General features: G+C 40.0%; 4 protein-coding genes across 4 annotated transcripts in view; 2 read left to right on the top strand and 2 right to left on the bottom strand.

Moving 5' to 3' along the window:
• Positions 1-25,799: 25,799 nt before the first annotated feature.
• dipk1c.S (divergent protein kinase domain 1C S homeolog) lies at positions 25,800-76,829 on the bottom strand. The gene is made up of 4 exons (XM_018223596.2): positions 76,298-76,829; positions 53,528-54,205; positions 35,666-35,830; positions 25,800-27,228 (listed from the first exon to the last, which is right to left on the bottom strand). Exons 1-4 carry the CDS (start codon positions 76,472-76,474, stop codon positions 27,034-27,036), a joined length of 1,215 nt encoding a protein of 404 aa, XP_018079085.1. The 5' UTR covers positions 76,475-76,829; the 3' UTR covers positions 25,800-27,033.
• Positions 76,830-99,738: 22,909 nt separating this feature from the next.
• Positions 99,739-114,112, top strand: cndp2.S (CNDP dipeptidase 2 (metallopeptidase M20 family) S homeolog). Its single transcript, NM_001086840.1, is given in 11 exon segments — positions 99,739-99,831; positions 101,871-102,014; positions 102,834-102,996; positions 105,517-105,605; positions 106,359-106,559; positions 107,328-107,412; positions 111,057-111,217; positions 112,239-112,403; positions 112,993-113,134; positions 113,459-113,606; positions 113,926-114,112. Coding segments are annotated over 11 exon segments (1,425 nt in total). The 5' UTR covers positions 99,739-99,771; the 3' UTR covers positions 113,993-114,112.
• Positions 114,113-120,376: 6,264 nt separating this feature from the next.
• On the bottom strand, positions 120,377-136,406 carry LOC121395111 (traf2 and NCK-interacting protein kinase-like). The gene is made up of 20 exons (XM_041567693.1): positions 136,335-136,406; positions 130,385-130,420; positions 129,582-129,647; positions 129,301-129,363; positions 128,174-128,230; positions 127,661-127,690; positions 127,185-127,256; positions 126,656-126,727; positions 126,411-126,446; positions 125,765-125,812; positions 124,842-124,868; positions 124,358-124,423; positions 124,047-124,103; positions 123,394-123,519; positions 122,999-123,109; positions 122,239-122,329; positions 121,377-121,507; positions 121,187-121,241; positions 120,749-120,830; positions 120,377-120,536 (listed from the first exon to the last, which is right to left on the bottom strand). The coding sequence occupies exons 1-20, from the start codon at positions 136,404-136,406 to the stop codon at positions 120,377-120,379; spliced, it is 1,458 nt and encodes a 485-aa protein (XP_041423627.1).
• Positions 136,407-138,696: 2,290 nt separating this feature from the next.
• Positions 138,697-144,179, top strand: part of cyb5a.S (cytochrome b5 type A (microsomal) S homeolog) — a 14,471-nt gene continuing 8,988 nt past the window's right edge. The window contains exon 1 of the mRNA XM_018223598.2: positions 138,697-138,930. Coding sequence (XP_018079087.1) covers positions 138,808-138,930 — 123 coding nt within the window. The 5' untranslated portion in view covers positions 138,697-138,807. The remainder of the gene's footprint in view (positions 138,931-144,179) is intronic.

Genomic DNA, 144,179 nt, shown 5'->3' on the forward strand with positions numbered 1-144,179 from the left:
ACCTGATGCTGCAGCAGTGGACAAATTAAAGCTTCAGCACAGCCAGAAATTGCCAACTACAAGCTTCTACGCTCTGTACGCTATTAGCAGTAGTTAGTGTGAGGTGATTCTGAGTGCTTCCCTTGTTACTGGTCACCACACGCCCTCATCTGCACCATTACTTACTGCTGCCTGCCTGCACATGTGCACTAAATGTTCTTGGGCAGCCTGGGAGGACATTGCATCATGCCAGGACAGATTACATGCAGATGCAGTACACGCCGGTGCTGCACATCTGACAGTATCCATGTCCAGGTGAGCTGGTCAGCTCCACTATTGCAGGACCAGGACCACTGGCCTAACTTCAGATTCCAGGGCCCCCCTGCAAAATATTTTTCAGGGCCCCCTCTGCTCAAATAGTGGGAGAATTTCATGTATAAAATCCCTAGAACTCATAAAAGGATGGCACAGTGGCAATTACATGTATATATAGCAGATGGTACAATTGCAATGTTGAACATTAAGGCAAGGAAAAGGTTAAAACACCACAAGACAGTACAATAAATGTGATTTGTATCCTTACCGGCCCGCATTATTTTCATGCTGATGAAATCCTGCTTGTCAGTGGAGTCCTGGACAGTTCAACTTATGCAGGCGCCCTTTTCCCTGCCTTCCATTGGACTTCCGATAGCTGAGATGAGGTCACGCAGGGCACGTAAGTGGAACGCAATCACTCACCCTACCCCCTCAGCCTGCCACTGTTTTTATCAGTAAAGGCAGCGAGAGCAAGGCACTCCGGTTAAAAAAGCACAGGCCCTGCAGAGGTCTGGATTGCAAGCACCATCGCTCCAAAATGGTCTTTGCCAGTTGCATATACTGGCCGCCGCCTCCACCCTACAACTGCAGGGTCTGCTTATTCGGTAGTTATGCCACAGACCAGGACGTGCCACTTGTGCGAAAGTGTAGAGTGAAGAGGTCAGGTGGGCTGGCAACCGATCGGGTGTGCAGGGGTTTGCAGTGGGGCCCAATGATACTGATGGATTGGTTGGCCATGGTGCAGGATACGCTTGGCCACCAATATAATTAAAGAGCCTAGGGCCCACCAATGCTGGGGCCCACCGGGTTTTTACCCAGTGCCCCAGCAGGCCAGTCCAACCTTGATGGTGAGCTCCTTTGACAACTTTGAAGTTCTGCTTCATTACTGTTATAGATATTCAGGGGCAGAACCACTAAAGAGTGAATTGTCATGAGAGACCGATTCGCACACATCTCACCACTTAACCAGGCGCAAATTCATTTCCACTAAGCTAATTCACTAGTATGCAAATTTGCGCCCTGGGAACCAAACGCAACTTTTCGCTAGCATTACTTCAGTAGTGCGAGCATTTCATAGCGAAGATGCGTTCGTTCGTTTGTGCCTAGTGAAAATTCGCTAGTGATCTTGCGCTTAGGTCAATTTGCATATGGCGGGTAATTTAAAGTTGTATGGAGGTCTTTATTATAAATGGTGCAAATGCTTGAAGTTGCCACTTTTTATTACAAATGTCCAGAGAACCTTATTAAAAGACAAGAGAATTTATATAATGCCCTACACATGAGCCCACTGTAAAATGAATGTTCCACATGTGAGGAAATGCCTGGAGAAAACCGATTCCCCAAAAAAAAGTTTGTTTGCTTCAAAAAAGGATTTAATGCATTTTCGGCACACAGGATATGATTTGAATGACAGAAGATTGAGGAAGATCTAGCTTCTTTTTAGCAGTTCGTCTGGTCTGAAGTGGCGAAGTCAACTCTGGTGAAAGAGGTGAGGTTCAGTAAAATCCGCACTTTACTGAATTTGCAGAGTAACAATCTTTCGCCAGAGCAAAAAGTCGCCTGGCAATTGAGTGCGAACGAACGCTAGTGACAGTGTCTTTCACTAGCGAATTGGCACCTGCACCTGTGAATTGGCGATGTCCCTGAGGGTGACAACGCTGACAAATTGACGCTATCGTTAGCCACTTCGTCCTTTAGTGAATCTGTCCCTAAACCTTTAGGCTAGTGCAGTATGTTCAGTATATAACATATGGCATTTCTAGCAGTATTAGTCACAAGGAGCTTATAATCTATAAGCAGTAAGTAAGTAAAAAAAAAATGTGCAGATGTCAGTAGTAGGTTGTAGACTAGGAAGACTAATGAAATTCTTTCTCTAGGAATATTACTGTAAAGAAAAAGGTTTTATGTGTGACTCAGCTCTTAACTGTATGGTCAATAGATTGTCCTGAGCTGGACATGTGGGGTAGTCAGTGTTTTGCTGGTAGAAGGGCACAAAAAGGAATGTATTTATGTAATATTTGTGTGAATGGAATGGCATGTCCTAGTCATAGATCAGTTGTTGGTTTAGAAAGTGAGGACGGGGTCTACCACACCTGGGAGATTCAATGTAGAGTGATGCTTTTGGCAATAATCTTATTGTAGGTGTCCAGATTTAGGAGGGAATATGAGGAGTTCAGTCTAAGACATATTGAGTTTCAGGCACAAGAAGCAGGGTTGAGATCAGGGCAGGAGAGGAGGACCTGTGTGTTATCTGCATAAAAGATAGTAGGAGAAGCTAAAGGATGGGACAAGTTCTCCAAAGAGAGTGTGAAGAGAGCAGAGAAGAGGCCCTGATAAATACACTTGGGCCACACCAACAGAGAGATTAACTGGTGAAGAGCATTTGTTATTATGGTTGTGCTGACGGTACACAAAATGTATGGGTACATATTTTAATTCTGTACTTGTTCCCAAATTGTAGGGATTTGTAGCCTATTGTATTTATACTATTTTGTTTTACTTTCATACAGCCTTTGTATTTTCCCTATCCTTTTCTATTATGGGTAACAAAATGCAACTGCAGGATTTCACATTCTTTGCTGGATCTTGGAAATTAGGCTCTGCCGGAATTCAGATTAGATCTTTAAAATGCCTTTTTATGGAAAATGTATTTTATATTAAATTAAGGAGATTACTGTCTGAAACTAGAAGAGCTGCTGTTGAATTTTTCCAACACTGAAGACTCTGCATTGATCCAGTTTTGTATTGTAAGCATAAAAATGCATTTTGACTGTTTATTTTCTGCATCTAAAAGTCTTAAAACCCTTTCATGAGCATTCACTGTCATGAGCATTTGTAGGCAAGAATTGAACACAACTGGGTGGCAGGGGTGATTTGGGGCATTTCAGCAAAGCATTTTTAGGAAAAGAAAAATTTGTAAAGCAGAATGCCAGAGACTCCTCCTATAGGCATTATATTATGGAGAAACAGGTACAATTCACTTCGACCCTTGATAAATCTGCCGTGTGTGCAATTGCAAGGAGAAACAGCTCAGAAAAATGGATATGAAGTGGATCTGCTTCTTTCAACCTGCAAAAATACGCAGGCTGACTACTTGGGGGGAAAAAATGGGCACATGCTTTTTTCCACTGGCAATTTACTAGGGATGCACCGAATCCACTATTTTGGATTCGGCCGAACCCCCGAATCCTTCGAGAAAGATTCGGCCGAATACCGAACCAAATCCGGACGCTATTTTGCATATGCTAATTAGGGGTGGGAATGGGAAAACATTTTTTACTTCCTTGTTTTGTGACAAAAAGTCACTCAATTTCCCTACCTGCCCCTAATTTGCATATGCAAATTAGGATTCGGATTTGGTTCGGCTGGGCAGAAGGATTTGGCCAAATCCGAACCCTGCTGAAAAAGGCCGAATCCTGGCCGAATACCCAACCAGGAGAAGTTGAAATTTAGATGCATGTTTTTGTAGCGTGAAAATAAAATAATAAAAAAAAAAAACTTTTTGTAATAGCATTCCGAGCTGCTTCATACTGAGCATCATTGACATTAGCCACCCAAGGAGATGCTCCAATTATCATGGACACTGTTAGTTTATTTGGGCTCTTCAGCCCTGCAAACACTTCTTCTAGATGTTTTATTACCTGTACAGGTATGGGACCTGTTATCCAGAGTGCTCGGGACCTGAGGTTTTCCAAATAACGGATCTTTCCATAATTTGAAAATCATGTAAACATTAAATAAACCCATTAGGATGGGGTTGCTCCCAATAATCATTAATGTCTTATTCATTTTACTTGTTCATTAATGACTTAGGGGAGGGTATTGTAAGTAATGTATCAGTGTTTGCAGATAACACAAAACTATCCAGCCCAATTAATTCCATCCAAGATGCAGCATCCTTGTAGCAGGGTCTTGACATACTGGCAATCTGGGCGACAAATGAGATTTTATGTTGATAAATGTAAAGTCATGCACCTGGGATAGTAACATTTGCAAGCCACTTAAACCCTTAATGGGACTGCACTAGACAAATCCATAATAGAGAAGCACCATGGAGTCCTTGTAGATGATAAACTTGGCAAACAAGGCCCTGAGCTGTGTTAAAATGGCCATAGATTAGTGGGAGGAGAGGGTTATTCTTCCACTGTACAGAGCGCTGGTAAGGCTCCATCTAGAATATGCAGTACAATTAATAACAGGACATTATTAAATTAAAGAGGGCAAATACGCTGGTAAAAAGTATGGAAAATCTCAGGATTTCAAGAACTTGAAGATAAACTAGAGCTTATTTACTAATGTTTTGGACAAACATGCAAGAGCACTATGCTTATGCCCCGCCATTATATATGCAGTGCTGGCTAGAAAATAATTTTTGGGGTATTAGTCTCTCTGTTTGTAGTTTTAGCATTGGCTAAGGAGCCATTGTTTCACTGACATACAGGCCATAAACTCCACAGGACTGATATTTTGTTTATAATTCCATTACCAGAAACAGAGGGAGGTATTGCCTAATGAAAAAGGGGATATGGTCAGTCAAATGACAGCTTTAATGGAGAGGAGAGCAGTATGAATATGGCATAGGCATCTATAAAACATTTTAAAACTGGTTAACTCTGTGCTATACAAAAATGTATTCACACCACTATTGTTTTGATGTATGTTTCATACAACCTTGTTTCTTCTTCTGTAAGTGGTGCAACATCATTATAAATTCCAGGGATGAGGATGTGGCCGAAGAATCTATAAGGTTTGCTACACAGAGAAAATAATGCAGAGAAAAAGTCACGTATGAAGGGAAAAAGAAAGCAAAGATTTTATACTGGATACTGAACAATCTGTAGTATGTGACATGACTTTTACATACATTTTTATGTAAATGTTTACATTTTAGGTAAGATTTTTACATAAAGCATAGAATCGGAACTGTTATAAGTTATATCTGATGCCAATACAAAAGTCATAATCACAACATGTGGCATGAATGTGACTATATCAGCCATGATACTTGGCTGACTTGGTATTAGGGTATTAAATAAACATTACACATTGAATTATTTAATTTCCATGGTTTCAGCTTCTGTGACCTTTGACGGAATCTTTATGTTTTGTGTGCCCAATAGATCCAAAGACTTATTTGTACTGTATATTGTTTTAATGGGAATCTATCTACAACAAAATATTCCCCCACCAGAGCTACAGGATGATAAAGCTGCCTTTCCAGTAATGTCATTGACAGGCAGATTTTGACCTGGAGCTGTTGCCAGCCACCTATGGAACCCCAAGCATGGGCTTATCTGATGAGCTCTTCTGTTACAATAGAAGAAGCAGGGCACTTGAGAGATTAATCTGCTTTGTCATGTTGCTGTCTATGTCATTGTTCCCTCCACCCAGAATATTAAATGTGACAGTCCACAGCTCTGGTTGAAAAAAAAGACCTCAGTACCTCAGGTTTGTATTGACTCTTTTAGGCAGAAGATGGATTTCCGGCACTGCCAGTCAATGCAGAGGCAGCTGTGGTGCAGCGCTTAGAGCGCCTGCTTTCTGCCTGTGGAGTTCAGAGTTCAATTCCCAGGTGGGAGATTTTCCAGACCTTTCAGGGTTCTTTATGCCTGAACAGAACCCTCTATTCTATGCAGTCTCGCCAGTGGCATTTTCTTCTCTTTTATTTGGAGTCGGCAAAACCAGCATCCCGACATGGTTGTTCTATGGCGCATGCAGCAAATGGCCTGGTTTCTTCCACCAAAGGGCCCGCTGTGCGAGCCCCAGGGGGTGCATTTTGCCGGAAGTCGCCTTTTCTTTGGGCTACATTAATGAGTAACCGATATTTAGCATTCATTATAGCACCAAAGCTGCCTTCGCTAATCAGCTTCTCAAATTCTTTTTTTCAAGCTTTCTACAGAACCCTGTCTTTGTTAATAATTTACCAAAATTTACTGCAAACTGATGCAAGGCACCCCCAAAAAGGCCAGCATGGGGGTTCTTACAGGCAACCCCTGTAAGAAAAAGGGCAGCCAAATGGAGTTTTGTCAAGACAGCCCTTCAGCAAAGGAAGCTGCCAATCACCGTGTTGTTTTTCAGCAAGGCCCATCCTTCCATCACAGGCAGGGTAGCTTCACCCCCACCTTGCTGGTTCATCTCTGCCATGTTCTGCATGCTGCATTCAAGAGCAACCTTTACTTTCATGCGGCAGAATCGCTCCACCCAAGCAATTTGCCAAGGTCAACTTCAGGCTGATGCTAGACAAACACCAAAAAGGTTTCTGTATGGGAAAAAAGACCCAAGTTGATGCAAAGGTAAGGGCAAAATGCTATATGGGAAACCCCTGACCTGAAGTAGATACCTGGGTAGCTTATAAGGACAACCCCTTAAAGAAAATGGGGCAGCCAAATGGAAGGTGGATGATGGACTTTCGGCACTTGTCCTTCCATCACTCTCCAGAGTTAGTTGATACATAACCAACCAGAGCTGCTTTGGCACTGAGTTACTAGCAGAGGTGGGAATTGAACCCTCAACCGACCTTTGCTAATCAGCTTGTCAAATCCTTTATTTATTTTTATTTTTTTTTTTAAACTTGGTACAAAACACTGTCCTCATTAAGCAATTTGCCAAGGTCAACTTCAGGCTGATGCTAGGCAAACCCCAAAAAGGGTTCTGTATTGGGAAAAAGACCCAAGTTGATGGTAAGGTAAGGGAAAGGTGCTAGATGGGGAACCCCTGGTCTGAAGTAGATACCTGAGTAGTTTAGAAGGACAACACCTGTAAGAAAATGGGGCAGCCAAATGGAAGGTGGATTATGGATTTCCAGCGCAGAGTCAGGAATTGAACCCACGACCAGGTTTTGGCCCAAATGCACGTGCTCTAATGACTCAGCTATTCAGGAAGCCTTCTTTAGGGATGGACCTCAGGTTGGTATTGACTTTATTAGGCAGAGGATGGACTTCCAGCACTGCCAGTCAATACAGAGACACAAGGGGACAATCAGTTATTACAGTCATCTGGAACTGCTCATTATTTGATTGAGAGACTGGAATATGAATAGGAAAGGACCCAAACAGAAAGATGAGTAATATAAAATAGCAATAACAATAAATGTGTAGCCTTACAGAGGATTTGTTTTTTAGATGGGGGTGAGTGAACCCCATTTGAAAGCTGGAATGAGAAAAGGTGGCCATACATGTTACAATTACAATCTTTCCCATGTCCATTGGTTGTATGAAAGATCTTTTGTCCACTATACTAACTTAAGAGCTGAATGCTCAGATATGCAGGTAAAAACAAAAAGAATTCTTTAGCTCTATCTGATGAGTAAGCATTAACGTTACGATATTCAAAATTTTCAGCCCTGCCCGATCGACGAGATGGTATCCCAGGCTTTTTACCAATATCGGTCGCCCTGTCTCCCACCATGCTGGCTACGACATTTTGTAAATACTTGTTAAGCTGTTAAAAACTATTTTTTTCCTATGTCAACCACAACCTCTCTACATCCCACCGTGGCACAAACAAATAGATAAAGCGCCTCCCCACAAGTAGTTTTTAGGGTTTAATATTACTTTAAAGCAAACACAGAATTAGAAAGTTCAGGTAAAAGCACTGCCAACTTCGGTGGTGTGATCACTGGAAATTCTAAATTCTAAAATAACTAAACTTCAGTTAATTACCATGTACTAAGCACCTCCCAGTAAGCAGATAACTAAAATGATCTTACCATAAGACTTACCCCACATCATCCTCACAGTCATTAGCACCTCAACTGACTCCTGGCTTACACTGTACCAGTTTCTTACCCTGTTCTACTTGTTATTCCTTCTGTTGTCTCAGAATGAAAATATCAGTCTGCTGAATACATGTATTTTGACCCATGAATTCATGACTTATTTCATCACTGTATGGGGGAAAGGTCCTACGAGTATGACATAGATGTGCAGAGCTCAGCAAAGAGTTGCATTATATGAAAAGGCAAGGCAGTTCTGCAGCTCAATTATACACTGTCCACCCTGTTCCTAATAGTTTCCCAATTTGATATTTCACACTAATTATTTTTGTGAAATATGCAGTAATACATCACCATGCCACAGGCAAGACTGAAATAGATCACTGTGATTGTGCCAATTGCCGTCCATTAATTTACTATCCAAGCCTATTCATTCAGTGCGATGTATAGGATACAGGCATTCATTGTACTTTAGTATTGTCTCAAAAGGCTTTCTGGAATTTCACCCTAAAATGAACTTTTAGAATGCTGCAGACAGTGATATGCTAAGAGATTTTTTGAAATGCTTTCGAGATATGAATTATTTGCCATTTCAGGTTAAAATTTCCATTCTTCAGTTTGAAATTTATTCTGATCTCAGCAAACGGATATCATTTTAGATTTCAGTTTAAAGCGATGCAGAATGTAAAAAAGTTCAAGTTCGATTTTATAGAAAACAATGACAACATGCCAATTAAACTTTGGCTAAATAAACACCAGGAGGTGCTCACAAAACAATGAAGTAGAAAGCCGAGCTACTTCCAGTGCAGTACCCCCATTTACACCATCATAAGGGTAATGGCACACATGAAATTTTGTCACCTGTGAAAAAACTTTGCTACATCTGGCGCCAAAATGTCCCTTATTTCCTTCTCACTAGCTAAAATACAATTTCTGGTGGTTCTGAAGTTCAGAAAGTAGCTGCGCCACCCAAAATTTAAAATGGACGACAAAACATCCTGTGTGCCTTTAGTTATAGCAGATCCTGCAGTTGTTCTTCTGGGTAAAAGTTCAGTTACAGTCTGAGTTTAAGTAAGAGATAAGAATAAAGATAACAGTTACACTCACTGCTCTGTGACTTCTGTAAGTGTGAGGCCTACAGCTGACAGGCCACCTTGGCCAAAAAGTATAAGAGAAGGATATTCCCTTTTCTGAAATGATGACTATTCATTCCCTGCTCTGTATAAAGAACCTCAGTTTAAAGGTGACCATACATGGCACAACCTTTGGTTAAGAGTTATCTGACTGATAATGCTCACAAATTGTGCCATTTACATGGATGTACCCTGTACCCTATAAAGGGATGACAATTATAATGTTAAGGTGGCAGATTTAAGCTGCTGATTTGAGCCATTATACCTATTTGGCAGTTTAGATACCCACGTATGGGGCATTCCACTGCACCTAAAAAACTGCATTCTGGTCATACAGTAAATTGTTTTTTCCATTGGATTGAGGATCATAACATCTTGTTGATGCAGCCCTCACTCCGACGGTGCATATTCCCATTGTTGTAATCCGATCATTTGGCCCTAGGGCTAACAATTGGATTACCCAATATCGCCTCCACCCAAGGTGGTCATATCTTACATATAGTTAGTTACATAGTTAAATTGGGTTGAAAAAAGACAAAGTCCATCAAATTCAACCCCTCCAAATGAAAACCCAGCATCCATACACACACCCGTCCCTACTTTTAATTAAATTCTATATACCCATACCTATACTAACTATAGAGTTTAGTATCACAATAGCCTTTGATATTATGTCTGTCCAAAAAATCATCCAAGCCATTCTTAAAGGCATTACCTGAATCCGCCATCACAACATCACCCGGCAGTGCATTCCACAACCTCACTGTCCTGACTGTGAAGAACCCCCTACGTTGCTTCAAATGAAAGTTCTTTTCTTCTGGAGAAATATTTGCTAGTTTGGCCACCTTGCCAAAGATGTGGATCTCATAGTGTATGGCCAGTTGAAAGCATGAAGTATCATCTTCGTTTTAGTGTCTCTAACACCAATTCTCTCCCAGTTTTTTTTGTATACCTGCTCCCTATCCACAGCAACGTTTTGCGACATTTTTTCATTAACTTACAGTACATAATACAATTACCCCTCAGGTCGAATTATAAATATTACTAGGTATTTTTAAAGGAGAAATACAGTCACTATTTTCCAATAAATATTTAGTAACACACTTTGGCATAAGTTACACTGCACAGGTGTCTGTCTACTTGTACTTAAAAGTGGAAACAGCCACCTCATGCACAAACTTTATTATTGAGTCCCCTTCATTGACAGAATTATAGGCTAATGTTCACCAAGTTTCACCAAGCAGTATGTTTTACTTAATGGAGATGGGAGTTCACTATTTACAAGTTTCTTTTCTAAATTCATAACTGAATATTATAATGTAGTGTCAATGTTAAATGATGCCAAAAGCAGAAATCCATTGTGGCCAAAGCCTGCTCCCTATGCAGCAATTTATAACATCAGCAGAACTGCAGACAACAAACTTGATGGAACTTGTGCAAGAGCAATGTGTATTCTTTGTGCTTATTGCAGGGAGGCAGAGAGGAATGAGACAATGTTCTCTTCTTGCATTTGCTCTGGAATGTATGTAATTAAATGCTTTAAGAGGAAAGAAAAGTGCTAAACAGTTGAAATATTTCAGTTCAAATTATATGCAAAGCCAAGTTCACTTATTTATCATTTCAACAGCACAGGGGTTTTACCCTTCAACACAAATGCTCTCTTTGGCATCTGAGTCACATGATACACGTTGCATATACTAGACACAAAATGTCCTCTTTCTGAACAGATGCACATATGCTGCTCCACTAATGGAAAACTGCTAGGGACAGTTCATTTACTTTTGCAGAGGATCATCCTGGTTAGAGTAAAACATATTTCCTAGTAACCATGAAACTAGATTTCCATACAACCAGACAGGACAGATTTAAAGCAATATTTGACATGGAATCAGATATCAGAAGAAGCTCCCCCTCTTTTATTATAATTGGCCTCAGAGCATATTGATGTTGTCATGGGCAGCTCTTGGCTGGTGATTAAAGGGTTAGTTCACCTTCAGTTTAACTTTTAGTTAGTTATATAATGGCCTATACTTTTTTTAATGATTTGCCTTCCTCTTCTGACTCTTTTCAGGTTTCAAATGGGGGTCACAGACCCCAGCATCTTAAAAAAAAACAATTGTTCTGTGAGGCTACAATTGTTTTGTTATAATTACTTTTTATTTAGGCTCTTATTTTATTCATATTACTAGCTCTCCTTCAAACCACTGCCTGGTTGTTAGGTTAAATCGGACCCTAGAATCCAGATAGCTGCTACAATTCCAAACTCCTAAACAAAAAAGCTAAGTGATTGATTATACATTACAAATAAGTAAAAGACCAATTGCACCAGGTTTCTAAATAAAAATCAAAGAAAATATGATAAAAAAAAATAATATATGCTGTATCGGTATCATTTTCAATCCAACACTTTCTTCTTTTCTGCCTTTCACATAGCTACAAAAATTACTTCTTACCTTCTCATGTGCCTTTCTATGAATCAGTGCCTGGTGATCAAGTTTATGGCTAAATTTCCCTACATCATGCATTCCTCCACTCTCCAAAGTATTGACTATTTTTACAAAGCCTTTCCTTTACGTTCTGCCCTAACTAACAACAAATGCATCCATAAGAGAAAATTCACCAAAACTTTATTTGCAGCTTCTTATTTTTTCATATTTTATCGGCCACAGGGTACAGTATCTGCACAACCCAGAACATTAGGATTCACCTCTTAAGCTCAGGGAAGTCAAGCTCCAGAAGGCAAAGGATTGGAATATTCCTAATTTCTGCATCTAAAAAAGCAGTTGAAGGTAAATATCTACCTCACATGCACTGAAGGTGAGATGTATCATGTAATAAATATCAGGAAAGACGAGATTTAGAGATAAATGCAAAATAATAATAATTATTAGGGATGGGCGAATTTATTCGCCAGACGCGAATTTGCACGTTTCGCCACCAGCGAATAAACTCGCGAAACGCCCACGAAAATTCGCTGCAAAAATTTTCGAAAAAAACGGACGCCAGCGCCAAAAAGGGCGCCGGCGTCGAAAAAAACGGGCGCCGGCGTCAAAAACGCCGGCGCCGTTTCGCGAATTTTTCGCTGTTTCGCGAATTTCGTGAATTTTTCGTCGAAGCGAAACGGCACAAATTCGCCCATCACTAATAATTATCTATTTCTTTTTAAAGGGTTAGTAACACCAGAAAATAAAAAAGGAATAATATCCATTTACAAGTGCGGCTTTGTGCTCCTGGAATTGATGGATCAAGAAACAATAATCGTTTATTTAAATGATACATTATTGTAATGGAATCTATCTCTTATCTTCAAGATGGCGTCCAAGATGGCGACTGCCTGCCTCACCACATGGCTCCTGCTGGGCACAAGTCTATGACCTCACCTGTTTCCCACTCCACGATTGGTCGTCGGCGACGGAACGGACGCCGGCGTCGAGACGCCAGCGTGAGGACGCTGGCGTCTGCGTCTGACGCAAGCGCGTCAAAATTTGGCGCCAACCCTGGGACTATTTAAACTCACTTCCCCTTCCAGTCCTTGCCCAACTATAGGTTCCTGCTACAGAGTTCCTGGGTGTTATCTGCTATATTGATTCTTGTGTACCGATTTCTGCCTGTCTTATCGATTCTGCTTGTCTTCTGCCTGGTCTGACCTATTTGCCTGTATTTTGACGATTCTTTGGATAAACCCTCTTGTACCTCGAACCTGGTCTGGTCTCCTCTTTGGTCTACACTATTACTGTGCCTTCGGGCCCGTTACAGTATAGTTGGGCCATGGACCCTTCGGAGGAGATCCCAGCTCCACCTGATGTCGGTGGCGCTATCCGCGGTTTGGCTTCCCGCATGCAGTCATACGAAGCCCAGCAGACCCACTTCGGTCAGGCTCTAGAAGCTATTCTGGACAAGTTGTCGGCATTGTCACCTGTGGCCCCGGTCCCTGTGGCCGTTCCTGCAAGCCCACTCCAGTCTTCGGAACCTCGCATTCCGGCGCCTCCCCTCTACAGCGGCGATCCTGATGCATGCAGAGGTTTCATCAACCAGTGCGAGATCCAGTTCACCCTGCTGCCAGGTCAGTTTGTATCCGAACGAGCTAAAGTGGGGTACATGATTACTCGCCTGCAGGGGAAGGCTTTGGAGTGGGCATCACCTCTGTGGGAGAAGGGGGACCCTTTGATTGACAACGCCAGAGCCTTCATCCGTGAACTTCGGACCGTCTTTGATGCCCCTGGTCGAGCTATGGCATCCTCGGCTCGCCTGTTCCAGATCCAGCAAGGCACTCGCTCTGTTCCAGAGTACGCTATTGAGTTCTGCACCCTAGTGGCGGAGACCACCTGGAACAATGATGGGCACCATGCCGCCTTCTACAACGGCCTAGCCATGCGTATTAAGAGCGACTTGGTCTCCCGGGAAATTCCTTCTCAATGGGAGGATCTGGTGGCGCTGGCTATAAAGGTTGACACCCGACAGAGGGAATTTCGAGTCGAGCTCGACAGAGAGCGTTCGAAGAAGTATCCCCGGTTCCAATCCACCCTGGCTCCCCGCTTCCAGAGACCCCTACTCTTCAATCCGGCTACTGCTTTCCCCTCTCCTACTCCTGCGGCTTCTGCTTCCTCTGCTCCATCTACTGAGGAACCCATGCAGATCGGACGGGCTCGTCTTTGCGAACAGGAGAAGCTACGGAGAAGGGCTGCCGGCCTATGCCTGTATTGTGGGGGCAAATCGCACTTCGCCCATGAGTGTCCTGTGAAGCCGGGAAACGCCAACACCTAGGTAGGTTTGGGGAGACCTATCTGGGTGGTGTTTGTTATTCTCCCCAACCCTCTACTCAACGCTTCCTTCTTCCAGCACAGATCGAACTCGGTTCCCAGAAAATCCCAGTGCAAGCTTTCCTGGACTCTGGTGCTGCTGGAAATTTCATGGACAGAGTTTTTGCTGCTCGTCATGCGGTTCCCCTACAACCCTTGGCCTCTCCTCTACGAGTATTGGCTATTGATGACCGCCCTCTGTCTTCGGCCATTATTTCTCAAACCACCGCTGAACTTTCTCTTAGAGTGGGCACCATGCATCTGGAGAGGTTGGCCTTTCTACTCATCGACTGCCCTTCAACTCCACTCGTTTTGGGGCTCCCCTGGCTGTGCTCCCATAATCCAGTCATTGACTGGTCCTCCACTCAAGTCTCCCGCTGGAGCCCCTATTGCCAACAGAACTGTTTACCTGCCGTACCCCTTATCAAGGTTTCTTCTGTTTCTTCCAATTTGTTCCTTCCTTCCGTCTATCAAGACTTTGCTGATGTCTTCAATAAAGGTTCTGCAGAGACTCTTCCTCCTCACCGACCCTATGACTGTCCAGTCGAGCTTCTTCCTGGTTCCATGCCTCCCCGGGGTCGCACCTATCCTCTTTCCCCCTCTGAGACGGCTGCCATGAAGACCTACATTCAGGAGAATCTCCAAAGAGGCTTCATCCGCCCTTCTTCCTCCCCTGCTGGTGCTGGATTTTTCTTTGTCGAAAAGATGGACGGAGGTCTGCGACCATGCATCGACTATAGGGGGTTAAACAAAATCACCATTAAAAACCGTTACCCTCTCCCCCTAATCTCCGAACTCTTTGATCAGTTAAGAGGGGCTAAGATATTCACCAAGCTGGATCTTCGGGGTGCCTATAACCTCATTAGAGTTCGTGAAGGGGACGAATGGAAGACCGCCTTCAATACCCGAGATGGGCATTACGAATATCTAGTCATGCCATTTGGACTCTGTAATGCCCCCGCGGTCTTCCAAGAGTTTGTAAATTATATATTCAGAGACCTGTTGGGGCAAAGTGTTGTCGTCTATCTAGATGACATTCTTGTCTTTTCCAAAAACCTCCACGAGCATCGCTCCCAAGTGAAAGAAGTTCTTCTTCGTCTAAGAAAGAATAGTCTCTTCGCTAAATTGGAAAAATGTTCGTTTGAAGTGTCCTCCATCCCTTTTCTTGGATACATCATCTCCCAGCGGGGTTTTAAGATGGATCCAGCCAAGGTTTCAGCAATTCTTGATTGGCCCCTCCCCACAAGTGTCAAGGCTATCCAGAGATTTATTGGCTTTGCCAACTATTACAGACAATTTATTAAAGGTTTCTCTTCCAAGATCTCTCCTATCCTGGCCCTTATCCGCAAAGGGGGTAAACCACAGCATTGGCCTCCTCTAGCCTTGGAAGCCTTTGAATCCTTGAAAACTGCCTTTTCTTCTGCACCTATTCTCAGACACCCCGAACTTCTTCTTCCCTTCTTCCTCGAAGTCGACGCCTCAGATGTGGGAGCTGCAGCTGTCTTGTCACAGAGATCATCCTCGGATGGGAAGTTACATCCCTGTGCATTCTTCTCTAAGAAATTTTCCTCCTCCGAGCAGAACTACGATGTGGGGAATCGTGAGTTATTGGCAGTGAAACTCGCCCTGGAAGAGTGGAGACATTTACTGGAAGGATCCTCCATCCCCGTGACCATCTTTACAGACCATAAGAACCTTGAATTTATCCAGTCTCTCAAACGCTTGAATCCCCGACAAGCCAGATGGTCACTGTTCTTTTCCCGTTTTAACTTCATCATCACCTTTCGTCCTGGCTCTAGAAATAGAAAGGCTGATGCTTTGTCAAGAAGTTTTGTTCCTGAAGTTCCCTGCTCCGAAGATCCTGAACCCATTGTGCCTCCCTCTAAGATCGTCGCTGCCCTATTTCCCTCCTTGGCTTCACAAATCCTTTCCGCTCAAGCTTCTGCTCCTGACAATATTCCTCTAGGGGTTGCCTTTGTTCCACCTGATTGTCGCCAGTCTATTCTATCCCAGGCTCACAGTTCTAAACAGGCCGGCCATCCCGGAGTGGAGAAAACTACCAAACTCCTTTCTCGCCTGGTGTGGTGGCCATCCATGAGGAAGGACGTCAAAGACTTTGTTTCTTCTTGCACCATCTGTGCCATTTCCAAGTCTGGACATTCTCCCCCCAAAGGACTCCTTCTTCCATTACCCATTCCATCTCGTCCTTGGACTCATCTTGCCATGGATTTTATTGTGGATCTGCCTGTCTCCTCCGGCCACACTGTCATCTGGGTTGTCGTTGACAGGTTCAGCAAGATGGCTCATTTCATTCCCCTCCACAAACTTCCCTCTGCTCCTGAACTTTCCAAGCTTTTCATCCAACATATTTTTCGTCTCCATGGGTTTCCTGTCGAGATCGTCTCTGACCGTGGCTCACAATTCGTGTCTAGATTCTGGAGATCCTTGTGCAAAGCTCTTAACATTTCTTTGCAATTTTCTTCTGCCTATCACCCACAGTCCAATGGAGCCGCTGAGAGAGTGAACCAGGCATTGGAACAGTTTCTTCGCTGCCATGTTTCCCTGTGCCAAGACGATTGGTCGGATCTCCTTCACTGGGCTGAGTTCGCCCATAACAACGCTTTGCATTCTTCCTCGCGTCAGTCCCCTTTCTTCTGTGTCTACGGTCAGAATCCATTGGCGTTCCCTCAGGATCTTCTCCTCACCAATGTCCCTGCCGCCAACGACCAGGCTGCCCACATGATGGCTATTTGGGCTGCTGTTGCCTCTAATCTACAGAAGAGCTCCCTGGTCCAGAAGAGGTTTGCCGACAAGAAAAGGATTTCCGCTCCACCCTATGCTCCTGGTGACAAAGTTTGGCTTTCCACCCGTAACATCCGTCTGAAGATTGCTACCCCCAAGCTTGGTCCCAGATTCATCGGTCCCTTTCCCATCATTGAAATCATCAATCCGGTGGCGGTTCGTCTTCAACTCCCTCCAGAGATGCGGATCCCGAATGCCTTCCATGTCTCTCTCCTTAAGCCTGCTGTGTCTTTTTCTTCTTCTTCTCCCCCAGCTCCAGTCCTGGTTGACAATCACCAGGAATTTGAGGTGAAGAGGATCTTGGACTCTCGTCTTTCCAGGGGCACTCTTCAATATCTCATCGAGTGGAAGGGGTTCGGTCCCGAGGAGTGCTCCTGGGTCAGGAGCTCAGATGTCCATGCGCCCATCTTGGTCCGTAGATTCCATAAACTATTCCCTTTCTCCCCTAGACTCGGTGGTCCTGAGGCCCCCCCTAAGGAGGGGGGTACTGTAATGGAATCTATCTCTTATCTTCAAGATGGCGTCCAAGATGGCGACTGCCTGCCTCACCACATGGCTCCTGCTGGGCACAAGTCTATGACCTCACCTGTTTCCCACTCCAGGATTGGTCGTCGGCGACGGAACGGACGCCGGCGTCAGAATCGGGCGCCGGCGTCGAGAAGCGTGTCAAAATTTGGCGCCAACCCTGGGACTATTTAAACTCACTTCCCCTTCCAGTCCTTGCCCAACTATAGGTTCCTGCTACAGAGTTCCTGGGTGTTATCTGCTATATTGATTCTTGTGTACCGATTTCTGCCTGTCTTATCGATTCTGCTTGTCTTCTGCCTGGTCTGACCTATTTGCCTGTATTTTGATGATTCTTTGGATAAACCCTCTTGTACCTCGAACCTGGTCTGGTCTCCTCTTTGGTCTACACTATTACTGTGCCTTCGGGCCCGTTACAATTATTTATCATGACCAAAACTCATTGCCATAAATTGTTTGTTTTAACATCAGAAGAACAAACAAGGCTCTAGGTGTCAAATCTGTTTCCCTGTTTTGTATAGAAGAACTGTGCAGTTACATGGAGATCTAATCATTGTGACATTAAAGAGTTGGTTAATCTTAAAATGTACTTTTAGTATGTTATCAAATCGCTAATTCTAAACAACTTTTAATTTTCCTTAATTTCTTCTTTATAGTTTATGAATTATTTGCCTTCTTCTTCTGACTCTTTCCAGCTTTCAAATGGGGGGTCACTGCCCCCCATCTAAAAACAAACACTCTGTAAGGCTACAAATGGATTGTTATTGCTACTTTTTATTATTCATCTTTCTATTTAGGGCCTGTCCTATTTATATTGCAGTCTCTTATCAAAACCAATGCATAGTTGCTAGAGTAATTTGGATCCTAGCAACCAGATTGCTGAAATTGCAAACTGGAGTGCCGCTGAATAAAAACGAAATAACTAATACCCACAAATAATTAAAAATGAAAAACAATTGCAAGTATCACTCTCTACATCATACTGAACATTAATTTAAAGGTGAAAAAACCGTTTCAGTCACTTGCTGTATATAGTGATCTATTCTTTTTTGACCTCCAGGTTTACTCCATACTAAACCAGTGTCAAAATATCCAAAATGAGTGTGGGCAGTAACCCATGGCAACCAATCAGATATTTGCATTCAGTGTTCCTTCTGCAGCTGACTAAATAAAAGCTAATCACCGACTGGTTGCTATGGGTTACTGCCCAGGTGCAAATTTGGTCATTGTGTTAACCCTTTACGTGCTAGCAGAATTTCACATATCATTTGCACTCAGTGCCAGACGTTTTTGGAACATTTGGTGCTCACTCAATTTAGGGGCATTTTCTGAGGGGAAACCTTTAGTGTGGAACAAAATGGAAAAAAAAATGGTGCAAAATCGCCAGTATAAGCACATACCACTACGGATTAATGTCCACTAACAAGTGTAGTGAAAAGAAGGTTGAGAAAATATTCTCGCAGTTCACCCCAGTCCATGGGTACATATGTACAGTATATTACAACAACCAAAATTGTGAGATTTTCTCCAGGAAGTAATATGAGTAAAGCTGGCCATAGATGTAAAGATTTTTAAAAGATCCAATCGTTATCGTGAGACAACAATTATCTCAAAATGATCGTTTAAATGTACGATGTGTCCATCAACTAAAAAGACCATTTCAGGCGATATTGCCAGCAAAACTGAAGGGTGCCTGCTTGGCCCTGCAAACATAGATAGATTGCACTGGGACCGATAAATATTTTTTAACCTGGCCAATCAATTTTCTGACAGATGTCTGCCGAAAAATCATAAAATGTACGATCGTTCGAATCGATAATCTGACGGATTGGTCGGACTGCACTGAAATTGTTCGTTCACCAAAGAAGAATCTTCACGTCTATGGGGACCTTAAGTGCCCCAACAGTCACAAAACATGTTAGACTCTCATCTGGATTTACAGCAGATAAAATGTCCAAGAATAAAATCAAGTAACTAACAACAATGCGGATTACAATAAAATCGCTAAAATTCAAAATTCAATATATAACACTAAAATCAATGCCTTTTTTATTTAACAGTCAGAAACACAGTTTATATATTTTGGCTTGGACAAATGCGTTATACAGACTGAAAAAAACAAACAAATCCTATACAGCAATGAAAATGCAATCAAATGGCTAAAAATACAACAAAATCACGGAAAATTGTATGTAATCACCACAATAACGAACAAAAGGTATTGCACAGTGCGATTATAAAATACATTATTCGCAATAAAACATTGTTTTCAGGCAAAACATATTATGCAGTAAGAAAAATAAAAAAGCTATAAAAATGTTTAAGTGTTTATATGTGTGTGTACACAAATTGTGTGTTGTTAATGTGTGAAGCCCCCAAAAATGTATGTGAGTGTGTGTAAGTAGGGACGGGCAAATTTTTTCACCTTGTTTCAGAAATGACGCCCATAGACTTGTATGGCATTGTGCGACAAAAAAAAAAAAAAAAAAAGATGTGCGTCAAAAAAAATTTTGCCGCACGACTATTTTTTTCGACACCCATAGACTTTAATGGGCGTCGGCAACATTTCGCTGCCGGCGATTTTTTGGTGAAATTCGCCCATCCCTATGTGTAATAGTGTAAAATGTGTGTGTTTTTGTATTTGTTTGTTGTACTAACCTGGGGTAGGCTGGCTTAAGTCAGTTGAAGAAGAGGTAGGAGGATTCCACGACGATGAGGAGTCCATCCTGGCGTGGGATCCGTTAAGGGGGGCTCATGGGGGGTCCAGGAAGTAGCTGCCGCAGGGGGCACATGGTTAGCATGCGCCTGTTGCTGCCTATGGGGCCCCTGAGCAATCACACCCCTAGGGCCAGCTTGTTCCACCTTCCTGCTCTTAGCCTAGGGATGGGGAATGAGCAGGGAGTGAAGGAGCGGATTTAAAAACAGATACTTTGCTTCCCCTGAATGAAATGCTGCAGAACATATAGTCTATGTTCTGTGGTATTTCATTCCCTTTATCTACAGAACGTAGATTCTACGTTCTGTGGCATTTAAAGGACCCAGTGAGTTTCCTGACTGACAGTTCAGTTTTATTTATAAACACTGGGCAAATTTGCACCTGGGCAGTAACCCATGACAGCCAATCAAATCATTGCTTTTAGTGTTCAACTAGCAGCTGGCAGAATAAAAGCTAATCACTGATTGGTTTCTATGGGTTATTGGCCATGAGCAAATTTTCCAATGTTTATAAATGAGCCCCATGAGTGTTTCTAGTGATACACTACAATATGCAACATTCTTGCAGGTTGTTTCCTGGAAGGTGACATTTACAGGAATGCTCCCACCGTCTCAATGAAACAATGGAACAATGAAGTGGAGTCTTGCCTGGAAGTAAGATAACCTGCTACTTGCACCAATTGTTAAAACAAGCAGGGCAAGAACAGTACAATCAAATACTGCTTTTATTGCATTCCAGTGTATTTAGGATAGTGTTCAGTCTATACACTCATTTACTGTACAGTGCTGTGGAATATGTTGGCAATTTATAAATATGTGTTAATAACTGTCAGATTCTGCAGAGAATTAAAAAGCAAAAATTAGTGAATGTTTTCAAGTCTCCAGAAGATGGCGACAACTTCCCACCTAGTAAAAATACAGTAGAAATAGGTATTATTTTTTTTGCAAGATTTTCTTTATTGAATTTTTACAATCATAATAGATTAGATAGAGATTGAAAGTAGGAAAAGGGATAAGGAAGAAAAAGATTGTATAGAAAAAAAGGGGGGGGGCTCCCCTGTACAGAACTTTAATCAAAGCGTATGTGAGTACCATCCTAGACACGGGTTCAGATAGTGTAACTATATCACTCTGCCTTCCAGCCCTACGATGAGAAGAGCATCTAGGTATCCATGTCACTTTCTAGCCAGCCACCCCATATCTTCCCAAATTTGTCTGGGCAGCCTCTGACTAAGTAAGTAAGTTTTTGACTAGGGAGAACATCATTTACAAGCTTTTTCCAGAAGCCTATTGTCGGAGGAGCTGTTGCTTTCCAGGTCATCAGGATGGCTTTCTTGGCCAAGTGTAACAGTTGCAGCAGACTCATCCGTTCATAATGGGTTAGCGATAAGTGCACCATACGCCAAAACCTCAGTCCAGAATCTCTGAATATGAGGACAGTCCCAAAACACATGCATGTAGTTTCCCTGATCAAGATTACATTTGGGGCATACATCTGGGAGACCAGGATAGATCCGGGCCAGTCTGTGAGGTGTCAGGTAAATTCGATTGAGAAACTTGATGTGAATGTACCTATCTCTGATGGAAATATTTACCTCAGGTATTTGGCTGAGAATATCTTTCAGAAATAGGTATTAGCTGTATCTTGTAGCATTTGTCCTTGAAACTGACATTCTTCAGGCTAGGGGCACATGAGGTTTTTTCTAGGCCTGCTCTCTTTTGCTCAAATCCAAAAATGCAATGAGTTAAGAAGTAGTAAGAAATAGTAATAGTAAGAAAGCGGCTTGGCCTTTCCACATTCCTGCACAGGTGGGGAGAAGGCCTTGCGTGGCCCTAGTCATAAGAATATATTCTGTACTACAAAATATTAATATTTACTATTTACAATTTTTTCTCACTCCAAATTCATGGGCATTTTTTTTATGACGACTTTTTTGACAATTTTGTCTTGCGACTTTTTTGTCCAAATGCATTAAAGGTGTTTTTTTTTCTTATGGCAAATTTTTGTCTCAGCAAAAATTTTATCTTGGCGAGGTTTTTTTTGTCTCTGTGACTTTTTTGACCAAATGCAATAAAATCAATGAACGTTTTTTCTTATGACAACATTTTTGTCTCTGTGATTTGGTCTTGGCGACTTTTTTGTAGCACAGAAGTAGTGAATTTGTGCCGGAGTTAGGAGGAAAAACTTGCAGGCGGCGAAGAGCTGAATTTTGCGCGAAAATCCATGCCTGGCGAATAGATTTCCCTTAGGGTTAAATAATTAATATGATAATGTAAGATTTATGTACAATAAAGTTTTTTGGTTGGGGGTGGAGAGACACATTTTCTTAGTTCAGTCAGCTACAGTTTTTTTAACTTATAAGGAATTTAAAGTATTAACAACTAGCTAATATGTCAGATCTTCCTGCATTATCTTTCTTATGGCACAAAGTATCCTCAAAGTGCATATCAAAACTGAATACAATAGGCTTATCTCCCTATACTCCCTCTTACTTTGATACCTTTTCTAGGCCTTTTATAGACAGCTATCATCTCACAAGTCAATTGAGCACTATTTTTGAACACTTCAAAGGTCAGCACAGCTCAGCAGCACTGTTCACTATCACTCACCCGAGTCCTTACTCCTCAGTGCAACTCAAAGCAGGGAGAAAGGATTCCGACAAGTATTTTCTGTGCTGGTATGAATCATTCCAGCATGAAAAATACACGGTTAAATCCAAAGGTATAAATGTACCAATAATATAATACAGGTATGGGATCCGTTATCCAGAAACGCGTTATCCAGAAAGTTCCGAATTACTGAAAGGCCGTCTCTCATAGACTTCATTTTATCCAAATATTTAAAAATGATTTCCTTTTTCTCTGTAACAATAAAACAGTTCCTTGTACTTGATCCAAACGAAGATATGATAAATCCTTATTGGAAGCAAAACCAGCCTATTGGGTTTATTTAATGTTTACATGATTCTCTAAAAGACTTAAGGTATGAAGATCCAAATTATGGAAAGATCCATTATTCAAAAAACAAAAGGATTGTGAATTACAGGTCCCATACCTGTAAGAAATCAGCATCTAATTTTTCCATATGTTAGTTACCGATGCTTCATAAATGGTACTTTCACCTTTTTCTGGCTTGTTTATATTTAACTAAGTATAACATTTAGCCTCAAGCAACATTGTTTGTGAATTGTATTCAGTTTGTTCTCTTCCTCTCTCTCTCTTTTTTTTGTATGTATGTTGGATCTAACCAACTGAATTAATAAAGCCATGCTGAGTTAAGCCATATTTTATATTCCTTAATCCTACTGTATCTATTGGTCATTATCCACCCAATAAAAACACCTATGGACTGGTCGATTGCTATTAAAAATCGAGCTGGCTGAGTTGAAGGATGAAGTCCTGATCTGCCCTAGTTGAAACACATAGTGGGGCTATAGAATCTGATCAGATCAGCCTGTATGGGATCGTTTTGCATCTGTTATTTATTGAATGCTAGAAAAACACAAGGAAACAGCAGCAGATCGATTGGACTCTCACTCAGCCTTGGAACATTTTTATCTTTCACTCTTCTTCCCAGCTTTCTACTTTTAGACAGGAAATCTTTATTTTAATTTGCTGCAGTTGCTGATATTAAATTATTGACATTGCGGTATAACTATACATTGACATGTTATGCCCTGCATGGCCAGAATTAATTCAATTAAATCGTACTTATACCAGCTTTTTAAAAAATGCATTAGGCTTTCAGAAACCCCTACACACTCAGAAAGCCCAATTGCTGAATCTTTGTCCCTTGCTGTTTTGTCCTTGAATTGCTCATTTTCAGCCTGTAGTATTCTTATTATTGCCAAATAAGCTTATTTTCCCTTAATGATACAAAAATAAAAAAGTGGAAGTAAGTATTGTAAATCATTTCCTTTACATTGCATTCTAGAATCTCACAATACAATGGGCCTCTGCCCTCTGACATCATCTGTCTGCCTCCGACATCATCGGACCCGCCCCCTGTCCAATCTGCCACTCAAAAGAAAGGTAGCAACCCTATTCATACTCCCATCTACTTTATGATAAGTAGACAATTTTATTATATCATCCTTAACTCTGCTGGAACTACCAAAAGTGCAAAGATCTGGTGTGTGAAAGAGTATGTAATATTATTGGAAATATTTTATAATTACTTATAGGAATAAGGAATTACCATCCACTTACCATAAACTAACATTCTCATTATATAGTTTTTAGAGGTTTCTAAAACCACAATTAAATGCTTATTTCACTAAAGCCATGAAAGATATTAAAAGATCCTAATATAAAAAGTACGGACGGAAAAAAAAAATCACTGAACGACCCATAAAAAATAGTAAAACCTCTAAAAATTCACGGTTTTTGGACAATTACTAGCGAAAAAAATCTGAAAACTTCTAAAAGTTCAAATAGCTAAGAAATGGCCCAGTAGGATCAGTACAGCTCCCATTGACTTCTATAGGATCTTGTCTGCTTTTACTTGCATTAGCGTTTTGCGGTTTTAACACTTTATAAAGCTCTAATTTTTTAAGCTTTTAATAAAAATAAAAAACTTACATTTTCAAAGAAAAAATTTAATTCAGGGACAAATAGAAAATTAAATTTTAATGAATAGGCCCTTAAAGGGTCTGTTCACCTTCAAACAACTAGTTGTTTTCAGATAGATCACCAGAAATAACGACTTTTTCCAATTACTTTCTATTTTCTATGTCTCACTTCTGATATTGAGGTGTAAAGTGTAATTTTTCACCTTCTAAAGCAGCTCTGGGAAAGGGGGTCGCCGACCTTGCAAACTGTTCTAAATTGATACATTTAGTTGATACATTTCTTATCTTTGTCGCTGCTGAGCAGAATCCCTGAGTTTCATACTGTTAGAATTGATACAATAGTTGCTAATATTCCAGAGATGCTGCTGAGAAATGTTTTAACTAAATGTTGCAAAATTGTAACAGTTTAGAGTCTGCACCTGAATTACTGAGCAGACTCAAACACCAGAGACAGAAAAATAAATAATGGAAAGTAATTGAAAAATGTCTTTATATCTGGGGAACAATCTGAAAACAACTGAACTGAAAAAAGTGTTTGGAAGGTGAACATCCCCTTTAAAGGACCAGTAACACCAACATTGAAAGTTTATCAAAGTAATTAAAAATAATATAGTGTTGTGCTGTACTGGTAAAACTTGTGTGTTTGTATCAGAATTACTACTAAAATGTATATATAAGTTGCTGTGCAAAAGGCACAGGTTAAAAAGTTGATAATAGATAAAACACCATTGTATTCTACAGGACTTACCTGTTATCTGCTATGTAACTAGTGCCTTTCTCCTTTTTCTCAGGTTAAATGGCTGCCCCCATTGCAACACTGCAGCATATTAATATAACTATAGTGGTCTTTCTGAAGCAAACACATTAGTTTTTATCATAGTTACATAGTTAAGTTGGGTTGAAAAAGGTCCATCAAGTTCAACCCCTCCAAATGAAAACCCATTTTACATACATTTAGGCACACTGACCCCTCTATACACTCACAAACTATAGACACATATCTATATGAATTGTAGATTTTAGTATCAGCATAATCTTGGATAGTATGCTTGTCCAAGAAATCTTCCAACATCCAGCAGTGCATTCCACAACCTCACTGTCCTCACTGTGAAGAACCACTTACACTGCTTTAAATGAAAGTTCTTTTCTTCTAGTCTGAAGGGGTGGCCTCTGGTGCTGTGATCCTCATTATTTGTCCCCTGCTATTTGTCTATAATGTCCTCTAATGTACTTGTAAGTGTAATCATGTCCCCTCGCAAGTATATTTTTTTCTATATATTATGTAATTTTTTTTGGTGTTACTGTTCCTTTAAGTGACCCCAGTTTATTGCTTAGTGCACTGATCAGAACAATGAACTTATTACCAGGTGTGTTTTTAAAAGGTAATATCTCAAGTTTCTGTTTTATGTAATCAGTAATCCCCAGGACACTTTAAAATGAAGCCAGGGAATCATTTTGTTAATATAATTGCTATTTGTTTAAGCCTGCTTTTTGTTGTTTTAGCACTTTGCATACCGCTATCCTATATTAATTGAAGTTCAATGAGATATTGCAGGATAGTGCAACAAGTGTCAGCACCGCAAAGTACATATTCTCACACATAGTGCCCAGAAAGAATATGTTTCTCTGCGGACCATTTCAGTTTACAATTCCAAGGCACATTATACTTTATTATAAGGCACATTACATCACTTCAATATACAGGACCTAAGGAGATGATGGATATAGCAAGGGCACATACAAAAATATAATAGGTGATATAATGTAGGGTAATGTGTGCTATTTTTAAATCCTGCTTATTTTAATGTAATTCTGTATAAACACGATTTTTTAAATATACACATTCTTGGTTGTAACCAAGCAATATAACATTTGCATTAACAGTACTGTGCCACTAAACACTGTTTGGATTGCTAAATGTGGTTAAAGGGTGTAAGCAGCATTAGATCCAAATGGCTAAAATGTGTCCAAGCACAAGGAAAAAAAAACATTGTTCTTTATATTTGCTTTGATTTCCTGATTTTCCAGGCTAACACAAAACAGGAGTTATAAAAAATTAAATAGCGTGTTGTTTGCCGCCAACATTATATTACAAGACTTCTATTTCCAGCAAACGATTGATTTTTCACAGCAACTGAAATAGACAGTATTGCTAAGCTTTCCAGATATTTGAAGTCCACATTTCCCTTTTAGGCTCAATTTTTGGTCAAACAATGCTCTCCACTTATATTAACTGGTTACAGATATTATGAAAACATATTTTGTCAGCTTGAATCTCATTATTATTGGTTTTCTGACAAGTCTCCCCATCTGCTGAAAATACATAAAACCCGACCTTTTATTTGTTTACAAATAGAACAGGATTGGCCCATTATAAAGACCAATAAAGACTGTTTACCATACAATATTTTAGAGCATTTTGCCAAGAGTGAAGAATGAAAAAAGGAGAAATAAAAAGAGCAGTGATAGTCCTGCGGAGGTTATGTACTCCTCGTTTGAAGCTGTTGTTGGCTAGCTCTAAGCAAACTATATAACTCAGAGTAAGGAGTTTCTTTGTTTGTGGATCGCGCACATTGCTGAACAGCCTTATGGAGCTCTGCTTGGAGTGGAAAAGAATTGGTAGATCCCATAATGCTTCTTGTGAACCAATGGCGAAATATCTTGTCACAGATAACCTGTAAAAAAAAAAAAAACTTTAATAGCACTGCACTGTAGTCCACTTTGTAACAAATCTGAATTAATATTTATGGTGGTATCTATGCCAGCTTATTGCAAAATAAAAAATAGCCACTCTGCTATTTTCTTCCAGACTCTTTACGTGCAGCTCTGTTTCCAGGAATGGCAGAACCTTGTGTGAATGAGAGAAAATCCTGGATTGCAATACCAGAAATTTTATTTCTTTTGCTGTGTAAATGAACCAAAATCCATGCTCCTCCCAAACTGCAGTTGTGGATAAAAGCATGTGCTAGCTACATCTATATGCTATATGTTGGCAAGAATTCAGATATATAATAGAATGTCCCGGAAACAATAAAGGTAATTTATAAAGTGCGGAGTAGGGTGTAAAGTGCAAACAATAGGTTTTGTGTGCACACTTGCCCTTGGCCTTGTACTTTTCTGAATTGCTGCAGAAAGCCTGTGTATGTCCTATGAGTACAGCTCTGCCTGTGTTCAGCAGTACTGTATTCATGAGAGGGGCAGAAAGAGTCATGCAGGCATCCATCTCCCTTCCCATATATGTGCCATATCTTGTTTGTGATTCACATATATAAATTAGGAAGCACCGACTGCCAGTAAGGAAAGGCAGTCTTGCACTCGATGGTGCTGCACTCAATGGGGAAAAGTCGATATGGTGCGATCGAATGCTAGCTCGTTCGCTAGTGAATTGTCCTCTACGCCTGTTAAGGTGGCCATACACGGGCCGATAAAAGCTGCCGACAGACCGTGTCGGCAGCTTATTGGCCCGTGTATGGGGGCCCCCGACGGGCTTCCCCGATCGAGATCTGGCCGAAAGTCGGCCAGATCTCGATCGGATGGGATTAAAAATCCCGTCGGATCGCGGCCGCATCTGTTCGTTGATGCGGTCCCGCGATCCGACCGCCCGTTTGGCGAACGCTAGGATCCGATCGTTGGGCCCTAGGGCCCACGATCGGATCAGCCCGATATTGCCCACCTCAAGGTGGGCATATCGGAGGGAGATCCGCTCGTTTGGCGACATCGCCAAACGAGCGGATCTATCCGTGTATGGCCACCTTTAGTAAATTGTTGATGTCCCTGCGGATGGGATTTCTGGTTAATTTTCGCTAGTGATGGCCACTTCCCCCTTTATTGAATCTGCCCCTATATCTTGCACTGGATTTCCAGTCCATGCAGTGTGCAGCCAGACTGATCGTGCACTTGTGTCCAGGACCATAGTTCAAATATTCCAAAAAGCAACATGTCTTGCTATTAAATATAACCACCAGTATTTTTGTCAGTTTATATGAAAATGCACAAAAATTGGACTCTTAAAGGAGACATGTTGTTTAAACAAGAATGTGCCAGTGCATTACACTCTTTTATATATAAAAGGAATGTACTGAAAAAAAGTTGTGTTTTAAGTGGACTTGTCACCTACACATAAGAAGCTGCATAACGAAAGTCCTTTGCAAATTAAACATGAAACACAAATAATTTTTTTCATTAAAACATCCATACCTTTAATAAAGGTATTTAAATATTTGAGCTGTCAATCAAATATTATCTACCCCGTCTCTATGCCTGAGGCATAGAGGTGGGGCACTCATTACACTTTCCATTCAACACTTCCAACTTATCACTGCACTTCTCACATTCCCCCTCCCTTCTCAGGCTCTATAATTATGCAGGGCACTGCGCACGGGCATTACGTTCCCAATTCTGGTGCATACACAAGATTTTGGGGTGATACAAAACTGATCTTAACAGTGTCCACAAAATGGCTCCTTCAAGCTTTCTGTGATAGTGTAATTCTGAAACTGAAGGAAACAAAATTTAAATAATACATATAGTGTAAGTAAAGTTTGTTTTGCTGAGCTAACATGATAATAAATTATTTGGAATTATTTCTTATGGTGACAGGTCCCCTTTAAGGTTGATTTATAGAAAATAAAAAATACTAGTCCCTCCCATGGGTTTCACTTCCTGCTGCCTCCTTTCCCAGGCTGTGCAGGGGAGTCGGTGGCACTCAGTACACTGCACTGTAGACTAGGAACCAATCAGCAGCTAGGTTGACCTGATAGGGAACTGAACAGGTCTGTGATTGGCTACCCCCTCCTACTATGCTACTTGCAGGGACCGTAAGTACAAGCCCTACCTTCATTTGTTACAGGGACTGTAGAGGAGCTCCAATATAGATAATATAAATTTTTAGCCCAAAGTAAAGCCATCACCATATTTTATTCATTATTGGCTACAATATTGGGGGGGCGGGTCATTTTTTGTATATGCAGATGGTGGAGCTATGTTATTAAAATGGCAAGAATGGCCAAAGGTCACTTTCCTTTTGGCTCCAATTGAAAGCATCTCAGGTTACCCTCAACCATAGACTGTCTCTCAGTATGTTTTAAGCTCATACTCATGGGCCATGGAACACCCAAATTTGATCCCATTACAGTTAGCAGTTCCTGACTTGTTGTTGGAATAAGCTGAAGCGACTAAAGCAATGTTTCCCATAGTAAAATTGAAGTGTAAGGAGCAGGGCAAATAAGTGGTTCATTAGATCAGGTACTCTTTACATCAGTTCCTACCCATACAGCCATTTATTTGCCCTGCAGCTATGAGAAAGATGGGGAGGGAAAAAAATCATAGACTCTTGTTATCCTTTTTCATAGACTGTGCACATTGCTATATTATTTTAGGATGTAAGAGTAGCACTATGAATGTATGCTTCAGTCTAATTAGTTTCAGACTGATGATTCCTGCATTGCTTCCCAACATCAACCACCTCTTTTGATCAAAGGATCCCCTGATTCCATGAGTTAGATCCAGGGAGCTTTAATCAGATGCAGATGAGGTTATTAGTTGGTGATTCTTTACTAATAAACCCTTTGATATACATACCAGCAACCTTAATCAAGAGAGTGCATGATGAGTCTGTTTACTAACCAACGCACCAAATGAGAAACAATGCACAAGAGTCACACATTTGATTATTCCCCTCTTCTATAATGTACTGGTAATGTTCTCTCTCTCTCTCTCTCTCTCTCTCTCTCTCTCTCTCTCTCTCTCGCTCTCTCTCTCTCTCTCTCACCATCTCTCATAGATACCATTTTAATTAAATAAGATTTTTTTCCTTTTTTTTCTCTATAGTCATAAAACAGAACCTTATTTTTAATTTCGACTAAGATAAAATTAATTCTCATTGGAGAGAAAACAATCTTATTTTATGTATTGAATGTTTAAATGATTTTTAGTAGACTATCCTAACTAGATTTAGTATATGGAGATCCAAATTACAGAAAGATCCAGGTCCCGAGCATTTTGGATAACAGGTCCTGCACCTGCATGATGCAGACAGGGATATTTTTTTCTTTAAAGAAACAGTTACATAAAAAAATAACAGTGTTTTAAAGTAATACAAAAATGATGCAGTGTTGCCCTGCACTGGTACAACTGATGTGTTTGATTCAGAAATACTACTATTGTTTATATAAATAAGCTGCTGTGTAGAAATGGGGGCAGCCATTCAACGACATACCTGGGTATAGTACGTATGGAAGCCTCACCTGCACCAGGAAGGAATACAATAGCAAGAGATGTTTTTGACAGAGCGGTACATTATTCTAGTACAGGTATGGGACCAGTTATCCAGAATTCTCAGGACCTGGGGTTTTTACAGATAACAGAACTTTCCATAACCTGGTCTACTAGAAAATAATGTAAACATTAAATAAACCCAAGGCTGGTTTTGCTTCCAGTAAGGATTAATTACTGAATATGTAAGTTTGATCGATTACAATGTACTGTTTTATTATTAAAGAGAAAAAGGAAATCATTTAAAAAAAATTTGGATTATTTATATAAAATGTACTCTATGGGAACCTATTCGTAATTCGTAATAAGCTTTGTGGATAATTGGTTTCCGGATAATGGATCCCATACCTGTATTAGATTTATTAGTGAAAAAGGCAGTCTTGTCCTTGTCGCTATTACCACTAGACCACAAATGACTGTTTTCATTACTTGATATTCAGTTCTTTAATATTATTGCTGGCCATGCACTGGAGCACAAGGATGTTTTATGCCCAGCTAAGTGGAAAATGGATTTTATGAAATATTACCACAGGGAGCTAATGGTAGCTAATAACTGTGAGTTTTCTATATATCTGGGCCGGTTTCCAAGTAATTTCAGCACTATTCAGAGAAAAACTGATTTTAATATGATATTAAACAGGGCCTGGAGGGCAAAAGTGCAAGGGCTACATGCTGTAACTTCTTGCAGAATTCAGAAACTGCTTCAATTGAATGGAAGTGATGAGCTAAAATACTGGGCACCAAGATGCTGGTACAGAATCCAAATGCTGTACTTTGTAAGCTGGCTGGGAAAGCTCATATGGAGCCTTGCGATAAGTCATCATGTAAATTTGCAATATCAAAATCAATAGACTAGTCTATCACAAATGTTACCGATTTTATTAAACTATCAGCAAATTCTTCAGTTTTGGATTAAAAAAAATTGTGCTTTGCAATGCAATTTTTAGAGCACGGAAATGCATGACTGTTTTGCATGTTTGCATTGCTTTAAACTGTACACCCTGAATAATAAAACAACTACCCATTTCATTGTCTGAACTTTATGTATAACCTGTGATATCACATACCCTATACTTACCAGGGGTGAAGATAAATTACAATTACTTTTTTATTTTTTATTATCTGTGGTTCTTGAGTTATTTAGATTTTTATTCAGCAGCTCTCTAGTTTGCACTTTCAGCAATCTGGTTGCTAGGGTCCAGTTTACCCAAAGCATGCATTGATTTGAATAACAGACTGGAATATGCAAAGGAGAGGCCCTGAATAGAAAGATGGGTAATAAAAAGTAGCAATAAAATTACATTTGTAGCATTACAGAGCATTTGTTGTAGATAGGGTCAGTGACCACCATTTGAAAGCTGTCAGAAGAAGAAGACAAAACAATTCAAAAACAATTAAAAAGAAAAAATGAAGGCCAATTGAAAAGTTGCCTAGCATTAGCATGGTTAGCAGTGTACCAGCATTGTGATTGTTCCTGTTTAACACAGCCATGCATGTACACACAGACCCTGGTTTACTGCTGAGTGTTCCCAATAGAAAGTAAAACTGTAAAACCTTATTATGTCCAAGCTTTACTTTCCATCTCATTAAGGAAAACTTGGGCAGAACATGTGTATCATAAACATTACCTGGCTCTTTGGTTGAAACATATGTTACTCTGCCTTCAATTGAAATGCAGCTTTGTTCTCAAAATATTTTTGGATCTGGCCTTCTGGGATAGCCAAAAAAATGTTTATTTTAGGCATCAGTTTACCATCAGTTTCTCTGAAGCTCAATTATAGAGCTAAATAGGAAAAGTAGGGCTTATTTACTATGGGGGGAGCAATGTACAAAGTGTAAAAAAACTGACACAGATTATAGTGTTTTAAATCTATTTGTTCCATCCGAATGGAGCACAAAGGTAGTTGTGGCCTCCAAGATCAAGAGTCAAGAGTGAGTTTATTGTGATTTCATCCGTATACGTTTGTACAGTACACAGTGAAACGAAACAACGTTCCTCTAGGACTATGGTGCTACACACAACATAGATGTACCGGACTACAGACAAAAAGTGCAAGTGCAAAAATATGCAACTCCTGCAAGACAGGACAGCACAGTGCAGGGACAGGACAAGACAGTGCACACTCAGCAGATGTAATATGTTAAGTAAAAAATGCTAAACTTGTATCATTGTGACATGACAGTAGCAAGAACATGATAAAGAACATGACAAAGTGCAGATCTGCTCATAGAGAACAATTGTATCCAATGGCTATTCATCCATATAATGGCGTACAGTGGCTGTGTAACGTTGTGGTATATAGTAAGGTCTGATGGAGTGTGTGTGTGAGAGAGATCTGTCCGGTCCCTGAGTATTCAGGAGCCTTATGGCTTGGGGGAAGAAACTGTTACACAGTCTGGTAGTGAGGGCCCTAATGCTTCAGTACCTTTTTCCAGATGGCAGGAGTGTAAACAGTGAGGGGGGGGGATGTTGGATCAGCCACAATGCTACAACAACATACAATTAACAAGCAGGCTAGGCAGGCCCCTTGGAACTAACACATTAAAGGCCAATTGGAGCTAATAAATACATTAATCTAGCACTCTGCATTGTGCTATAGTTTTTTGTTTTTTGTAAGTGTGTGACTACCATTTAAAGGAACAGTAACATCAAAAAATGAAAGTATTTCAAAGTAATAAAAATATAATGCAGTGTTGCCCTACACTGTTAAAACTGCTGTTTTTGTTTCAGAAACACTACTATTGTTTATATAAATAAACTGCTGTGTAGCCATGGGTGAGCCATTCAAAGGAGAAAAGGCTCAGGTTACACAGCAGATAAGCTCTGTAGAACATAATGGTGTTATCTGTTATCCACTATTAAACCTGTGCCATATAGTCTTTTTCAATTTCCGCCATTGCTACACAGCTGCTTGTTTAAATAAACTAGTAGTAGAGTAGAGTTTCTGAAGCAAACAGATCAGTTTTACCAGTGCAGGGCAATAGTTCATTATATTTTCATTACTTTAAAACACTTTCATTTTTTGGTGTTACTGTTCCTTTAAGAGGCATGCATATGGGTGAGCTTTGGGCCTCCACTTACAGCATGTATGTACCCTACAAGTAGTAATTAATAAAAGCACAAGGCACAACTGCAGCCCTGTACTTCTATACAGAACTATTTCATCTTTGGCACACCTCATACTTGTATTCATAGGGGCAAATTCACTAACCTGCGAAAATTTGCCAGGACGCTAATTCACTAAAATGCGAAGTTGCGTCCAGGGTGCTGACTGATGGCGAAGTTTCGCTAGAGTTAATTCAGCAAGCAAAGCGAAGTTGCGCTAGCGTTGGCTAATTTGCATATGGCGGGAAGTTAAATTTCAATGGACGTATATGTTACAGCAAATACATTACACTACACAAGGCCAGGGAACCTTAATGAAATAAAATAAAGTTGTTATATTGCCCTACACATGAGCCATATGTAAGGAAATGTAGGGGGGAGGCCGGGTACCCTAAAAAAAAATTTACAATCTTTTGCAGCCTATCACCCTGAAAAACTGAAAAATCGCAGAGTTTTTTGGGACTTAGAAAAATTTTCAATTTTTTTTAGGAACTCCTATCTACTCTATTGCACTTCGCCTGGTTTGAGGTGGCAAAGGCAAGTCTGGCGCAAGAGGTAACGTTCATTAAAATCTGCATCTTAGTGAATTTGCGTAGTTACATCCATTCACCAGACCAAAAATTCACCTGGCGTTAGAGTGCGAAGTAGTGCTTGAGTCTATCTCCTTCGCTAGCGAATTTACGACAGCGCCCGTTAGTAAATCGGAGAAGTCCCGAAATGACTTCACGCTGGATGAATTTTCACCAGCATTAGTCACTTAGCCCTTTAGTAAATTTGCCCCATAGGGTGCATTCAATTCCAGGCTGCCTCCAAGCTGAACATAGCGACTGTATTCCAGAAAGGGGAAAAGAAGCACACTGCTACCCGGCTCTTGCCTTTTAAACATTTATTGTAGAAGAACAATCTTGCTGGGGTATGGCTGTGTTTTCCCCTTTTTAGAACGCTGCACTACTGTTTGCCTTGAGCAGACATTACATCAAGGGCAGGGCTCCCTTGCACCATAAGTATATAGGAGCAAATGCTTATGGCACCATAAAGGAACCTTTATACCTTCTTCCATGTCTACCTAAAGCTCCTTATCTCTTTTCTGTCATACCTAAGGCTACTACCAGGCATGGCGGATCCTGTCCTACGTGATGTGCCTGCACCTGTATACATTGCTCTAGTGCAGGCACAGATTTTGGCTCCAAAATGCAAACTCTGGCAACTCACCTCCAAAATGCACCACGTCTGCCTGAACCCAAGCCAAGACAATGTATCTGGGAACAGGCGCATTGAGTAGCGGAGGAGAGGATTCTATGCAGGCCGAGATCCGCAATGTCTGCCACTAGCCAGCCACTGGCACTCCAGGGAGCAGGGTAATAAGTGTTATTGAGTAATTTAGATAAAGGCCATTTGATCCCACTTTGTCTAGTGGGGGACACTGCCTGCCATAGTGCAAGATTGAGCTGGGTTTTTTTTTTGCCAGAAGGGAATATACACCATTTACACGAGTCCCACCCTTGGTGGAGATTACAATCTAAGGTGCCTATTGCATTCAGACACACTATTTTCCAGAGCCAATTAACATGCAGACACTGACAAGGTTTGTCATGCAAGACTTATTCACAGTCTCAAAGACACTAGAAATGGTTACATCAATATCCCCCTCCCAGTCAGAAGGACTCAGGATTAACAGGAACCTAAATATAACAAATACATGAATAAATACAAATACTGTAATTAGTTCTCACTTGTAGATTGTTGTTCTCTCTTTCTGCCCCGCATTTGTAAGTCTTTAAGTCGCATGTTGAAAAGCAGTCAAAAAAGTTACAGTCTTGATTAGATGTGCAGTTTTGCTCCAGGATATTACGCATTTTAGGTTCAAAGAATGCCATGTCCATATCAATAGCGACCACCTGCAAGTCATAATATAAACAGTATTAAATACAGTGTTAAACCTTCAAAGTGCTGAGTGCTGGCAATTTTTTCTGTATTTCGTGTACAAAGTGAAGCCTTTACTTACATATATTATAAACAGCTTAGTACAAATAGATTGATGCCATCAAAGAATTACTGTAATGAGCAATGAAAAACATAACATATATACAGCTATATATATATGACAAAATGCTGGAAAAACCGCACTCATAGGACTTGTAAGGTGCAAAAATAGAAAAGTTTATTACACGACGTTTCGGCTCTAATACTAGAGCCTTCCTCAGGTCGACCTGAGGTGACCTCACCACAATATACAGTATATATTGTGGTGAGGTCACCGCTAGGATACCTGGGAAAGTACAGTTTTCCTGAGGCAGCTCAGTTTTTATTTTTACACTGAACAATTCATTTAAAGCAAGTAAAAATAAACCCAGTGCTCACAATCAACCTTAAAAACAGGAAAACTTTCTTTCAAAAAGTTCATTTTTGGGTATTGTTTTAATGATGTGTACCAGCCACATATTTTTGTTGACACATTTACATTTTCTTATTCATTTTATGACTTCCTTATTTATCAGCTGCGTTATAGTTTTATGCGTATCATGTACTTTCTTGCTTTCATATTCCTAAATAGCATTGTAAAGTAAAGAAACCCCTTCTTATATTCGCAAAGGAACCATTCAGGCATATCAAACATTTTATGGCTTGAAATAAAACACAAGTTACTTTGTGGGCTTAACCCAAACCAGACACATGATCCTCAGCTGGAAATGCTTAGTCTCATGGAGGTTTCTTCAAGCAGCCTGGGGAGTTCCAATGATTTTGCAGGTTTAAAGGCCGTATAAATAAATAACTTTTGCATAATATTTTTATCAGATATGGTTGGCAATTCTATATAGAACTTCTACACAAGGGTGCCACATTGCATTCAGTTATTCAGGCATACATACACTACTTACATTTCAACATGTGCCTTTCCAAAGGAAGACTAATGAAAGATGCCATCGAAGGGCTCGTACAGACAAGCGGTTTCCCCTGTGCTCCCCTGCGTCCAGTTACAGGGGAGCTCAGTAAAAAACACCGTCTATTCATTTAAAGGATCAGGTACTCACACACAGGCGAATGAAAGCTCTGAATGCAGATGGAATGCAGCATCTTGTTCACTCCCACACCTTGTGGCTTATTCCCTTTAGATTGTAAACTCTTTTGCACAGGGCCTTTCTCACCTATTGTAATGGTATTGGTTGTGATGTATGTAACTCCATATGTTCTATGTATGTAATTAATGTGATTTTAGTTGTATAAACACTTTTACTTTACAGGGCTGCGAAATAAGCTGGCACTATATAAATTAATATTAATAATAATAATATTAATGTTGCTGTTAAGTTGGCTTTCTTTTGTCCTGCACTTCCCTATGGCTGAATGCATTAAAACTGAACACAGAGAAAGCCAACATTAGATGAGCCTTAAGGGCGAGGTCATGCTAGGCATTTTTATAAAACTATAGAAATACCCACTGGCCGTTTGCCAGCCAACATCCGCCATAAGTCGCCAGTATTTGCAGTTTTCAGCAGAAATGCCAATACACCAAGGAAACCCCATATTATTATAGGATCCGCTGGTTTGAAAAAACACCTTGCTGAAATATGCTGCGTAAGATGGATTGTGCATATACATATTTGTGGCATTGTCTGCTGGTGAAGTAATTACGTTGCAAATTGACAATCAGTCCGGCTACATTTTGCTTTTCTGCTTGCCTTTTTTTTCACTAAAATTCTTCAAAGCAAAATTGCGGGGAACAAGAAAACCCAGAAATGCATGTTGGGAAAAGAAAACAAAAGGTTGAAAATCTCTCATTGAACAGCAATGCCTGAAGAAAAGTTAATTTTCTCAGGTAAGTAACATGTGACATCACTGTGCACTTCATTTTCACTGCTGATTGGCTAATTCATTGAGAGATCCTTAGCATGTATAGGTATGGGAATGGTTATTCAGAATCCTCGAGACCTGGGGTTTTCTGGATAATGGATATTTACGTAATTTGGAATTTCATACTTTAAAAGGCAGATCTACTAAGGTTCGAATTGTAAATTCGAATTTGAATTTTCTAAAACTCACAGTTTCCAGTTTTAAACCACTAACTCGAATTTTAATTTGAATGTTAGATGTATCACACCTCAACCCTGAAAACAGCTCTAATTTTATACTTCACCACATAAAACCTGCTAAATTCATATAGAAGTCAATGGCAGAGCTCCGTTGAACCATTTGAAGATGTTAAAGGACCAGTAACATCAATTTTTTTTAAAATTCATTAGTATAGAACTAATAAAAAAACACAAAGACAAATTAAACTTTAAAATGCTAAGTCTTTAGTAAGAAATAACTTACTGAAACTCCGCTTGCACTTCTTTTCAGAAAAGGCGATCCATCATGTGGTGCATGATTTCTCCTCCTCCTTCTGCCTTCCTTATAGGAGATAGCCAGGGAGGAGAAATCGAGCGCTGCATGATGGATCATCGCCGTGTTGCCTTTTCTGAAGAGGAGCACAAGCAGAGTTTCTGTAAGTTATTTCTTAATAAAGACTTAGCAATTTAAAAGTTTAATTTGTCTTGGTGGGTTTTTTTTCCATTCTATATTAACGAATTTTAAACAAAAAAAAACATTATGTTACTGGTCCTTTAATAGCCTTTCTAACATTCAAGGTGTTTTACGGAGGAAAACTTGATTCAAATTCAATTCAACGTTTTGGGTTGTTCCTATTCAAAATTTTAGAGCTCGAGTTTTTTTTCAAAAATAACCTCCCATTTAAGTTGTTAGTACATTTGAGTTTATTAGAGTTAAAAAAAATTCACATAACTCTAAAATTCGACCTTTGATAAATAACCCCCTTAGTCTGCTAGAAAATCATGTAAACATTAAATAAACCCAATAGGCTGGTTTTGCTCGGTAGGTTTTAGGTGGCGAACTAGGGGGTCGAAGAATTTTTTAAAGAGACAGTACTTCGACTATCGAATGGTCGAATAGTCGAACGATTTTTAGTTTGTATCGTTCTATTCGAAGTCGAAGGTCGTAGTCGAAGGTGGAAGTAGCCCATTTGATGGTCGAAGTAGCCATATTCGACCATTCGAAATTCAAACTATTTTTCCTCTATTTCTTCACTCGAGCTAAGTGAATGGGCCCCTAAAAGTTACCTATAGGTCAAGTTTTTCACTGATAGTTCTGCTTTTGTAAGTAATTATTACTTTAAGTTCCTAAACCTGACTGTTTTGCCAACCTGACTGTCCCATCTCAGTATGTCAATTCTCTGGATTTTTTTTTTCTGGATAATGGTTTTTCTAGATAATGAATCTTATACCTGTATGTCTATGTGGTGGATAAAATAAGCATTGTATAATACTTGTCATTGCTTCCATCACTAGGTATAACATCCATTGTACATTTTACAGCGATGGGTTCTGTTATCCAGAATGCTGGGAACCTGGGATAGTTCTGGATAGCACTCATTTTTTTTTGAATTTGCCCTATCTTTGATAAATGAAGCCTTCTGTCTTACTACCACAGAAAAAAAAACCGACTTAGTCACAAGTCGGCAACTGGCATTTAAATGGTTAAATAGGACACTATGGGAAAAGGCATTTCTTTATTTCCACTGAATACAAGAATGGGCAAGATGGCTATTAGTCAGCAACATTCTGACAGCACTGTGCAGCTCTCTTTATTTTCTAAAGCATTTGTTTCTCATTATGCCATCAACATGCTCAAATCCTTGCTCATAAACCTTTCAGTCCGGAATGCAAAGACATCAAATATATTTCCATTGGCCTCTCCACTGCTTTTCCCCTAGTCCTTCCTTATGATATTTAAACTAGGTATTTCTGTTTCAACAGCGTCCTCACTCAAGGAAGAGGGTGGATCAACATCTTGATCGGTTATGAGTTTCATGTGGAAACAGGCAAAAAGGATTGAATGAATTGCTTTATTTGTTTTTTTTTGTTTAGTGATAGAGATAAAAGGACCAATTGTTCTACTAAGGGAAGCAACTACTTTGTAATCATTGGCGAAATGCTGGATTGACACAGGAAACTGCTATAGTAGGTGAGTATGGTAATACGATTCTACAGGAGTGTGCCAAGAAAGGGTTACACCAGCATTACAGGTTGGAGTGGAATTTCTGTTATAATTTTTCAGATGGTTAAGGCCTGTGCAGTGACTATGATTAGTACAAAAAGCCTTGGTAAAAAGAACAGTGTTTTGTAGGGGGAGTATAGGATCTGCTGTATGGTAGTTGCCCTAACCTGTGGACTAAAGTTTGCCGCTGCCCACCACACATATGCTGACTAGGGCAAGAGGGATGGGGGGGGCAGTCATGTGCAAGATGATGAAAGGGGGCCGAGTGAGTATTAGGTATGCCACTGGAAAAATATAAGTAAATCAAAGACAATTTATACAGTAAGTCAAGATTGCTGCTGTTAGATAAAATGTTTATATCAGGACACTCCTTGCATAAATCTGGCTGTACAGCCTGTTATTGGTGGAAATATGTCTGTACCAGCAGTGTCAGGCAGATTCCCTTTTAGTCAAATGAGGCATGGGCAGGTTCAGGCACTTCTCCACCAGTTAAAAAACACCAGTGCAAAACACACTTAGGGGCAGATTTATCAAGGGTCGAAGTGAAATCGAGGGAATTTTCGAAGTTAAAAAATTTGAAGTAATTTTTGGATACTTCGACCATTGAATAGGCTACTACGACTTTGACCTTCGATTCGAATTAAAATCGTTTGACTATTCGACCATTCCATAATTAAAGTACTGTCTCTTTAAAAAAACTTTGACTTCAATACTTCGCCAACTTAAACCTGCCGAAGTGCTATGTTAGCCTATAGGGACCTTCCAAAGCATATTTCTAAGATTTTTGTATTCGAAGGAAAATCGCACGATCGTGCTACGATCGTACTACGATCGTGCTACGATCGTGCTACGATCATGCTACGATCGTACTACGATCGTAAGATGCAAAAAATCCTACGAATTCGACTTCGAATTTCGTAGTATTCAATTCGATGGTCAAATATCGTAGTATTCAATTAGATGGTCGAATTTCGAAGTATTTTCCACTTCGAAATTTGACCCTTGATAAATCTGCCCCCAAGTGTGCCATTAGCCTTAGCCAAGATCAATAATGGATAGAAACCGAAGTTTAGTATTTAATTCTACAATTTTACAAACACAGCTGAAGTGGACACTAAATTAAGCAAACAATGATCCTGCCCTAACTATCTGCATGCAAGTGTGAGCATTAATACAAAGGAACCCTATTACGATCAGCATGGTCCTGGCAACACTTAGAAAATGATTAATTATTCTTTGCTAAGTGAACTATTGGTGTCACAAGTATCAGAACATAAAAGTTGAGCTCACCCTAAATGTATCATAATTCATCCAACTCAAAGAGAGATCCTCTTCATTTACCCACTCATAAGCCCTTTTCCCCCTTCCCCCCTTTAAATAAAACCGAGATAAGGATCAGAACTAGGGGCAGAAAGCAAAGGCAAGTGCCTAGGGTGCATCCATTTTAGAAAAGGGGAGGGTAGCTTAAAGTTTTTATAACATAAATCATGAGAATTTATTCTTTCTAAAGTGAATCTGGTGCATTATTTGTACTGTCATCTGTTAGCTTACTACCTCTAAGCAAGGCAGATTCTGTTCATTCCTGTCCGTTTGCTGATTCTGATCTTCTTCAGCCTGAATAATTTTTCTTTTAGATGACTCTTTTCTTCAAACTCCCACGTTTTTGTCATCTGTGCCTTAGGCGTCTATACTAATTACAGAAGAGACTGCATAAATTCATTTAGCTTCAATCACCCTCCATACAATACTGTAATTATATGCAACTTGACAAATCAAGTCACTGATCTCTAATTCCTTTCTTACTATAGTCTCATTTATGGTAAATTGCACTTTCAAATGAATGTGGATAGCCTAGGGGTTACTGCCAAATTGTTCCCTTTTTTCAATGAGCGTGAGCTCTGTGCTTTCATTGAAACCCAGCCAAAACGTACTCCCTTAAGCACCTAATATTACTGTCCTATATGTTTTTCCTTATCCTGCTTGGATTAATATAGCACACTTCTAACTGGCATACCCTCTTTCCAGGTGTACTTCTAGGATAACCTAAAATATCTACCAGCTCAAACACTTTGTTTGGCTTCTCATCATTTAGGAATCATCTACATCCCAGCTCTTCTACAGTTTATTTTCACTATATATCACAACCACTTTAAACCATCACTGTGACTCCTTGCGTCTGGAATTCGATTAATTTACTCCTGTATCAAATTGTCTTCACATGCCTTTTAATTGAAGTTGATCCTATACCTCCTCTAGTTCAACATTGTTCCAGCAGGTCACCAAAAAATGAACTACAATATATGTCAATTTGATCATCGCATCAAGTTCTTTTTTCACTAGACAAATACCTCACATCTATTTATGTGTTACAGATCAGTAGAGATGTCGCGAACTGTTCGCCGGCGAACTTGTTCGCGCGAACATCGGGTGTTCGCGCTCGCCGGAAGTTCGCGAACGTCGCGCGACGTTCGCCATTTTGGGTTCGCCATTGTTGGCGCTTTTTTTGCCCTCTCACCCCAGACCAGCAGGTACATGGCAGCCAATCAGGAAGCTCTCCCCTGGACCACTCCCCTTCCCTATAAAAACCGAAGCCCTGCAGCGTTTTTTCACTCTGCCTGTGTGTGCTGAAGAGATAGTGTAGGGAGAGAGCTGCTGCCTGTTAGTGATTTCAGGGACAGTTGAAAGTTTGCTGGCTAGTAATCGTTTTGATACTGCTCTGTTATTGGAGGGACAGAAGTCTGCAGGGGTTTGAGGGACATTTAAGCTTAGGTAGCTTTGCTGGCTAGTAATCTACCTTCTACTGCAGTGCTCTGTATGTAGCTGCAGTGGGCAGCTGTCCTGCTTCTGATCTCATCTGCTGACTGCTGCAATAACAGTAGTCCTTGTAAGGACTGCTTTTATTTATTTTTTTGTTGTTTTACTACTACTACTACTACTACTACTATAAGAGCCCAGTGCTATTAGTCTAGCAGTGTTGGGGAGTGGGACTGGTGTGCTAATCTGCTGCTCCTAGTAGTTCAGCAGCACCAACTTTAATTTTTTTTTTTAATATTCATTTTTTTTTTATTTTACTTTTTTTTATTTTACTACCGCTGTAGTAGTGTATAAGTTGACCTTTTAGGCATTATTTGCCCTGTAGGCATTATTTGCACACTGTTTTCTTCAACCCGCCATCGAGCTGTGTGACCTTGTTCACATTCTGTCTAAATATCCATAATATTACCGTCTCCAGAAAAAACACCGGAGTCACTTTTTTCAAGCAGCCATAATATATTTTACGTAATCCGTATCCACCGCTGTAGTAGTGTATACGTTGGCCTTGTAGGCATTATTTGCACACTGTTTTCTTCAACCCGCCATCGAGCTGTGTGACCTTGTTCCCATTCTGTCTAAATATCCATAATATTACCGTCTCCAGAAAAAACACCGGAGTCACTTTTTTCAAGCAGCATTCATATATTTTACGTAATCCGTATCCACCGCTGTAGTAGTGTATACGTTGGCCTTGTAGGCATTATTTGCACACTGTTTTCTTCAACCCGCCATCGAGCTGTGTGACCTTGTTCCCATTCTGTCTAAATATCCATAATATTACCGTCTCCAGAAAAAACACCGGAGTCACTTTTTTCAAGCAGCATTCATATATTTTACGTAATCCGTATCCACCGCTGTAGTAGTGTATACGTTGGCCTTGTAGGCATTATTTGCACACTGTTTTCTTCAACCCGCCATCGAGCTGTGTGACCTTGTTCCCATTCTGTCTAAATATCCATAATATTACCGTCTCCAGAAAAAACACCGGAGTCACTTTTTTTCAAGCAGCATTCATATATTTTACGTAATCCGTATCCACCGCTGTAGTAGTGTATACGTTGGCCTTGTAGGCATTATTTGCACAGTGTTTTCTTCAACCCGCCATCGAGCTGTGTGAGCTTGTTCACATTTTGTCTAAATATTGATAATATTATCGTCTCTAGAAAAACCACTTGAGTTACTTTTTTTCAAGCAGCATTCATATATTTTACGTAATCCGTATCCACCGCTGTAGTAGTGTATACGTTGACCTTGTAGGCATTATTTGCACACTGTTTTCTTCAACCCGCCATCGAGCTGTGTGAGCTTGTTCACATTTTGTCTAAATATTGATAATATTATCGTCTCTAGAAAAACCACTTGAGTTACTTTTTTTCAAGCAGCATTCATATATTTTACGTAATCCGTATCCACCGCTGTAGTAGTGTATACGTTGACCTTGTAGGCATTATTTGCACACTGTTTTCTTCAACCCGCCATCGAGCTGTGTGACCTTGTTCACATTTTGTCTAAATATTGATAATATTATCGTCTCTAGAAAAACCACTTGAGTTACTTTTTTTCAAGCAGCATTCATATATTTTACGTAATCCGTATCCACCGCTGTAGTAGTGTATACGTTGACTTTGTAGGCATTATTTGCACAGTGTTTTCTTCAACCCGCCATCTAGCTGTGTGTATTATCGTTTCCAGAAAAACCAACTGAGTTTTTGTTGTTGTTGTTGTTTTTTTAAAAATAATGCCAGGCAAAGGCAGGCCGCCACGCAGAGGCCGTGCTAGGGGCCGTGCTGCTATGCAATCCTGTGGCCCTAGCAAATTTCCCAGTTTTAAAAAGCCAATGACCCTGAACTCCCAAAATGCTGAAGAGGTAGTTGACTGGCTTACACAGCACACCCCATCCTCTACCGTTTCTAACTTTACCACAACATCCTCCTCATCCTCCACTGCTATGGCCACCCCACGTAACACTTCCTCCACCACCGGTGCCCCTTCTTCACTGGGGTCAGAGGAGTTATTTTCCAATGAGTTTCTTGAACTGAGTAATGCGCAACCATTATTGCCAGAAGAAGATGAAGGAGATGAGGACCTTACACCAGATTTAATTCTGGCAGAGAACACGATAGAGATGGACATAATGAGTGATGAGGAGGAGGTCCCCGCTGCTGCTTCCTTCTGTGATGTGTCAGAAGAAATTGATGCATCTGAGGAGAATGATGATGAGGAGATTGATGTTTTGTGGGTGCCTAGTAGAAGAGAGCAAGAGGAGGGTAGTTCAGATGGAGAGACGGAGAGTCAGAGAGGCAGTAGGAGAATAAGACTTAGAAGAAGCAGGGAGGACAGCCCGCAGGGATCAGCAGGGCAACAACATGTATCGGCACCTGTGTTCAGCCGGCCAACGCACCCGCCATTGCCGCCAATACCGCCAACTCCGCCAACTTCTACTGTTACCGCCAGATCGCACACTTCCAAAAAGTCAGCAGTGTGGGATTTTTTAATGTGTGTGCCTCTGACAAAAGCATTGTAATTTGCAATGAGTGCAGTCAGAAACTGAGCCTTGGTAAGCCCAACAGCCACATAGGTACAACTTCTATGCGAAGGCACATGAGCGGCAAGCACAAAGCACTTTGGGAGCAACACCTCAAAGGCAACAGGCAAACTAAAAGCCACACTCCTTCTGGTCCAGCATCTTACTGCTCTACCTCTGCTCTCCTTGACCCGTCTGAACCACCCTCCACTCCGCCTTCCACCTTGACCACCTGTTCCCATTCCCAGTCATCTGCCACCAGCCAAGTTTCTGTGAAGGCCATGTTTGAGCGTAAGAAGCCAATGTCTGACTGTCACCCCCTTGCCCGGCGTCTGACAGCTGGCTTGTCTGCACTCTTAGCCCGCCAGCTTTTACCATACCAGCTGGTGGACTCTGAGGCCTTCCGCAAATTTGTAGCAATTGGGACACCGCAGTGGAAGGTACCCAGCCGCAATTTTTTTTCTAAAAAGGGAATACCACACCTGTACCAACATGTGCAGAGCCAAGTTACCGCATCTCTGTCACTTAGTGTTGGGCCAAAGGTCCATATGACTACTGACGCATGGTCCTCCAAGCATGGTCAGGGCAGGTATGTCACCTACACTGCCCACTGGGTGAACTTGGTAATGGCTGGGAAGCAGGGAATGGGTAGCTCAACAACAACAGTGGAGTTGGTGTCACCGCCACGGATTGCACGCGGTTCTGCCACCACCTCTACTCCTCCATCGCTCTCTACCTCGTCTTCTTCTTCTTCTTACTCTGCTGCTGGGTCCTCCTTCTCCTCCTCCACACCTGTGCACCCCCAGCTCCCCCTAGGCTATTCGACGTGCCAGGTACGCCGTTGTCACGCTGTCTTGGGGATGACGTGCCTGGAAAGCAAAAACCATACCGGATCTGTACTCCTGTCATCTCTGCAGTCACAGGCCGATCGGTGGCTGACCCCACACCAACTGCAGATCGGAAAAGTGGTGTGTGACAATGGAAGCAATCTGTTGGCAGCGTTGAGACTAGGCAATTTAACACATGTGCCCTGCATGGCACATGTGTTAAATTTAATAGTCCAACGTTTTGTCTCCAAGTACCCAGGATTCCAGGACGTTCTCACCCAGTCCAGAAAGGTGTCGGCCCATTTCAGACGTTCCTACACAGCCATGGCACGCCTTGCTGACATTCAGCAGCGCTACAACATGCCAGTCAGGCGTTTGATTTCTGACAGCCAGACTCGCTGGAATTCAACGCTCCTTATGTTGGAACGTCTGCTGCAACAACAAAGGGCCGTCAACGAGTACCTTTTTGAACTGGGTGGTAGGACTGGATCTGCACAGCTGGGGATTTTTTCCCCCGTTACTGGGTGCTTATGCGCGATGCCTGCAGGCTCATGCGACCTTTTGAAGAGGTGACAAATATGGTCAGTCGCACCGAAGGCACCATCAGCGACCTAATACCCTTCGCTTTCTTCCTGGAGCGTGCCGTGCGACGAGTGACAGATGAGGCTGTAGACCAGCGTGACGAGGAGCTGGAAGCGCACGATTTCTGGTCGGAATCACCAGAACGAACCCAGGCACCTGCTGCAACGCAGGGAGAGGTGCCAGAAGTGGAGTCAGAGGAGGAAGGTGGCTTTGTGGAGGAGGAGGAGGAGGACCAACAGGAGCAGGCTTCCCAGGGGGCTAGTGGTGACCTTTTGGGGACCCCTGGTCTTGTACGTGGCTGGGGGGAGGAGACCGTGGATGATGCAGTCCTTGATAATGAGGAAGCGGAGATGGATAGCTCTGCATCCAACCTTGTGAGAATGGGGTCTTTCATGCTGTCATGCCTGTTGAAGGACCCCCGTATCAAGAGGCTTAAGGAGAAGGACCTGTACTGGGTCGCAACGCTACTAGACCCTCGGTACAAGCATAAAGTGTCAGAAATGTTACCAACATACCACAAGTCCGAAAAGATGCGGCATTTACAAACCAGCCTGCAAAACATGTTGTACAATGCTTTTAAGGGTGATGTCACTTCAGGAACTCATCAACATTCCAGGGGCAGAGGTGCCAGTAATCCTGCCACGAGCACACCTGCAAGGACAAAGCCCTTTGGCCAGTCTGTAACGTCAGACATGCAAATGTTTTTCTGTCCAAGGCAGCGCCACAACCCTTCTGGATCCACCCTCAAAGAACGCCTCGACCGGCAGGTAGCGGACTACCTGGCATTAACTGCAGATATCGACACTCTGAGGAGCGATGAACCCCTGGACTACTGGGTGCGCAGGCTTGATCTGTGGCCAGAGCTGTCACAATTTGCCATGAACCTCTTGTCTTGCCCAGCCTCAAGTGTGCTCTCAGAAAGGACCTTCAGTGCAGCAGGAGGGATTGTAACTGAGAAGAGAACTCGCCTAGGTCACAAAAGTGTCGATTACCTGACCTTTATTAAAATGAATGAGGGGTGGATCTCGGAGGGTTACTGCACGCCGGAAGACTTGTTCTGACTTCTATGCAGCTGTCCTTCTCTTCAAGCCTCATGACTCCACACACAGCTGTCCTTTAGCGTCCTCCTCCTCCCTCCGCCACCGTTACAAACTAGGGTGCAAACCCTACTGGTTTAATTTTTTCTGGCCTCTGTGCTTCAGTGGCTGCAACCAAAAAAACTGGGCAAACAATGTCTACAAGGTCAACGTATGGCAAAAATGACTATTTTCAGCATTTATATGGCATATTTTTTCTGGCAACTGTGCTTCAGTGGCTGCGTCCAAAAAAATGCATATTTTCTGCATTTATATGGCATAATTTTTCTGGCAACTGTGCTTCAGTGGCTGCGACCAAAAAAATGCATATTTTCTGCATTTATATGGCATAATTTTTCTGGCCTCTGTGCTTCAGTGGCTGCAACCAAAAAAATTTATATTTTCAGCATTTATATGGCATAATTTTTCTGGCCTCTGTGCTTCAGTGGCTGCAACCAAAAAAATTTATATTTTCAGCATTTATATGGCATAATTTTTCTGGCAACTGTGCTTCAGTGGCTGCGACCAAAAAAATTACTATTTTCAGCATTTATATGGCATATTTTTTCTGGCCTCTGTGCTTCAGTGGCTGCGGCCAAAAAAACTGGGCAAACAATGCCTACAAGGTCAACGACGTTGACCTTGTAGGCATTGTTTGCCCAGTTTTTTTGGCCGCAGCCACTGAAGCACAGAGGCCAGAAAAAATATGCCATATAAATGCTGAAAATAGTAATTTTTTGCCATACGTTGACTCAACATATATGGCAAAAAATGACTATTTTCAGCATTTATATGGCATATTTTTTCTGGCAACTGTGCTTCAGTGGCTGCGACCAAAAAAATGCATATTTTCTGCATTTATATGGCATAATTTTTCTGGCCTCTGTGCTTCAGTGGCTGCAACCAAAAAAATTTATATTTTCAGCATTTATATGGCATAATTATTCTGGCAACTGTGCTTCAGTGGCTGCGACCAAAAAAATGCATATTTTCTGCATTTATATGGCATAATTTTTCTGGCCTCTGTGCTTCAGTGGCTGCAACCAAAAAAATTTATATTTTCAGCATTTATATGGCATAATTTTTCTGGCAACTGTGCTTCAGTGGCTGCGTCCAAAAAAACTGGGCAAACAATGTCTACAAGGTCAACGTATGGCGAAAAATTACTATTTTCAGCATTTATATGGCATATTTTTTCTGGCAACTGTGCTTCAGTGGCTGCGTCCAAAAAAACTGGGCAAACAATGCCTACAAGGTCAACGTATGGCAGTTGTTTAAAGAGAACAGTAGATTACTAGCCAGCAAAGCTACCTAAGCTAAAATGTCCCTCAAATCCCTGCAGACTTCTGTCCCTCCAATACAGAGCAGTATCAAGCAGATTACTAGCCAGCAAGCTTACTATCATCTGTCCCTGAAATCACTAACAGCTCTCCCCCTACACTATCTCTTCCAAGCACACACAGGCAGATTTTTCAGATACATTTTTGCCCTTGATCCCCCTCTGGCATGCCACTGTCCAGGTCGTTGCACCCTTTAAACAACTTTAAAATCATTTTTCTGGCCAGAAATGTCTTTTCTAGATGTTAAAGTTCGCCTTCCCATTGAAGTCTATGGGGTTCGCGAACCGTTCGCGAACCGCTCGCATTTTTGCGCAAGTTCGCGAATATGTTCGCGAACTTTTTTTCCGACGTTCGCTACATCCCTACAGATCAGGACAATTGCTTTACAACAGAAATATTGCCTTATAAATGGATATATTCCATGAAAGCAAACATCCTTGAGAGAAAGAGAAATAGGTGATGGCTGAATCATTTGTGAATATCACATTAGACATTTAGATGATCTATACATCCCAGGATATATTATTTAAGCAGATATACTTTTAGATATAACATGATGGATTGCACCCTGCCTTGCACGTAATTTAGGACCCCCTCTAGAAGTGATATGTGGGCTGCCAACTTCAGCACAAGATTTCCGGATCACAGGAGAGCGGAAGAAGGAGCTCAACCTGAACCTGCCTGTGACCCTGCAGTCTCATGCTTCTGACAGCCTCTATTTATAGGCGTGCACCTGCCCTGCCCCCTTTTGTGACATCACAGATGGGTGGGCCAGGCCAATTTGGATTGGGTTTGGGTTGGGAGGGTTCAGGTTAATATCGGGTGCGGGTCACTTATTTTTGTAACCTGTACATCACTACCCTTTAGTATAAGTAAATATATTCATATAGGAATATGAAAAAAATTATACAAAAATATAAGAGGCAAAGTTACATGTCTGGTTTCTTGTATTATTAGGCTTCAAATATTTACCATGTCTTGCACTCAACCCAATAATGTTACTTTTTTCAGGCCCCTGTGAATTTCATGGACTCTATGCTGACCACAAACCTTCACCAACTACTCAACAGTTTTATAAGAAACAGATGTAGTCTGATTTTTCTTTCAAAGAAAAGCCATACCGAGGGCAGGCTTTAGAATGAGATTTGTGCTACAAGCCCAGTGCCTATGCTTTGTCATTTATATGTATACATTTGGTTTTTGTATGTTACTTTGTTTTTTCAGAAGTTGTCCCGCACCTGTGAACGTTGCTAATAAGCAAATGCAGACATTTGGGTTTGATTATGTTGCACCTTTTGGACCATTTGCAGTCCTGGAGCTCTGTTCTAAATAGAAAACATTAGTTGACTGTTTTAAAAGTAGCTCATGGCCGCAGTGTGTTGATCATTCTAAGTAATGTAGAGAATTCCTTGGTAGAGTGCCTTCCTATGTATTCACATCCCTGGATTTTCCACACTTAATGGTTTTTACAACCCTTGGTTGTGTTACAACCCGTTAGTTAGTTTTGGCAATGATTATAGTTGTTAGTCTTTTGGGGTAAGTCTTTGCCAGCTTTGCACATCTGGGTCCTGCAGTTTTTGGCTATTCTTCATAGCAAAATTATTCAAGCTTTGCAGGGTTGGATGGGGACTGCGGGTAAACAAGTTGCAGATTTGCTATTGAATTAAGCACTTGTCTTTAAAATGGAAAATGGAATGTACTTTAGAACTAAAGTAGAATGCTACTTGACAGGATAGTGTGCATCTGTCCCTGCAAACAAAATGTCTGGATTTGATTTGCTTTAACAAGACAGATGGATGATATACCATTTTATAGAGGTTTAGACCTAGTAGGAGAAAATCTGGTCCAGTGACATGTTCCTTAAAAGTCAATAGTAACAGCAAAAGAAAAAGCACTAGATAAATACATTTATTGATAATGTACTTGGATCCAAACATGTAAACCTGAGTATCTACATTGGGCTGGATGTAATCCGCAGAGCTGTCCAATAATGGAATAATAGGAATGGTAGGAATCTGCAATCCTTTGTTTTACTGCCATTTGTGCAAACTAAGGGCAAACTAGCTGTAGGAAAGGCTGCGCCCAACCTGTGTGTGTAGTGAAAGGAATGAATGACGTCTGCCTGTTGTGCAGGCTGGACAAATTTAGGCAAGGCACAGTGAAAACACAATATGTTTCATAGGCCCAAGGCGAATGTCACGTGTGTTTCTCTTTCAGCAGAAAAAGAGAAAACACAAGTGGCTGCTGGCACTTAATACCATTGACTACATTGTGCACATGCCAGAAATTTAGCCTGAAATCTTTAGCCTAGATCTTCACAGCTGCCTGTACTGGAAGAGGATTACAGTCATACATTGGCCTAAACATAATAAAGTGTAGCTCAAAATACTCCCAAAAAGAACTTTCCCGTTGAAATCTATTCATGCTTTTCAAATCTGGAAGGTTTTTTTAAAAGTTTTTGGAATTATTTAACATTGGTTCTCTTACTCTTTAGTGACATATATTTTTGCTAACTAAGCTCGTCTTTAAAGGGTTTTTGTCACGAGAAACATGTTTTATAAAATGTATCAGTTAATAGTGCTGCTCCAGCAGAATCCTGCATTGAAATCCATTTTTCAAAAGAGTAAGAAGATTTTTTTAAATGTAATTCTGAAATCGGACTTTTTTTCAGATGCAGCTAGGTTTGAAGTCAAGCAAAGTGGCTAGGTTAATGAGAACGGCTTAAAGGAAATCTGTGGGGTGACACTCCACTGTTAAACGGCACAGAAATAAGATCACACCAATAAAGATTGCTCCAGATATGGCTCTTTCTAAACACTGAAGCCTTAAAGTAGCCAGTAACAATATTCACAGAAATAATACTTAAATGATATATGAACTATAGTGTAGGTGTCGAGTATAAATGGACTCTTCTACAAGGTACTAAGCATATTACGTTTTTTTTTATGTTGAAATATTTTCAGCCCACGTGATGAGTGAATTTTTTTGGCAGGCACAGGTTCACCATAAGAAAAAAACGCCAATTGAGTTTAATGCATTTAGATAAAAAGAGACAAAAAAGTTGCTGAGACAAAAAAAGTCGCCACAAGGAAAAAATGCCCATTGGCTTTAATGCATTTGGAGTGAGAAAAAAAAGTCATGTATGTAAAAAAAAAATTGTCACTCGTAAAAAAAATGTTGTCGTCTATTGACTTCGATGCAGTTCGCAAATCTCTTAAATGTTTCCTGAATTTTTAGCAGTTTCGCAAATTTTTCAGCAAAGCTAATGTTGCGACAAAATGGGATAGATTCGCTCATCACTATGGGGCAAATTCACTAAAGGACGAATCACCTAACGCTAGCGTTAATTCTCTAGCATAGCGCATTTTCGTTAATTTGCAGATTCACTAGGGACGCTGGCGTAACTTCGCTAGTGTTACTTTGCACCGTTACGCCTGGTGAATTTGCGCGACGGACGTAACTACGCAAATTCACTGACGCGCAAATTTTTCTGAACGCTACCTTTTACGCCAGACTTCCTTCGCCACCTCAGACCAGGCGAAGTGCAATAGAGTAGATAGGGATTGCTTCAAAAAAAGTTAAAAATCTTTCTAAGTCCCAAAAAACGCTGGCGTTTTTTTTTTTATGGGTGATAGGCTGAAAAAGATCGAAATTTTTTTTTGGGGCTACCCTCCTTCCCCCCTACATTTTCTAACTCGTGGTACCTTAACTATACAGTGGGCACATGTGTAGGGCAAAATAAAAATGTTATTTGCTGTTTTGAAGGTTTCCCAGGCTTGTGTAGTGCTGCTACATATACCTCCATTGTAACTTCAATTTGGCGCCGTATGCAAATTAAACATCGCTAGCGTAACTTCGCTTTGCTTGGCGAATTAATGATATCGCAACTTCGCAGCATTACGATTCCCCTGAGAGCAACTTCGGATTTTAGTGAATTTGCGTAGCGATGGCGAAAATATGCTTGGCGAAGTGCGGTGAAGCTGGCGCAACTACAAATCTTAGTGAATTTGCCCCTATATGTGTTGAAAGAACCTGTGTCCAGAGAATAAAATGCTGACCAAATCTACAGGTCAATCTGCAAGAACTGCAGTGCTAAAGCAACCAAACCATAATGCTGCAGTCCTGTGCTTTTTTAGACTGCATTACAGTAATCGTTTGCTTGAATACCATTGGGCAGTCTGATTTAGCACCTACTGCAATTTCACAGTGGAAAGTTTATCTTTAAATTATGGTGGCTTATACTTTACTGTTCACTTTTCACATGCTGTAGCTCTTGCATTGTCATTTAAACAAAGAATCAAACATGAGCTTCTGGCTCAATTAGATGAATACCAATTTTGACTGAAATAATTCATATGATAAAAATTTGGTAACTTACAGTTAGATCACTTCTGATTGCAAAGTTTTCCGGTTTGATATCACAGAGGTGCAGCCGGTGAGAGAATTCATTTTCAAATTGATGGACCATATCTAGGAAACTGACTGCAATTTCTAGGAGTGCCCTCATTCGTTTTTGCCCGCTGTTACACTGACCAACAACTTCCTCTAAAGAAAACAGGTTTTGCTTCCACGAATGTCCAGCAGTAAGAAATTCCACAGCGTAGAATTGGCCGCAGGTGCCAATGACCTGCAAGACGTGTTTGCTAAAGTCTTGTAGCAAGTTGAACAGTAGATATTCTTCTTGCTCAAACAAGGACCACATGCTGGTCAGCTCAGCTTTCCAGTGGAGGCTTTTTCTCTTTTCATTCCAGACTGGCATCATGGTATTATTTGGTAAATCCAAACCCAGGACATTTTTAACTTCCACAGCCACCATAACAAGAAGTTCTGTATCAGAGAGTGTCTGAATTTCTGATTCATCCAGAAAGGCATGACTTTCTGATTTTGATAGGGCGTAATTTTTTGATTTTAGGATTATCGAGCTGCCTTGCCATTCAGCTTGCATGACCTTCTTTCCTTTATGGTAATAAAGGCAATGCTTATACACCAGTTTGCGGGTTACACAAATGTCTTCGCAAAGGTTCCCCGCAACAGCTCCATCTGTGTAGTCATAACACTGTGAAATAAAAATAAGAATGGGGAATTACATATCAGATGCACATTATATAGAGATAAAATAGGTATAATATCACACCAATAATCACAACAATAATTAAGAATTTCTCCATCATATATATTTTTTATCATAACCTGAAACAATAATGACAGTACCCCTAACAAATGGTCCATGAATATTTTATTATATTACATGCTGCAGAGGTGCTACTGCAGTGGTGGAATTACCAAAGACTGTCAGCATAACAGAGGGCCAAATAATGTTTTGTACTTAGAATAATGTTATTACTGCAATTAGGTATGAGGGAAATTGCTTAACAACATTTACAGACTTGTGCCACAGCTTTATTATGCAGCTGTAAACAATATTATGATTTTGTTATGGATAAGCTAATTTGGTGGAGTGGGATGGGGAGCAATTAGAGGATATCACTGTTACTTACTGAATCCTTTGAGGTACTGTACTGTGGCCCCAAAAAGTGGTGTGGTTATGCAGTGAGTTTAAAATAAATATTGCTTTCACCTTATAAACTAATCAGGTCCTCGGCCACACCCCAAACACACTGAAGAGACCCCAGAACTGTCCAGCAGGTGATCATCAGGTGAAGGTGTGCAGCGGAAGGCAGAAAGCCTACACTATATATATATAAGTAAAGCAAATATATTGCAGGTCACCTTAGGAATTTAAAAAGTACCTGTAAAGGATATGTCTGCACATAAAGTGAAAGATTAAGTTTAAGGCAGGTCAGAAAATGCCTTTGCTAAAAGCACAAAGTTCATATTATGATATTGTGTAACAGATATATTTGAAGCTTGCATTTTGGCAGGGGCTGCTACAAACTGTAGTTGAACAAAAGCAGGTGACCTATGAGACAGCTTTCATTTATTGAGATGGTACCCTAGTTCTCCTACATTTCCAGGTGCCTCCTCTTGCATAAATCCACAACTAAGAGGGAAGCCGAGTCCAAGCTAGGCAAGCACAGACACACATATTCTGTCTTTAAAAAAAATACATGTTTCTGAAACTATGAGCAGTATTTATTGCATAGCAACAAGGGAACAGTGTTGATGCCATTTATCTTACAAATGAAGCTGTCAAGCTGATAGCAGCATGATTCTGTTGGTTCTTGCATCACTGAATTGTTTTTGTGCAGTCTTCCCATTCTTAATCTAAATACAGGGGCAGTTTAACACTGACATCTTTGTTTAGTCTGCTGGAATCCAGAGAGACCTCTTAATGATGTACTGACTGTAAATAAGGAGTTGGATGGTACTTTGTAATACTTTCCACCATTTGTTTTCAGCGTTCTTTCCAGTGGCAAACAGTATAATACTTGTTTTCAATCCCTTACTTTCTTTAAAACATTTTTATGCATGTGTGTGATTTATAGCTCTGAGACATGAACTAAAAAGGTTTCACATAAAGTAAGCTTATGCAACCTTCACAAGGGTATATTGGATAATTTTAGAACAATTTCACTGTTTATTCAGTGGCTACTATTGCTCCCAACACATTACATTTTATATATAGAAACACACGGGATCACCTCTAAGGAATGTGCTTAGATAAAATGTGGTCTTAATTGGAAATTAATATTAGGCTAATAAATCCTACAGCTCTACCTTGTGTTGTCATCTTGCTGCACATAGTATTGGAACAGCAACAATTATTGCTCCTAGAAACATATTTTTTTTTATGAACAATTGAAAGCAACTACTTTATTGTAAGTTCTGGTATATTTGCCCATCTAATTCTTTTGTAAGTAGCAAAAAAGAGCTTAAATCATCTCTGTTCCCCGGAAGAACCACAGCAACCGAAACACCCAGAAGTCACTTTCTATATCCAACAAAGAACATTTTGCTGCAGAAATTGTGTATTTATTTGTGCCAAAGTGTAGGCAATGTTTCAGGCACCTGCCCTTATTCAAGCCTACATGCAGTACTTGGGCACACACTCTAAAATCAATGACAATAAGGAGGCGTAGTACACAAGTATATGTATGTGCCCGGAACTTTGCCTAATCTTTGGTACAAATAAAGCCACAATATCTTCACTATTTTCTTTGATGTATACAATGTCCCATGACAGTGGGGTTTGCAGCTTGCACCCAAGGCTTCACAGGGAGATTGGTATAAGTTGAGCAATCTACTCCTTGTTGTTGGATACACTGTACTCTTTCCATACGCAACAGACACTGCTGAAGTGTGTCACAGGCTCCATAAATAATAAATGGCTAGTAGCTGCTGCCTGGCATGTATATATTTTGATTACTGCAGCTTTTCCTAAAAGGGCCACATTGACAAAATTGCTGTTCACATCATCATCATCATCATTAAAATCCAGTTTCAGAGCATACATTTAGGATCCCTTATTTTTATGGGCATTATTAGGTATATCATAAAGGGCAAATTAAAGCTAGGTCCCATTTTTATTCTATAACTGTTTGGTAAACTGTTTTAAGACCCCTGTTTGCAATAAAGTAACGTAAAGTGTTATATAACTTACTGGCGCTATATACATATGTAGCGCTATAGTAAATTTAGTGCACCTTACTTTACTATAAGCTCCACTCCCAATAAATGTGCTCCGGATGAGACCTTAAAATCTTAGGGAGTAAGCCCTCACAGCGGAGTGGAGGCAGGGTGTAGTGCAACTGCAACTGTATTCAGGGTAGAAATGATTGGGCGCCAGTGGTTCTTATAACTTAACCATTGAACAGATTTATTGAACAAATACAATCCTCAGTGGAGTGTACATAAAGAAGAGCAAGCAGGATCATACATCAACATTGGATAGGCAATACTCACAGAACCTTTGGTCAATATAAGTTCCCTCGTGAATGAGGACAATGTATGCAGCCTTGAGGAGGTACACCCAGCTTTCAGCCTTTCCCCTAAGTGGAAGCTGAGGAGAAACTATCGTTTCTAGGTCTGTACGCTTAGTCCCTACTCTGGGCAAGTAGTACCCAGGATCTTAATCCCACTCACAATCCTCGGAGGAGCCTCAAGATGCTCAGCTAAATATTCTGTCTATCCGTCACTCCTAGAGTGACCCATAAAGGTGAGTAGCCTATCCTTGCTGTCTAGGTTCCACTCGAGCTCTGCCTGCCTGCCTGCTCAGGCTAGAGCCAGCACAAGATGGATCCTGAAAGCATGGCTTCAAAGGGTTTTATACTTTGCCACAGTGCCATATACTGGTCACTATGGTGAATACCAAGGGGCATTGCTTACAGCAGGAATAGGAAACAGTTCCCCCTCCTAACTGTATTTTAGGACCCAGTTGGGTGTCTATAACACTAGGGGTCTGCCTGCTAAATAATACTGGGGAACTAATTTACCAGTCCCCTACAAATAAATAAATGATGATAATGTAGTGCAGTCTCAGACTAGGACACCAAGGGCCCGCAAGAGAATTTGATATCAAGGCCCATAAGCCGAAGAAGCCCTAAGGCCTTTTCTTCGTATTGAGAAAATCTCTGGTATGCCCATGTTTAAGAAATTCATTGTTCAAAAACTGATGATTATAGCCTAGCAGGCACTATTTTTCAACTGTGGCAATAAATGTGGACTTGGTTATTTCCCTGGCCCCATCACAGTGTTCTAACTAGACAAACTCTTTCCTATCTTTATAACTGCTGGAAATGATGATGATGATGATGATTATTATTATTAATAATAATAATAATAAAAATACTGTATGTATTTTAAAAATGCCAACATATTACACAGCACAATAAATGGATGTATACATTAAACAAATATCTGATGGGAGAGGTATCACTTTCCTAACTGCTAAGCTTAAGGTACCACAACAATCAAATGATTATGGCAGAAGCTGGAAGAGAAAGGATACAGATTTTAAAGCCTATTTGATATTAAAAATATTGGCAAGGGTACTCTGGGTAGCAGCAGTGTTGGCAGCAGTTGTGGATTGTCTACTGCTATAGATGGCCACTTGAATTTGACCATCTACTGACCTTTGATAAGCAAAGCAAATCACTGCAAGAGCTGGTAGAAAAAATACATTGTTAAAGATCCTTAATGTAAGAAAATGTAAGTAACCCATAAAAAGGGAGACTTTCCTTTCCCTGCAAAAATAAATAAAAAAGAAAATGTCAATGTCAAAACAGCTGGTAAGACAGGGAGGAGTCATGGGGACACTGAATATAAACACAATCAGGATAAAGATGGCTAAGGTTACTACCCTAATGAAATCAGATCTAAAGCAATTGTGGCAGATAAGCTGCACACACAAGATCAGAGTCATTGATCCATATGATAGTACAATCCTTGAGCTCATGTCAGACACCTCAGAAACAAAGATAAATGGGTTCTATAAAGCATTGCTAATAATAATAATAATAATAATGCTGAAGCAGTAGGGGAAATCCAGCTCAACTGTTTAAAAGCTAACCGGATGGTGATGCTATTAAAGTGTTGCAAAAGAAAAAAAAACAGTATTTACCAATGGATCATAAAAGATCAATCAGTAAAAAAGAGACAAGTTAAACGCTCAATATCACTTGTTTCAAATTAGAACCATGTAATACCCAGGATATTGCAAACTAGGCTTAAACAATGCATAGAACGGGGACTGCCAAAAATACAATTTTGGTTTGGAAGAAGAACTGCTACAAATATAACTGCTGACACTAAATGAAAAAAGCACAAGTTTGGAAAAGATGTTGAGTTCTGCTTTATTGACTGCTCGATTGCTTTTGGCTATGCAGATGCAATCTCTGCAAACTCTTAAAGAAATAATAGTGCTGGTACAGTTCATCTGCAAAACCATAAACAAAGGTTATAACTCAATTGGGAAAGGAGTGGTAATCTACATCTTTGGATCTAACTGCTTAATGGGAAGAATAGGAAGGACTATGGTACATGTTGTTCTTGGTACAATTAAAGTGGCCAAAATATCTTTAATAGTTTTCTGTCAGTGCAATGAAGATGAGAAAAGTTGTGACTATCTAGCCTAGTGCCTCCCATAGACAGAACATTTCTCTTCTGAGAAGCAGTGACAGGCATTTAAGGGGGTATTGCACTGATCCCCAACCAGTGGCTCACAAGCAACATGCTGTTCACCAACCCCTTCGATGTTGCTCCCACTGGCCTCAAAGCAGCTGCTTAATTTTGAATTCCAGCCTTGGAGGCAACTTTTAACTGCATAAAATCTAAGTATACTGCCAAGAAGAGCCTCCTATAGGCTGTCAACCACAGACCTTTTTGGTGCCCCCATGGTCTTTTTCATGCTTGAGTTGCTCCCAAACTCTTTTCATGTTTGAATGTGGCTTAATGTTAAAAAAAGGTTGGGGACACCTGGTGTATTGTATGTTGTAGCTCTTCCTAAGAGCAATGCTGTGGGCCAAACACCACGTGCCATATTCCCAGGTAAAAAGAGCTATAACACACATCAGCTTGCGGACAGAACATGGGTTTCTTTACATGGATGTCTCTTACTTGCACATCATTTACACTTAAAACATGGCTTTCTTGTGTACAAGGTGAAAACAGCATAAGGGCATAAAGTTCTTGTGTGGGTCTCAAACTAATGGCCACCAATTTGCCCATTAATTACATGACCTCTTTTATGTCAAATACAGGTCCATTAAGTCCCATGTTATAATTGTGAAGTTAAAATTGCCTGTAATGGAATTTTTGCACCCTCTTTTCTAAATGATGGAATGTGACATATCTTTATACCCATATTGCACTGACCTTTAAGTACTGCAAAAGCAATAAGTGCCACATAGCCCAAATAAGCATACTGAAACTAGGAACACAATCATTGGAAATCCCCAAACAAGTGAATCTTTACATGTATGTCCACCTTTAAGCATTGGATTTTTCATAAAATGAAAGCTACTTAGTATTAAAAAGAAAAGGTCCTTTTAAAAAAAAATCTATTTAAATGTTAGAAGAGTGATTTCAAATAAGGTTTTAGCACTCTTTTATTGTTATCAGAGTTTAAAGTTGAAGATGACCTCTTATCATTAGGGATGTAGCGAACGTCGGAAAAAAAGTTCGCGAACATATTCGCGAACTTGCGCAAAAATGCGAGCGGTTCGCGAACGGTTCGCGAACCCCATAGACTTCAATGGGAAGGCGAACTTTAACATCTAAAAAAAAAATTTCTGGCCAGAAAAATGATTTTAAAGTTGTTTAAAGGGTGCAACGACCTGGACAGTGGCATGCCAGAGGGGGATCAAGGGCAAAAATGTATCTGAAAAATCTGCCTGTGTGTGCTTGGAAGAGATAGTGTAGGGGGAGAGCTGTTAGTGATTTCAGGGACAGATGATAGTAAGTTTGCTGGCTAGTAATCTGCTTGATACTGCTCTGTATTGGAGGGACAGAAGTCTGCAGGGATTTGAGGGACATTTTAGCTTAGGTAGCTTTGCTGGCTAGTAATCTACTGTTCTCTTTAAACAACTGCCATACGTTGACCTTGTAGGCATTGTTTGCCCAGTTTTTTTGGACGCAGCCACTGAAGCACAGTTGCCAGAAAAAATATGCCATATAAATGCTGAAAATAGTAATTTTTCGCCATACGTTGACCTTGTAGACATTGTTTGCCCAGTTTTTTTGGTTGCAGCCACTGAAGCACAGTTGCCAGAAAAAATATGCCACATAAATGCTGAAAATAGTCATTTTTTGCCATACGTTGACCTTGTAGGCATTGTTTGCCCAGTTTTTTTGGTCGCAGCCACTGAAGCACAGTTGCCAGAAAAAATATGCCATATAAATGCTGAAAATAGTCATTTTTTGCCATATACGTTGAGTCAACGTATGGCAAAAAATGACTATTTTCAGCATTTATATGGCATATTGTTTCTGGCCTCTGTGCTTCAGTGGCTGCGGCCAAAAAAACTGGGCAAACAATGCCTACAAGGTCAACGTCGTTGACCTTGTAGGCATTGTTTGCCCAGTTTTTTTGGCCGCAGCCACTGAAGCACAGAGGCCAGAAAAAATATGCCATATAAATGCTGAAAATAGTCATTTTTTTGGTCGCAGCCACTGAAGCACAGTTGCCAGAAAAATTATGCCATATAAATGCTGAAAATATAAATTTTTTGGTTGCAGCCACTGAAGCACAGAGGCCAGAAAAATTATGCCATATAAATGCTGAAAATATAAATTTTTTTGGTTGCAGCCACTGAAGCACAGAGGCCAGAAAAATTATGCCATATAAATGCTGAAAATATGCATTTTTTTGGTCGCAGCCACTGAAGCACAGTTGCCAGAAAAAATATGCCATATAAATGCTGAAAATAGTCATTTTTTGCCATACGTTGACCTTGTAGACATTGTTTGCCCAGTTTTTTTGGTTGCAGCCACTGAAGCACAGAGGCCAGAAAAAATTAAACCAGTAGGGTTTGCACCCTAGTTTGTAACGGTGGCGGAGGGAGGAGGACGCTAAAGGACAGCTGTGTGTGGAGTCATGAGGCTTGAAGAGAAGGACAGCTGCATAGAAGTCAGAACAAGTCTTCCGGCGTGCAGTAACCCTCCGAGATCCACCCCTCATTCATTTTAATAAAGGTCAGGTAATCGACACTTTTGTGACCTAGGCGAGTTCTCTTCTCAGTTACAATCCCTCCTGCTGCACTGAAGGTCCTTTCTGAGAGCACACTTGAGGCTGGGCAAGACAAGAGGTTCATGGCAAATTGTGACAGCTCTGGCCACAGATCAAGCCTGCACACCCAGTAGTCCAGGGGTTCATCGCTCCTCAGAGTGTCGATATCTGCAGTTAATGCCAGGTAGTCCGCTACCTGCCGGTCGAGGCGTTCTTTGAGGGTGGATCCAGAAGGGTTGTGGCGCTGCCTTGGACAGAAAAACATTTGCATGTCTGACGTTACAGACTGGCCAAAGGGCTTTGTCCTTGCAGGTGCGCTCGTGGCAGGATTACTGGCACCTCTGCCCCTGGAATGTTGATGAGTTCCTGAAGTGACATCACCCTTAAAAGCATTGTACAACATGTTTTGCAGGCTGGTTTGTAAATGCCGCATCTTTTCGGACTTGTGGTATGTTGGTAACATTTCTGACACTTTATGCTTGTACCGAGGGTCTAGTAGCGTTGCGACCCAGTACAGGTCCTTCTCCTTAAGCCTCTTGATACGGGGGTCCTTCAACAGGCATGACAGCATGAAAGACCCCATTCTCACAAGGTTGGATGCAGAGCTATCCATCTCCGCTTCCTCATTATCAAGGACTGCATCATCCACGGTCTCCTCCCCCCAGCCACGTACAAGACCAGGGGTCCCCAAAAGGTCACCACTAGCCCCCTGGGAAGCCTGCTCCTGTTGGTCCTCCTCCTCCTCCTCCACAAAGCCACCTTCCTCCTCTGACTCCACTTCTGGCACCTCTCCCTGCGTTGCAGCAGGTGCCTGGGTTCGTTCTGGTGATTCCGACCAGAAATCGCGCGCTTCCAGCTCCTCGTCACGCTGGTCTACAGCCTCATCTGTCACTCGTCGCACGGCACGCTCCAGGAAGAAAGCGAAGGGTATTAGGTCGCTGATGGTGCCTTCGGTGCGACTGACCATATTTGTCACCTCTTCAAAAGGTCGCATGAGCCTGCAGGCATCGCGCATAAGCACCCAGTAATGGGGGAAAAAAATCCCCAGCTCTGCAGATCCAGTCCTACCACCCAGTTCAAAAAGGTACTCGTTGACGGCCCTTTGTTGTTGCAGCAGACGTTCCAACATAAGGAGCGTTGAATTCCAGCGAGTCTGGCTGTCAGAAATCAAACGCCTGACTGGCATGTTGTAGCGCTGCTGAATGTCAGCAAGGCGTGCCATGGCTGTGTAGGAACGTCTGAAATGGGCCGACACCTTTCTGGACTGGGTGAGAACGTCCTGGAATCCTGGGTACTTGGAGACAAAACGTTGGACTATTAAATTTAACACATGTGCCATGCAGGGCACATGTGTTAAATTGCCCAGTCTCAACGCTGCCAACAGATTGCTTCCATTGTCACACACCACTTTTCCGATCTGCAGTTGGTGTGGGGTCAGCCACCGATCGGCCTGTGACTGCAGAGATGACAGGAGTACAGATCCGGTATGGTTTTTGCTTTCCAGGCACGTCATCCCCAAGACAGCGTGACAACGGCGTACCTGGCACGTCGAATAGCCTAGGGGGAGCTGGGGGTGCACAGGTGTGGAGGAGGAGAAGGAGGACCCAGCAGCAGAGTAAGAAGAAGAAGAGGAAGAAGACGAGGTAGAGAGCGATGGAGGAGTAGAGGTGGTGGCAGAACCGCGTGCAATCCGTGGCGGTGACACCAACTCCACTGTTGTTGTTGAGCTACCCATTCCCTGCTTCCCAGCCATTACCAAGTTCACCCAGTGGGCAGTGTAGGTGACATACCTGCCCTGACCATGCTTGGAGGACCATGCGTCAGTAGTCATATGGACCTTTGGCCCAACACTAAGTGACAGAGATGCGGTAACTTGGCTCTGCACATGTTGGTACAGGTGTGGTATTCCCTTTTTAGAAAAAAAATTGCGGCTGGGTACCTTCCACTGCGGTGTCCCAATTGCTACAAATTTGCGGAAGGCCTCAGAGTCCACCAGCTGGTATGGTAAAAGCTGGCGGGCTAAGAGTGCAGACAAGCCAGCTGTCAGACGCCGGGCAAGGGGGTGACAGTCAGACATTGGCTTCTTACGCTCAAACATGGCCTTCACAGAAACTTGGCTGGTGGCAGATGACTGGGAATGGGAACAGGTGGTCAAGGTGGAAGGCGGAGTGGAGGGTGGTTCAGACGGGTCAAGGAGAGCAGAGGTAGAGCAGTAAGATGCTGGACCAGAAGGAGTGTGGCTTTTAGTTTGCCTGTTGCCTTTGAGGTGTTGCTCCCAAAGTGCTTTGTGCTTGCCGCTCATGTGCCTTCGCATAGAAGTTGTACCTATGTGGCTGTTGGGCTTACCAAGGCTCAGTTTCTGACTGCACTCATTGCAAATTACAATGCTTTTGTCAGAGGCACACACATTAAAAAAATCCCACACTGCTGACTTTTTGGAAGTGTGCGATCTGGCGGTAACAGTAGAAGTTGGCGGCATTGGCGGCAATGGCGGGTGCGTTGGCCGGCTGAACACAGGTGCCGATACATGTTGTTGCCCTACTGATCCCTGCGGGCTGTCCTCCCTGCTTCTTCTAAGTCTTATTCTCCTACTGCCTCTCTGACTCTCCGTCTCTCCATCTGAACTACCCTCCTCTTGCTCTCTTCTACTAGGCACCCACAAAACATCAATCTCCTCATCATCATTCTCCTCAGATGCATCAATTTCTTCTGACACATCACAGAAGGAAGCAGCAGCGGGGACCTCCTCCTCATCACTCATTATGTCCATCTCTATCGTGTTCTCTGCCAGAATTAAATCTGGTGTAAGGTCCTCATCTCCTTCATCTTCTTCTGGCAATAATGGTTGCGCATTACTCAGTTCAAGAAACTCATGGGAAAATAACTCTTCTGACTCCAGTGAAGAAGGGGCACCGGTGGTGGAGGAAGTGTTACGTGGGGTGGCCATAGCAGTGGAGGATGAGGAGGATGTTGTGGTAAAGTTAGAAACGGTAGAGGATGGGGTGTGCTGTGTAAGCCAGTCAACTACCTCTTCAGCATTTTGGGAGTTCAGGGTCATTGGCTTTTTAAAACTGGGCAATTTGCTAGGGCCACAGGATTGCATAGCAGCACGGCCCCTAGCACGGCCTCTGCGTGGCGGCCTGCCTTTGCCTGGCATTATTTTTAAAAAAACAACAACAACAAAAACTCAGTTGGTTTTTCTGGAAACGATAATACACACAGCTAGATGGCAGTTTGAAGAAAACAGTGTGCAAATAATGCCTACAAGGTCAACGTATACACTACTACAGTGGTGGATACGGATTACGTAAAATATATGAATGCTGCTTGAAAAAAAGTAACTCAAGTGGTTTTTCTAGAGACGATAATATTATCAATATTTAGACAAAATGTGAACAAGCTCACACAGCTAGATGGCGGGTTGAAGAAAACAGTGTGCAAATAATGCCTACAAGGTCAACGTATACACTACTACAGCGGTGGATACGGATTACGTAAAATATATGAATGCTGCTTGAAAAAAAGTAACTCAAGTGGTTTTTCTAGAGACGATAATATTATCAATATTTAGACAAAATGTGAACAAGCTCACACAGCTAGATGGCGGGTTGAAGAAAACAGTGTGCAAATAATGCCTACAAGGTCAACGTATACACTACTACAGCGGTGGATACGGATTACGTAAAATATATGAATGCTGCTTGAAAAAAGTAACTCAAGTGGTTTTTCTAGAGACGATAATATTATCAATATTTAGACAAAATGTGAACAAGCTCACACAGCTAGATGGCGGGTTGAAGAAAACAGTGTGCAAATAATGCCTACAAGGTCAACGTATACACTACTACAGCGGTGGATACGGATTACGTAAAATATATGAATGCTGCTTGAAAAAAAGTAACTCAAGTGGTTTTTCTAGAGACGATAATATTATCAATATTTAGACAAAATGTGAACAAGGTCACACAGCTAGATGGCGGGTTGAAGAAAACAGTGTGCAAATAATGCCTACAAGGTCAACGTATACACTACTACAGCGGTGGATACGGATTACGTAAAATATATGAATGCTGCTTGAAAAAAAGTAACTCAAGTGGTTTTTCTAGAGACGATAATATTATCAATATTTAGACAAAATGTGAACAAGCTCACACAGCTAGATGGCGGGTTGAAGAAAACACTGTGCAAATAATGCCTACAAGGTCAACGTATACACTACTACAGCGGTGGATACGGATTACGTAAAATATATTATGGCTGCTTGAAAAAAGTCACTCCGGTGTTTTTTCTGGAGACGGTAATATTATGGATATTTAGACAGAATGTGAACAAGGTCACACAGCTAGATGGCGGGTTGAAGAAAACAGTGTGCAAATAATGCCTACAAGGTCAACGTATACACTACTACAGCGGTGGATACGGATTACGTAAAATATATGAATGCTGCTTGAAAAAAAGTAACTCAAGTGGTTTTTCTAGAGACGATAATATTATCAATATTTAGACAAAATGTGAACAAGCTCACACAGCTAGATGGCGGGTTGAAGAAAACACTGTGCAAATAATGCCTACAAGGTCAACGTATACACTACTACAGCGGTGGATACGGATTACGTAAAATATATGAATGCTGCTTGAAAAAAAGTAACTCAAGTGGTTTTTCTAGAGACGATAATATTATCAATATTTAGACAAAATGTGAACAAGCTCACACAGCTAGATGGCGGGTTGAAGAAAACACTGTGCAAATAATGCCTACAAGGTCAACGTATACACTACTACAGCGGTGGATACGGATTACGTAAAATATATTATGGCTGCTTGAAAAAAGTCACTCCGGTGTTTTTTCTGGAGACGGTAATATTATGGATATTTAGACAAAATGTGAACAAGCTCACACAGCTAGATGGCGGGTTGAAGAAAACACTGTGCAAATAATGCCTACAAGGTCAACGTATACACTACTACAGCGGTGGATACGGATTACGTAAAATATATTATGGCTGCTTGAAAAAAGTCACTCCGGTGTTTTTTCTGGAGACGGTAATATTATGGATATTTAGACAGAATGTGAACAAGCTCACACAGCTAGATGGCGGGTTGAAGAAAACAGTGTGCAAATAATGCCTACAAGGTCAACGTATACACTACTACAGCGGTGGATATGGATTACGTAAAATATATTATGGCTGCTTGAAAAAAGTCACTCCGGTGTTTTTTCTGGAGACGGTAATATTATGGATATTTAGACAGAATGTGAACAAGGTCACACAGCTAGATGGCAGTTGGTTGAATAACACACTGGGCAAAAAATGCCTACAGGGCAAATAATGCCTAAAAGGTCAACTTATACACTACTACAGCGGTAGTAAAATAAAAAAAAGTAAAATAAAAAAAAATGAATATTAAAAAAAAAAATTAAAGTTGGTGCTGCTGAACTACTAGGAGCAGCAGATTAGCACACCAGTCCCACTCCCCAACACTGCTAGACTAATAGCACTGGGCTCTTATAGTAGTAGTAGTAGTAGTAGTAAAACAACAAAAAAATAAATAAAAGCAGTCCTTACAAGGACTACTGTTATTGCAGCAGTCAGCAGATGAGATCAGAAGCAGGACAGCTGCCCACAGCAGCTACATACAGAGCACTGCAGTAGAAGGTAGATTACTAGCCAGCAAAGCTACCTAAGCTTAAATGTCCCTCAAACCCCTGCAGACTTCTGTCCCTCCAATAACAGAGCAGTATCAAAACGATTACTAGCCAGCAAACTTTCAACTGTCCCTGAAATCACTAACAGGCAGCAGCTCTCTCCCTACACTATCTCTTCAGCACACACAGGCAGTGTGAAAAAACGCTGCAGGGCTTCGGTTTTTATAGGGAAGGGGAGTGGTCCAGGGGAGAGCTTCCTGATTGGCTGCCATGTACCTGCTGGTCTGGGGTGAGAGGGCAAAAAAAAGCGCCAACAATGGCGAACCCAAAATGGCGAACGTCGCGCGACGTTCGCGAACTTCCGGCGAGCGCGAACACCCGATGTTCGCGCGAACAAGTTCGCCGGCGAACAGTTCGCGACATCTCTACTTATCATTTCTTAGGCTATCCAGATATGCAAATACACGCAACTGTTAAGATAAACTTATAGAAGAAGTTCTTCCATGTTATTGCAGATGAAAGACTCAATTCACACGACTATTAGGGGCAGATTTACATATGGTCGAATATTGAGGGTTAATTAACCCTCGATATTCAACTGCCGAAGGTAAATCCTTCGACTTTGAATATCGAAGTCGAAGGATTTACCGCAATTCGTTCGATCAAACGATCGAACGAAAAATCATTTGATCGAACGATTAAATCTTTCGAATCGTTCGATTCTAAGGATTTTAATCCATCGATCGAACGATTTATTCTTCGACCAAAAAAAGCTTGCAAAGCCTATGGGGACCTTCCCCATAGGCTATCATTGAGGTTCGGTAGGTTTCAGGTGACGAAGTAGGGGGTCGAAGTTTTTTTTAAAGAGACAATACTTCGACTATCGAATGGTCGATTTTTAGTTCGAATCATTCGATTCGAAGTCATAGTCGAAGGTCGAAGTAGCCAATTCGATGGTCGAAGTAGCCAAACAAACCATTCGAAATTCGAAGTTTTTTTAATTCTATTCCTTCACTCGAACTGAGTAAATGTGCCCCTTGATGTCAGACAATTTTCTTTTGTACCTTTACACTTTCTAAACACAACTCAAGGCAGAAGTACAGAAATCCTTATCCAAATACAGCATTTGTGCAGAAAATCAACATTATTGGAAGAATCTCCTGACTTTTGACACCAAAGTGCAACACTGCTGCAGTTTATCTGGAAAATAAAGCCAGTCAGTGAAAAGCTCAGCACTGGTAAGCCAGTAAATATTGCTTACATTACCTTTATAGCCTCCGGCAGGAACATTTCTCCTGCATGCTGGAGCTCTCAGACACAGGAAAAAAGAGGGCAATATTTTAAGATCAAAGAGCTTTAAAGTTCTATTCAATACAGATGCTATTAACTAAAGCTGGCACCAGCTCTACGTTGAATTATTCATTTCTAATGTTTATTTTAAAGACTAATTTATTTTACAAGACTCATTTTATTTTTAGTAAATATGAAGAAAAAACTAAAATTAGGAGCAATTTAGTACTGAGAACGAAATATCAATGCAGTGCATTTAAGTCCCAACAGTCCATTTTATATTACAGGTATGGGATCAGTTATCCAGAAAGCTCCGAATTACATGAAGAAAATCTCCCCTAAATTACATTTTATCCATGCTTTTATCCATGTTTTAATTTATTTCCTTTTGTAATAATAAAACAGTCCATTATTCTAGATATAATGAATCCTTGTTGGAGCAAAACCAGCCTATTGGATTTATTTAATGTTTAAATAATTTTCTTGTAGATTTTAAGGGAAACTAAACCCTAAAAATAAATATGGCTAAAATGCCATATTATATATACTGAACTTATTGCACCAGCCTAAAATTCCAGTTTTTTAGTAACAGAAATGATCCAGGCCTTCAAACTTGTCACAGGGAGTCACCATCTTGGAAAGTGCATGCAACACTCTCATGCTCAGTGGGCTCTGAGCAGCTGTTAAGAAGCCAAGCTTAGGGGTCGTCGATAATTATGGAGCAGAAAATGACATTTGTCTGTAATATAAGATGATGATATTATAGTATGGTGCTACTTGCACTGGATTCTGTGCTGTCATTTAGTATTAACTGTATTAATTACTAATCAGCCTTATATTGTGACATATTTATATTTTATATGTACTTTTTGAGTCAGTCCCTAAGCTCAGTAAGTGACAGCAGCACAGAGCATGTGCAGTGAATCAGCAGAAAAAAAGATGGGGAGCTAATGTGGCATCTTTGGAGCAGTGTCGGACTGGCCCGGCGGGACACCGGGAAAAAACCCGGTGGGCCCCGACCCTCGTGGGCCCCCGCCGGGCCAGGCCCCCTCCCCCGATGCTTGTTTTTTGAAAAAAAAAAAAAAAGTATCTTCGTGGATGCGCAGTGTCGCCGTGCGCGCATGCGTGCAGACGCAGCGCCGTGCGCGCATGCGTGCAGACGGAGCGCGGTGCGCACACAGAGGGGGCCATCGTGTGAGGACGACGCGTTGCAGCAGGGGGACGGGGGTCTGTAGGGGGGCCCTGGACTGGAGTCCCGGTGGGCCCCGGGCCCCCCAGTCCGACCCTGCTTTGGAGACACAAATCTTTACTGCTACAGGGCTGTGATTGCCTTGGGTTGGTACAGAAGCCCAAAACATAATGTACAGCATTTCTAGCATACTTCTTTAATTAAGCTTTAGTTCTCCTTTAAGGTATGAAGATTCAAATCAGAAAGATCCATTATCTGGAAAATCGCAGGTCCTGAGCATCCTGTATAACAGGCCCTGTACCCGTACTAACCAGTCAGAAGTAAAATTGATGGCTGTTCTATAATCAGATACTTTGTGGGCATGGGACACTCACAATGTGTTCTATAGCCCACTGTCCATCACTCTTTTGCTGTACATAATGTACAGTTGCACATACTGTATTTGGAAACATTTTTGGTTTATGTTTGTCTTTAATGGTCGATCCTGAATTAGGGGATTCATTGCTTTTGTTTGGACTGAAATGATAAAGCGCCAACATTTTCCACAGGGCTTTACAAGGATTATGGATGATATTATGACGGGAATAAAGTAAGGTTGGGAATTCAGGAATGACGTCCCATCTTGTATTGTGTATCTGAATGTAGTATGAGAGAAGTATGGTGTGAAGGTGTAAAAACAGGGTACAGAGGTCAGGTGCACAACCTCCATTAGAGCCCCTTACCATTAAACATGCACGGAATGGATCCTACATATTTCTTTTTTCATTACCATAGCTCAGAAAGTAGGTGGCCCTTGGTATTCCTCATTGATTGCTGGTGGTTGCCTGATTCCCAACCACTTGAACAGGGCTGGCATCCTAGGGACTTGCAAGTGTTGCTCATTTAAAGGAAAACAATACTCTTGAACAATGTGGGTCTCTATAAAAAATATATTGTATAAAACAGTTCATGCAAACCCCTAAATAAACCATTTTCATAATAATATACTGTTTTAGTAGTATGTGCCATTGGGTAATCCTAAATAGAAAACTGCAATTTTAAGAAATAAGGGCCATCCGCTGGGATCTTAAGATTCACAGTGCACACAAACAAACCATACATGTTAGGTCACATGAGCCAATTAACAGACAGAGTTCTGTCTTTTGCTTCCACACTTCTTCCTGTTACAGTTAGAGCTGCAGTATTTCTGGTCAGGTGATCTCTGAGGCAGCACAGTGAATATCATAAAATGGAGGCTTAAGGTAAAAGATGTAAATGGGCAATATTTGGGCAACATTTACTATATATTTCAGTTTGGTTAGATTCTTTAATATGCCACTTAAAGTGATACTGACACAAATTTTTTTGTTTTCAAAATATTAATCTGCATTAAAAGTTACATATAGGTCACGTTGATCGTTTTTTGCTGATAGTTCTGGTTTTGTAGGTATTATGACTTGAAGTTCCTCAAACTCACTGTTTTGCCAACCTGACTGTCCCATAGTCTGTCAGTTTCTAATGCTAACCGACCCCTGCTGCACAAATATGGCAGCCCCCTCATGTCATGTAAAAGCATCAGGCAAATACTTTTATGGCAAAATTATAAATAGCATTCAAAGATAATGTTATTATGGATTTAAAAAAGGTTATTTTCTGGTGTCAGTATCTCTTCAACATGATGCAAAAAGCTGTTGCTTAAATATTAATTTTGGGGGTATAGTTTTAATTTAATTGAAGCTGCTCTGTTTACCTGAGCAGTTGCTAGTATTAGACCACCTCCAAGCCATTAACCTTAATATATACATATTCCACCTTTCCTGTGAAATTTCATTAATACCTTTTCTGTGAAATCACTGCCTGTCACATGGAAATGCTTTGGAAAATGAATCATTTGCAGCTTCATAGAAGAAGCTTTTCCTTTTCTCTGAGTTAATAACACAGTGCCATAATTCTCAAAGTGTGCTGGGTAATCCAGCATACCATGAAAGCAAAAGAGGAATTGTTCTTTCAGAAATATCTGCATACACCAAAAATCCATGTCCACTAGGGCTAAGTGTAGCCTGCTAGGATTTCTGGAGTAGCTACACCTGCATTTGCCCCAGGGCTCCTGGTATGTTCAGGCTCTAAGATAATTGTTTAAATTGCATTTTATTGAAAGAAAAGTGTCACACAGGGGTGTTGTAGCAGAACAGCATACACATGGACTAAGTGGCAGTCACAGATTAGTTCAGAAAAACTCTTCAGACACAGCTAAGCATGGCTATACAACCACAAGCAGCAAACTCTAGCTGAACTCTAACATACTGGGAAATATAAATCGATTACAGAAGATGCATTGTTTTGAAAAAGACTAAACTATTTCTTTAGTGCATTCATGATAATATGTGGGAGAAAGCTGCTGGTCTGGTCCTCCCAGCTTCATAGCGGATGTCAAGGGAACTTGGCTCTAGGTCATACATCAGTAACCATGGGGCCCCATACTATTATGTTAACAGGGTTCTTCCTCCAGGGGCCCCATGTAGCAGTGCCTGGCCCCTGCCAATAAGTAGAATGAAGCCCCAGTGAAAAAAAACACTTTTATTCTCTTTGGGTCCCTCTGCCATAGGACCCTGACTGGAGTACCCTCCATTACTACGGCTACCCTGCTTGTCCCAGAAAAAAAATGCAATAAATTTGACCCATTATAGTGTGCCCTTTGATGGCTCAGTATTTACCCAGTGAAACACTTTATTCACCATGAACCAGTGTCTCATCTTTCTTGGAAGACAGTTTTTCAACCCTGACTTATTTTACTGCCCACATCTTCCATAAGGGAAAAAAATACAGTAGTTGTGCGGGGAAAACATCATGGTTAAAAGGGATACAACATTGGAAGATTGATATGGTCCTCTTTCAATGTTCTCCCTAGTCCCCATTATTAACACAAAAACAACCAATAACTGATACAAGAGGCAAAGAGCTTACAATCTAAAAATGATCCACTCCTGTACCATTGGATTGGAAAGACTTAAACATTTTTGGTGGGTGGGTCTAGATGCAGTTTTGTAAAACAAAACCCCGGTGTGCAGATTGGGACTCACTTAGGTTGCAGGGCACCATGTTATTTGCATAGAAGTTGGCTAAGTGAGTGCAGATAGCATGTTACCCTACACTAACAAAGTTCTAGCTAAACTATAAATACAGCGCCGATTCAGACTAAGGAGCCGCCTGAGGCGGCTCCTGCAATGCCGACCCCCCCTCACCAACTTACGTGTCGGGAGGGGAGGCAGAAACACTATTGCGGAGAGCGCAATTGCGCTCTCTCGCAATAGTACAGCCAAATTTCCGGTTCAAAAACCGGAAATTCGGCTCTTAAAGGTGCAGGAGCGACTTTTTGCCGCCCCTGGAATCCTTACAGGCACTGCCGCCTGAGGCGAGCGGCTCAGCTCGCCTCATTGGCGGCGCGCCCCTGTATAAATAACCCCCTGGTATAGAATATACAGTAAAGTGCACGGGTTCTTTTTTACAAGGGCGGACATAACCCAGCTACTGTAGGACTGAGCACTAAAGAAATATTTCCAGTAAATATAGAAGCTCTATAAAAATAAAGTTTTCCATATTTTTCATAAGTGTTTAGATAATAATTACCACAATTCATGTCATCAGAAGAATGGTTTGACCCATGTATTCGTCGGATTGGAGCCAGAAACTGAGGATGAAAAGATTGTGCTTCATTTGTCTTTATCTCCACATTTACTTAAAGGTTAGAGCAGAAATGTGAGATGCCATTTCATATTTAAACTGTTTTGTTTCCCAAAGGGGCAAATCAGCTTACATTTGAAATATTTATTTGCTTTCGTCAGAATGAATGGGAAATGTGTCCAGTAAAACTTGGGAAATGTATGACCTTTGTCACTTTCAATGAGAAATGATCACTTGAGTTCAGGGGCAGCCAGAATGAATAAAAAGAAATAATGCTTCTCTGTAGGAAAATCACATACTGCATATTATTTGAGAGAGAACAGGAGAGGCAGACAAGACTGGAATGAAAAAAGAAACAAAGTATGGCCATCATCTGAAGCGATATGTACTGTAAATCAAAGATATATCATCCCCATTGACCATTCCCTTCAATAGGGTTGCTAAAACGAAGAAAAATAACCTTTACATATTTTTATCTTTCTTTCCTATTAATAACATTGGCTTAATTTTTACTGGGCAAAGTTTGACAACATCTAAGGACTGGACATTTGTGATGTATATGCACTGTATATATTGAGCAATAAGTTGTTATTGATACCCAGTACACATCTTATATTATGCAAGACTAAGGGCAGAGAGTGTGATGTGCTGCCAGGTAATGTGAAGGATAGTGATGTCCAGGTTGACCTGAAATCCGCTGTGATGGATTGAATGGATGGGTTGACTACCTGTTGGGTGGTTTTGGGTTCGGTTTGACCAATCACTGCAGGTTAGGGTTAGGTGTGGGTCAGACTGGGGAAGTACAATCCTCCACTGCTCCCTAAAGAACTGACAGAAGTAGTGTACAGAGCTGAAAAGACGTGGGTACAGGTTGGGTGCGGGTCCTACAATGGTAACATTTTGGGTTGGTCAGGTGCGGGTTGAGTTTTTCCTGACCCGCAAATCACTAGTGAAGGACAGACTTAGCTATGTAACTATAGTAAAACTATTTTTCCTCCTCAGGCACCTCTGGTTCTTGCGGCCCATGAATAAATGCCCATTTTGCCCTACCCAAATGCATTTGGCATTTGGGGCCATTTTCAGAAGCAGCTGCTTTCCGTTTATTTAAATATGAAATATGCTCCTTACAAGGTGGTGTCAGGCGGGGATCCCTCAAGAACACTGAATGACAGGTAGGCCTGAAAAGAGACCTTTCACTAGACACAAGGACGAGCTGTTTAATGGTTGGTCAATATAATGAAGTATCACATTGGTAAAAAGTATAGTGTCACCTATAAATTGGAAATACCCTAATACACCTGTCCAGATGTTAACCTTTTAAAAAGCTTTGGCTCTGATAAGTTTATAATGGGACAGTCCTTTTCAAAAGCTAAAAAGTGAATCATTCTGACATAAAAATATACAACCCACAGATAATTAAAAAAGAATTACAAAGAGGAAATACAATGTACCGGTAGTTTACATTATATATACAGGCTAAATGTGAACTTTTTCAATCTGTGCCATTTTCAACCCATCTGACCACCCGAATTTGCCACCATTAACTTTGTGATCAAGATTTAAATGCACACAGTGAGGAGTCTATTGCTGGGTAGTTTTTATGTCTTTTAAAAAGGCAGAGCTAATAAATGATACACAAGTTATGTAGTCCTTCACATAAATCCAGAAGGTATTGCTAGAATATTCACTTATCTAAAGCAGGCACTAATTACAAACATAAGTATATAAAACATTATATAACTGAGTAGATTAAAATAGCCTACCACAAACAGCTTACATCTCAAATTCTATTAGTATTCATATTTTGAAGAATAAACTGAACCCTGTCAGTGTTAAGCTGGCCAGTGGCCATACAAGTAAAGATCTGCTAGTTTTGGGAGACCTTGATGGGGTGATATCGGGCTTATTTGATCATTTGGCTATAGATTTTTAAACCTGCCAGATCAACATATGGGTGATTTTTGGCATTGGGCAGTCCTGTTAGACGGCCCCATACCCAGGCAGATTAGCTGTCATTTATGTATTACTAAGTCCCAGTGTAGCTAGACAAGTCATTTAATCGCACTTGCCATTTCCACTAATTACAAAGTAATATAGTAGTATAGAAAATTACAGATAATTGACAAAGAAATGAGGAAATTAAAAATAATTTACATTCTTCAGTCTGCTAAAAAGGTTCATATATCTATGGGATCTGTTATCCAGAATGCTTAGGACCTGGGAGGTTTCTGGATAAGAGGCATTTCATTAATCTGGATCATCTTATCTTAAGGCTACAAAGAAATGCAAAGAAACTTAAACATTAAATAAACCCAATATGATTGTTTTGCCACCAATATGGATTCATGCAGTCTAACTACCACCAAGTACAAGGTACTGTTTTATTTACAGAGAAAAGAGGAAAGCAGACCAATAAATAATTGTTTAAATATATCACATAACATATTTCCGAAATGGGCCCCCATATCTTTATTTTGAACCCAGTCATTGTAACCCAATTATTCAATATTAAATTGACCTGTATTATTACAAGGTCCAAGATTAGCTAGTCTAGTCACTTACCTGCACTTGACTACAAACACCACTATGTAAAGTAATAGATAAGGAGCTTAAAAAGAATACTTTCTCAAGTAACAAATACATTGCATCCTATCACTGTAGCCCAATTCCCTATTAGTTCAACCTGTACTACAAGCTGTGTACTAGGAGTGAAACTTCAGCTTGTTCTATTACATACCAGTCTGGCTAGAATCTTTTGACTTTCCTCGTCAGTGCATCGATCGGAGAAGAAGCTCTTGTGTACAAACAGGAAAGTGTTGATGAGAATCCATAAGGAGAGCCAGAAGAGAAGGAAGAGCAGCGTGTTCCTCCTCAAGATCCTGATCCTTAGCCATTTGAGAGGCAGGATTCTCATGGTAAGTTTGCAGTAAGCATCACATCTTGAAAGAACAGCCGACGTCCAAATGATCCTGTGCTTCTGAAAGTGCCTGCTGTGCTCCTGCTGCTCTGCTGCTTAAAGGCTTTTCCCCACAAGCTAATCCGTCCTGTTCCATGCACTTATCCACTGCTGCTGCTGTGCTGTCATAAATCCCCTGGCAGGTGGACAGCATGCCATCCTTATGCAGCAGCAGCAGCAGCAGCATCCCTGCTGAGATCAGTAGCTCCTGCTCAAGATATGAGTTCTGACTCGCTGCTTTTCCCACAAGTACAAGGAAACATACAGAGAACACTTTTTTGCTTTCAAACTGCTACTGCAGCTTTTAAGCGAGAACGGAGTCGCCTTTTGAATTTAAGCTACACAGTTCCGCCTTCTTTTGTCTGCTGTCTCCTGTGTCAAGCAGCCTTCCCATTAAACAGGCAGCTATTTTGTTAGGTTCACACAGACCAGAATAAATATTGGAGCCCCCTGGACTGCTACTTGGTGGCTGTCAAAAGAGATGTCTGATAGGGAGATTGATAGGTCTAGAGAAGAATTCTGCTTTGCTGCTTATCAGAATGATTACATTATGTTAGTCATTTATATTATTTTTACTACAAATAATCACAAGTCATGTCCCTGGTTAACTGGGAACATCCCAGTCAGGCTTTAAAACATTTTGTATTAAATCCTGATGTTTGAGCAAAATGGCATGAACTAAACTGCCAACTTGCTGGTCTGATTAGGCATGAGAATAAGTTGCCCTTGATTATTATGAATACATAGCCGAGCATACAAAGACACCTTTGATATAATAGTGGTTTGAGTGCCCTTTTTCACCTCCACAAAATCCACGATTGGATAGGCTCTGCATATGCTGCTTATTTTCAGATTGCAGGTAATGTGCCAACCAACTAAGAGATTTCAAAAAGGAAATGGGAGAATGTGAAAGGGAAGAAAACAAGAAGATGATGAACAGAGAACACAACAAAGAAAGGAGAAATGTGGGGAGCAGAAGAGAGAATGAAAGGGTGAGAGACAGAAACAGAGGGTGTGGGCAGAAGAAGGATGTTATAAGAGGGAATGTACAAGGGGGAGTAAAAGTGAAGGAGAACGCATAAATGAGTGGTACAGCAGACATCAAAATCTCGTAAATCTATGCTGATGACAAAAGAATTATTTACTATTTTGGTGTGTTTAACATTTAAATGTTTGTAATAGCCTTGTAATTGTGAAGGTCTAAAAGGCGCTCTGCATGATAAATCCTATAATAGTGTTCTATACTATACAAATCTATAGGATATTTTTCATGGCTGAACAGTACAGTACAGATATGTACTAAATATGGTACTCACAGATAAGCACCTGCTCTTCTTGATACAACGTACTGACACCTTGGCTTTAATCTTATTATATGATAACTGAGACTGTGACATTCAGCAAAATTCTTACACAGAACGATCAATCTATGGTGATCTGTACAATTCCACAGCTAACTGACTTTTTAAATTGCAAAAAATAACAACAAAAGAACAATAAGTATATAAAATACACCCCATGCTTATACAGTTATGATGTATATTCTGTTTTCAGAAGGCTTTACACTGCATGTCTTGCATTGTGAAGGGCTACTTGGCTAATTTTAGCCCATCTCATCCTACCCAGGTTGGTTTCTCTGCTTCAATGTATATTAAATAATTTGTGTGGTGAACATTATGACAGCCTTTTGCATTTTGTATGGAAGCATAAACTTGCATAACTATTTATGTTTCCCCTTTGGACTTATCCACACTTAGTTGTGTTACAACCCAGAATTACAATTGGTTTAATAGGAATATTTACCATTTGGCTTAACATATGTAACACTTTAAAGCAGTGCCAAGCAAACCTGTGACAGCACCCAAGGTAAGCCTCAATAAAAGGAGCACATACACCACCCTGTTCACCTGCAAGATGACAAGTTGTAGAGGGGCATTACTGAGACCCGAACCCGCCCCCCCCCATGTAATTGTCACTTTAGTGCACAGAAATGCCATTGATTGTCAACTGCCAACTGCTGAGCACTTTCCTCTCTGTAGTCTAGGGACAGGCAGATGAAGTATGTCTGTGTACTGTTGAGCCCCAGGCATGTGCCTACCCCTAGTTCCTGCCCTGCTTTAATAGTATAATTTTAATAATTATAATAATAATAAAACAAAAAGTCAGGTTGGACCACCTTTGGCTGTAATTACAGTTGTGAGTTTTTAAGGGAAAGTAATTACTGGCTTTGCTCTTTGGAAGTGATTTTCGCCAGTAATTCCAGAGAGGTGTGACATGGTGTTCAGATTAGTCAGACAATGTTTGTGTACCTTTTCAAACAGTGCCACATATTATCAGTTAGATTAAGATCGGGGCATTGACTGGGCCAATGCAGAACATTTACCTGTTTAGTTCTTGTGCTTCTCCAAAGTGAATGTGGCCTTGTGTCTGGGATCATTGTCCATTCTTTCCTCTGTTTAAACACCACCCTTTTCTCTATAGGTATTGGAGGAGTCAACCCTACCACGAGCTCTGCCTAACAGTAGCCTATTAGGAATTAAAGCCAAAAAGCAAGTTGCAATGTGGAAAAATAGCATGTGGTCAGATAAATTCAAAGCCAGGGAGCTTTTATCTTATGTTAAAACAATATGTGTGGTGTAAAAATACTACTGTCTAAACCCTAAAAAACAGCATAATTACAGTGAAATATGATGGTAGGGAAGCCTTACTGTGGCCCCTTGTTTCCCAATGGCTAAATTGAAGTTATATATAAATTAAAGTATATTTTTAAGTGTAGCATACCTGTGGGTGGGCCTGAGATGTAAGGAAATTGTGTGACTTGTTGACAGTGCATCCCAGATACCCTTAGGCTGTGGGAAACTCCCTGCAACTCCCAGAAGTGTGTAGTGGCCCCTTTTATTGTTTCAAACAAATAACTTCTTTATTTGACAATGGCAGGGTAATAGGGCTTACCTCAGTCAGACAGTATAGCTACAATCACAGCACACAGTGGAAAACCTTCACAGTTTCTGATATTGCCAGTAGATCCCTTTCAGGTGGTAGTGCAACTTGTCTTGATGATTTCCCCCATCACTAGGGATCCCAAGTGGTATTTTGCTCCTTGGCACTTTCCCTGCTCCTGAGATCAGCGGTATCCCTGTCTGACCGTTTGATCACTGCAAGGGTGCTAAGCCCAACTACTCCTTGTTGGAGCCAGAAAGCTGCTCACTAAACAAATCTATCACTACTAGAGCAAAATAAACTCTTACCACAAAATACTGTAAACTTTCCCTAACTTGGGTCTGATTTTGTCCAGACCTGATCCTGTACCTACCTCCCCGCAAGGTGGGATCCAAGCAGAGAGCCCTGAGCATGTGTGTTCTCCCTTTAGAACATGTGCCATCTACTGGACAAATCTTGAATTACAATGGACCCAGGAAAAGAGGCATAACTGCCCAGATGAATTAAAGGATCACTTGTGATTTACAGGAGTAAAACTATACCTAAACCTCAGGGTCTCTATATTAGTTATTTCACAATGTAACTAAGGTTTGGTTTGTGTTTTGAAACCACATGAACATATAAACATATTTCCCATATGTAAACAGTTACTTAGGTGACCCCTCCAGGTAAAAGAGAAAAGATGCAGAGTTCCCCCACACATTCAGGTCTCGTCAGGGCACCTAACTTATATCTCAGTATTACTTCTAAAAGCAGAAAGTGGGCCAGCCCATAAGACAGATCATGATGAATTAACTCCTGCAGTTAATTTTCCTTTCTTGAAGAAGTGAAACACCTGTGGAAACATCTGGGTCTGGAGGGTGGTCTCTCTTTTTATCCTGTCTAAATTATACTGCATAAGAAACCTTTTCCATATATATATATATATATATATATATATATATATATATATATATATTTGAAAATATTCCTTAACAGCATCATCCTGCTAAGGGTGACATTACATATATGGAAAATGCTTAAGAGTCGCAAACAATGTGGCTGAACCCATTAAAAGAAATGTTTTGGGGTTTCCAATTGTTGATAATTTTTATTTTCTGTGTTTGGAATATTAAGAATGTTTTCATTTTAATAAACAATATATCATTGATTCTGAACACACAATGCCTTAATTTAGAGGATGAAATTTTAAAAATGAATATATAATAGTCTGAGGTTAATGAATACATTCTTCTGGGCCTCCTGATTGTTTCCAATGTAGTCACGAGAATGGACTGAAAACCTGTTTTATGTGCCTGCAAATAAAAAAGAAATTGTGCAGAGAAAAAGTTCTATCCAGGGGCAGGAGATTTATACATACACATGATCTTATATTCATGGAGTGTGGATGTTATTATAAGGGCCCCTGTCTTCTTCTGGCACATGTTTTATCTTGCCATTATCTTCCTCTAAACATAATTATTGAGGCTTGGCTGCAGGTCATTCTACATCATCTGTGACTGCAGGCCTTTCATGTCATATTAGACAAGAAAGCCCATCATTTCAGAAAATGATGCCTTAAATCAATGTGCAGCAAAGAGGGATTTTTGTTAATCTCTGTATCTCATGGCACAGTTATTGAAGGAGCATGTGGGCAAAGCAATATTTAATATCATAAAAAGGCAGCAATGAAAGTATATATTCCTTTGTAAAATACAGACTATATATAAAATGATATCAAGTTTGCTACTCAGTAAAGATAAGGGTAATGGTCTATAACCAAGGTCTGGCAGCACTTCATCTGCTGCAGCTATACAGCCAAACATAAAGCAAAGAGGGCACCTTTCCTGGGTCTCCAGCTACTTAGGCCTTACTAAAATGCTATATAATTTGCGTTTTTATGTCAGTAATGGTAGACTATAACATCTGTTACACTAAAATTCCATTACCAATAATCAAATGCCTAAAACTAACATTTATCCATGGTAATCTAAGACACTGCAGAATTCTTTACTTTTTTATTATTGCACTCTTCAATTCTGGGCCATTTTAGATTGGCTCAGTCATTGATTAGCTAACTAGTGAACGAAGCTAGGGTTGTCACCCAGCCGGTTTTGACTTGGACAGCCAAGTTTTATTTTGCACATATTGCAAATCTGTTTAACTAGTTTTTATTGTGATACTGAACAATTCCTTTAAAGTGTACTTTAATTTAATTTCAGCGCTGTAACATTATGCCAGACAAATGGAAAACAAAATCAGGCCATGTTTGCCCATTCTTCAAAATGCAACAAAACTCACAAAACTCTTTTCCAGTTTTCGAGAAAATTCACAATTCAAAATCTTACAAAAACACAATCTCAAATATAAATCTGCCCCTTGGTGTGTGTGTGTACACAAGTATATATATATATATATATATATATATATATATATATATATATATATATTTATATATATATATATATATATATATATATATATATATATATATATATATATATATATATATAAGTTACAGACTGATGTTTCGGCCTGGTCCCAGGCCTTTCTCACTTTGAATTTTAAGGAATTTTTCCCTTTTAAGGATTGCATTTTGGATTGGATAAATAAGTGGGACACTGCGCCCAGGCATGTCAACCTTTTTGTTGAGAGTGCTGGCAACATGGAGGTTGTATATATTATATATATATATATATATATATATATATATATACTGATCCACGTGTTTAAAAAAAACAGTTTGGGATCAGGAGAAATATAACTTTGCTACAGGCAGTAAATCTGCATGCAGTAGAAACTGCCATAGGGATTAATCTATAATCAAGCCCAACACAATGACCAAGTTAGTGCAACAGTCATTATTTTTTGTAGTTCAAGAAAACCATTTTCCACCCATCTTATAATGTGAGGAAAGGTAGGTGGTAAAAGCCATCTTTACACAGCGCGTACCATTGCATGTAATGCATATTAGAAAAAGTGGAGGACTTTTGAGGCAACTTCAGAAAGCAAAGGGACTCATATTTTTTCCTACCAGCGATTCAGTTTATTGGCAGTGGGAAAATATTTAAAGGCAATATGTCAGGGTATCAATAATATGCTAATATGATTTCTGGCACCCAGGTAGTTATTGTATAGATGAGTGCAGAACACACTTACTTTGAATACAAAATTCTTTCAAGTCACAGTAAGGCCTGCATTGAGAATGGGGATCAAGGAACCCATTGCTGGGAATTAATAAAAGCATTGCATACAGTATATGTTTTTGTAATCAACTATGATATACCCACTGGCATGCATGATTAGCTATGTCCTTATGCTTTATTATGTATTTAAAGGGAAATTATTGTAAAGCAACCCTGCTTTGAATGTGCTTTATTGTGTCACAGCAGAATACAGATACCCTTTTGCCAAATTACATTTTGTAAAATAAGAATCAAAGTGCTAAAAATTAAATTCTCCAAGCAGTAATTTGTAGGTTTCTAGCCTTCCCTTTGATAGCGTACATCAAAGTTAAACCAGTGAACATGTAATCCAGAGATCGTACTGCAAATTTAATTTAGCAGATTATGATCAATTATCAATCGTATGCTTTAGCTTGTATAGATGAATGAAACTAAAGCAGGATCTCTTACTAACAGATTCTCAAATGTTAGTTCTCAGTTGTATTTAATTTCACAAACCTGGGCACATTGCAGATTGTCTTTTCCAATAGAATGAATGCTGAAATATGTGAAAGATTTCTGGCTCCCTAAAAATAATACTGCGCCCAGTTTGTTTTCCTTTCACGGAGGTCAGTGAATGTGTGATGGCAATGAAACATGCAGACACGCAGGGGCAGATTCACTAAGGGTCGAATTTCGAAGTAAAAAATACTTCGAAATTCGACCCTCGAATTGAAATCCTTCGACTTCGAATATCGAAGTCGAAGGATTTAGCGCTAAACGTTCGTTCGATCGATCGAAGGATTTTTCGTTCGATCGAACGATTAAATCCTTCGAATCGAACGATTCGAAGGATTTTAATCCAACGATCGAAGGAAAATCCTTCGATCAAAAAAAGTTTAGCAAGCCTATGGGGACCTTCCCCATAGGCTAACATTGACTTCGGTAGGTTTTATCTGCCGAAGTAGGGGGTCGAAGTTTTTTTTAAAGGGAAAGTACTTCGACTATCGAATGGTCGAATAGTCGAACGATTTTTCGTTCGAATCGTTCGAATCGAAGTCGAAGGTCGTAGTTGAAGGTCGAAGTAGCCCATTCGATGGTCGAAGTACCCAAAAAATACTTCGAAATTCGAAGTATTTTTCATTCGAATCCTTCACTCGAGCTTAGTGAATCGGCCCCGCAATGTCTGGAAAGGGAAGCACCTTATTCCTTATGAGCTATTTGGAGTGCCCTGAATATGCTGCTACCAAAGGAATTTTTAGTATAAAACAAACTGAAAACTGGGGGTTTGCTTCTGTTCCAGGGTGTTAAGCAATGGAGGAAGAATGTGAGCTGGAAGAAACAAGCCTTTTCTTTTTCAATCCCAGAATAGGGCCTTCTTTTAGCCAAAAATGGATTCTTGTCTGCTTACTGATCCTGCTTACATTTATATGAATATATGGAAAACTGTGTATATATGAATTTCGTCTCTTAGTTAAAAAGCCCATTTAAGAGTGATGTAACTAACATTATTTGTATTTCACTTTTATATCCATCTCAGTCCTGTCTCATTTCTCATTTATAGTGGAGGGCGAATTTATTTGCCAGGTATGGATTTGCGGCAAATTTCCACATTTCGCCAGTTCCAGATTTTTTTGCAAAAATTCACTGCGACGGTTAAATAATTTTGACACCCATTGACTTTAATGCATTTGGACAAAAGAGACACGCGTGTAAAATTTGATGTGCACATATAAATTGTCAGGCGTCAAAATTATCTTAAATCCCAATAACTAAAGCATTTGGACAAAAAGGTTGCGCATGTAAAATTTGTCACACATAATCATTTTGTCGCGTATTGACTTTAATGAATTTTGCAAATGTTTCTGAATTTCACAATTTTTTTTGCAAAGCGAAACGGGACAGATTCGCCCATCACTACACATTTCATTATCGATCCTTGCATCTAGTTTTTATTTGGCCCAGGGCTCACTGCAGGCACATTCTCGTTAGAGGTGTATTGGGATACAAACAGAGGCAAATAATGAGAAGAATAAGAATAAATAGGAAAAGTAGAGAGAGAAGATGGGGATAGCAATATGGGTAGTGTCATACTGAGTTTTGTGGGCCAACTGGGGCCTCCGTTTCTCCTCTCCACAGAGGTCCCCTGTTGTACACTCTTCCCAACCTTTGCAGGGGCGATCCTTGGCACTCTAGGTTTTTCATCGCTAAGAAAAAAGTCGGAATACATGCCATCTTTCTCACAAGTTCCCAATGTCAAAGCATTTGCTCAAAGGGTAGAAAGGGAGATTTTAGCGGAAAAAATGTCTGTTATTAATAACTTAAAACAAGAAAGAATAGCTTTAAATGATTTACGTAATCAAAAAGATTTAATAATTAAGGTCGCTCATAAAGGAGGAAACATAGTAATAATGGAAGAAAATAATTATAAAAAAGAAGTCATGCGTCAATTAAATGATATACTTCAATATGAGAGACTTCAAAGGCACCCCATAATAACTATTAGAACTAAATTAGAATGTATTCTTTTGGAAGCTAAGATGAACGGCATAATCTCAGAAAAAGAATTTGAATATTTGAATGTCAAAAATCCAGTGACCCCATCTTTCTATATAATACCAAAAATTCACAAAAATGTAGATAATCCTCCAGGACGCCCTACAGTGTCGGGTATAGGAAGTGTGATGGAGCCACTTAGTAGATATGTCGATGAGCATCTGAGATTGTTTCTACCAACATTATCATTCTACGAATTAGATACATCTAGGGGCAGATTCACTAAGCTCGAGTGAAGGATTCGAATGAAAAATACTTCGAATTTCGAAGTATTTTTTTGGTACTTCGACCATCGAATTGGTTAAATTCGTTCGAATTCGAACGAAATCGAACGAATCGAACGAAAAATCGTTCGACTATTCGACCATTCGATAGTCGAAGTACTTGCCCTTTAAAAAAAACTTCGACCCCCTACTTCGGCAGCTAAAAGCTACCGAAGTCAATGTTAGCCTATGGGGAAGGTCCCCATAGGCTTGCTAACCTTTTTTTGATCGAAGGATTTTCCTTCGATCGTTGGATTAAAATCGTTCGAATCGTTCGATTCGAACGATTTAATCGTTCGATCGAACGAAAAATCCTTCGATCGATCGAACGTAGGATTAGCGCTAAATCGTTCGACTTCGATATTCGAAGTCGAACGATTTTAGTTCCCAGTCGAATATCGAGGGTTAATTAACCCTCGATATTCGACTATTGATGAATCGGCCCCCTAATGTCATTAGAAAGGTCGATCAGTTTTACTGGTCAATTTGGATGTAGAAGTATTATATTCCTCTATTCCACACAGAGAGGGCATTCGTGCCTATAAAAAATATCTTGACAGCAGAGGCAAAAAATATGAGGCTCACACAAATTTTGTAATTGACTGCTTAACTTATGTACTCAATAATAACTGTTTTGTTTTTGATCGTAATTATTATAAGCAGATTCGGGGAACAGCCATGGGGGCAATGTGCGCCCCGAACTATGCTTCTCTACATCTGGGACTTTGGGAGGATACAGAAGTGCAGCGAGTCCTTGAAGAGTGGGCGGGAGCGCACGTTCTCCTCTGGCTGCGATATGTGGATGACATTTTCATATTATGGGAAGGTCAGCAGAATTTAATTTTTAAATTGGTAGAGATACTTAATACAAATGGCAAAAATATCAAATTAACAATTAATTGTCACAAACAAGAAATTGCTTTTTTAGACTTGATGATTTTCAAAAACAATGGAGTCTTATGCACTAAAACATATAGGAAATCAACAGCTACAAATACATTATTAAGAGCTGAAAGTCACCATCCACAAGCACTTAAAAAAGGAATCCCGTTTGGTCAGTTTCTGCGAATACGGAGAAATTGTTCTTAATATTGTGAAGCAGAAGATTTAATGCAGAGACTGACCAATAGGGGGTAAACAGACGATAAGTAAAGGGTACGAAAGAGCAAAACAGTCTAAAAGATCTGAACTAATTTTTAAAAATAAACAAAAACAAACAGATAATGAATTGCGATTTATAACAGATTATAACAGTCTTTCAGCAAGTGCTAAAAAGAAATTGGGATATTCTTTTGGCTGACCCTGACTTAAAATGTTTCCTAAATCCTTTTCCAAGAATGACTGCAAGAAGAGCACCCTCCCTAAAAGGCAAGTTAACTAGTAGTCACTTAGTGAATAAAAACTATGGGAAAGCAGTGACGTGGCTACCAGAACCAGTAAAAGGCATGCACAAATGCGGACATTGCAAATGTCACATGCAAACTTGTGAAAAAATGCAATAATTTCACACATTTGCAAAATAATAAAAAAAATTACAAAATAAACGATTTCATTAATTGCCAAACCACTGCAGTAGTGTACGTTATAGAATGTAGTTGCCCTTTATGGTACGTGGGTAACAATTAGATCCATAGGCAAGCGTGTACTTGAGCATATTGGTGATATTAACCGAGAGGTACAAAAAAGCTCGGTAGCAAGACACTTTAAAAACGTGCATGGTGGAAACACAAAGAAATCTAAATATATCTGGAATCGAACATGTATCATTGGGCATTAGAGGAGGAGAGATTGATAACATTTTGCTAAAAAAAGAGTTACGGTAAGGTGGATGTATGAACTTAATACTCTCTGGCCTAATGGTCTGAATGATGATAACAAATTTGGAGTATTTCTATAGTCCCTATGATCAATAACCGTTTAATTAAAATAACACAATGAATTATGATAAGGCTAACCAATCATGCAAAGAAGCTATAAGGCAAGCTAAAATTGCTATAGAAAAGGATATTGCAGCAAGCAGTAAAAAAAATCCAAAATTATTTTTTAAATATGTCAATAGTAAAAAAATGAAGCAGGAAGGGGTGGGACCCTTACTATCAGAGGGGGGTCAGCTGGTTGATGAAAACAAAATAAAAGCGCAGATTCTGCGCAGATAACTCGTATTTTTCATCTGTCTACACAAATGAAGAACCAGTAAGTGAAGGTTTCCTTCTTAACACTCCCAATTCTAGTAATACAACTAATGATGCATGGTTCACACATGAAGAAATTCAAAAGAGACTCGAACATGTTAAGATTAACAAAGTTCCAGGGCCAGATGGTATTCATCCCAGGGTAATTAGCGAGCTTAGCTCTGTGATTGCCAAACCTCTTTACTTAATTTTTCGGGATTCATTGAGATCTGGCATAGTGCCGAGAGACTGGCGAATTGCTAATGTGGTGCCTCTATTCAAAAAAGGATCCCGTTCTCAGCCTCAAAACTATAGGCCAGTTAGTCTGACGTCAGTATTAGGAAAGCTTTTCGAAGGGTTAATAAAGGATAAGATACTGGACTTCATAGCAAATCATAATACTATGAGTTTGTGCCAGCATGGTTTTATGCGTAATAGATCTTCCCAGACTAACTTAATTTCTTTTTACGAGAATGTAAGTAGAGACCTCGATTCTGGGATGGCAGTGGATGTGATTTACTTAGACTTTGCTAAAGCATTTGATACAGTGCCACACAAAAGGTTACTGGTTAAATTAAGGAATGTTGGCCTGGAACATAGTATTTGTACCTGGATAGAGAACTGGCTAAAAGATAGACTACAAAGAGTGGTGGTAAATGGAACATTTTCTAATTGGACCAGTGTTGTTAGTGGAGTACCGCAGGGCTCTGTACTAGGTCCCTTGCTTTTCAACTTGTTTATTAATGACCTGGAGGTGGGCATTGAAAGTACTGTTTCTATTTTTGCAGATGATACTAAATTGTGCAGAACTATAGGTTCCATGCAGGATGTTGCCACTTTGCAAAGTGATCTGTCTAAACTGGAAAACTGGGCAGCAAACTGGAAAATGAGGTTCAATGTTGATAAATGCAAGGTTATGCACTTTGGCAAAAATAATATAAATGCAAGTTATACACTAAATGGCAATGTGTTGGGAGTTTCCTTAAATGAAAAGGATCTAGGGGTCTTTGTAGATAACACGTTGTCTAATTCTGGGCAGTGTCATTCTGTGACTACTAAAGCAAATAAAGTTCTGTCTTGCATAAAAAAGGGCATTAACTCAAGGGATGAAAACATAATTATGCCTCTTTATAGGTCCCTGGTAAGGCCTCATCTGGAGTATGCAGTTCAGTTTTGGACTCCAGTCCTTAAGAGGGATATAAATGAGCTGGAGAGAGTGCAGAGACGTGCAACTAAATTGGTTAGGGGGATGGAAGACTTAAATTATGTGGGTAGACTGTCAAGGTTGGGGTTGTTTTCTCTGGAAAAAAGGTGCTTGGGAGGGGACATGATTACACTTTACAAGTACATTAGAGGACATTATAGACAAATGGCAGGGGACCTTTTTACCCATAAAGTGGATCACCGTACCAGAGGCCACCCCTTTAGACTAGAAGAAAAGAACTTTAATTTAAAGCAACGTAGGGGGTTCTTCACAGTCAGGACAGTGAGGTTGTGGAATGCACTGCCGGGTGATGTTGTGATGGCTGATTCAGTTAATGCCTTTAAGAATGGCTTGGATGATTTTTTGGACAGACATAATATCAAAGGCTATTGTGATACTAAACTCTATAGTTAGTATAGGTATGGGTATATAGAATTTTAATTAAAAGTAGGGAGGGGTGTGTGTATGGATGCTGGGTTTTCATTTGGAGGGGTTGAACTTGATGGACTTTGTCTTTTTTCAACCCAATTTAACTATGTAACTATGTAACTATGTAACTCGTGTTGCAATAAATGATTAAACAGACAAATAAGAGTTTAATAAGCAAAAACAAGTTTTGGTTAATGTATATATATAAAGAATGCAGCATATGTAATAATAACAATTCTTATATAAAAAAGCAGGAATGGAATGGCTAAAAAAAGTATTTATAACCATTTCGGTCACAATTCACCACACGATGGGCTATAAGAGGCGAGCAAAGATGACATCACTAAGCCCTGACGAAGTCGCTCAAGGTGAAACGCGCGTCGGCCATGTGGAGGAAGGAACGCTCTGGTTAACATGTATTCTGTATGGTGATGATAACGTAAGAGAACCTTGCTGTCTAAGGAAACTCTATTCAACAACCGGCTCCTATACTGCCAGAATGAAAGGAGAGGTTTGCAATGAAGCTGCTTCAAGAACCGTATTAAAGAGATGCCGTGGTGGTAAAGTATACTCCACTCATGGATGTTTGTCATGCAAATAATTATATTTCTAACCTGCATACATCAGAACTGCTTGTGCTACAGCATTCCGGAACAATAGCGCTTACTGATAAGGACTTCATAGGATATTGTGATGTAGCAATGCAATTAACCTGTCTGATGACACATTGTATTATATCGGTAACAATTAAGCGGAAATGAACTTTGTATTCTGTATGGTGATGATAACGTAAGAGAACCTTGCTGTCTAAGGAAACTCTATTCAACAACCGGCTCCTATACTGCCAGAATGAAAGGAGAGGTTTGCAATGAAGCTGCTTCAAGAACCGTATTAAAGAGATGCCGTGGTGGTAAAGTATACTCCACTCGTGGATGTTTGTCTGGCGAATAATTATATTTCTAACCTGCATACATCAGAACTGCTTGTGCTACAGCATTCCGGAACAATAGCGCTTACTGATAAGGACTTCATAGGATATTGTGATGTAGCAATGCAATTAACCTGCCTGATGACACATTGTATTATATCGGTAACAATTAAGCGGAAATGAACTTTGGTACCGATACTAAGTTCTCTTTTCACAGCCCAATAGCAGTTACTATGAGACTTCTATAAGAACATTTGGAGAACTGAAACAATAACTGCTTTATTAAGAAATACTTTATCAAAACCAGACCGTGCACACCTCCCTAAAAGCCTCAAACGATCATTTTATTTTTTTAAAAAAAGTTTGCTGCAATAACTAATCAAAATGAAGGCACTCAAATGAATGTGATAAATGAAATTGGCGATCAGACAATGAATGGATGAATTGGATGAATTTGCTGTTATAATTAATCGAAATGTATGTATATAAATGAATTTGATAAGATGAAATTGATGATTGGAAACTAATATAATACATGAATTTTGATCAATTGATATTGTATAATATTTATTATGTTTTTTATGATGAATAAAAAGTTCAATTAATGTAATTTGATTTACTCCAACAATTAATTATCTATTAACTTTATAATACTATGAAGTAATTTACAGAGTGCGAAAAATGAGATCTTTAATCCATTAACTCTATTGATCCTTGGTCACAATAAGGTGACTTGCTGTTAGTGCAGAGAAGCGCAATTGCACTCTCTGATCTAGAAGAACAAAGTCTCCTGTTTGAAAACCAGAAATTTGGCTCTTAAAGTTACCAGTTGGTCAATTGCCTGAGGCAAGTTTCTCAACCTGCCTTATTGAATCAATCAAAGTTAGAAAATAAATGGAGTGACTATTTGTCAGTGGCTACATGAACCCTCTTTTTCCTCTTCCCTTTCCCTTTCCACTACATCAGTAGAGAGTATGGGAATAAAAAAATAGCCAAATGTTTTTGTTTTTTTTATGCAAATAAGAACATTTCTAGCAGCAATCTTTTTACTGATACCAAAGCCACAGCAGGCGTTTAAGTAGCGACTTTTGTAATACCGTGTTTCATTTAGGAAAAAGTAATGTAAAATGCCACCACGTGGAATTGTATGGGAATTACATCTGCTGAGCTTTTTTTTCAATTTAATTTAATTTTAATTTTTGACATTTTCTTAAGAGAAAGTTTCATAAAGCAAAGATAAATAGAATGTGTTTTCTATGCTTGAATTTTAAAGGGGTCATTCACCCTTAAATTTACATATGGACCTATTGTAAGCACTATTTCAACTGCAGATGAAGACAGCTGATATTCCAAGTTTGAGAGCAAAAAACTTGTATATTTAAAAAACTGCAAAAAAGACAAAATGATAACATTGTGTTAAATTACTGTTGGTGAATTAACCCTTTATAGGCAGAGAGAATAAAATTTAATTATTTATATCATATGCTCCATGTTAATATCCGACATACATAATTGCTTTGCCATTTTCATTCTCTTCTAAAAAGTTTTTGTGTGTACGTTGGTATATTTTAAATAGATAGCACTGTAAAAAATGCACAGTAACCATATTTTACCAATCATAAAGGAGAAAAACTTGTGACACATATATTTTTTTTAAAAGATTTAAATGTCCGCGATTTAAGAACTCAAATCATAATTTACTCCTATTCATGCCTCACTTGTTGCCATGTCGAATTAGAATCAAAAACACTTATGGGTAGATGCAGTAAATCTTTCAGGTCCAGGCCCGGATTTGTGGAAAGGCAACCTAGGCCAGGGCCTAGGGCGGCAGGATTTTAGGGGGGTGGCATGCTGCCCAACCACACCCACATTGGTTCAAAAATACTGTGGATGCGCTGGAGATATAATAATTTTTTTTAATTTCCCATGCGCCAATCCCCATTGCTCCTGTCCCCCTGGAGGGGCGACAAACGGCAGTGGGCCTAGGGGCGCCCACTATGTAAATCCAACAACCCCCCCCCCTCTTAATAACTTTTTTCAAACATTCTAAGCCCTTGCAAGGTGGTCCAGAAAATGTTTCGGCCATTCTGGATAACAGATTCCATACCTGTATAAACAATACAACCGACTCATCTGTGATTGCAGTCTGAAAATGTATACAGGTATGGGACCTTTTATCCAGAATACTCGGGACTTCCAGTTAATGAATGTTTTGGATCTTCATACATTAAGGGGCAGATTTATTAAGAGTCAAATTGAAAAATTAGAATTTTTGAATTTTTTTATGGTCAAAACTGTCAAATTTGACTATGGATTTGAGGTTTTTTTTAAAAAAAAAAATCGATTTTGATTTTTGAGATTTATAATACTTGACTATTCGCCACCTAAAACCCGCCAAATTGGGTGCTATTCTGCTACTGAACTTGTGCTATTCCTAATTAAATACAAACCTAACGAATAAATTCAATGAATGTGATTTTTGGAAAGCTCAGCTGTGAGAAGAGTATGACTATATATGCTTCGAAGAATTTTCAAATAATAAAACTAATACAGTTTATGCTGCCAATTCTAAAAAATTACAACACATTTTAATCAAAAAAGGGTTATGCTATACATCTGGCATGATAAACTGAATTGTACAGGTATGGGATCCGTTTTACGGAAACCTGTTATCCAGAAAGTTCCGAATTACAGAAAGGCCGACTCCCATAGACTCCATTATAATCAAATAATCCAAAATTTTAAAAATGATTTCCTTTTTCTCTATAGTAATAAAACAATATCTTGTACTTCCAAACTAAAATATAGTTAATCCTTATAAGAAGCAAAACCAGCCTATTGGGTTGATTTAATGTTTATATGATTTTCTAGTAGTCTTAAGGTGTGAAGATCGCGTGACGCACAGCCGGGCCCCGCCCCCTCCGTACGGCTGCATTTGGCCGCATTTGTTAGTGGCGCACGGACTGCCGGGGGGCCGTGAGAGGGTGCGGGCCCTGGCCCACTCACAACCCCTGCTCCCCTGGTAGTTCCGCCACTGGATCCAAATTACGGAAAGACCCAGGTCCCGAGCATTCTAGAAAATAGGTCCCACATCTGTATATGAATAAAACACTTGAAAAAACTTCCTCAGTGGCTTGACTGGTGTCCCTAGAGTTTTCCAGCAGCTGTTCTTATTAAATATGCACACAATCAAACATTGCAGATGGGTTATGGTACCTAAGTATGAGACTGTAGGTAAGGTGGAAACACTATATAATGCATTAGTTTGGTCTCACTGATGAATGATTTCACAACTTGTATACTGCCCTGCTTCTGGTGACCTAGGGTTTAGCTCCTTGTCCTAGAATGGAAGACCTGCAGCCCCCTCCTAATGAAGCACTGCCCTGGTTGCATTAAAGGGAACTAAGTTGGGCAGCACATGTCCCCTAGAATGCCCTCATGCTTGGGCATCATTCAGGGAACACTTGAAGCCATTGCAGAGAACTGTACATAGGGGCAGATTCATCAAAATGTGAATTTAGAACTTGCCACAGAAAAACTCACTTTCTATTCATTCCTATGGGATTTTTAAAAGTATATTTATCAAATGGTGAACTCCATTGATAAATACGATTCTAAAAATCCCATAGGAATGAATAGAAAGTGAGTTTTTCTGTGGCGAGTTCTAATCTCACATTTCGATTATTCTGCCCCTTAAAAGGGGCAGATTTTTTAAGCATCGAATGGTACATTCGAATTTCCAAAAAAATGTTGTGTCAGAACTCACAAATTCGAATTTAAAAGCACCAATTCGAATATGAGATTTATCACAGCTCGACCATGGAAACAGTTCTAATTCAAACATTCGCCGCCATAAACCTGCCGAGTTCTTTTACAAGTCAAAGGCAGAGGTCCGTTGAACTATTTGAATATGTTAATTGCCTTCCTGACATTCAAGTTTTTTTTGGGAGGAAAACTCGATTTGAATTCGATTAAAATTTTCAGGTCGGGACTATTCAATCAAATATTAGACGTTTGAGTTTTTTCATACAGTATATAACCTCTCAGTCGAGTTGTGAGTACATTCAAATTTATAAGAGTAAAAAATCACATAAATTCGAAATTCTACCTTTGATAAATAAACCCCTTAGTGTCTGCCTGGAAGTTTCACTTGGGGTTGGTAAATGAGCCCACATATGTTACTATGATGTAACTTCATACTAAGATACTGAGGGCATTATGTGCTCATTTGCATATGTATGCAAATGAGCGCATTTTATTGGTAGAAATCATTAAAAGTTACATTTTAAATACTATTTCACTTTTGATACGCTGCTGACCGAACTGGTTTGCTTTGAGGTGCTAGATGGTAGCATATCTTTATTGTTGCCAGCGATCTATCTTCTCACTTTTTCTTTGTTGATACAAATGAATTAGAGGTCAGAGGCAAGCAGCACAAATTTGTAGTCAGAGAGTCTCTAATATAGATCCTCTCATGGTCCCTCTGTCATACACTCACGTGTCACTCTAAGAAGCCTCCAGGACCCCTATCATGTAGAAGTGAGTGAGACAGAGTGGCATTAGCCGTTTAAAAGGGCCTCCTCTCCCAGAAATAACTGATGCAAGAGGTAAAGAGGGCCCTGCCCGAATTGGAACTGATAGCTAGGCCTGATCCCCATAATCACCGACAAACTTCAATAATGCTCTTGGAAGCAATTACTTTTAACAGTGCAATGTGTTCCCAGAAGAGTGGAGACAGATATTGTTGCAAAGAGAGGACCAACTTCATGTTAAGACACTTGGTTTGGGAATGAGATGTTGGACAGTCAGGAGCCGGATACTTTTGGTCATATAATTGATTGAAATATAGTTGTAGTGATTGCTGCTCTTGGTAATGAATGTACAAATACATTAAGGCAAACCAAGATAAATACATACATACATACTTCAAATGGCAGTAATTATGTGCAGACTATTACAGCCTTGAGTATACACAGACCGGTCTAGCAAATAATCGAGCCTATACATAAGACAACAGAGTATTACAAAAGATCATACATAAACTAAAGCAAGCTGGTGTCCTTATAATACTGCTAGCTAAATAAACTAGCATGCACATTTTCCTATTATAACGGTGAGTAGCTCTAGTTGCAGCTGCCTTCTAAACCACATGTAATGAAAGGATTGTGAAATCTCACAACAACCTTGTCCTACATGTGGCTGGGGTGGTTTGCACAGCTGCAAATTAGCAACAAGAGCATAAATAAAAAGAGGAAACTGTGAAAGAAGAACAGACAGCTGCCACATTTTTATACAAGAATCTTTAATAAATAGACAAGTGGAGCACCCCATTAGTATTTCAGTGTTTGACTGAGACATCTCGCAGAAAAGACAGACCCCTTATGTTGATCATCTGGAGGCATTAGGTCATATACCCATGTCTTGTTATCTTTTCCCTTTTACTTTTTTGTTTAAAAAAACAAATCTCAATTATGTTTTATTTGTGTTAAAAAGTGATCATCTTCCTATTTAGACAATTCTTCAGAAAATTTATCAAGCAGCCCTTGTGTATACATTTGTTTTCATAAACACATAAAATGCAATAGTGACCAACCTTCCAACATATATTCATTTAATAATATTCAACGGTTTTGAAGTTGCTTGTAAGTAAAATTGCTTTTTCTGATTGTATAGATATAGGCTTACATCTTCTAACCACTTTATTTTCAATTCAGTTGTTTTCAAAGGGTACCCTGGATGGAAATTGTATTTCATTTGTAATGGCTTTTCAAAACATTTAGGTTTCAAGATCATTTTCTAGCTCGCAGTTCCGGGTTTCTTATTGAAATGCCTCGAGTTTCTCTATGATCTCCTGCAAGGACACCAGAAAAAATACAAAGTTTCTGAAACTTAATTAAAATAATAAGCTTTTGGCAGAGAGCCCAGAACTTGCTCTTAGATGCATATGTAACAATTTAAGATAAGCAAGTCTTTTGGGGAAACTGACTCACAGCTTAAAGGGCAATTTCTGCTTCAACTGTTAAACACATAAAATATTCCACTACAATTCCCAGAAATGTGTTCAAACTTCCATAACCTGCTAAATTTTGTAAAATGGACATGGTAATTAGGGGGTGTGGTCATAAAATGGGTGGGGTAAAAAAAACACTTTCCATTATTTATTTTTTACTTTTTCCCCCAAAATCTAAGTTTAAAGTTAAATGTTCGTGTCTCTGGTGTTTGAGTCTGGCAGCTCAGTAATTCAGATGCAGATTCTAAACTGTTACAATTTTGCAACATTTAGTTAATACATTTCTCAGCAGCTCTCTGGAGTATTAGCAACTATTGTATCAAAAAAATTCAAATGTAGGTGTGGATACAAACAAGCGCAGGCGAATCTGCTGCAAACGGTGTCGTGTTCGTGAATAAAGGCACCGTTTGCAGCAGATTCGCCAGCGCTTGTTTGTATCCACACCTACATTTGAATTTTTAAATTGCCTGGCTTTTGGATGGAAGCAAGGTGTTGTGATACTGGAAAAGTTATCTAAGGGCAGCATTGTACCATTTTACCTGCTTATCAACTATTGTATCAATTCTAACTCAGCATGGACAAAGATAATAAATGTATCAACTAAATGTATCCATTTAGAACAGTTTACAGGGTCGGCGACCCCCCTTCCAGGACTGCTTCAGAGCGTGAAAAATGACACTTTACACTATTCAATATTAGAAAAACGGTCACACATAAAAAATAGAAAGTCATTGGAAAAAGTCTGGTTATCTATCTGAAAACGAGTTGTTTGAAGGTGAACCACTCCTTTAAAGCAACTCTGGGAGGGGGGGGGATCGCTGACTCTTTATAACTGTTCTAAATGGATACATTTAGTTGATACATTTGTTACCTTTGTCCCTGTTGAGCAGAGTTACAGTAAAGGCAGCTGATAGAATTGATACAATAGTTGCTAATATTCCGCAGATGCTGCTGAGAAATGTATCAACTAATTGTATCAACTAAATGTAGCAAATTGTATGAGTTCTTGTCTTTTGCAGCCATCGACTTGGATACTGAGCAGTACTGAAAATTTCCAAATACAGGCACTCTCAGGGGCGATCATGTGGCTGCTGCCCCCCTGCTCCGTGCATCGGAAGTACAATGAGAGTAATATCACTCTGCGCATTAGCTGAGCTGAATTCAAGGTTAAAACCTGTAAAACCCAGACATTTGTCTCCTAAAGTTACAAGAGGTGGCTTTTTTCCACCCCTTGTAACTGGCCGCTATCTGCCGTCTGGGGCAAAGTTCTCACCTCGCCTCATGGCAGGAGCGGCCATGGGCATTCTGATACTCCTGTTACTCACCTATTTTTCCTCCCTGTACCCATGACCAGGGGAGACAAATCCACAAAAGCACTATGGGGCATCAAGCCCATAGGAATCAGATAGCTTGTTATCTCAGGTAACTAGGGTTGCCACCTGGCCTGTATTTTATTGGCCTGGCCGGTAAAAATTATGGTTGATCCCAATGTTATTAAAAGGGAAAAAAAAAAAGATAAATATTTAGGAAGGCCGATATTTTTCCCCAGAAAATGTGGCAACCCCACAGGTGACATTCCAAAGAGCCAAACGTTATCTTATGGAGTGCACAGTGAGGAGAGCCCTTTAATTCATTATGTTTATCTCATGGATGCAGGGCCGATCCTGCGCATTTTGCCACCTGAGGTGGGCTTCATTTGCTGCCCCCCACTCCCCACGGCACTCACTTTTCCAGACCGGACGGGATAGGGAGGGGTCCACGTTGCTAGTGCAGAGCGCGCAGTTGCGAGCTCTGTACTAGAAGAGCCGAATTTTCGGGTTGAAAACCGGAAATTCGGCTCTTAGTTACCAGGAACTGCATTTTTGACGCCCCTGGTAGCCAGGGGGGTGCTGCCGCTTGAGGCGAGTGCTTCAACTCACCTCATTGGTGGAGCGCCCCTGCATGGATGCAAACATTGAAGCATTGCACATGTATTCAAAGGCTTTGCAGCTTATTACAATTAGGGTTGCCACCTTTTCTGGAAAAAAATACCGGCCTTCATATATTTCTATGGTTTTTCCCTATAAATAACATTGGCATCAAGCAACATTTTTACCAGCCAGGCCAGGTGGCAACCCTAATTACAATATGAGGCAGTGGAAGGATCTGACCCTCACACGTAGGAGCAATACCCAGACATGGAAAATTACGGTGACCACACATAACAGGAAATGAGGATGGCATGGTGGGGAGCAGGCCCGGACTGGCAATCTGTGGGTTCTGGCAAATGCCAGAGGGGCTGCTGTTAGGTCACTATTTATATACCTCCCAACTGTCCCTTTTTCGGAGGGACAGTCCCTCTTTTGACAGCTCAACCCGCAGTCCCTCATTTGTACTGGAAAGTCCCTCTTTTCTCTGCACTGAACAGCCAGAAAAAGAAACAAAGTTTCTCACTTAATTGGCTTTTAGCAGAGAGCCCAGAACAACTAACAGGTGCAAATAAGATACTTTGTAACAATTTTGAGACACAAAAACACAGTTTAGATAAGGAGAAATATTTTCAAACTTTCATAACCTGCCAAATTTTGTAAGACAAACATGGTAATTAGGGTGTGTGGCCACAGAAAGGGGTGTGGTCAACAAATTGCTGCGCTAGGTGCGGAAAAAATTTTTTGTCCCTCTTTTTACTGCCAAAATGTTGGGAGGTATGTTTTTAGTGGGCTGGTGGAGGACTATTTGGGCCTCTGTGTACTTGGAATGACAGTGCCTATTTTGACTCCCAGTCTAGACCTGGTGTGGAGCCACATTTATCCAGTCAAGTCACACGATTAACTCATCAGTGCCCACTGCCATGTGAAGGAACTGCAAAATTAATTTACAGATAGGTGGGTGCAGGCCCGGACTGGCAATCTATGGGTTCTAGCAAATGCCAGAGGGGCTGCTTTAAGTTGCCATAGACAGTCATTATATATTGGCTTGGTGGGGGCTGTTTGGGCTGCTGTGTGACCTGTTTGGGCCTCTGTGTCCCCTGAAATGATTGGGCCTATTTTGAATCTCAGTCCAGACCTGTTTGTGTGGGACTGATTACACTTTTGTGACAGATTGTGAAATTAAAGCTTATAGCAGGAAAACTCAACTACTTTTTATTCATTCCTAATTTTGAAAAGCTCATCCGATTCTTAGCATTGAGTTTTTTTTAATAGGGTGGAAGCCTTAATTACATTTGGTTGAAAGAATAATTTCATTTTAACGCTAATGGGACGTCGAACAGAAGAGGAACGAAGTGCAGGTGGGACAACTGAGGGAGAACGAATAATGGTGGAGGGCGGGGTGCCAGTTAGGATTTGTGTGTGACAACTTGACGGTAAAGTGAGGGAGAGCGGAGGTTCCTCCCACGTTATATTTTACGTCAGATTTGCGCTCCGTCCGCCGCACAAGCAGCAATTACTAAAGACTGAGGGCTTCGGTATCAGCTGACAACTCAGCCACATTAGCTGGGGGAGAGGTCATGTGACTGTGTAGCACTTTAGCCTACCGGCAGTGGGAGGAGTTATGGTGATGCTAAAAGGAAGCCGATGTGTCAGCGCTGAGAGCGCATTTTCAGTCACTAAAGTGAGGTCCCATCGAGCAACATGTCTGTTCTGCCAGCCCTGTTTGAGCACATCGATAAGAACCAGGATCTCTATGTTAAGGTCTGTAGGTGGGAAACTATCATGTTTTTTGTGTATTTGTTCAAATGTGGTGCTTCGGGACAAGCCCTGAACAGTTACTTAACTGCATAGAGTCTCTTGCTGCAGGTGCTTTTATTGAGATTCCAGATGTAAATACAAAAATGCAGAAATGAATGTAATGCATTCTCGCTACATAAGCCCCAGTCCAAGGGTTTGCCAAAAATGGAAAAATTAGTAAAAATAGTAAGGCCTGCTAAACATAAAGGCAGTAGCAGAAGTGTATGTATATAAATGGTTTATCAGAACACTTTTTGTACTTACAATAGGGCACTTACAATAGGCTTAAACTTATAGGTGTCCTTTGTTATCTATAAGTGTAATATCCATTATTCTCATCACTGCTTTCGTGTACCCAGTGCATTCACTACTGCCCATTTGTTACACTGGCATCAAGCTTATTAAAGGAGAAGGAAAGGCTAAAATTAAGTAAGCTTTAACAGGTCTCTCTGTCAAAAGTCCTCTGTCAAAAGAAACACAGCATTTCTGTCCTTCTATTGTGTACACATGGGCTTCTGTATCAGACTTCCTGTTTTCAGCTTAAACCTCCAGGACTAGGGCTTGAGCATGCTCAGTTTGCTCCTCTCCCCCTCTCTTTTTCCCCCCCTCCCTCCTGCAATCTGAGCTCAGAGCTATGAGTGAGCAGGGTGAGATTTGGGCAGGAAGTGATGTCACACCAAGCTAATATGGCAGCTGCTATCCTAAACAAACAGAGAGAGCTTCTAGAGCTGTTCACTCAGTTATGGTAAAGCATTCTGCAGAATAAATCTAGTCTTATAGCTTGCAATATTGTGGCTAATCTATTGGCAATATACTGCTTCAATAGCATTCCTTCTCCTTTAAGATTGAGGCTGTGAGTATCTGTTGGGATTCTAGTTTACAGGAGTCTCAGGCTTTTAGTACACTATCCAATAGTGTAGCTCAAAGTATACGCTAGGTCCAGTAACCCAGAGCAACCAAGCAACGGCTAACACATACTTGGCTTATGACCGAAAGCAAACTATAGGTTTCTAGATCTTATGCAACCTTTAGGGTATATTCCCTCACCCTCTGTATATTTGTAGGCTTATTGTCATTTATGTGTGCATTTTATATTGTCAACTCATCTTTCTGTATAAATGGCAACTCTCTGCTCTGTATATTAATCTTGCTTCTTATGTATATATTGGAGGTGTGTCAGTTCCTCTGAGGACTAGATTATGCTGTGTTTGGGATAGTTAGATCATGGGACGTGCTGAGTTTTGTGTTCTGCAGGAAATAAATAAACCACAGACTTCCGACACCGTTCTGCACAAGATCAGGTCTAAAAACATGAAACCTATCATTGATCTTGAAACATAAAGGCACTAGCTGTTCTGGTACTAGGTGCCAACAGTATATGTTACATGGAAAGATTACGTTTGCTTCAACTTTCTGTCTAGGTTTCAAAATGATATAATATACTGTATTCAATATTGAGGCAGTGCTATTGAAAGTGTAGTGAGTAGTAGAAAGTGGAGGTCTAAAAACTGCAGGCCAGTAAAGCCAAAACTGTGACAAATTGTGCCAAGATGCAATTTTGTTGAATGTGCTTTGGTAGTTTAATTCTGTCTGGCCAGTCAGCTATCTAGACTGCCACATTACTTTCCAATATCAGATAACAAAGTTGTTGTGTAACCAGTTAGTGCACATACATATACAGCAACATTGTTTGAAACAGTGCCCTGTTTACCTATTGTTTTGGAAATATGACTTTCTCTTTTGGCAATATTGGCAGTGCAGATTAGCCCTAAATCATTGTAGTGCCATCATCTTGTTTTGCTGTTCCTGTTATCCATAATTATTTTTTATTAGAACTTCCTTTCCAAGGACCCCAACAGGGTCATTTATTTCTTTAAGGTTCAGAAAGCGGATATGCCCTGGGCCCCTAGGGGTGAATGAAGCTAGTTAAACATTGATGGATTTATTTGTGTGGGCTCCAGATGCTAACTGGGTTTCTCTGCTTCTCTTTCTTGTTTTTATAGAGACTGGCAGAATGGGTAGCAATCCCGAGTGTTTCAGCATGGCCAGAGAAAAGAGGGGAAATCAAAAGGATGATGGAGGTAGCTGCGAAGGAGGTTGAGCGTCTTGGTGGTAAAACTGAACTGGTAGACATTGGCAAGCAAAAGGTAAGATGGGATACTAAAGGTAGAAAGGATATTTTATAGACTAGCTATATAATATTTTCAAATACACAAAACCACTCTTCTTGCTGTAGGCCATTTCCCAGGGTTAAAAGTATATATAGCCTGAAAGCAACCCGAAGACTATCTATCATTTAACAGAGTTCAGCAGACTAATGCTTTCTCTTGGTCTTATCTCTAACCCCCAACAAAGCTCAATGAAGGTATTGCACTGTCTCTTATAAAATTCACACTATTTTTCTCTGTATTTGGTTATCCTGAAATATAATGTATTTTGTTTTGGCTATATTCTATATCCTTTTATTCCCAGTGCTCTGATAATCCCACTGCATAAGGAACTTCTGTATACAAACATGGGGGGGGGATATATACTATTAATGTAATTCTCTTCTTTGCAAGGACCAAACATAACAGTAGCTCACTTTCCCTGGTTGGATCAAGAAACTGTATTTAGTGATTAAAACTATATGCGAAAAGTCTGTTCAGCGCAAGTCCTAGTCATTGCACTAATGTTGAACAAGGGGGTACACTGCACCTTTTTTATAGTTCCATACAATTTCACTACACCTTCACAGCAGCACGACATATATTATAAGTTGTTCATATGTCTCTTGTAAGATGTATTGTACATGCCCACTGTAGTGCTCTGATATATAATCAGCTGTTGTGCTGCCTTACAAAATATGTGGCATTATAAAACCCTTCACAAAAATAATAGCTTTATGAATTTACAATAACTGTGCAAAGTTAGGGCTGATAATAATTATGGCAAATGCATATGTTAATAAATGGCTGTGCTTGCAGCTACCTGATGGCACAGAGATCCCGCTGCCTCCCATTCTCCTTGGCAAACTAGGTTCAGATCCTGGAAAGAAAACCGTATGTGTTTATGGCCATCTGGATGTCCAGCCAGCAGCTCTGGAAGATGGGTGGGACAGCGAGCCCTTTGTTTTGGACGAAAGAGATGGTAAGCCTAGATACTTAAGTCTGCACAAAAGCCTGTTTTAAAAATTCTGATGTTTTTCACCTTTATTATTTTAATCTACAGCATTTTAAACAAAAAGCTTTAATCTATGAAAAGAACCCCCATCTTCAAAATTAGTCTAAGGATAATATTACAAGGGGTGCTTTTTAGCTTGAGCTATTTCAGCCAGTTAAAGAGGCCTGTGATGGCAGGGCCTCTTCTGTCATGATGCAAGGCGAGTCCTTTGCCTCAGGCATCAGCTAGGGCCAATTGCCGGGAGCAACGAAAAGTTGCCTTACCTTTTACCCGTTCCGGTGTTAAATCGGAGAGGGGGGCAAAGCTGTGAGATGACCTCCTGTTGCTACCATGTCTGCTGTTAGAAATCTCACGGCCCGTACAACAAAATCTTCTGGCCCGCCCATCTCGGCCCCCAAGCCCCACTCCACATTACAGTTAAAAGACCACACAGACATCAATGATAAAAAAGGTAACCCCCCCCACATACACACAAATTGTAAAAAGCTATTGGGGACCAGAGCCCCCCTATAAGTTAAAAAAACATTGGTGCCAGGGCCCCCCTTACAAGTAAAAATAATAATAAATTAAAATAATACATTTGTGGCCAGGGGCTTAAAAAAACCACACACATTGGTGTTCAGAGGAATTAACCTCGTGGCTTCAAGACTTCAACTTCGCCTCTTTTCGTGACTTTGGGTCTTTTCGCTGCTTTGGTACTTCAGCTATCTTCGAGGCATCGGGTCTTTTTGCCGCTTCGAGACTTCGAAACTTTCGGCACTTCCGCATTTTGGCTGTTCGGGACTTCGGAAGGAGGTGGCACGACTTCGGCGGGTTCGGCCGAATCCAAAATAGTCGATTCGGTGCATCCCTACAAACAAAAGCACTGAATAGTCAATCCTCAAAGATCAAATAGAAATGCAGACCTTGTAAATATTTATTAAAAGTTATATATATTCTATCCTTTTTAAATGAGCAGGACAGTGGTTTTTATACTTGGGGGTGCCAAATGTTAGGCACCCCCAAATAGTTGTATTTATTCACCTGACACCTAGGGCTGGTGCTCCTATCAGCAGAAAACTGCACTGGCCCAGGATTCTCCAGTGAGCACTATGGAGCGGTCCTCTTCCTTCCCTCTTTTTTCTTGCCTGTGCAGTCGAACTTTAACATAAAAAGCCGTCTATTTCATTCTACTGCGCATGTGTCTGCCCCAGGAAACTGAAGAGTGAAGAAGACTATCGCTCTGTGGTGCAGTTTTCCGGCCCAGGGTGTGGTGTAAGTAAATACAACCACTTGAGGGGTGCACCACTTTTCTTTTACTTCTTTCTTTTTTAACATCCGTATGTTTAGATAATTGCATATTTTTAAAACATTAGTGCTTTGTTTTTGTTTCTTGCAAACTTCTGATAACATTCCATTATATGTTCTTAAGGCCAATGGCATATATAATTAAAATAAATGCCCCCAAAAAATGCCACTTCTCATGTAATTGAATGGAAATTGCCTATGACAGGTGGTTTTTCTATTCATCTTCTTGCACTGGGTACCGAGGTATCTGGTGTTTCTGTACTGCTTTTATATATCATCCTTTATACTGCACATCATGACATTTTTGTATGATTTTAATATAATTATTACACTGATTGTTCCATTATTCCTTTGATCTAAGTAAGTATGCTTTGTTATTGCTTCTGTTACTTAGACCAAAATGCTGTTAAGTTAATACCAAGGTTTGTCAGGAGAAGTCATGGGGCCCTATATTAGTTGGCTGGGCCCCACCCAAATGGGTTCTATGCTCAACTTGGCCCCTGCCAACTAAGTAGAATGGGGAACTGTGTTTTTTTCTTTTCTTTAATCCTGCCCTAGTCTGTGATCCACCCAGACTATGCTTCATCCCGCTAAAAACCCTATCCTCGGCTAAGCCCTGATCATTTGCAATCTGCTATTCAGGACATCACATCTTTCAAGACACCCCCCCCCCCCCCATTAAGACAGGTCCCTTTACTGGTTTCCAAGCTCTTCCTTCCTTCTTCCTTCTGGGTTTTCCAGATGAAATTTATTGAAACCAAGCAAAGGACAAAATAATCATCTTGAATCTTTCTTTTCAAAATCCTGAATCCTGGCCATGGCACTCTGGATATGGACTGAAAAGTGAAACCCTTCACATTTTTCTTGTGTGCTAAAAGTTTTGTGTTCTATCATTTTTTCATGACTCTAAAGCAGGCCTCCTTCCATGATATTTCTCTTTATCATTATGTAACCCTGTAATTTGTATACTTTATCTTCTTTGACTGTTATGATTTCTAAAACTGCAATAAACCTGATTATGGAAAAACAGCCTGTTTTTACTTTCTCTTATATTTACAAGCACATATTACATTCATAGCTCAATTACACACTTATATTAATCATATTAAGATGTTGCCTTTGTACCTAAGCATACTATGCAGTGGTAGAATAGCTGCTATTGTCCTGTTTTTAATTATAATGGGTCTGATTTTTGCCTAGGCAAGCTGTATGGAAGAGGCTCTACAGATGACAAAGGCCCTGTACTTGCATGGTTAAACAGCATAGAAGCTTATCAGCAAATTAAGCAGGTAATGAATCCTGTAGTATATGATCATTGATTAACCTGATATGTTTTACATTGCACTGATTGGAATTCTGGGGAGCAGTGGCGGAACTACCGGGGGAGCAGGGGGTGCGAGCACCCCCTCAGGGCCCCCCGGCAGCCCGCACGCCACTGAAAATGCGGGTGGTACGCAGGGGGCTTGGCCCGGCTGCGCGTCACGCACCAGTGCCCGCCCGCCTCTAGTTACACTTCTGCTGGGGAGAGGTGCAGGGCTGGAAGGCAGTGAATTGTGGTTGAGTCAGGAGAGGGACTCTGTGTGGGTCATTTATAAACACTGGACAAACTTGCACCTGGGAAGTAACCCATGGCAACCAATCAGATTGCTTTCAGTGCTCAACCTGCAGCTGGCTGAAAAAAAGCTAATCACTGATGGTTGCCATGGGTTACTGCCCAGGGGCAAATTTGTCCAGTGTTTATAAATGTGCCCCTGTGTGTGCAAATTGGGTGGCTTGGGTGCACAATGTTACAATCTTCTTCTTCTTTTTTTTTTTTTTTTTTTTTAAGAAGTTTTTAGAAGTAGGATATATCATTTTTTTCCTGAAATGGTTGTTAACCCATATATACGTTTATTCTGCACGCTTAGCTATATTTATCAGCCTATCGCTGCTACCTTTTATAATTGCTCTGATGAGCTGATGTGCTTCTAAAAATGGCTTTTATGGTAGTACGAAATATATATTATTATACTGATCTGGTGTTTTTCTGTGTTCCTTTCTAGGAAATTCCTGTTAATCTCATGTTCTGCTTTGAAGGAATGGAAGAGTCTGGATCAGAAGGCTTAGATGACCTTATATTTGCACGGAAGGATACCTTTTTCAAGGGTGTGGACTACGTTTGCATTTCAGACAACTACTGGCTAGGCAAAAATAAGCCCTGTATCACTTATGGTCTCCGTGGCATCTGCTACTTTTTTATTGAGGTAACTCATGAAACCGTTTTACATATTTATTTTCAGGAAAAGATGGAATTAGGCCTCCAGATGCAGTTCTACTCAAAGTATAAGCATAATTTATTAATAACCAGCACCATACAACCTGGGCAGAATTGTCCAATATTTTCTTCAGAGTATTTTCCAGACAAAGCTCTCAAATTATGCAGCCCATTCTTCTGGGTTGTACTCCTGTAACCGCATGCAAGCTCAGAGCAGTCCTACAATTTGGCAACATTTCTCAGTATATTTTGAGTTACAACATGCCCCCCATCAAGTTATTCCATGGTACTTACGTAAAATTGTACATCATTCACATCAGCTCTGCCGCAGTAGAACTTGCACATAAATAGACTAAAGAAATTAAGAAAGCATTTTAAAAAGTCTAGACTCGAGCCTCAAAACAATCTCACCTGAATGCCCAGCCTGAACTGATATTTAGGGTGGGCTTTCTAGATGTGTAAATAGCTATTACTCCAGGCCCTCCTCCTAAATATTTGAACTTATGTGGGAGTGGAAGATTTTATTTCAACGTTTCGGCACACCAACTCGGGCCATCTTCAGGAAGTGAAGTGAATTAGATAGCTATGTTATAACCAGCACCCAGGCAGTTGCCTGTATTGCGAGTGCACCACTATAGTCTCTCTCTCTATGGCTTGCACTGAACATTTTTGTGCCTATGTATTTTGCTCATGTTCAAATAAAATGTATACTGTCCCATTCATGATTTTTTTTTTTTTTTTTTTTTTTTTACTTTAGGTGGAATGCAGCTCCAAAGATCTTCACTCTGGGGTATATGGAGGCTCTGTGCATGAGGCAATGACTGATCTCATTGCACTAATGGGTAAGACACTAAAGTGCATATCTGGTGCCAGGTCTAATAGCTATAGTTACAATGTGACTTTTTACTTTTTAATTGCACTTTACTGCAAGAAATAACAAAACCATACTTATATCATATACAATGCAGCAAATAAATATAAATGGCAGTATAGAAATGGCCTGCCAGATAAAACCTTGATTATTCTTACATAATGTAAAAAAACAATATGTAAGGGCAATGTCTTAATTAATCTCAAACTACAAAATCTATCTAAAATATCTTTTGGTTTGTGACCTCCTGCTAAAGCTGCTATGTGGCTGTTGTCAGCCTGTGTAATTTTGCAGTCTGAAAGAAGCAGATCTGCTCACTGCTCCTGCTCCATTGATTTGAATTAGATCAGCCTGTGTGCAGTCATACATAGCAGCGCTGAAGCTGAGGTCTGTGTGTGACTACACACAAGCTGATCTGATTCAAATCAATAGAGCAGATCTGATTCAAATCAATAGAGCAGGGTCACTGAGCAGATCTGCTTCTCTCAGCCTGCAAAAATACATAGGCTGAAAACAGCCTGTGTTCAAAGCCTTAAGAAAGAGAGGCAAAAAGGGAAAGTAAAAGAAGCCCAATCGAAAATTTAGGACATTCTATAATATAGTTATAGGTGAACTAACCTGATGATGTGCCCAAGCTGTGTGGAAAGACCTTCAGGAGGACTAAAAGTAGGGTATAATTAGGCAAATATCTCTAAGAAGGGAGTATTAGTTTAATCAAATGCCTAGGATCCAGCCTCTAGAACACAAGGTATCAATAAACCAAAATACAAAAAAAACCTGCAAGCTGAAAGGAGGCAGAAGTAAAAGTTAATAAATTAAAAATGACAGAAAATGAAGCCATATTGTTAAGAATAGTACATACTAAAATTTAACTGTAAGGTGAACTATCACAAGGTAATGTAAGACAAGCTCAGCCTCATAGTTACTTGGTTAAATCGGGTTGCAAAAAGACAGTCCAAGTTCAACCAAATGAAAACCCAGCATCCATACACACACCTCCATACTTTCACATAAATTATATAAACCCATATCTATATTAACTATAGAGTTTAGTATCACAATAGCCTTTGATATTATGTATGTCCAAAAAATCATCCAAGCATTAACTGAATCAGCCATTACAACATCACCCGGCAGTGCATTCCACAACCTCGCTGTCCTGACTGTGAAGAGCCACCTACGTTGCTTCAAATGAAATTTCTTTTTTTCTAGTCCGAAGGGGAGGCCTCTGGTACGGTGATCCACTTTATGGGTAAAAAGATCCCCTGCTATTTTTCTATAATGTCCTCTAATGTACTTTAAAGTGTAATCATGTCCCACTTGCACCTTCTTTCCAGAGAAAGCAACCCCAACCTTGACAGTCTCCCCTCATAATTTGTCTTCCATCCCCCTAACCAGTTTAGTTGCTCGTCTCTGCACTCTCTCCAGCTCATTTATATCCTTATTAAAGACTGGAGTGCAAAACTGCACTACATACTCCAGATGAGGCCTCACCAGGGACCTATAAAGAGGCATAATTATGTTTTCATCCCTTAAGTTAATGCCTTTTTTTTATCCAAGACAGAACTTTATTTGCTTTAGTAGCCACAGAATGACACTGCCCAGAATTAGACCACTTGTTATTTACAAAACCCCCTAGATCCTTCTCATTTAAGGAAACTCCCAACACACTGCCATTAAGTGTATAACTTGCATTTATATTATTTTTGCCAAAGTGCATAACCTTGCATTTATCAACATTGAACCTCATTTTCCAGTTTGCTGCCCAGTTTTCCAATTTAGGCAAATCACTCTGCAAAGTGGCAGCATCCTGCATGGAACCTATAGTTCTGCACAATTTTGTATCGACTGCAAAAATAGAAACCGTACTTTCAATACCCACCTCCAGGTCATTAATAAACAAGTTGAAAAGCAAGGGACCTAGTACAGAGCCCTGCAGTACTCCACTAACAACACTGGTCCAATTAGAAAATATTCCATTTACCACCACTCTTTGTAGTCTATCTTTTAACTAGTTCTCTATCCAGGTACAAACACTATGTTCCAGGCCAACATTCCTTAATTTAACCAGTAACCTTCTGTGTGGCACTGTATCAAATGCTTTAGCAAAGTCAGTAAATCACATCCGCTGACATCCCAGAATCGAGGTCCCTGCTTACCTTCTCATAAAAAGAAATTAATTTAGTCTGGCAAAATCTATTGCACATAAAACCATGCTGGCACAAACTCATAGTATTATGATTTGCTATAAAGTTCAGTATCTTATCCTTTATTAACCCTATGGGGAGTTACAAAGAAATATGATGGCAAGTGCTTATTTGCTACAGTTTATAACACTGAAACTTTAGTAGAGTTGCTGTTACAATCAACCCTATTACATCTTTAATTTTGTTGTGAGCTATGAGAGCCTAGCATATTGTTTCACTGCAGATGGAGACCTTAACCAAAACATGTCTAAAAACCTCTGCATATTAGTAGGATTAGGGTGAATGCAGAATCTACCAAAAATGATCAGGCTAAATACAGTATCTATACCTAATTTATATATTCGAATTCCATCAGAACAATTTACAGTCTTTTTTTTTTTTTTTTTTTTTCCCCCGTCTGTGGAGCAACAAAACATTTAAAATTGCCTTGTGTGCTACTACCTTTGTAGTCCTATGATTTTTTTTTTCACAACCATACAATATATATCCAACACAACAGACATGTTGCAATTATAGATAACGTTTTACACAGAACTGGGTCTGGTCTACACCCTTTTATTGACCTTCCACAAAAGCAAAAATGCATAACATGTATCTAAGTTTCAATCTAAGACAGAGTATTATATAAGGCAAAGAAATTAATATAATTGAATATCGCCTCCCCCCCAGTCGTTCCAACCTCTCCCATTAACCAGCTCAACTCACTGGCTTTCCAAGATAGTCCTCCACTCTTCAGTTCTCCAATCTCTTTGTCTAACTCTCTGTAGATAATATAGGTCTACCTGCCAATTCCTCTGACATGTACCATGAGGTAAATCGAAATACAGAAGATATTGCTTGTTGTCTCTGGGGAGTGTATGAACGTATTTAATACAGGTATCGTCACGTGATTTTAAGAAATTAGGTCAGGAACATTAAGGATTTGGTTTATCCCTGTAAAAAGTGCTGATTCAATCCAAGCTCTACTGCAATCCACTGAATAACGGGTTAAAATAATGATTTGTTGATGCCTTAATTTCCATGCAAACCATAAACCGAAACAGGGAATATTATGGATATTGTGAATTAGTGTTGATTATTTTTTTTTCCGGCCCTGCTGAGAAAAAAATTACCACGCTATGCATAATTTAACTGGAAACTCTGAGAATACAAAGGACAAGAGAAGCCACCTTTAAATGATCCTGTTGTTTTGGCAAACAATTCTTTCTGGACTCGTGGCTAATTTTCCTGCAAGAAAAGCTCTGCCTACCATGTCGGGATATTAAGTACTTACGAGACCTCAGCTGCTGACCATGTCCAGTACAGGCTGTAACGTTCTGTACAGAATGGACCATTAGAGCTCGAACTACTTAAAAGTAGATTATATTTATTTATTTTGTAATCACTTTTTTTTATTTTTTTTATTAAGGGAGCTTAGTAGATAAAAATGGAAAGATCCTAATTCCTGGTATCAATGAGGCAGTTGCACCTGTGTTGAAGGAAGAGAAAGATATTTATGAAGCAATTGAGTTTGATCTAGAAGACTTTGCAAATGATATTGGAGCTGAGAAACTTCTACACGAATCAAAGGTATTCCAAAAAACATTCCAGCACACATTAAACTCCCCCCCCCCCGAAAGCCACTAATATAATAACAGTTTTATTGTCACGTAAGCATAACTTTGTGTATTCTTCCATCGTTGTTTTGCGAAGTACTTATTTTCCAGTGATCTTGAATAATGAACTGGCCGTCATAAAATGTCTGGCACATGATTTTGGGGCTCATTGGAGCCCTTACACTAAATCAATCATGGGGCAAAAAATTATATATGAAACTACTGTTATTATATACAGGTATGGAATCTTTTATCTGAAAAACTTGGTATTTTTTGGGGGCTTTTTGTATCATTTAAACCCTATTCCATTCCTTAAAGAAGAACTGACGTTTAAATCACTGGGGGAGGGGGGGTTGTTGCCAAAATGTTAGTCACCCCTCAGTGATTAAAATTGCTTACCTAATACCCTGGGTCAGTGCTTCGGTTTGCTAAAGCTGCACCGGCCCAGGGTATTTCTGCAAAAGATCCTTGTTGACATCTTCATCAGATTCCTCCGGTTTAGGCAGGCACATGGGCAGCAGAGTGAAATCTGAACTTCGAAACGCAAAGCCAGCTTTTTTACTCTAGTGCACATATTCATGGAGAAAAGAAGATGGAGAGATTGCACCGAAGAACTTCTGCTGAAACACCCCAGACCAGGTGCAGTTTACTGCTAGCCCCTTTCACCCACCCTCTGATTGTAACTTTAGTTCTCCTTTAAGGCTACTAAATCCCCCTTGAAATGGTAAAACACAATAGGATTGATGCACATTTGCATCTTGGGTATCATCAGGTAAAATGTACTGTTTTTATTAAAGGAGACCAGAAATTGGTCAAAAAAGTTTACTGGATGATGGGTTTTTGGATGATGGGATTTAGATATTATGAGGCACATATCTTGTAACACATTATTATAATTATGCATGACGTTCTTGCATGTTCTGTATATGCACAAACTATGCTTTCATTAGCTGGGTCTCAGCTGGTCTTGTAAACATATTTCTGTGTTGCTGTAGGAAAAGATCCTGATGCACAGGTGGCGGTTTCCATCCCTGTCTCTGCATGGCATTGAGGGAGCCTTCTCTGCAGCTGGTGCAAAAACTGTCATCCCCAGAAAAGTAATAGGAAAATTCTCCATAAGGCTGGTGCCTGATATGAACCCAGAAGATGTGCAAAAACAGGTAGGAAGATAATACGGGAAAAATGCAATCAAACCTGCTTTTTGATAGATCGCCACCGTTACAGAGGTAACCGTTACCATCCCTAAACATGTATTGCTGGCGATTAGTAGGAACTAGATTTTACACGCTAACAGTGATGTGATTTTATGTAGAGTGGAGTGGATTTAGTTCCAATTAAAAGTAAAGGCCTTTGGCAGAATGTATAGCACACTTACTTGATGGTGTAAAGTAAAGATTGGTTATGAATACTCAGTTTGGCATTCCCATCTGATCTGCCCTGACAACACTAGTGTCTACCAAACATGCAACAATGCATTTCCATATAGTTATATATACAGTAATATAAACAGAAAAGTCCTATAGGATATGACTGTGGATTAACTCTTAGACTGGTACAGTGCTCCACTCCAGTTTGTACGGATTGTGTGTAAATATATAAATATAAAAATATTATTCTTTGGGAAAAATGAGACCACTATTGTGGTAGTTCAGATGTGGTGGGATTTTTCAGTGAGTTAAACCTTACAAATGCTGGCATGCTCACTTGTCTACACCTTTTAATATTTGAACATTATGTTTTGCTATTTAGGTGGAAGACTACTTGACAAAGAAGTTTAAGGAGCTAGGAAGTCCAAACAAGTTCCAAGTAACAATGGGCCATGGAGGAAAGCCCTGGGTATCAGACTTCAATCACCCTCATTATGTTGCTGGCAGAAAAGCAATGAAAACGGGTAAGACTCTCCTTTTGTACAGAATAAAAACTACAGGTACGGGACCTGTTATCTAGAATGCTCGGGACCTTGGGCTTTCCGGATAATGGGTCTTTCTGTATTTTGAATCGTCATACCTAAAGGACCAGTAACATCAAAAAATTTAAAAAAAAAAAAATAAGAATACATTGGAAAAAAAAAACAAGCGTGTTCATTACCTGAAGGTATAATTCCTAAAATGCTCTACACCCGAGAGCCAGCATCATAATCTGTACTAAATTTTATTTGAGGCTTTACACTGCAAATTGATGATCAACTGTCTAATGTATAAACATCATGTTTCAGTTTTTAATGTTGAACCTGATCTAACACGAGAAGGCGGGAGCATTCCTGTAACACTCACCTTCCAGGAGGCAACCGGCAAGAATGTTATGCTTCTACCTGTAGGCTCTGCAGATGATGGAGCCCACTCTCAAAACGAAAAGCTGAACAGGTAAGAGAAACTGCTTCTGTAATAGAAATCAGGCGATTCAGCGGATAGATTTTGCCGCACAAGACTAATTTTAGTTTTGCATAGAATCTGCATTTCCCACTGTTTCAACATCTGGAACTATGGGGTATATATGGAGAGCTATTCTCAGAGCGAGTAGCAATTTTAATCCCCCAGCCCAAAGTAAGAGTTACATCACTGTAATCAGCATTTTTATCTGATCAGTCTGTGGTCGGCTGGTTTCTCAAATATCTTGTTTTTTAAAGATACATAAATTCCACGTTATCTTAACTGGTTTTTATTTGTTTTTTTTGCTTTCCAGGTTTAATTATATTCAGGGAGTAAAGCTTCTAGGTGCTTACTTGTATGAAGTATCCAACCTGGAGTAAATCTGATAAAACGACATCCAACAAACCCAACCCCACAGTTAACAGAAATCCAATACCGATGAATCGACACATTTTATATGCTGGAGAATGCAATTAAACAGATCTGAATGACAATGTTAAGGTGTTCATTCTGTGTGGTTTTTTTTTTTTTTACACTTTATGGGGATTAAGAAGTATTAATTAAGTCTTCATTGCAAAATAGCTCCAGATCTGCACAATGCCACTGGCAGGGCCAAATTTATAATGTGTACACAAATATTGGTTAATGTAGGGCACACTAATGCAAATACCAATAAGGCATATATAGAAAAGTACAGTGCAGAAAGCCCAACTGTGCCCCATATGGTGGCCAGAACATTTTTTTCTTACAGTGGGCTGCACACTAAAAAAAAAAAAATCAACAAAAACCCCACAAATTTTATGGTATCATATTAGCAAACGTTTCTTTATATAAAAATGTGATACCACAGCTTTTTTGGGGTTTTTTTTTCTGTGTGCAGCCAGTTATAAGAAAAATCTAATTTCTAATGTGGTCTGTCCTGTCGTCAGCAGTCTCCATGTCCTCCTCCTCGCTTGTTTGTACAACAGCACTGGGAACTGGGCATGAGATTCTGACAACTATATTTCCTGTACACCCAGTGCTTTGCATGTAACGAAGAGCAAACAAATTGGTGAGAATGGGGGGGACGGGGCATGCCATCACTAAAATCGTGTGGTCCTTCCCACATATGCTGGCCTGGACACTGCTGTCATGTTGTTTTACTTTACTCCAGGTTGTAGAACTTTCTAGATTCCAAACTCCTCTTCAGTGTGTGTTTACTTTTTTTATGAAATTTTGTCCTCCGGGGAAAAAAAGTGTGCATCATTTCCACAGAATTAGGATTCTGTTTAATTCCAGTACTTTTTTTTTTTTATTTTTTTATTTATTTATTTATTTTTTTGTTTAGGATTCAGGTGAATAGTGCTTAGCCACACTGAACCCAAACCCTTAAATTTATGTGAAATATATATTCATTTATGATTGAAGATGACCGCTTTTTTCAGATGCAATTTTTAGGGGATTTAAATATGCTAATTTATGTTCTCGGTATTCTTTGCTTTATGAAGTGGAGGAATTGGGATTTGTTTAAATCCAAAAAATTATGAGTTTGGAGAATTACTAATTATCATATCCGAAGAAAAACTGGCCCTAGAAGAATAGTGGTATCTTTTAGAGAGGGTTCTGATGAACTGACATAAGAATCTAGAATATAGGTCTTCTTGGAAGAGATTAAGGCTTGAACTATACGAGAATTTGTAGCCGGATTGGAGCCCGGCGACGAAGCGTATGCGACAAGTTGGATGAAGTCGCACGCGTCTAGATATAATTGGACTGAATGAAAAGTCGGAGGTAACGACTACACTGGCCGACTGTCTGATGAAGACGCTGCTTTCTGCGTACACATCCAACATGTCCAACAATGCAGTTGTTACCTCCGACTTTTTATTCAGTCCAACTAGAATCTTGACACCTGTGACTCCATCCGACACCTGCATTTTGTCGCCGGGCATCAATCCAACAAAAAACGCTTGTGTAGTTCAAGCCTTAATCTTCTCCATGCCTTTTTGGCTCTTTTCCTTTCCAAGTTTAATTTTTGCTTCCAAGAATTAAACTTTGGTCACTTTGGGGCATAAAATCATGTGTTAATTTCCTTCTTGTATAATCTGCCAATGTTAGTGTTATTATGTATTTTCACAGCAACACTGTGTATTCACTTAGGGGCAGATTTATTAAGGGTAGAATAGTATTTGAATTTTCTAATTTTTTTAGAATTTAGAATTCCCCAAACTAATTAAATTAATCCCCAAATTTGAAAGTGAGATTTATCACACCTCGACCATGGAAACGGTTCTAATTTCACCTAGTTCTAATAGTCACCACCTAAAACCTGCTGAATTAATTTACAAGTTTAGTTGTCTAAACTGGAAAACTGGGCAGCAAACTGGAAAATGAGGTTCAATGTTGATAAATGCAAGGTTATGCACTTGGCAAAAATAATATAAATGCAAGTTATACACTAAATGACAGTGTGTTGGGAGTTTCCTTAAATGAAAAGGATCTAGGGGTCTTTGTAGATAACAAGTTGTCTAATTCTGGGCAGTGTCATTCTGTGACTACTAAAGCAAATAAAGTTCTGTCTTGCATAAAAAAGGGCATTAACTCAAGGGATGAAAACATAATTATGCCTCTTTATAGGTCCCTGGTAAGGCCTCATCTGGAGTATGCAGTGCAGTTTTGGACTCCAGTCCTTAAGAGGGATATAAATGAGCTGGAGAGAGTGCAGAGACGTGCAACTAAATTGGTTAAAGGGACGGAAGACTTAAATTATGAGGGTAGACTGTCAAGGTTGGGGTTGTTTTCTCTGGAAAAAAGGCGCTTGCGAGGGGACATGATTACACTTTACAAGTACATTAGAGGACATTATAGACAAATGGCAGGGGACCTTTTTACCCATAAAGTGGATCACCGTACCAGAGGCCACCTCTTTAGACTAGAAGAAAAGAACTTTCATTTGAAGCAACGTAGGTGGTTCTTCACAGTCAGGACAGTGAGGTTGTGGAATGCTCTGCCGGGTGATGTTGTGATGGCTGATTCAGTTAATGCCTTTAAGAATGGCTTGGATGATATTTTGGACAGACATAATATCAAAGGCTATTGTGATACTAAACTCTATAGTTAGTATAGGTATGGGTATATAGAATTTTAATTAAAAGTAGGGAGGGGTGTGTGTATGGATGCTGGGTTTTCATTTGGAGGGGTTGAACTTGATGGACTTTGTCTTTTTTCAACCCAATTTAACTATGTAACTATGTAATGGCAGAGGTCCATTGTTCCGTTTGAATATGTTTATTGCCTTCCTGACGTTGAGGTTTTTTTTTTTTTTTTAAAAAGGAAAATACGATAAGTTTTGTTCGGATTCAAAACGTTCCCATTTGATCGAATTTTAGACTGTCACATTTTTTCATAAATAGCAATCCCGTTCGAGTTGAGTAGAGTAAAAAAAAAAAAAAAGTACAAAAATTCACATAATTCAAAAATTTGACCTTTGATATATAACCCCTTTTATATATAACCCCTTGTATTTATTCCATTGCAAAAGCAATTTTGCTGCCTTAAATACTTTTTGTAATTCCCAGCATACTCATACATTTTAAGGACTATTAATCGCATAAAGCAAAATAATAAGATGCTAAGAATCTGCTGTACATTTTAATGGTAGTTCGCCAGTCCAGACCTAGCAAAACCTCCTTGTGGTGAAAGGAAGAATTGGTGCTTTTGTTATTTTGAAGTTTTGCAATGACATTATTATGGCTAGTGAAAACACTCAAATTACTCAAATGTGCAAAAGTTCTCAAAATAAAAGGTATTGTTCACTTTCAAACACCTTTTTTTCCATTCAGTTGGTTTCAGATTGTTCGCCAGAAATAAAGACTTTATCCAATTGCTTTCTATTTTCCATTTGTGATAATTTTTCTAATACTGAAGTGGAAAGTTAAAGGGGATGAAATAGTTTATAAACTCCCCTCCCCTAAAGTGCTCAGAGGGGCACAACTTTTTTGGGGGGGGGGGGACCATACTGCTACAATGGTAGCAGCACTTCAGAGGGGCAGAGTTTAAGAAGATTGGGGGGGATTAGGACTAAGTGGAGCAGAGTCTTGACCAGGAAGATGTATGGGGCCTTATGGCAATCCTGGGGGAACATAACATAAAATTTACAAATCATATACAGGTATGGGATCTTACGTGAAAACCCGTTATCCAGAAGCTCCAAATTATGGGAAGGTCATCTCCCTTAGATTCCATTTTAATAAAATACAAATTATTAAAGATTTCTCTTTATCTATATAATGATAAAACAATATAATCAATCCTTAAAAATTAATCCTAGGATTTATTTATTGGGCAGTAGCCTATGGCAACAAATACAATCTTTGCTTTCATTTGGGTAGAAAAAAAGTTAATTGCTGTTTTGTCAGTATCATTTAATGCCCATGTGTAGATTTGCCCAGTAATAAATGAGCCCCCCCCCCCATAGCAAATTGACAGCAGAGCATGCACTTGCCTGGCAATAATGTCCTGTGATTAAACGAAATGGGATGTTAAACATCAGTTAACTTTGTCTGTTAAAGGTACTTGAGTGATACGTTTTGAGTTGATTTACTTTGCCTTTTATGTCTGTTTTTTTTTAAAAAAAAAAGTGTGTGTAAAAGTCTCCTCTTCCACTAAAAAACTGTATTGTATGTACTAAGTTTATCATTTGAGGGGGTGGGTCATACAACGCTGTTATTTTGGGGAAAAAAGCCCTGCATTGTGGGAAGTATTCTCACTTAACATTCTTTGTCCCTTTGTTGGAAGATGCCTATATGGCTATAAATGAAGTGTAAGTGAAAGTTACCATGGGGACCCCTAATTCCTGCTCATACCCAGCATGCCATTGTATGAATGCAAACACTGTCATTTAATGATTAATATTCTTTTTTGCAATGCTGATTTTTCTTTCCACAAAGGAATAATTCACAACATGGACAAAGTAAATATTTTACAACTATATTTACAATATATACAATATATACAAATTGTACAATCCAATTTTAGGTACCCTAGACACTGCTTCCTCCACTCAGGGGGCAGCAAAAATCATTGGGCCCTGCACAATAAAATTTTCTTTGGCGGTTGGCCTTCTTCTTTATCTTCTGCAGCATGGCCAGCCCTCCGCCCCCCAACCCAGAAATCATCTTTCTACTTCTTCTCTAACCTGCCTAACTGCTAGTTGATCCAGAGGAAGGCGAAAAACCCCATTTGAAGCCTCTCCAATTTGCCTCAGAGGGGGAAAAAATTCCTTCCTGACTCCAAAATGGCAATCGGACTAGTCCCTGGATCAACTTAAACAGTGGGGATGTGCAGGAAATACAATATTGTTTTACAATTTCTTGTGTGCCAATCCCCAGTGCTCCAGACCTGATTAATAAAAAGGGGAAGGGGGCGACGAACGACAGCAGGCCTAGGGGCACCCGCTATGTAAAACCACCCATGTTCAACCCAGAAAACGTCTTCTTCGTTTTTTCTCAGGATCAGCTTCTTCTGCAGCATGGTCGGCCCCCCCTTCAACCGAGAAATCCCCCAGGCCTACGACCACTGTTGCCCATGTGCCTCCCTGATGGTGGCCCTTCCCCCACTGGAACCATCATAGCTGCAGATCGCTAGGATACCATACAGGATCATCAATGTATGACTGTAGCTGGAAATAACAAAGAAAATGTGTAAGGAAATGCATTTCTAAAATTTCTATTCATAAGAAACCTTATTGCCCCTGCTCCCTATATAGTAATCAGCCAAGATACTAAAGATATGACTAGATCCCTACATTCTTACAAGATCTGAGTAAGAAATGCGATAAAATGAGTGGCTCCTGGGGATGGTCAGTGGCAGGTAGGATGCTGGGCCAGGTAGTATTGCCTTGGACACCAGTTGTTGATAGATAGATATTACTGACCCAATTGTAAGGAACTATTAAAGCAATACTGACACCTGCGCTGAAAGGAACTGCTAATGACACAATATGAAGCCTTGTCTACATGGCAGATTTATTAAAGGATGGAGGTGAATTTTTGAATTGAAAAAAATTAGAATTTTGAGTTTTTGTACTTCGACTAGGGAATAGTCCAAATTCGATTTGAATTTGAAAATATCTGAATTATCGAAACTTATCATGTACTGTCTTTTAAAAATTCAACTTCGACCATTCTCCATCTAAAACCTGCTGAATTGCTGTTTTAGTCTATGGGGGGAACTCCTAGAACCTATTTGGAGTCAACTGGTGGACTGAAAAAACGGACCTATTCTACCAAAGAAAAGTCAACTTAATTTCGTTGGTCTTTTTGAATTTTGAATTTTTTTAAATTCAAAATTCGACCCTTGATAAAAATGCCCCTAAGTGTGAGAAGGGCAATTTTTGTATACACATCTAAATAAGCAATTATTTCTCCCTCAACATAATAAACAAAATAAAATGAATAAGCTGGTGAAGTTAAAATGATATACTAACCATTTACTTGATGGTCCGGAGGTGGAATGTAGCTCTGAGAAGGATGAATAAAATAATAAATAAGCTCTATTTCAGGTGGGAGCTCGAAAGATGGCTAAAGGCACATCTTTCAATCTTTCCATTTCTATGGATTTGAAACAAGACTTGATTGTGAGTGTCCAGTTCTATAATAGAAGGAGACAAGCGAAAAACGGATTTTTATCATTAACTGTACATTAAAATGTCATATTTCTAATGTGACTGTCATATGGTTTAAAAACACATTGAACAGTTGAATTATTCAATGCTCTTACCAGCATTATCCAACGACTGTGGCATATTCCCTTAAGAAAGCTCCGACACATTCAGCATGTGGTTGTTCCTTCATAGAAGGGTGGTCAAGAAGTTGTTTGGCTGTTGGTCTTCGCTCAGGTGATTTAACCAGGCACTGGCCTAAGAAATCTTTAAAATCTTCACTCCTAAAATACAGTAAATATTCAACTTTAACCAATGTTATCAAAAAACTATTCCTTGTATGATAGATTACAAGCATTGCCCCTGTGTGTGTGATACTTCTACATATACTTGCCAATAGCAATCCTTTATCAAAATGATGGAATATAATATAAGTATCAATCTTTAAAAACAAATTCTAGTAAAATGTCAGAGAGAGGTTTGTAGAATAACTTACCAGTACTTTTTGTATTTTAGACGTGGTGGTTTCCTTTTGTATATGCGGGACATGACTTTGATCCTGGGCTTTTTACAGTAAGCTAAAGGAGGTAAAACAGAATATTAAATAGATCTTACTGTACATAGTGGGGGAAGCAGAAATACTATTCTGTGTAAAGCTGGGTAAAGTAGTATGGCTGCTCAAATAAATAACCTAATACACTGGCCTGGAACCCTGCCTGCTCCCCAATACCCTCCCCCGCTCTATAGCTTATGAGAGAGCAAGCGGGTGCAAGTGAGCCAGGTGGCTAAATAAATGTCATATCTGGAAACAAAGTTGCCTAATATGATTATTTGTAAAAATGTATTTGAATAAGTTGATTCGTGAAGGGAATAGTGTCCTCTGAGCAAGGCAATAGCCTTAGAGGCGTAGCTACAATATTTGTGGTTTACTTACGTGGCCGTCCTTCTGCCATCTCTATGACGGTAATGCCAAATGACCAGATGTCGCACTGGAAATAAATCAAGAAAACAAAGTGATGAGTTATATACAGTCTGTAACTGTAGGGGCTGATGAATTAGATATCGCAGTCCTACAGGGCCACTGAATGCAAATTATTTACAGAGCTTATAAACATGCTGCTTACCTTGAAGTTGTATGTCCCTCGCTGGTTCAATCTGCAGGCAACGACTTCGGGTGCCATCCAACAGGGCGTTCCGCAAGCCCCAGTTATGTCGCCGTCTGGTCTTTTCAGCTGCACAGCCGAACCAAAATCAACTGAAATAGCAACACACATAATTCTGTTAGTATGGGAAACATTATAAAGCATATCTTTATCATTTCCCAAGGGAGTTGAGTAGCTCACCTTTAACTCCCACAGAGCAAGGGCTGAATTCAGAAATCTTGGGTAAGGAAGATCAGTGGCAGAACTAGATGTTACTGGGCCCCACAGCAAATTAATTTTAAGGCCCCCAACATATCCAGAGATTTCCCTGTTTTACCAATAAATGTTGAAATTGCTCATTATTTTGGCCTCATGAGGCCCCCTATACCTCATGGGCCCCCCTGCAACTGCAGGGCCTGCCTCGTATATAGTTAAACCCCTGAGGAAGACTCCCATCTCCTTAACAAAAGTTGGGGATCATTCCATAGAAATATGTTTGTTTGTTAATCAGAGGGAAATGCCTTTTCGTGCCTGTTGGGAGTAAGTGCCCCAACAGGCACAAAACACATTCGGCCTTTTCCGAATATGTCCCAATATTTAGTATTTTTTATTATTTATTTTTGGAGGAACTCACACGTATGGTTGTGTTACTATGTGTATGCACCCTTGGACTGGGGTGAACTGTTAGTATGCCCTCCTGCTTATAATACTTTTTTTGTAAATGAAATTGCATCTCCTTTGGTAGTACTCATATTAGACTTGTGCACCATCCCTTCTTTATAGCAACACCCACCCTCAAACACCCTCACTTCACACAAGATAACAAATATAACATTTTACTTACTGATCTTGACTGTCCCTCGATGGTTTATCGTGATATTCACCGATTTTACATCACGGTGCACAATACAATTCTCGTGCATGTAGTTCAAACCCTAATAAGATAAGTGAGCACAACAATTCTATGATTAGTCTTTATTAAGAAATCAATGAACCATGGTTTTATTTCAAAACACACACACATTAAAACTGGTGGAACCAAATAAATAGGCCTACATTTGTGGAAAAGGGAGGTTTTCTACCAGTTACAACTTCTAGACTGGGCAAGTGATGCCAAGGGCTGTCCAATTTTTAAAATCCACCCTCATTTAAAATGAAGTGTGTGTGGGAATGTGGCCCTGGTTTTGATCACTGTTAAGGTGGTCATAGACAGGCTGATAAAAGCTGCAGACAGACCGAATTGGCCGCTTATTGGCCGTGTACGGGGCCCTCCGACGGGCTTCCCCGATCAATATCAGACAGGTGTCGATTTGGCAGGGGTAAAAATCCAGCCGAATGGTGGGCCGTATATGTTCGTTGATGCAATCCCGCAATCGGTTCACCCGTATAACTTTCATTATGATCCAATCATTGGGCCCATGATCGGATCAGCCCAATATCGGTGGCCATTTCAAGGAGAGATCCACTTGTTTGGTGACATTGCCAAACGAGCGGATCTCTCTGTGTATGGACACCTTTAAGTGACAAATAATTTCTGCATGAATGATTGATATACATATAAGTGAAAGCAATGTTAGGGGTGATAATGGTTAAAGCAGACTTACCTCTAGCACTTCTCTAGAGATGTACTGGATACTCTTCTCTGGGAGGGATTTATCTATTGCCCTATCAATTAGTTGTTTCAAAGATCCCCCCATACAATATTCCATAGTGAACTATAATAAATAAAAGAAGAAGAACAAATAGAATGTTACCAGCTTGACTACAAATATTATACAGCACCTACACATACCTTTTCCAATTTAGTCTTTAATACCCCCCTAGTGGATTACTGGATTTATTGCATTTCCCCTGTCAGTAGCTCAACGTCATGTACATTGGAGGAAAAGTACAATTTTATTTTCTAAATCTGCCAAACCCACTTTTTATACAAACTGACTGGTCTTAGTTGGTGTACCGTTTAGTTTGCTAGAACGATGTATAATGAATATTCTCTTACCCATAACTGGCTCCGTTCTGGAGTGACGTAGATCATTGAACTAAAATGTGTCACAATGTTTTTGTGACCGGAAAGTTTCTTCAAGATGTTGACCTCCTGCAATTCTCGGATCTTCACAGCGTCTCTCTATATAACAAGAGAATAAGTTTAGAAAAATAAAGATCCTTATCGCGAATGGGCGTGTTACTTGTTTGGCTACTTTTTTGACTAAATAAAGGAAATGTATTAATTCTGAATAGATACATATTTCTAGAGCAAGAGCTCTATGAGAGTAAAACATATCATGGCCTAACATATATACATATCACTCCAACTCACACTGCAGCAGTAAAGAGTGACTGAAGTTTATCAGAGTACAAGTCACATGACTTGGGGCACATGGGAACCTGACAATATTTCTAGCCCCATGTCAGATTTCAAAATTAAATATAAAAAAATCTGCTTGCTCTTTTGAAAAACAGATTTTAGTGCTGGAAGTCTGCTGGAGCAGTGCTATTAACTGATGTGTTTTGAAAAAATGTTTTCCTATGACAGTATCCCTTTAATAACAATGATAATGATAATTAGTATTACAAGCTTATTGTAAATGTGTACAATGCTTCTTCAGATAAACAGTACAATGTATTTAACCTTCCAGGCCTCTGCTTTATTACCTTTTTGATTTCTGCAATTTTTAAAGCCACGGGGATCTGTGAATTTTGCATCCAGACCTGTAACATAAACAGAAACAGTTATTTTTGTCTTCAATTCAAACTTTCAGAGCTGTCAAATGGATCATGGGAAATGGCATGACATCCATGCATAACAAAAAATTGGATAGCACTAATATAAGGGATTTTGTTATTAAAACACCAGGTTTGAGTAAATTAGGGGTAAGGTGGCAGTGATACTGTTTAGGGAACAGTGATTGCATTTTCACAGTAAACCATTTGACTTTATTGAAGCTTTCCCACAAGAGACTTACTTTATACACAGATCCAAATCCTCCCGCTCCAATTTTCTTCCAGTCGTAATAATTGTTCGATGGATCCTAAAACACATATAAATTATAGAACAGCATGAATATACTGGTGCAGGGTTATGATGAATTACTATAAAATAGTTAAGGAAAGCAAGGAACACGTGATCAGTAATGCAGGATTTTGGGCTGCTTTTATTGGCTCACTATTTTCTTAGGCACAATAAGCATCTTAGACTACAAATTATATGGATGAGAGAACATTTTAAGGGAATCATGTAACGGAAGGGGCATATTTTACAACAGGTCTCGTAACCCACAGCACCCAATCAGATAATTGCTTTCAAACAGGTAATAAGTAAATCCTGCTTGCTGATTGGCTGTAGGTATGCAATGGGTTAGCAGATTGGCTGCTGCACTACTGACCTGATCACGTAATTATGTAAATAATAATAATACAATGTTAACATATAAGAAACATGCTACTTACCTCATTAACCACTGTCATTCCTGCCAGCTGTTTATTCAAAAAGAAAAGTAAAAAAAAAAAAAAACAAATTAGCATTTTTGCACAAAAGAACCACCAACATAATTATAGGGTTCCAGATAAATCTCTGCTGCTCAAACTTTTTATTAACCCATGATATATCCATCTTATGAGTGAGGCCTGTGCCTATAGCCAGGGCCGGCCTTAGGCCTATTGGACCAATTGGGCCCAATTGGGCCCCGCGCCTCTGGGGGCCCCGCACCAGAGGGCAGCACAGGTAATATTTCCCCCAGCACATGATGCTGCCTGGCCTGCCCCCAACTCCTCTCACTCTCTTACCTTGTCTGCCCCTTTCCTTTCTATTTTGTGCCTGTATGCCCTTATTTTCCTAAATACTTGGTGTGTTGGGAGCCAGCAAAACTTTGTCTAGGGGCCCCGCCAACATAGTCCCAATTGGGCCCCACATTTGATAGGACCAGCCCTGCCTATAGCTACCTGCCTTCTCATCCATACTGACTGCTATTTTATATTTAGAGCAGGCAGATGAGGAGGCTCAATCATGGGACTCTATTCATTACGAGGCTCACTAGGGAATTTACATACAAGTCGTCCAAACCTCTGGCCGACTGAATATTCCATTACTGTATAAGAATGAGAGAAGCATATTGCTTACATTGGATTCCTAGAATCCGAGCCCTCACTTTTATCCCTACTCCTACAAATATAAGCTATAATTAAATATCACTAAAAAGTTGGAGAGAGGCCATCAGCTGGGTCTCATACAAAGGCCAGTAAATTTACATTACCCACTGGGGTTGAAGAGGATCATTTGGCAGCTTAAAATGGGTATGGTCAGGTTAAAAGATCAATATAAATCCATAGGTTGCCATGATCCTGTGTTGGCTGTAGGAGGTTGGAATACTTACATAGTCAGGAACTGGAGGTTGCGCCTTTTGCTCTGGACAATATTCAGCCTTAAGGGAGCAGAAAAGGTGTTTAGTCAGGTGTATTACAAATATGGATGTGTAAAAACATATATGTATCTATCCAAACCCTTCTTTTATCTAAGCCCATAAAAAAATACCCAGTCACCCTGCTTTACTCAAGATGAGGTTTGGATTGGCCCATAACTTCCATTTTTGCAGTGTGATTAGGGCAGGCAGGGCACATAAGGAGTTTAAGCGATAAAATGTCTAGCTTGTGATCATGATACCAAATGAGTGTGTTGGGAGTGACATGCCTTTTCCCATATGGATTAGTGGCCATGATACTTTATTCTTGCTAATAAAGTTGACCTATGAAAAGGGCCATTTGCAGTCCTTGGACTGCTCTGTGTGTTTAATTCATATAGTGTTGAGCAGTAGATCTGCTTTTGCATTCTGCCCTTGCCATTCCCAATGGAAGTTGTAGGGAATCTCAAAGGCCTCACTGGGCTGTATAATTGGTAGACCAGAGTGGGAGTTGTAGTTACAGTTTATTAACATCAGGCTGAGCATGGCCTACAAGTCTTGTATAATAAAGCAATGTGTGCCATAATTACATATTAGATTTGTGTTACCCTCTTTTACTTACATTTTCAGCCGTTACAGATTTCGAAGATTCTTTGTCCTTAAATAAAAAGAGAAGTATAATCAGATTTATGCATGATAGGGCCATAAGGGCCATAGATAATACAAAAGCATTAGTGCATCATTTTACTGTAAGGTTTTGAATTATCAGTCAACTTCGAGAAATCAAAGAATTGGTCAACACCAATCCTAAAAAACATGGTAAAGGGTTTCAATATTGAAATGCACTTTTTACTCTGTGCTACTTACATCATCAGCATGTAGATACTCTGATGGTCCTGATGTTTCAGATGACTCTCCAGACTTAACTGTGTAAAATACCTGTTGAGATTACAGCACAAAAGGACAGTGAACATCGGCAAAATGCAATTATCATGCTATTCAAACAACCAAACCACCTCCTCTACCCAAAGTGAGGTCTGTTCTGGACCAGAGTCTTCCCCCACTAGCTGGGCATGCTACTATATAGTTAGGGAAGACATAGCAGGAGGTTCAACTCTAAAAAAAACTTGTCTTTTTATTGGATTGGCCCACCAAAGTGTCCCTGTGAAGATTTGGGGAGATTAGTCGCCTGGCGATAAATCGCGTCTTCTTCCGGCGACTAATCTCCCCTAACTGCCTTCCCACCAGTTACAAAAAGCATTAGTGCATCATTTTACTGAAAGGTTTTGAATTATAACTCATCTTTGACAAATCAAAGAATTGGTCAACACCAAACCTAAAAAACATGGGAAAGGGTTTCAATATTGAAATGCACTTTTTATTCTGTGCTACTTACATCATCAGCATGTAGAGACTCTGATGGTCCTGATGTTTCAGATGACTCTCCAGACTTAACTGTGTAAAAAACCTGTTGAGATTACAGCACAAAAGGACAGTGAACATCAGCGAAATGCAAATATCATTCTATTCAAACTTGTTTCACAGCACTTCCAATACAACCAAACCACCCACTCTACCCAGAGTCCCCCCCCCCACTAGCTGGGCATGCTACTATATGGTTAGGGCAGACAGAGCAGGAGGTTCAATTCTAAAACCCATCATCAAGAGCAATTGTCTTTTTATTGGGTTGGCCCACCAAAGTGCTCCTGTACTAAGGTTCAAACCAGACTTTTTATTCATTTCTTAGGGCATTAGTTATCATTTAGTGACATGAAATTATATTAGGCAGGGTCTACGAATACTTATATAAAAAGGCAATAGGCTGTTGGAAAGCAATTCATCATTATTTTCATGCTATTCTCTTATACTCACATCTTCCTCATATTCCGAAGGTTCTTCTCTCTAAAAGAAAAGACAGAGGTTATTAACCTTATGTGTCAAAGTCAACGTTCTTGCAAAATTCTTTATCTATTGTGTTTTAAAAGTGTTCAGTACCATCACAGGTGCTTAGAATTACAATATGCACATCCCCTTAAAAAAAGGTGATGAGAGTTTTAGTTTAAGGGCAGAGACACACGTGGAGATTCGGGGAGATGTCGCCCGGCGACAAATCAGGTCTTCTTCGGGCAACTAATCTCCTTGAACTGCCTTCCCGCCAGCTAGAATCTAAATTACCAGCGGGATGCCACTTCGGAATGCTTCGTTTTCCAAAGTCGCCCAAAGTTCCCTCATGAGACAAATCGCCTCTTCTTCGGGAAACTGAATCTCCCCAAATCTTCTTGTTTGTCTCTGCCCTAAGGGAACTTCACTACAGCAGTCGGAGCTCTTATGGTGATGCAGAGTATTAGAAATACTTATTTACTCTTTTCTTACGCCTCAACTTACACAATCAACAAACAGAGTCTTTAATGTTTCCTCCGATGATTCCGAAGGCTTTTCAACCTAAAGAGATTAATTATCAGATCAGTTTTATGCATAAATGATTAAACGCAGTCATAAAAATGCAAACTCAGGGGTCAAAATATTTATAAGGTTAAGGCCACACTGGGTTGGTTTTCAGCTTGTGTATAAGCTACGGTTGCTGCTATTTCTACATAATAAGTCCAGGCAGAAGTGAGGCAATTTGCTGATCACTGCGTCATTTAGCTCATAGTCCTGTCTGGATGTGTGACCAAAAAAAAAAACTAAAGGTTCTAGTGATCCAGAGCATTGCTCTATCTTTTCATTTAGATTTATATCCTGCTTTGGCGAAATGGAACCAAAACTTGCCTAAAATCTAACATCAATATCAAGCACAACACAAAAGGCTACAATTTCCTTCCTGCCCTTCATTCCCATGCCCATAAATATATTCTTGAGGAATGAAAATATGTTGTAGCTTTATGTAGAACAGGATAATACCCAACCTAAACTTTCTAACCTAAAGTGATTCCTAATGGGGTGGTGCTCCCTTCTTTGTTTTCCCTCACTTGCTGGACATTCCATTGTTTTATTAACATAGTAACATAGTAGGTTAGGTTGCAAAAGACACATGTCCATCAAGTTTAACCTTTTAAGTCTATATCTAAACTGCCTAACTGCTAATTGTCCAGAGGAAGGCAAAAAAAAACTTGAAAAAATTTGAAGCCTCTCCAATTTGAAAAAAATCATTCCTGACTCCGAGATGCAATTGGACCAGTCCCTGGATCAACTATGAGCTATCTTCCATATCTCTGTATTCCCTCGCTTGCTAAAAAGCCATCTAGAGAAGGTTCAACTCTAAAGCTAAATCTCCTCTATTCACATTGTGGCCTTGCCATGCCTGCTATAAATGGGACCTTTGTGAGAATATTACAATGTAAGCACTAGGCATGTGTGGTTAATAAAGATGTTTATATATAAGATCCCTTGGATTCCTAGATCCCCAGCCCTCCACACCTATAGAAACTGAACTTTCTAGCAGGATTCGAGGAGCTAATACAAAATGATGGTAAAAGCAATGCAACAGTTCATTGTTTTCTTCAGTAGCTTACCTGAAGACAATTCTCAGATTCTTCATTGCTTTTCTGTTCTACAATGACTTCTTCTATGGGAATCTAACAAATGAAAGTTTCAAATATTAAAGTTAATATTGGATTTTTAGGGATACACTGAGGAATCAGCCACTGAGGAATCATGTGTGGAATGTGTGGATAATAAAAATGTTGATATATAAGATCCCTTTTATTACTAGATCCCCAGCAGGATTAGAGGAGCCAATACAAACTGGTGGTAAATGTAATGCCCCAGTTCATCGTTTTCTTCAGCAGCTTACCTGAAGATTTTTCTCAGACCCTGCATCGATCTTCTGCTCTTCGATGACACGTTCTTCAATGGGAATCTAACAAATTAAAGTTTCAAATATTAAAGCCAATATAGTATTTATTAGGGATATACTGAGGAATCAGACAAATCCTTTTCAAAGTTGTACCATTTCTGCAGGATTTGGATTAACTGAAGTATTTTTTGTGCCAAGCCAAACCATAACCCTTACGCTCATGTGACAACATGCAACTGGTTTTATCCCATTTTATTCAAAGAATCTAAAAAATTTTTTGTGTAATAATAAAACCGTAGTTTGTATTTGATCCCAACTAAGATATAATTAATCCTTATTGGAAGCAAACCCAGCCTATTGGATTTATTTAATGTATACATGATTTTCTAGTAGACTTAAGGTATGGAGATCCAAATTACAGAAATCTTGAAAACTCCAGGTCCCAAGCATTCTGGATAACAGGTCCCATACCTGTATTATTTGTAAAAGTAAGGGCAAGAATGGGTTGTCCTGTGTTAGCAATTCAAGTGAATGGGAGGCAGCAGTGGTAGTTTTGGGTGATTTTCATACCACCCATGTGCCCCCCATTTTTCATACTTTGCCACAGAGGATGAAAACTTTTGGTTAAGTAGTACGCTTCACAAGCATGTACCTAAATTATCTGGCTGCCCACCTTTATCTTACCCATGATACATTGCATTGTCTGCACTGCAAGACCACTAACTGTTAACTGCCAAACTATTTAGTTATATTTAATGCCAATGAGGCATGAAAGAATATCAGTATTATTTCCTACTTACTTGCTCATCCACTGGAATCTCTGCAGGTTTATTTTTCTAAAAGAAAACAAAAGGAGGGTAAATTATTCAGCATAAAGGAACCACACTAGAAGCTCTTTAGGATCCATGGGACAAAACTAAGTCTAGTTTGTAGGCTCGGTATATGGCAACATATTTCCCTGGGTAACTGTCCCATTAACTTCTAGTCAAGGCCACAGCTTCCTTTGTGAACTATCCCAATGGTGTCTCACTTTTGAGTCTATAATATGTCTAACATGCTGACTAGCTAGACTTCCCCAATGGTGTCTTACTTTGGAGGCTATAACATATCTAACTTGCCTGCTAGCTGGACTAGTTAGACTTCAAGGCCACAGTTTTCTTTGTGAACTATTCCAATGGTGTTTCACTTTGGAGGCTATAACATGTCTACATTGCCTACTAGCTAGACGCCCCCAATGGTGTCTCATTTTGGAGGCTATTTTTAAACAACACGCAACAGATAGCCTTGGTAATTGGTTATAATTTTAATCCTACAGATTTGAGCAGAGGTCTGACCAAGGTCAGTAAATCGAAATTTAACAATTGCAGAAGAAGAATGTACCCCGCTCTATCCAATTAATTCAAAAAGGTCACTGAACAAGATTATACATACACCTTTATCACCAGATTAGAAATAATTATGTGTATATTTGTTTCCTTAACACCAGCAATTTATAATTAAACCGATCACATAACAGGTTAATTATTCAATAAAGTGCCATGCAATAAATTAGAAAACCATTGTTATCATTTAATTAATTAAAATTGATAAATAATCCCACAATTATATACTCTGATTTAAAAAAAACACCCCTAAATAGGTTGTATTCCCATTCCATTAAAGTGCATTAAAGTGCAGCAGGATTTCTCCAATAAATAATACATTATTATTATTAACATGTATTTATATAGCGCCAACATATATAATACATAAATGAATCCTTATTGGAAGCAAAACCGTTTTATTGGGTTTATTTAATGTTTATATGATTTTCTAGTAGACAAGGTATGAAGTTCCAAATTACAGAAAAACCTGGATAATAGGTCCCATACCTATCATAAAGTGCAGTGCTAATAAATAGTAATTACGATTTTGTACCGGTTAATTGTAAATATATAATTAATTTCTAGTGACCAAAATTCATTAGGATAAAATTAGAATCAGCTGATCAAGTTCATACAATAAAAGAAAATGAAATGTTAGTGGTGGAGTTGTCCCAATTTCTACTGCCTAATATTTCCTATCCCTGGGACACCACAAAGAGGGAGAAGGCAGAGTAACTCACTTTGGAGGCTATAACATGTCTAACTTGCCTATTAACTAGACTTTCAGGCCAAGCTGTAGCTCCCAGCCATTGCCAAGAGAAGCCCTATACTTCTTGGCTCTTCGGGGGAAATCCATTAAACGACAAAGCACCTAACGCTAGCGTGAATGCGCCAGCGTAGCGCATTTTCGTTAATTCGCCGATTCACTAACGGACGCTGGCGTAAATTCGCTAGTGTTACTTCACACCCTTACACCTGGCGAATTTGCGCAACGGACGTAACTACGCAAATTCACTGGCGTGCAAATTATTCTGAACGCTACCTTTTACACCAGACTTCCTTCGCCAACTCAGATCAGGCGAAGTGCAATAGAGTAGATAGGGATTGCTTCAAAGAAAGTTACAAATTTTTCTAAGTCCCAAAAAACGCTGGCGTTTTTTCATTTTTTATGGGTGATAGGCTGAAAAAGATCGAAATTTTTTTTGGGGCTACCCTCCTTCCCCCCTACATTTCCTAACTCATGGCACCTTAACTATACAGTGGGCACATGTGTAGGGCAAAATAAAAATTTTATTTGCTGTTTTGAAGGTTTCACAGGCTTGTGTAGTGATGCTACATATACCTCCATTGTAACTTGAATTTGGCGCCATATGCAAATTAAGAATCGCTAGCATAACTTCGCTTTGCTTGGCGAAATAACGCTATCGCAACTTCGCAACCTTACACTTCCCCTGAGCGCAACTTCGGATTTTAGTGAATTTGCGTAGCGCTGGCGAAAATACGTCTGGCGAAGTGCGGCAAGCACGGCGAAGCAGACGCTGGCACAACAACGAATCTTAGTGAATGTCCCACTTAGTGTCCATTCAAGATCTCAAAAACATTCATCATTTTATTATATTTTTATTATATTGGGAAAAAACGAAGGAAAGGCAGCCTTACCTTATTTTTTTTCTTTCGTTGTAGTCGTGGAAAAAAACAACAAAACAATGATTTTAATCGTTTTGAAGCCATTCCTTTCTAGAAACTCTAGACTGTTGGTTGAAATAATACGGAGAGAAGGAGAAAAAGTACAATTAATTTTGAGTGTGCAACTGACTTTCCTGTAATATTACTAATGTTATTTGTAGGCTCATATTGGTATTTGGCAGCTACAGATCATTTTTTATTCAAAATTAAAAAAATGTTTTTGAGTATTCAGTCCATGTTTTCAGTGACTGACTGAATATTAAAATATGGGATAAATGGTATTTATGGTACAAGGTACTGATAGGCACTTCCTAAAATATTGAAGAAAATCTGGATTTTTTGTGTTATTTGGTGGCATTTTTCAGTTTACTTTTTGAAAAAAAAAGGCAAAATGGAGGCCAATGCCACAATGATCAAAATCTAGGTTTATTGCAAGTTTGTATATAGTACAGATATGTCAAATATAATAAAGTGCGTTCTCTACAGATATATAATAATATTTTTGGTGTCATATATCTGTCTGGCTCAGAATATTGTGAAGAAAACAAGTGATGTGCTCACCTCTCCTGGCTCCAAAACAACTGAATAACTATTGGCCAGGTACTAGACTACTAGACTTTCCAGTTTGTGATGTCATAATGGTTCCCTAGCAAAAAACAGCTGTCTAGTTGGTGATGTCATGGTTCCCTAGCAACAACAGCTGTCCAGTTGGTGATGTCATAATGGTTCTCTAGCAAGAACAATTTTCCAGTATTTGTTGTCATAATGGTAAATCCTGTTCTTTTGTCCCCTGCGTGTCTCCTCTACTTATAAACTGATTTAAATGGAAAAATAGGAATGAAATACACTTTGCATACTGAATTCATTCACATACATATGCTGGGAATTCTGAATATATGAATAGCCAGGGGACAGACATTTTACGTTACATTTTAACTTACAGTAATTAAATTGGATAAAGGCTTCTTTAAACTTCCCCTCCCCACGTATCACTATGCAGCAGCTGCAGGGCCGGATTTACATAGAGGGCACCCCTAGGCCCAATGTCGTTCCCCTCCCTTTTATTCACTCAAATTTCATCATCAGGACAGGAGGAATGGGGATTGGCGCACAGGAGATTTAAAAAACTGTTGTATCTCCTGCTCATCCCCAGTGTTTCTGAACCAATGTCGGTGTAGTTGGGCAGCATTCCTCCCCCTAAAATACTAGGCCTGGGCCTTGGTGGCCTCTTCACAAATCCGGGTCTGAGCATTCAAGTCCATTCAAGGCAACAAATCACCAGTAAGTAAGAGTTGTCATCATATAGAAGAGATCACAGTATCAGTATTACAGCTTGGTACAGGGATAAACTCTTGCCCAATTGCCCCATAGTATTGCTAAAGAAACACACGCTGTTCTGAGCTTTATTTTATTTTGGTATTCTGTACCCAGAGCACTTTATATGTCACAATATTGACTTGATTTTGAGAGAAACTGGATTGAGGGGTTAGAGGGATGGATGTGCAATATAAAGAGCAGTGGAGCAGCTGGTGGTTACAGTCACTAGAATAAATGGGGCAATATAGTTCTAGATCAAATCCTAGACACTATTATATCATTATACCCAGCCACACCCAGCCTTTTCTATAGCATTGTTTCTGCATAACAAAAGGGGTAGGGTCTTTTACAAAGTCATTTATAGATCTAGAACCCCTACCAGACCAGATAACTGGTTGAACTACACAGACCCTCTACTAGTTGCTGTTGCCCTGTTACCATGGTTTTTGCTTATTTCTTGGGGTACTTCTAGATGACTCACCGGTACAAGGCTACCTGTTCATTGGAAACATTAGGCATAGTAAAAGAGAGATCAGAATAACAAAGGCAAATAATTGGTGTTAGAGAGAACAGGACAAAAGAAGAGAATGAGGTGGTGGAGAAGGGAATAACAGAAGGGAATTCTGTTTCAAGCCTTAATCTTTGTACAGGTGTGTAGTTATGAGTCAGGAGGATTGTTGGAGACCCCTAAGGAATAGAAGAAGCAATAAGGGACATATAAGAGAAAGTAAACAAGCTGATGGGTATTGTGAACCCTTACACATCTCCTCTAGGAAGGCCTCAGAATGGGGAATGGATACCTGCAGGAAGGAACAACCCCTGAACAAGGATCTCACCAGGTGACATTGGCACATGATAGTAGATTATTGGAAGGAGGTGATTAGAGTTAGTGCCACCCAGAAGTGGGATAGCAGTCAGGTGGCCACACTTAAGGGAGAGAACCGTGTCAGTGGAGGATCCTGGGTAATGACCGGCAGTGTGTAAAAGAACTCTAGAAAGTAGTTGCGATTGCATTACAACCCTCCCTTGCAGTTAATGCACCCATTGAGAAGGGCTTTTTGGCTACATTCAGCCCATCTCAACCTAACCAGGTTGGTTTCTCTGCTTTGCTACTCTCCAGGTCCTACCTATTCAGAAGCTAAGTTCCAATATCTTGCACTGATGAGATCTAACTAGGTTGAAACAGGCTGTCTGCAAGTTTGGATACATGTCACTGAACTATTAGGCTGTATCATGACCTCTTCAAGTATTTTGATGTATTAAAACTGATCCATGATCCCTGGTACAGTATGTGATAAATAGGCCCAACACCATTGTATGAGAAACATATCCATATCATGATGCTTCACAGTAAACTGTGGCTTGAATTCAGTGCTTGGGGCCCCTAGACCAAAAAAGATTGACACCTGTTTTTTCACAGAATGAATGACCTCACTAATTGAACTCCTCACTGCTATTATTTGGAACAAGCATTAAGTAAAGGGGGTGGAGCCACGGCACTCGATGGCCAGTAGGCGGAGAAAAGGTAAGTTATGAGCGGATTGGGGCGAGCCAAGGGCTTTTGTTAGGGGTATTACAAATTTACCGGCAGCTACATTGCAGTTAAATATGTAATACCGGCCCCGGCCTTGGCAGGTGTTTTACCGGCTAGGCCGGTAAAATACCAGCCAGGTGGCAACCCTAGATATAGTACATGATCAAGGCTGTTAGGGAAAACTCCCAACTTTACCAGCATAACACAGAGTTGGTGAGTGTTATTTATTAGGAGAGATGTAGAGACATGAGGGGGGTCATTTTTTTATAACTGAGCACAGGGGCAACAGTGGGCCCTTTAGTGCTCACTTACTGGGCTTTTGTATCCTGGGGTGCACCAAGCACTCAATGAAAAACTCAGTGTTCCTGATTCACCCTAACTTGCGTATCTGAATGCTTAATGCATGCAGCGCTTGATTCAAGGGGCATGCCACATTCAAAAAAGAGCCCAGAGGCTTACAGCAAGTTATACAAGGCTGCGTACAGCATACTGCATACTGTGTGATGTACAGAAAAAAATGACCCCTGTCAACCCATCACTACCACATGAGTCTTACTGTTAGCAGTATTTCAATAGCCCAGTCTGTTCCTTTCAGTATTGTGGAGTCTTTCGGTGATTTATAGGATTATCTTCAGCTCTTGGAGGGCATTTTCTCCTCCAGTCCCTTTGGAATGGTGGAGAAGCAACTGCAAGGTCTTAACAAACACTTTAATAGTAAAGAGTAAAATGCTAGTTCATCTGTAAAATCACTATATAGATCCAGCTACAAAAATAGGGATATGAAAATGAATCACTGGACTGTAATTGTAAGTGTTCAGGGTGCCCTCTGGTGGAACTGGAAACTAATACCTGTAGTGCTGGCAAACCATCCTCATTCCAGTGAAGAAAACAAGCACTGTCATCTACAAGCACAATCAGCATAACTGGCCTGCTGTCCTCTAGAACTGCAGCTCTTGAAATTGCTAATAACTTCTGTAGGGGGTACCCGGGAGATGTATTTCATCAAAAGCTGGTGGGATATACACTTCACACCCATGCTGAATACTAGACACGTGCTGTTCCTGGGGCATGATTCTCATATACTACTGGCACACCCACCCGGGCTCTCTATTTGTACCTCTGGCACACCAACCTGGGCTCTCTATTTGTACCTCTGGCACACCAACTTGGGCTCTCTGTTTGTACCTCTGGCACAGCAACCTGGGCTCTCTATTTGTAGTGTTGGCATACCAGAAACCTATGGTGCTGACAGTTCTACAATACCATTTGTGTGCAGCACAGCTACCTCTTTTGTATCTGTATCTCACCATGTGAAACTGATGCTCACAAATTCCAGAATTTAACATTAAAGTGGCAATATCAGATGTGATTTGCTTTATCACTTGTATGTTCAAAAATGCATACAGGGAAATGAGAACTGGGCAAAGGTTGGATCCAGCTGTTCATCATACTGAAATAGAGGAGCAACACCACTAGTGTAAGGACTACGGTAAGGACGATTCAGTTCTTGATAGTCTTAACGCTGGGACTAAATGGTATGAAAGTCTGATCTAAGTCTTTGGAAATGGAACTTTACTTTTATCCACAGATGAGTAACTTTGCTCTGTATAGCTGGAAATGGAGAAGTTCCTTTTAATGCAGCATCAATAAACCCCAGCAGTTAGAGGTTTCCGAACTTCTACTATTGTGTGTTGATGATTGCTGTGGCTGAATGCGAGGCAAAATGGTAAAAGTCACCAATAAAGAATTTTACATTTTAGTATCCAGTAGTGATAGGTCCCATGCGTCTTCTTTTTAGATGGTTTGTTGGTGAAGGAATTGCAAAAAGCAGGTTTTCCAGCACTTTGAGCACCTGCAAGTATAGCCATTGAACTGTTATGTCCCTAGGTGGCTCATCTTGTTTCTTTGGTTGGAGTGCCAGTAGATTTTATACATCTTGAGCAAGTCAAGCAAGTCCTTGAGATTTTGAGGTTTGGAGTATAAAAATATTTTGCTCATGTGATTTCAACTACTACACAAAGTCAGGAGTAATTTTAGCTGCCACTGTGTCTAATTCTTGTCGCTCAATTTTGCTAAGCAGCGCCTCATCAGTCATCCCCTGTCCCCAGTGGCGTAACTACCGGGGGAGCAGGGGTGCGATTGGGCCAGGGCCCACACCACCTCAGGGCCCCCTCGGCAGCTAATGCGCCGCGATTCCTGGCTGTTTCCGGGTGTACCGACGGGGCGGGGGGCCCGGCAGCGCGTCCTGCGCCAGGGCCTGCCCCCCTCTAGTTACGTCACTGCCTGTCCCCACAGTGTTGGGGACACAGTTCAAGGAGCGGCAATCTTGGAAGGCTTATCATACGGCTGCATTATCAATAGGCACAAGCCCTACTTGTGGAACTCGTGTTGAACCGTTGGGCATGCTGTCCATTTAAAGGACATGCCAACCCAAAAAGTATTTTTTGCCTACTAAAAGAAAACATAGGTCCAGCACAAGCCCTACTCATGGAACTCATATTTAACAGCAGGGCACCTTTGCAGTGCAGTCCTTCTGCGTTCATTTTTATAATAATAACCGGGGAGCCCTTCTTCTCCCTTGCACTAGTGCCCTCTCCTTCATTATTTACAAGAGGCATTGCGGGTTCCTAGCATTTGCCATTGGCCCTAAAACATGTACATACCTCCTAACTGTCCCGTTTTTAGAGGGATAAGTCCCTCTTTGGACAGCTCAACCCGCAGTCCCTCGTTTGTACTGGAAAGTCATGTTTTTCTCTGCACTGAACAGCCAGAAAAAGAAAAAAAGTTTCTAACTTAATTGGCTTTTGGCAGACAGCCCGGAACAGCCAGAGTAGCAGATAAGATACTTTTGTAACAATTTCGACGTATGAAACATTTAATCATTTGCACTCCAGTGACCCCCGTGTGTTTTTTTCTTACATAAACTCAAATGACTCTCTGTGTGTGACCTCTCCCCTGATTACTTCAGAGGAGTGCCCGTGTCAATATCCCAGCAGCTCGAAAACAAAAAGTCATGTCAGGTTTTGTGGACTTTAACGCTACCAAAGTCACATGCACACTTTATTAAATCACCATTCGCGCTCCTGTTAAACCAATTATAACAGAGATGATGCTTGCTCGCTCAAATGTTAACCAATCAGCATCAAGATAGTTTTTCCCCTACTGCCTCTCTAGTACCGCCCCTTGCTCTGATTGGAGGGCGGACTAGTAGGGCCGATGGAATGAGGCAGAAGCGCCGCCCTGGGAATGTTGAGTGGAGGCTGCTTCCTAGTGACAGGAACAGTCCTGCACGTCGCGCTCTGTACTTGCCCTTTGCAGCACCATGGCTGAGCAGAAGAAAGTCACATACTATACTTTAGAGGAATTAAAGCAACACGACCACAGCAAGAGCACCTGGATACTCATCCACAACAAAGTCTACGATGTCACCAAGTTCCTGGAAGAGGTACGGAACGGCAATTCTAACCATATCTTGCCTACAGCTCTTGGACTACAACTCCCAGCGTCCCTCAGACGGTTCCTGTCTAAAGCAGCATAGAAGGAAAAAAGTATCTTAGTGAGGCGGCATATATTGCTTAGTTCTGGCTCTCCTGCTCTCAAAAAACTACAATTCCCAGCATGCCGTGCTTTTAGTGCTACAGGTCTCTTGAGAGAACCCATAAATATTGGGTTTTTTTTCACTATGATAATTTATATAGCACTGATATAACATTTTCCCAAAGTTTGTGGGGATGAGGAGGAGGAGGAGGACAGCCAGGTGCAGTGGGACTCATCCATTTTCTCTGAAGGTAGAGGGGTGGAACACTTGTAAGGGGCCCACTACATAGTAACATAGTAAGTAAGGTTGAAAAAAGACACATGTCCATCGAGTTCAACCTTTTTTTCTTTTTATTAACTACTTATCTGCCAGTTGATCCAGAGGAAGGCAAAAAACCCATCTGAAGCCTCTCCAATTTGCCTTAGAGGGGGAAAAATTCCTTCCTGACTCCAAAATGTCAATCGGACTAGTCCCTGGATCAACTTGTACTATGAGCTATTTCCCATAAACCTGTATTCCCTCACTTGCTAAAAAGCTATCCAACCCCTTCTTAAAGCTATCTAATGTATCAGCCTGTACCACTAGTTAATGGGGCCCCGGTAATCTAATTTTAAAATTCAAAGGCAATGTATTTTCAGAATTAGGGACAGAGTTATCAAAATTTCAGATTAGACTTTACCATAGAAAAACTCACACAGTGTCTATTCTTTCTTATGGGGTTTTTCAAAGCGTATTGATACTTTCACCGATCCCATAGAAATGAATTGAAAGCGAGGGTGATATTCTTTAATCTCATTTTGATAAATCTGCCCCTTCGTGCTATGGCACAAAAGGACCAAATCTTACACCTCAGCAGAGTGGGTTTCTGATAACAGCCCTGATCATAGGCACACCATTGGCCATGGACTGTAATTGTTCCTAGTGGAGAGAACTTTTTTCCTCTGTAGTTCTTTTAACATAAAGTGAGACCCCTGATAAAGAGATGCATTTCATTTTCTTAATGCAGGTTTTCTTATGGTTTTCCCCCCAGGGGTCCAAATTACTTGCTGGCGAATCAGCTTTGCAACTCAAAACTTGTGTAAAAACAGTTATGCACCTCAATTTAAAGAGGAACTCCACAAAAACATAACGTAAGCTTTTTGAAACGTAAACCTAATTTCAAGCAACTTTGCAATATACATGAGCAGGGACAAAGATAACACATGTATCAACAAAATGTATCAATTTAGAACAATTAAAGAGTCGGCGACCATCCCTCCCCCTCCCAAGAGCTGCTTTAGAAGGTGGAAAATGAAACTTTACACTTCAATATTAGAAAAATGGTCATAAATAGAAAGTGATTGGAAAAACTTTATTTCTGGTGATCTATCTAAAACTATCTGAACTGAAAAAACGTGTCTGAAGGTGAACAGCCCCTTTTAAGTTGTTATTTATACAAATCCTGTATTAGTGCACTGCATCCATAAAATCCATTCATGCTCAAGCACACTTTTTTTTCGATGACCGTTATAGGCCAAAGCATAAAAAAGAGTTGATGCTAAAGTACAAGGGCACAGGTTTATTCAGGCTGCCAGTGAGTGCTGTAAATAAAGGCATGTTCTCTTGGATGTGCTCAGGTTTACATGTGCTTATCATGTCTTCTCCCTCTATATAACCATTTTAAAGAACGGAGAAGACATGTCTCTAAACCTCATGTAGAACAGCAGATACAAACAGGTTCTAAAAAGTAATGTTAAAGTCTATGTGCAAAATATTGGAATAATACCATGTAACATAATCTTTTAGCATTTGTCTCACCTTGTGTCAACATAAGCCATATTGTTTATTTTGCTTTATTGTTGGTTAGACCCATGTTCAATTCAGGAATCATGTGGGTAACTTCATCCCTGCCTTTATTTTGTCATCCAATGTTCTGCTTTACTCTGAGAAATATTGCAGAAGCATGTCATCATTCCTTCCAAGGCTGAAATTGTCAACATGCTACAATTAAAGTAGCTACTCATGAGAAAGCCTCCCATTAAATTATTGTACAGGTAGTGGTTAATACATCATTTCTACTTTTGTAAATACAGGTAGGTACAAGGGAGCTCTGCAAGATTCAAAACAAAGTATAAACGCCATTAGCAACTGTAAAGTAGTAAAAATGTGTCTCGTTCTGACAAATCGTGGTTCTGAGGTGCTAAACTGTACAAGTATGGTTGCTCTTGGCAACCAGTCAGCAGTTAGATTACATTTAGGGGTTTGATTACATGGTGCTTATAATTGTACAAATTACTTATAGTTCTTTACATTAAAAAGGCTACAAGCAACTGTTTACCAACATTTAGGGGCAGGGCACATGCTATCTCGGGAGATTAGTTGCCCAGCGACAAATCGCTTCTTCTTCTACTGATCTCCCCAAACTGCCTTCCTGCGGCTAGAATGTTAGTCATCGGCTGGATGGTAGTCAAATCGCTTCGGCTTTCTGAAGTTGCGCAAAGTTTCTTTGTGAGGCAACTTCGAGCGACTATGGAGGTGCCATTATGGTGTTTGTTATTTGGAAACATTTGGTCATTCCATAATTTGAATCTCCATATATTAAGGGGGTTATTTATCAAAATCCGAATTTATCCCATTATTTTCTGAAATATACTCCGACCAAATCCACACGGTTATTTCCCATTATTTCCCAATACATTTTACGAAAAACTCCAGTTTGGGAAAAAACTCGAAAAATGTTTGAAAATTGTCAGAAAATTCGAATCGTTCGAATTTTTTTGTGATTTTCTGCCGAAAAACCATGAAATCTTCAGATTTTTGCACGAAACCCAGCACAGATCAGGATATCTCGGAACTTCTCCCATTGACTTATATACAACCTCGGCAGGTCTGAGATGCCGGATTTTTGAATTCTGACTTTCCATCCTCGGGGTACAATTAATCATGAAAAATTTGAGGGTTTTTTTTCACTAAAAATTCAGATTTTATAGTAAAAAAACTCGAATGTTTCAAGTTTTTGGCATTTGGACTTATAATAATAAATAATTAATATTAACTAAACGTAACAGGATAGATCAAGTACAAGGTACTGGTTTATTATTACAGAGAAAAAAGGAAATCTTTTTTAAAAGTTTGAATTACTTGAAACGGTGTCTATCCGAAAACCGTACGAAACTTTGATTCATATGACTATATCTTTGCGTATATAACCAGCTTTACCGGTGCTCCATTTAGGGCTTGTACAGACGAGTGTTTTTACCTTTGCTCCCCTGCATTCAGGCAGGCCCAGATTTGTGGCGAGGCAACATAGGCCCGGGCCTAAGGCGGCACATTTTTCGGGGCAGCATGCCACCCAGCCACTCTATGGGGAGCACAGGGGATGTGCAGCTCCCCAGTGCTCCGGCACGCCAGCACTCTTGTGGTAGGGCGTGCGCTCGGAACCGCGTGGACTAGGGGCACCCGCTCAGCAAATCCGGCGCTGCATTCAGGTTTAATGCGCTCCACTGCAGGGGATGGCAGGGCTAAACACAGTCAAATATTTTAAACCGGGCTGTACTCACGGATTCATTTAAGGGTAGAGAGCAGGTTTGCTCTTTGGTGCTGTCAGGCGCCCCGGCGCAGGGTATTGTGTAAGTAAATATAATCACTGGAAACCCCCCCCAGTTAAAGGGGAACTCCACAAAAACATAACTTTAGCTTTTTGAAATGTAAACATAATTTCAAGATACTTTGCAATATATTTCAATTAAAAAAAATATGCAGATTTTTCATGATTTTTAATGGTTTGTGACAGATCCCGAAGCCTAGCCCCTTCTCTCGTGCTTATCTGTCTGACTACATTGCTGAGCTGGCTGACTACTTTTACTTTGTATTAGCAGCCATCTGTCCTCAGCCTGCATCCTCCAAACCCCACAATTCCCTGCACACGTGATTTCAATAAGGAAAGGAACATCGCAGTGCAATGCATTGTGGGTTATGTAGTTCCTGCATGCTGTCTGTAAGCTGTGGAGAAGTTGTTACAATTTGTAACATCAGTGTTTAGTCCCTCCTTCCCTGCCAGGATTTCAAATGATGCAGAAAGAACTGTTAACCAGCTGGATTTCAACATAGAAAATGGCATTTATTCATACTTTTTGAAGAAACCGGTAACTGTGATGGGTAAATTTTGGTTTGGAAGCTGGAGTTTCCCTTTTAGGAAATTATACACCTGATTTCAGATATGCTTAGGTGTATAAACAATTGATTATTAATGGCACCCACCAACCCAGCCAAAAAGAATGATTTGCAGTTAGGAGGTATGATTGATAAGTAGTCTTGAAAACTGTGCTGAAATGACCCTTTTCAGCTAAACTGACATTACAAGTCAATACAGACATATAGCATAATTAACAGTACAGGTATGGGGTCCGTTATCCAGAAAGCTCAGAATTACAGAAAGGCCGTCTCCCATTTACATTATAATTAAATAATCAAAAATTTTAAAAATGATTTCCTTTTTTCTCTGTAGTAATAAAACATTTGCTTGTACTTGATCCAAACTTGATCCAAACTAAGATATACGCCAATCCTTATTGGAAACAAAACCAGCCTATTGGGTTTATTTAATGTTTAAACGATTAAGGTACAGAAGGATCCCAGGTCCCAAGAATTTTGGCATTAAGCCATCATGCACGGTGTATTACCCTCCCCCAGTCTATTATCAGATGGATCTAACTGGTATCAGTTCATGGCCTATGCAGTTACTTTCTCTGTTTGACTCTGTAAATAGAAGAGTGTACATGGGTTAAACTTGCAGGTTGATGAAGTCTTGTTCTCTGAAATAGTATATCCTATAAACTTAAAACTGTTTTGCTGCAATTGCCTCTATCGAATTGGATTGTTAAATATCAGTTGCAGTTTCTGCATGGAGGAAGCTGCATTCATTTTTTACAGCTAAACATTCAGATCTTTTCATGACTTGATCTTGAACAAAATGGAATTACCCAAAACTGCCTTTACTTGTTCTTTTAGAACTCCAGCTTTTGCAGCCTGGGCTAGTTTTAACACTTAAGGAGCCACTAAAGCTAAAATTTTACATTATGGGGAACCAGAATAAAACCAGGAAAGTGTTAACTCACAGATATGTATCTTGTATTATATATTTATGGGGCCAAATTAAATAGGTGTAAAATGAGGGA

The sequence above is a fragment of the Xenopus laevis genome, chromosome 6S (assembly GCF_017654675.1).
Source record: "Xenopus laevis strain J_2021 chromosome 6S, Xenopus_laevis_v10.1, whole genome shotgun sequence".
Lineage (NCBI taxonomy): Eukaryota > Metazoa > Chordata > Amphibia > Anura > Pipidae > Xenopus > Xenopus laevis.

Excerpts from the sequence above, each read along its gene's own strand:
- dipk1c.S (XM_018223596.2), bottom strand. The coding sequence starts at position 76,474 with ATGAGAATCCTGCCTCTCAAATGGCTAAGGATCAGGATCTTGAGGAGG. Across the intron at positions 54,206-76,297 it reads AAAAGATTCTAGCCAGACTG|TGTTATGACTACACAGATGG; the intron begins GTATGTAATAGA and ends TTTATTTCACAG. Across the intron at positions 27,229-35,665 it reads GAGAGAACAACAATCTACAA|GTTATCTGTGACAAGATATT; the intron begins GTGAGAACTAAT and ends TTTTTTTTACAG.
- LOC121395111 (XM_041567693.1), bottom strand. The coding sequence starts at position 136,406 with ATGCTGATTGTGCTTGTAGATGACAGTGCTTGTTTTCTTCACTGGAAT. Across the intron at positions 123,110-123,393 it reads CAGAACGGAGCCAGTTATGG|TTCACTATGGAATATTGTAT; the intron begins GTAAGAGAATAT and ends TATTTATTATAG. Across the intron at positions 122,330-122,998 it reads TCTCTAGAGAAGTGCTAGAG|GGTTTGAACTACATGCACGA; the intron begins GTAAGTCTGCTT and ends TTATCTTATTAG.